Here is a 144,179-nt window from a genome sequence, read left to right as displayed (position 1 = left end):
TGCAAAACAACACACATGAACTGCTTGCTCACACTGAAAAAGGGATTATCAGCAAAATGGAAGCCACAGCTGCACTGAACATAATTGGGAAAGCTCAAAACACAGGGCTGAGGCATGATACACTGACTTTTCTGAGAGATGCAAAACAGGCCTGGCTGTATGTCCAGTCCAGCCAAGGACAATAGGAAGAGGGCTCAAGTCAGGTCAAAAGATATAGCAAGGACAAAAGGGGATTTCCCTCTAGCCTATCTTCATTTTCCTAACTACACTTCAGTGCCAGGCATCTCTAAAATACCCGGATGAGGCAAGTGCCGCCCAAAGACTACTGCAGTGTCCACGGACCCCATAACACAGGGACAGCCCTTCTAACCTTTCCACTTTCATGTTTTCAAAATTCCTTCATTGGCTGCTTTTAAAGAGCCACACATCCATCCAACGATCACACCCAAAAACTCGACACCTAACCCTGACATCTCAGTGCAACACTTCAGATGTACACTTGAACTCTGAGAGTATCTCATGTTAATCACAGCCATCTCCATCAAAAACTACTGTGAAACTCTCTAATATGTCTATTTCCTGCAACTGTTTTACTTGTAGTTATGGTTAAGTTCTAATTGCATAGGAAGAGCACTTTTTGGGTGGCTTATAACTTCGCTCTCCCTGGACGAATCCTCACCAAACTTTGCAAAAAATGTATATGGCCCACTCTGAATTATTTTTGCAAAGTTTGGTGAGGTTTGGTCCAGGGAGGGGGGCATAATTATAGGGGGGTCCCAAATCTGTCCTGTAGTTTTTTTTTTAAAATGATCAAAAAGTAGGTCTAAAAAAATGTGTGATATCTATATCCGCTCCGCAGACACACTTCCCTGTTCGCTCTTTCATGTCTGCTGACATGTGACATGTTCGCTGATTGGATGGTGAAAAGCATGAAGTGCGTCAGATTGTCCCGATGCACCCACCATCTTGGATCTGCCAATTGCGCGGCGATGAACAGAGGCAAAATCCAATTTTGGAGAGTGTTTTGGTGTGCAAGAGTGCTTGGGGAGGTATGGGGAGCAGGAGATGGGTCAAATACTGTATTTGTTTAGGTGGCAGGTGCCCCTGATGTGTTCGCCATGCCTGCGCTGTCTGGGATGTCCGTAATTAGTCAAAATGAGTGGTGTCCTAAGGACACTATTCCTGTCTGTGCTGTCCGCAGGCAAGTTGAAACTGTTCTAAGGATACGCGCGGTGTCCGCGGACAGAAAAATACCCATATGGCATAGTTAAAATGTTTGATTCTATGGGTGTGATCTATGGATGTGATATGCTGCGGTGGTTGTGGCTAGGGCCTAGAGTCTTGGGCGCATGGCCGAAGGCCGTAGGCCATAGATCACACCCATAGAATCGAACATCTATCAAATATTTTCAAATCTACAGTTTGTGTACTGTTTGATTTGTATAGTTTGTATGTGAAGTTTTGGCTATGTCATGTCATTAACATTGTACAATTTGTTAACAAGCACTGCAGTATAACATATCCATGGAAGTAAACATTTTGTATCGTTGTCTATGGTTAGATGTTTGCTTCAATGGTTCTATTATGCAGCAGTATTTATGCGTTCTATTAGAATATACTTACTGTTTGATGTTTGTGATTGGATATATTTTTTCATGAGTTCGGTAACTGGAGCAGATATTCTTCTTCAATTTCTGTGATAAAAGAAAAGATCATGTTAGTGTACGTAGTTTTTAAAGACTTATTACATTGCAAAATAGACATTTCAGCTTTTTTTTTTACACTCATATTTAGTAGTTTGCAAACCAGTGTACTGTCCAATTCTGTGTTTGTTTTTTAAATCATTGGGTCTGTGGGAAAAACAACATTTTGGATTAAAAAAACTTTTTTGTTATGCTACAGTATATTTGTTTGTTTTCATTGTTGTTTCTGGCTAATGTTCTATCTGTTGGCTTGTTGCAGATTGCTAGATACCTGTTGTTGAATTCTAACTGGTTATAGTTTTTTATTTATATTCTCAAGTTGCTAATCTATCTTTTGGTTTGTTGCAGATTCTTGGGGCAGTAGATACATGTTGATGTATTCTAACTGTGTATTTCTTTTTATAATTTATTGGTATTGATTTATTTGTTTGGTTGTTGCAGAATTTTGGGGCAGTTACATACCTGTTGGCGTATTGTAGCTGTTTATAGTTTTCTAATTGAAGTTTTGTTCATGTTTAAGTACATATTAGTTAATACATTTTGGTATTAAGAAGATGAAATAAGCGTTTGTAAGATTTGCTGGTAATCTCTGCTTTAGAGTAATGGTACAATCATTACATCCAAACCATCCACATTTCTTTTTTATATATGCAGTGTAGGTACCTGCATTGGTTGTGGCTCCTGCATGGTAGATTATACCTATTGTTGTGAAGGTTTTCTTACCAAGTGATACTTGACCATGTGTGAATCCAGTCAGCTTGCAGCTGTTTTTAGTACCATCTGCATTGTAACGTACAAGCATTAATATTACGTATTTACTATGTGTTTGTATTAGTAAGGTGGAGCGATTATCTGAATTGCAGGTGGTACATAATCTACCATGGTTTGCATTTTGTACAAGTTGCTGAAATGGAACGGGTTCACAATTAGGTATGAATACATACACGAAGCGCTCATTAGGGATTTTTTCCTCTGCCACATTGTTGCAGAGAGTGCATATATGTTTCCACATGTATGAAATCTGGAAGATTTCATTTATAGGTATGTTTTTTGTTTTCCAGTATTTGTAGTAAGTAGAAATTCTTGTGGATCTTATTGTGAGTTTATAGTGAATTTCACCATTCCAACACAGTAGTCCAATTTTTGTCTTATTCCATGAACACTATATGTGTTGTCAGGATTGTTGGTTGCGTTTCTATGAAGGACTAACATTTGTAAACACAATTGGTCTGTACTGTGTAAGTAAATGGTGTCTGTGTCCAAGTCATTTTTTCAGAGTGTGTGTTGCTTCTTTGTAGAAGTACCTGAGTTACTTTGAGTAATAGATTCTTCTTTGTTTGTGGTAATGTTGAAGTATGAGCTTCATTTACTCTCTTTGGAGGATTTGCAGTGAGATCCTGTTGCATTTCTGTTTGAATTAGTTTTCTTTTACAACGTTTTCCTTTTTGTGGAACAGGATATGTTTTTAGATGGGGGTGTATAGTGAACGTAGTCTATTGTATTCTAAAATGCAAGAAATATCAGTGTTCACTTTACTTGCATCAAAGTTGATTAGAAATAGACCGTCAAGTGTATGTAAGCGTGGTAATGCTACGTAGCTCATGCCATCTTTAAAGACTGTGTTCCCAATATCTATCAATGCTTTATCTAGGGTAAGACCTTGTGATTTGTGAATGGTGACTGCATATGCTAGAGTTCGAGAAAATTATTCTCTGCATACATACATGTCTTTGAAAAGAAGGAATCGAGCTGTTGAGTGCCCTATCCTTTTTACTTCTGAAAGTTTGTCAAATAGAATATTGACAAACTGAATGTTGTTGTCACGTGGGTATGTTTGAAAGCCAACAACTGTACCCAGCGCTCCATTAACTAGTCCTTGCTCCACGTCAAGGTTACGTTTAAGGATTACTCTACAGTTTAAGGATAATTTTAATATTTCCTCCAAACCAGCTGTGTTGGAGATAGAATTTCCTAAGGTATTTAGTCTTGTTGTGGCTTTTTCGACACATGGGTAGTGTCATACCATGTACGTCCAGTGTGTCTGTGGAGCAAATTTCAATTATTGGTTGTATTTCTTTTTTCAACATTGTTTCATTGAATTTGCAACAGCTTGCAAGAGTTGGCATTAAGGACATACAATTGACATTTTTGTGTGCAAATTGTTCCATGACATCATTAGCACATGAGTTATGGCCATAAAGTGCATGGATGTGCCGGATTTTTAATATTGCTTGTGCTTCTTGAGAACACCAACTCTAATACTTTTTACAATGTTGGCGTAAGTGAGGTCTGCAGATTGGCGCATGTTTTCTGTTAATTCTTTGTATTGGAATTGTTACCAAAGGTTGACATTTCCTATGCTGCCAACCGTTTTACGGCAGAGTTTGTGTAAAAATAGGTTCTCCTTTCACTGGTGTCAATTGAACACGATCTCTGTAAACAATAATGTGTTTTCCTCCAAAGAGCTCTTCGTAGTTTGTTTTAAGTTCTTCTTGCAATCTGTGGTGAATCAAAGCCAACATTAGGTTGGAGACCATGCTCACTTCATCTATTAGTAGCATTTTCATTTGTAACACTCTGCGTAGTTCCATTGCAGCTTCTGTAGAAGGTTTGTAATATCCTAATTTGTTTTGGTGTTCTACTGGAAGTAGTAGTAAATCGGTGTAAAGTAACACCGCCTATGTTGTAGGCAGCTAAACCTGTCGAGGCAGTTACAACAATTGACAGTTTGTTGTTTGTCAATTGTTGAAGGAACTTGCTGATGATTTTGATTAAGAATATTTTACCTGAACCAGCTTCACCACTGACGTATAGTAGTATAGGTTTATAATTTTGGCAGGTACATTATTTATTTTCATGTTGTACACCATGAGCAATTTGTTTTGTTGCTTCTTGAAAAATGGTACACTGCTCTTTGTTCAATTTTGATTGTAGTACAGTTAAGTCTTTTGTATATTCTTCATAGTGACACATGGTGTTCTCTACTTCTGTCATAGCTAATTCTGCCTCATTTGCTATTAGTGGCTGCCCCAGTGATTCGTGGCTTCATATTACAGAAGGTTGACAATTGTCAGGAGTATCGTTATCTAGTTGGGCCTGGAGTTCTTCTTTGTATTCCAATTCATTGTGCAACATTGTTTTGTACTGTGTAAAGTTTACATCGGTGATAGTGCTTTCATTTGCTTTGAAAGCGTCTTCATAGGAGTCATAGTTTTCTAGTATCTCTTCTTCTTTTCTCCATGGTTTAAAAAGTTGTAATAGGGACTTGTAATATAGTTCTTTATGTTGAGGAGTTTTTAATGACAATTTAATATGATTAATTAAGCTTTGTTTGGTAAGTTTCACTAAGCTGCCTTCACAATTTGTCACTCTATATCTACCTTTTTTTTTCATCAGGGTTTATATTATTTTTGTATGTGAAGTTTTGGGCTATGTTGTATAGACACATGGTTTCCAAAGTGGTACTCCTGTCTGTTTGGGTAGTATGTGTCTAGTAAATTGTTTTTTTAAAATGTCTTGGTTGTTGTGATCCTTTTTGGCTGTTGTTTCTATGTCGTTGTATGATTTTGAGAACTCTTTTTCTAGATTTAGCAGGACCAAGCCATACTATATTTTCAGATTTTCCATACAAAGCATTACCGGTTAAGCGATCTGCAGCTTCATAGGAGCCACATGAGCATTTTTATGCCTAAGCTGTACAATTTCTGAGATAGTGTTTTATCCGATGATAGGTCATTCCAGAGGTCTTGAAGCTCTGTTTTGTCTGCTCTTGTTATGTAGGCTGTAGCTTATCATGCAACTGCAGTGGAATTGTCTGAAATGTACTGCACATCTATGTTTGAATTCCATAGAGGGCAATGATTGCATTGTAATCATTGATATATTTAGCTTCTTCTGTTCTTTTTATGTAATATGTGTTCTTAGGTGATTTACCTTTAAGACTATGTCTAACTAAAGGGTGTCTGGTCAAATGGTCAAAAATAAATGGTCGAAAAAAAAGGTCGATTTTTTTTATTTATTTATATATTTTTTTTTAAACAAAAAAATAAAAAAACAAACAAAATTCAACCTTTTTTTTCGACCATTTAACTTCGACCAAATGGTCATTCGACCATTTGGTTTTCGACCAAATGACTGGTAACTTAACTAAAGACATGAAATTGTTCACTTCACCTGTTTCTGTAACTGGTCTAGGGAAACCAAAGCGGCATTTGGTGTAGTATTTCCCTTTGTTTTTGTATTTGTGAGGACACATTTGTGTCTTTGAAATTGTACAATTTGTGCATGAAGATCACTGTCTTGACCAAATTTAGGAGCATCTTTAATCCATAAAAGCATGTGGATATGTGGTGCTCCTCTGGCTTGGTATTCTTTTCTCCAAAAGAAGTGTTGCACTTCTCTGAGGAGAGGAACAGTTGTATTACAAATAAAGTGTATCATAGCAATGAAACAATGATAGAAATATCTTGAAACATTAACAGGATCTAGAGAGCAAAGTTCTCCCGGTGTTGGTATATCTATGTTTGTTTTGTTTTTGTTTGATATGCAAAGGAAATCATGTAAATCTTCCCATGAATATTCTCCACAACTTAATGTAACAAACCAAGTGGGTGGGCCAAGGTATCTTATCATACAACGTACATCTCCGTGATGTCGGAACCAGTACTCTCTCATACCACGCATGTTTGCTAACAGATTTGTAATGCTTGATTGTAAAACCTCATCTTTTTCTTGCACTTTTTGTATTAATTGCGTAGCTGACATATTTTGAAAGTGGGTTCCTGATTTCAATGTGTGTGCAACTCCGTAACACAGAGTTACTAGTTCACCTTCAAAGAGTAGGTGGAATCTGTATTCCCAGATTTAGACAAAATGTGGATCTTCAGAATACATTTGTAACGAGCGGTATTCTGATGCTGTTATTTGAATAGGTCTATCGTCGTACCTTCCTCCTTTGCCAGTAGGAAAGAGCAGAGCAAAAGCACATGTTTGGACACTTTTTTCCCATATGCTGATTGGTGATCCTTTGGTTTGTCGCATTTGGTACGTTTCTAGTGGATCATCTATGGTGTCATTAGAGTGTAATGGATGAATTGTATAATGGTCTAAAATATTGGATACTGTAGCAGGATCTAGAAGTTCAAATTGACCAGTTTCTGGTGACTCTTGAATTATTTTAGTTGTTTCCCTTAAGTTTTCTTCAATATTTATTTTTTGTAGTATTCATTATTGTCTTTTAGATATTGCAAGGCTTGTCTAACTTCATGTAAGTCTACGAGTTGTTGCCATTTTATTTTGTCTTTTGTAGGTACACCATTTAATAAGACAATTAAAGATTGCTCTAGTGGACGTTGCACTCCCAGAGTGTGCACATTTTCTTTTAGATCTAATGGTAAATTAACTACTTTGCCACAAATGCCTTTCACCAATCCAGAGGGAGGTAATTTTGCTGTTTTTGGTTGAAGGTGTATTATTACTTGAAATGGGTGCACTGTTTGAAATATGATGCTCTCATATAAATTGAGTTGTTGGACGGGTTTTGATAGTGGGAATAATTCCAGGTTATTCGTGATAGCACGTGAAGGAGTTTGGTTGTTGTCAAGTTTTGTAATGCAGTAACTGCAAATTATTAAGGGGTCAATTATTTCATATTTGTTTTATGCTATAAGGTAGCAAGCTAATTCAAACCATTTGGAATCTTCATTGTCTTCTATGTTGTATGTTACATCTATAATTTGTGTGTTACTTTTATAAAAAGTTCTGCGGCAACACACACTTTTTTGTATGTGTGTAGTAGAAGGTTGCCATGTGTAGAATTGTTGCTAGTCTGTTGTAGAGCTATTGCATTTTGTAAGTGGCTTTCACTTCCAAAATATTTTTTCTGGATATGGTTGATTTCTTTCGAGTAGGTCTTCGACTGTACCATGTAGAAGATTGCGATGTAAATTCGCTAGAGCTAAAGCAGGACTTTTAGCAGAGTACAGTTTATAAACTAGATTTCTTATAGTTGAATGATGTGTTGATATAATTTTTAAATGATGGAAGGTGCTTTTGCTGAAATGCAGGCTAATGAATGCCCTTGTAGTCCTGTGTATTTGCGCACCGGACAGGTATCATTATTTTACAGCAGTTTCATTTTGATTTTGTCTTTGCCTTTCACATACTAATACAGGAACCGGCGTAAAGATTTGAAAGATTTTTTGGGAATGTTAAACACTGACGTGCATGGTCATTTGTATACTGGACGTTCTGGTTCAGTCGAATGGAGAGGTAATTCTGAGTTTTCTGGGGATATTTTTGTAAGCAGTATTTCTTTTTGCATTATGGTATTATTAGGTTTTTCATCACCTTGTCCACTGCTATGTATGGCAATTGTGTTTGTTTGGTTTTGTTTGTATGCTTCTTCATTAAAATATGTTTCTGTGCCCGTGGTGTGACTCCATTCACCTCCACAGATATTTAAGAAGTTATTTTTGTTGACATTTCATTTAGTGAGAAGTCTTTTTTGTAATTTAGTAGTTAGTTTTGTTAGTGGTTTCATTCTGTTTAACACTATAATAAATAACTTTCTTTTGAGGAGGATTGCACTGTCTCTCAAAGCTTCTAAGATTAATTTTCTACAGTAGGTTTTATGGGTTGTGCATGATTTGTCTCCTGTTTTTATAAGATTCTGATGGACTCTGGTGGAACATTTTTTGCAAACATACTTTTTTTGGTATGGTTACTTGCTAGTATATCAAGATTTAAAGGAGCAGTTTTAGCAGTAGTGGTAGCTGAATTCTTGTTAATCATTTTCTGTTTCGTTTTACATTCTGATAGAGGAGGCAAAGTTTCTGTAGTGGAAGCTTATTTTGTTTCGGTAAATGACTGTATTAGCTGTTTTGTGTGAACTTTTTGTCCAAACTCTGCTCTAGATGGATGCTTATTTTGGACACTTTTATTTTCATTTGCTCTATTTCTGCATTGCTTTCTACGGACTTGCTTATTGGTAGGCATATTGAGCATATTGGATACAAGTATAGAAACTCATTGTTTACCGCTAATCTTTCCTACAGGAAAAGGAGGAAGCTATGACGAAAGTTCCACACAAGTTAGTGCATCAGAATGTCATTCTTTACTAATGTATTCTGAAGAACCCAGATTCAGACAAAATACTCCCAGCTCCTGTTTGGAAGTGAACTAGTAACTCTATATTATGGAGTGACATATACATTAAAATCAGGAACTATTTTTTTTTTTAACATGTCCGCTACCCACCCAACTGCTTCAAAGAATAAACGACAAAGATGAAGTTTTTCAGTCAAGTATCCCAAATCTGTTGGCAAACATACGTGGTACAAAAGAATACTGGTTTTGACATCATGATGATGTATGTTGTATGTTAAGGAACTTGGGCCCACCCACATGGTTTGTTACTTTAAGTTGTGCAGGGTACGAATCAGTTGACTTACACAACTTCTTATGTCCTACAAACCAAAATAAAGATGGAATAGATATAGAAACACCAGGAGAACACTGTTCTCTCAAACCTATCAATGTATCAAGGTACTTTCACCATCTCTTCATTGCCATGCTGCACTTTATTTGCAATAAAACTACCCATGTGCTCAGAGAAGTGCAACACTTCTTTTGGAGAAAAGACTATCAATCCAGAGGAGCACCACACATCTACATGCTTTTACGGATACAAGATGCACCCAAATTTGGCAATGACAGTGAAACCACTGTTTTACAGTATATTGAAAAATACACACCTCTAGCATCCCTTCAGAAACCACAGATAGTGGCGTATGTACACAAATCATACACTTCCAAAAACATAAGTGTAGCAAATACTGCCGAAGTACATATAAAAACAAAAGTAAATACTATACTAAATGTTGCTTTGGCTTCCCGAGACCTGCTTGCAAAAAAGGACAAGTAAATAGCTTTATGACTTCTGTTAGATACAGTGTAAAAGGCAAATGCCCTAAAACACATACAACATTACAAGGAATGAATCATCCAAGTACATAAATGAGAACAATGCAATCATTGCTCTCTGGTGAAATATAGACATACAATACATTGCAGACAATTCCACTGCAGGTGCAAGATATGTCACAGCCTCCAAAGCTGAGAAAATAGAGCTAAATGATCTCTGGGATGGCATATCATATGACAAAACACTATCACAAAAATTGTACAGATTCTTTATAAAAATGCTCTCCCATAGAGAATGAGGGTGCTATGAGGCTGCAGACAATTTAAAAGGTACAGCCTTTATACAGTAAATCTGAACACATTGTCTTGCTAAACATTTGTCCAGCTTCATCCCAGAAAAGAGTACTAAAATCCTACCAAGTAGAAACAATAGCCACAAATGATCCCAACAGCCAGGACATTTTAAACAATTATTTAATTGACACATCCTACCCAAACAGAAGTACTGATTAGAAAACATGTGCTTGTATGACATAGCCCCAAACTACTCCTACACAAACAATGTCACACCAGATGAGATAAATGGCAAATAGTCAACCTCAACTTGTGAAGAAAGCCTAGTTTAACTTGTCAAACCCAGCCTAATTATTCATATAAAGTTATCATTTAATTCTTTGCAACATAGAGCACTGTATTACATCGCCCTACTGCAACCTTATAAACATTGTAGAAAAGAAGAAGAATGATTTGGTGACTATGGGCCTCATTACGACCCAGGCGGTAAGTTACTGCCTGGGTCGTACCTTTACCACCATGGCATAAACTATGTTTATGCCATGGTGGTTGGCGGACTTACCGCCCCATTCCGAGGTGAGTGGGGCAGTAAGTCCCCATTAACCCATTTACCCTTCCCCATTCCCATTTTTGCCCCATATGGCATAATGGGAGTGGGGAAGGCGTTAATTACGCCACCGTAAATTACGGTGGCGTAATTAACAACAAGGCCCCTTAGCGCCATGGATTCTTTAACACCTGCTAAAAGCAGGTGTTAAAACCTCCATGGCGCTAAGGGACCTCAGAATCAGGCGGTAAGGGTCGGCGCTGTTTACGCCGCCGTAAACCCCTTACCGCCTGGGCCCTAATGAGGCCCTATGACTCATTTGCACCTGCATTCAAGGCATATGAATGCAGTATAACAAATGCCAATTTCAAACAATACAATGAAATTTTGGACAATGAATGCCAGCAAGGGAAAGAAATTGAAGCTTCATTAGATAATGGCATTCCTGAAGGCAGTCAACCTTCCACTACAGGAAGCCAAGAACCATTTGGAGAACCACACATTCTAAATGAAGCAGAAATAGCCATGACTGAGGTAGAAAATACAATTTGTCAATATAAACAATCTGAAGAAAACTTGTCAGTGCTCAAATCACACCTAAATGATGAACAACTGACCATGTTTCTAGAAGTCACTGAAAGAAACTGAACATGGTTTTAAACATGAAACTAAAATGTGCAGCTGTACACATTATATATCCTGTGCGTAAGTGGTGAAGCTGGTTCTGTTAAAACATTCTTAATTAAAATAATCAGCAAAATTCTACAAACCTAAACAAACAACAATATTCCAACTGTTTTAACAGCTCCCACAGGTTTAGCAGCCTACAAAATAGGAGGTGTAAATTTACATCGACTATTGCTCCCTCCAGTAGAACACCAAAATAAATTAGAATTCTACAAATTATCAGCAGAGGCTCCTACTGAAGTATGCAGAATTCTTAAACAAATTAAAGTGTACCTAATAGATGAGGTAAGCATGGCTTCCAACCTCATATGAGCTTTAGTTCACCTCAGAATACAAGAATACCTAACAACTGACTATGAAGAACTGTTAAAAGGAAAACACATTATGGTTTTTAGAGACCAATTTTCAAAACACTAGGACACAAACAATGCCGCAACACACTTGGCAGCATTTGAAATGTAAATCTCTGGCAACATTTCCAGTACAGACAACCAACTTAAAACATGTCAGTCTGCAGACCGCATCAATGCTTACATTTTAAAAAACCTTAGAGCTGGTCTGCTTACAAAAGATACAAAATCCATCTTAAATACTAGACTAATCCATGAGCTATATGGGATGTCATGGAAACATTCTGGATTACCCTGGGTAATTTGGGGTGAAACCCAAAGTTCCTAAACATGTACAAAAAGGTCTGGAAACCCCACTACTGAGAATGAACATGGCCAAATTACCTGTTCTATGGGAAGGTGCCCAATCCGGAGGGTCTACAACCACATTTTAGCTCACTGTACCTTTCATAGTAGACATACAGTTTGTGGCATTTACATGGTTGTGTGCTATCATGCTTGAAGTGTATTGTTATGAAGGTTATGTTTAAAGTAGTTAGGTAGCCATTGGCATATTATAACTATATTGGACTTTAAAAGTACTATTGTACTATGGTTGTATAATGTAAGTATAAGTGTGATCATATGTTTGAAGAGTGTTGTAATTAAAGGTATGTTTAAAGTAGTTAGATACACATTGGTGTATGCTAACTGTGTATTGTAGTTTACTTTAGTGAGTAAATTTGTGTTGCAAGAATATGAGGTAGGCTTTTGTTAGATATGCTGGTAACCTATGTTTTCGGAGGAACAGAAGTGTTGTTACATTCAAGCCAACCACTTCTTTCTTTGACAAATGTAGTATAGTGGCATGTAGTGGTTGTGGCACTAGTGTGGTAGATTATGCCTTCTATCGTGAAGGTTTTCTTTGCCAAGAGATCCTTGGCCGTATATACAGCTAGTTATTTTTGGTACCATTTGCATTGTACCTTACAAGCATTAGTAGCACATATTGGCCACATTAATCTATTTGTATGCTGGAGTGATTGTCTGAATTGCAAAAAGAGCATAATATGCCATGATTTGCATTCTGCAGAAGCTGGTGAAATGGAATGCATTCAGAATTTGGTATTGATACATACAAAAAATGTTAATTAGGGATGTGCTCTTGTGAAACATGGTTGCAGAGAGTGTGTGTATGTTTCCCTGTATATGAAATCTGGAAGATTTCATTCATATGGATGTTTTTGATTTCTAGTACTTGTAGTAAGCACATTAGGAATTCTTGTGGATCTTCCTGTGTGTTTATGGTGAATTTTACCATTCCTGCACAGTAGTCTAAATCTGTCCTTATACGTAAGACACTGTAGGTGCTTTAATAACTATTTGTGGCATTTGTATGAAGGACAAGCATTTGCAAACACAACTGGTACGAGCCGTTTAAATTAATTTTGTGAACAATTGGCGCCAATTTAAAAGGAAGACTGATTGTTACATTTTCATATCAATTTCCTCCAGTTGTGTTGCTGAATTTAAATGGAACAGAGAGTTGTACCTCTCTATGCTTTAATGGGACTGCAGTTGGTTTTCCGACAAGAGACATTTTTCTCAATGTATTTTGATGGATGTGCAGTTTTTTTCTGGACTAGAGTGTTTTGTGCTTGGATAATTTGATAGACTTGCAGTTTTTCTTTTTTCTTTAGTGGAATTGGAGGGAGATCTGGTATAGCTTCTGTTTGTATTACTTTACTTTTTAAAGGTTTTGATTTTTGAGGATCAGGGTATGTATCTAGATGTGGTATTCATTGGACATAGTTTGTTGTATTCTAGGATTCAAGGAATGTCAGAATTGACTTTGTTTACATCAAAGTTATAGGAATAGAGCATTGAGTGTACAGAGAAGTGATAGTGTGACGTGACATAACTTCTTTGAAGACTGGGCTGCCAATGTCTGTAAGTGCATGGTTTGGACTGACATTTTGAAAGTGATTAAGGGCAATTCCCCCGCCCCTCTGGCCCCCAAACAGCAATGTTTAAAAAAATAAAAACGTTATTAAGAAGACAAGACACAAACATGTGTTTTCCAAAAGTGCAGCCTACTTTGAATTAATTTTCCCATGGACAAACAAGGTCATTTTTTGCCAAAGCACACAGCCCAAACCACTAGACGGACCTGGGCACGCAGCATTGTCTAGCTGAGGATAACAGGAAAGGAAAATATTTTAAAAGGTATTTGTAGGTAAAAGTAATTCCAAATTACTTTAGTATAGAGGAAGGGAGGTTGGTTGAGTGAAATGTGGAAGTTATAGGAGGTTCAGGGACTGGGTTTTCAAGGCAACGATTTCTGTAGCCTCAGTTATAGCCATGAATAGCTAACATCTGAAAGCCCAACTGTGTCATAGATACAGTATGTGTTGTGTGTAGCAAGGGAGACGGTAGGGGAGGTGATAAGGCAATATGTGGAGTGGGGGGAGCTAGCACAAAGAAGGGGGCAGCTTGGTGAGGGCTTGGGGGGCCAGGAAATAATTTTTCTTCACAGACGTTTTCCATTATTTGTGGCTATACCCGAGGATACAGTAAGACTACAGATAACTATGGGTATGAGTAGTTCTGTGCACGTGCCTTTACATTTTGGGGTGTCAGTGTTTTATTTACTTTGGAAAGTTATTTGTATAGGTAAAGTGATGTTTGGGGTGACAAATCACAGTAACACAGTAGGTATTTGAGATTCTTTTTTATTTTAGAGAAAAACAGAAGAAAATTGTTTGTCAAAATTAATATAAAAATGAGCAATCCTACTCTAGTTTTAGATTCCCCATACACTGCATTTTAACATGTCTATTCTCACTTATGCTATTATATTTTGTTGCTGTGAAATGTGTGACTACCCAGTTTACTGTTATATATTATTCTCTGCTTTCTTTATCTTGAGCTACTTTACATAAGCACATGAGTATTGATCTTTTAAGTTCTATTGTAGCATAAAACCTGAAGTGAGCCACCCCCCCCATTAACCAAATCTTCTGTAACTGTGGTTATGATAAAATTCAATGAACTGTAGCCAGAGGTATGATCAAAAATATGATTGCTTATTTTATTGTATTTGTGTATTTATATATGATAAGTAGTCCGTAAAGAGACTGTTTTGGGGTACATTGAGTGAAGTATTTTAGCACATCTGGAGTACTGTTTTGATGTTATAAGTTATTCAGTTTATAAGCAACTGATAACCATCCTGTGGGTTGAGTGTTTGAACTTTCTAGGGTGTTAGCTTTGGCTAAAGGGTGTGAGGCTGCATTCGGATTCAAATTCTGAGGCTGATCAGAATAATTAGAAACTGAAAGAAAATAAGAAAATAGAGATCTATTTCTTTTGTGGCCAACTTAATTTTAAATTTCTCCACGGTAGTGTAAGTTCACAACATAAGTATATACCTTTGGTTCGTATTAGGTATGTCATACAAACTTGCAGTTTTGATGTAACCCTCAATTTCTCATGCAAACTTGCAGTTTTTAATTTAACCCTCCATGCATGTTTCTCGATCTGTGGATAATGACGGTTCCTCAGGAGGGATCAGTCTTAATTTTGACTTTTGTTCAAAATCAGCGACATAGTCTGAAAGAAATGAAAAACATTCAAGTTGTGACTATTTACAAATATTGGTAACATTGCAATTAAATTAATATAGAATTATTCCTTTCTGAATTCTGGATATCTTGTACAGAATTATGGTAAAGTTATACTCACTAGTGTAGGTTTAATGTTAGATCCCAAAATAGCTTGTTGTGAAAAGTCTGATATTACTGGGATTAGCTTTATTCCCAGAATATGTGCTTGGTACGGCGTAGTATTTATCCTAACAACAAGGAAATACAAATGATCTAAGTTTCTCTTTCTATACGCGCTGTATTGGTGCTGGATAAGTTGTTACTTATTTCATTAGGGGACTCATTATATTATCCACAGCCTGCCCGCTTACCTTAGATTTACATGAACAAAATTCAAATGGAGTTTGGAAACACTGCGACATGATAACCAGCGTTACTATTTTGAGGACGCTGCTTTCTTAAAGCAGTGTGGGAACACGAAAACGTGTGACCCATTGTCAAGTGATTGTGAGTCTGCAATATTGGATTGGGCTAGAATTGCTACTGCAGCGTGCTTTGCTATGACCAAAATACATATTACTGTGACTAATAGTCCAGGATTCAATAATATCTTAGTCTCTCATTTTGCAACTTTTTAAATTAATACTTATTACAAAGTCGGAAATGAAATAAATGTGCCCAAATAAAATTGAAATGAACTGTTCCATTAATTTACTCAAAGCTACTAAGGGCTGAACAGTCTTGTTGTCCTTTATAGACATGAATAAACCGACCACAATTGCAGAGTGGTAAATTTGATTGTGGAAATAATACTGACAAACACTGATTTTATTTTGTTTCTTTTAATGTGGGGGTTCCCCACAAACCTCCCATTGTGTATCCCTTAAAACACCACCCAATCCCAGGCCAACCCATTTTAACCCCTTTATCCCACTACCATTTATTCATTTAATGAATTGTCAGAGTGCGTTTGTCCACTCTGAAATGTACCACTGTATTGTTTCAGATATTTGGACTGGATACCTTTGAAAATATTTGTGTTGGTTGTATAAACATTTGATAGTTTAATAGTAGGTAAACAAATTATAACTGCTTGGTGACTGATATTTGTTCATTTAAATAAAATTTGTAGTCTCATTTTACAAGAATATATAGAATGTGTATTTTCTTCTTGTGCCTTGTCTTCAGTGTCTTCTTTTTTAATTTCTTCCTCTGTAGAATAATTGTCTTCCAGCTATTACATGAACTTTTCCATTTTAGTAGTGGTAAAAAGAAAGACTGATTGTAAGTTCAGAGTTCGAATTAGGAATGGAGTAAGATTAATGAGGGGAGAAGATTGATTGTTTGTATTTGCTTTGTGATATGTTGTTCATTGTTTCTGTGGTGGGTAGCTGTCAATAGAATTTCAAGTACCTCAGATGCTGTTGATTTGTTGACAACATTTATTTGGTTCTATAATATTATTGTAAATAGTTTGAAATGAAAGGTTTATGCTGCAATTGTGGAGACATATTTTTGACAGGGAGTACAGGTTTTGTTTCTCTTCAGCAAAAGACAATTAATTAATCATCTAAAGAAAGAGCACAGAGACATGTCCCAAGATTATTATTTTTTTAATAGAGGTGATGATTATTTCTCCAATTGCATATATGTTTGGTTATATATTGGTAGAAGAACCCAAAGGCTCTTTTAACAGGCACATAGAGAACTTTTTAAGCGCATTGGAAAAGGAAAATTCCTTTGATGTATTTTTTTTTTTAAATAGCCGCAGTTACGACAGCTGTCAATGAATCAGCATGCCCTATCAGATGTGTTATAGCCGTGGGTACCACCATTCACACGGATTAAAACTGCAGGTAACATTAAGCCAATGGTACATTGTGTTTTTTTTTTCTTGATTGGTGTAGCCGTGTCTCTCACTATTGCCGCGGTTATGGCAAGTCCAATTTCTGTGCATTGATCATGTTGTTCCATTGATTTTACACTACCCAATTTCACATGTGTTTCTGAATCCATTCCCCAACTTACTATGCTTTGCGAGCATTCAGAACGTGCACGTTCAGCGAGAGGAGAGGGAGTGGGGGGTAAGTGCAGGAATGTCTGTGCTCGTGGGTGAGCATCAGATGAAGTACATAGTAGGTAAGTGCCATGGGCCTGTAGCCGCATTGGATAGAAATTGCAAGCCTATAGGATTAAGGCCGGTGGGTGCCAACGCAAGTGCTGAGAGGTAGGCAGTGGCTGGGGAGATAGGCTATGGGAGGCCAAGTCCCAGAGGGATACATAAGGGCCCTGGCCACCAATCACAGTGACTGTGAGATAAGCAGAGGGGGGACGAATGGAAGGATGAGGTGAAGAGGAAAGTCTTGAGGAGCTTCTGGAATTTGAGGAAGTTCTTCTCAAGACGAAGAGGAAAGGGGAGTCTATTCTATATGAGAGAACCAGCTGAAGAAAGTGATTGGCCTCCGGCCCTCTGTTTAAAGGAACAATTTACACACAGAGAGTTGTTGCCAGAGGACCACAGAGGTCTAGAAGGAGAGTATTTAGTAAGAGAAAGTTGCGGATAGCATGGTCCCAGGGCCCAGAAAGCCTTGTGGATGATGCAGAGGGATTTGAATTTAATCTGTGACACAACTGAGAGGCAGTGAAGAGTTTTTAGGGCAGGAGAGATGTGGTTCCTAGGCTTAAGGCCAATGATAAATCTGCTGCCCTATTCTGGATTAGCTGGAGGGGTCCCAAAGTGAAAGAAGGTAAATTCAGGAGAAGCCTACTCAGTAGTCAAGCCTAGAGTTAACCAAGGCTCAGGTAACTTTGAGCTTCTGGGGGAAGGTGAGAAAAGGGAGAATTCCTTTGAGAAGGAAGAGTTGAAAGTAGGACTTCTTGGCAATGTCCTGAGTGTGAGGGAAGAAGGAGAGAGGAATTGAAGATGCCTCCAAGGTTTCTGGCTTCAGAAGAAGGAGCAGGAGGAGAGCCCATGGAGGATGGCCAGAGCGAGGGGAAAAAATAAGGAGCAGATGTCCCAATGGGAATGATCTCAGTCTTGCTGGCATTGAGGCAGATTGTTGGAAGTACACCAGGACTGGATGGCAGATGATCAGGTAGGGATGGTGGAAGATGCGAGAGGGTCAGCAAGAAGTTTGAAAAAAGTTGTGCATCATCTGGGTAGCACTGGAAATTGGCAGAGAAGGAGGACATGAGGAGTGCTAGCTGAGCAAGGTAAGTGTTTAACAGCCATGGGGAGAGGTGTGTACCCTGGGGAACACCACAGGTGGAGAAAGAAGTAGGTGAGGAGGAGGTGCCCAAAATGACTTGGGATGAACAGTTAGTTAGGAAGGAGGTAAACCAACCCAGTACCCACTCCGATATACAAGGGTATCATGGAGACATTTTATGAGGATGCAATGGTTATTCATATCGAAGACAGAGGAGAGATTGAGTAGAATGAGGACAGCTGTAGAGTTAGAGTCCAGAGAAGCAAGCAATTCTTCACAGGTGTTCAGAAGAGCAGTTTCCATGCCTCTGGATGCTTGGAATCTAGATTGATGGTTGTGGAGACCACAAACAGGTTCAGTGCCTGAGGTAAGTTGTGTAAAGGCCAGCTTTGTCATTGATGGTTCTGGAGGAGCAAGGGGAAGCCTGTTTTAATGAAACCTTCATGGAGCGGACAACTCTGGTGACTTCTTTAGGTGTGACAGGGGAAAAGGAGTAGAGAGAGGAAGAAGGAGGGTGAAAAGCCATAGGAGGCAAGTGAGGGAGGGAGGGGTTGGGTGGGAGCGTAGCAATGGTGCTCAGGATGTCCAGAGTTTTAGTGGTAAAGTGTGTCAGAAAATGAGCCCGAGGTTTGTGACTTCTGTTCCACAGCTCTGCACTTGCATTTCAGGGTTGCAAGTTCCGAGTCATACCAGGTGTTTTGTTTGGAGGTGGGTTTCAAATGGATCCTCATGACTGCGGCAAGAATATCAAGGGTGTTGTTAGTGGCCAATTTGAGGTTTCTGAGGGCACAGTCGGTGGTAGAGTCTAAGGGTGGTGGGGAGGCAGGGATGAATGTGAATGGGAAGGCAGCAGCTGACACTCGTTTCATTGGATGGATGTTTGTGTACAAGGTTGGCAGGGCTTTTGGAGGGGCGATCAAAAGTCTGAGGGGACCCAGCTACAAGGAGAGGAGAGAATGGTCTGACCAAGAGAGTGGAGTGACCAGAAGGGTGGAGAGAGAGAGAGAGAGAGAGAGAGAGAGAGGGAGAGAGAGAGAGAGAGAGAGAGAGAGAGAGAGAGAGAGAGACAGAGAGAGAGAGAGAGAGAGAGAGAGAGAGAGAGAGGTCAGAATGAATTGGGGCGTCCAGAGTGTGTCCAGCGGAATGAGTTGGGCCATTAGGGAGAATGGAGAGGGATAGTGATGTGCAGAGGTCAAGGAAGAGAGTGGATGCTGTGACAGGCAAGTCCAATTGGATCTTGAAATCAACCATTAGGAGGATTTTAAAGGTGTTTGAGAGTAGGGAGGAACAGAAATCAGCCCATTCTGAGAGGAACAGGGTGATAAATGATAGCAAAGGTCAGAGAGGAGGATGGAGAGATGAGCAGCTTGCAGACTAGGCTCTCAAAGGAAGATTAGAGCTGGGTTGGTATGACGGAAGAAGGAACCTACTCAGGGAAGATTAAGGCAACCCCACTGCCAGCACAGTGAGGTGTGGCTTGAAGATGACCTTGAAGCCATCAGGGAGAAGGGAGTCAAAGCAGTGACTGTGCTGTCATCGGACCATGTCTCGGTAAGAACAAGAAAGTCAAGGTCAGTGTCTTCAAGAAGAAGGCAGATGTTGGCAGAGTGTTGGTTGGCTGAGTGGGAGTTAAGAGTAGCCATGTGAAGGAGGTCTCAACCTTGGAAGGTTTTCTGAGGTGGAGTACAGGGACATGGTACACCAGTCAGATGGGGGGCAGAGAGAGTGGTAGAGGGAGAGGCAGGTGGAGGGAGGAAGTTAATGAGGAATGCCAGGCATCGGTCAAAGATGAGGAGGTTGGGTTGAGGACCATGAAACAAGATAGTACCTGTGAGGTAGACATTAACGATGCTGCATGATGATGAGAGGCCGACCAAGCAGACTTCCCACTTGATGCCACCTTTGAAGGGAGAGGATGTGAAAGGACTGAGAGTGGAGATAAGATCGGGAGTCCATAGACCTGGAGAAGGGACAAAATAGAGGATGAGTGAAGACATGTCTGGAAGTTGAGCTGACGTAGGTGTCTGCGATGGGCAAGCCAGGGTTCATGGACACAGTGCCTTTTTGTGTTTTTTTGCTTCCAGACTTCATGAGAGTGGGAGGATAGGAGAACGTGTATCAGTTAGAGATGATTGGTGAGATGGTGAAAGCCATAGGGGTGGCAGATGTTAGTAGAGGAATGAAAGAGGAGCGGCTGCACAGCACAGTTCTAGCTAGACTCACTACGAAACAAGGCGCACAAATGAACAGCAAAGAGGGTGCAGAGATTTAAAAGCAAACACACCTAAATTTGAGTTTAAAATATAGTGGCACAAATGCAATGAAAAGAGGGTGCAGAGATGTAAAAGCACACCCACCTAAATTTGAGATTCAAGAGCAGGGGCACAAATGCAGTGAGAGAAGAAGTAGGTTAGATGGGACAAGGAAGGCAGTGTATGTAGGCACAGTAATTGGCTTAAAAAGTTAGTGGAGGAGGCAATGTCAGCCATCAGTCACAGGTAGATCTGCAAGGAGCGTAGAGGCGCAGGGGCCCCAAGTTCAAGAGGTAGCAGTATGTAAGTCTGGAAGCTGAGTCATAGTTTGAGGAGGGACAAAGGTGGAAGACAGGCACAGACAGGAGACTTAGGAGTGGGGCCTTAGACTGGGGGGCCGGCTTTCTGCCTGCCGGTGGCACACATTGGCTCTTGTGCAGCAGCAGCCAATCAAGGTGGGCCAGAAGATCTATGCTGGATTTTCTCTCTGCTATGCAGCCAAGTCAGTCATTTTAGAAGTGGTTTGGCAAAATGGATCGGTTAGTAAGCCACAGTGCATTACAGTCATGTAAGGGTTTAGGGGACTCCAGCCCCAGATAAAAATGCACAGCAGAACACAAAACGCCTCCTCAATTAACTGTGTTTGCGAACGCTTGCTCCGCAAGTTATTTCCAAATGTATTTAATTCCTTTTGGTCTGACAAAACTCAAACAAAGCCCTAGGGCTCACCTCGCCACCTCTGTGTTGCCTATGCTGCTCCTTCATCAAGCACCGCTGGTGGGGGAGCTACTACTCCCACAAGCCTTTTAGTGCCGGGTAACTGGTTGAAATCAGTTTTAAATCAAACGCTTTTGACTTGAACTGCATTCAAAAGAGTATGTGTATGCAGATGAAACACTTACAGGAAGTGGAAATGATTATCCTATGCTTTGAAAGGGTCCGATGTTTCAACATTATAAAAGAAGTATTGCAATGTTTGAGTTGTCTTCTACTGAAAGACCTGACATTGTTTGCGTATCTTGTCAGCGCACATTTTATACATTTCAAGTGCAACTAATGTGCATTGAGGAGAAAATTAAACACAGTGTAGAAGATGTTTGGAAATAATGCTATCTGTATTTGTTTGGAGAAGAACGATTTGACACAAGAGAGGCACTTTATGTTTATAGACACTGTGCTGGGTTTTATAATCAAAGAGGTAGTCCCCGAAGAAGTGTTTTGAATGGCATGGTAGTGTCTTATGTCCCGCTGTGCAAAATCTGCCTAAGAAATCATTAGTGCAAGGTGTGAGAAGCAAAGATGTGTATTTACCTCTCAATTCAGAAGAAAATGTGAACACTCTAGGAGTGAAGTGTGACTTTGCAGATTCTTTGTTTGTTTTAGTAAATGGTGTTGCCAATAAAGATAAGAGCATTTGGCAACGGCTTATAGATATTTGAAAAATGAAAAACACAGGGTTACTATTGGAGCACAATAGGCAGTCTGGCAGTCTGACTGTACCAGACATGTCTATACTTGTTGAGTCAAAAACAAAAGAAGTGAAGGTCAGTTCCAACGTCTGTCTGTTGCAGAAGGCAATAGTATGTATGAACATTACACTATTCATCCTCTACACTCACGTGAAGTCATGGGCTGCAGTTTAGAATTGTATCAAAAGGTGCACCAATCAGTGTCTGGTAAAAGACGTTAGAAGCTTGTCATTTCCCTATGTGTTTTCCTACTGGTACAGGAGGGAGATTTGAGGATTGGAAGGTGCAAATCTGTGCTTCAGAATATAGTTGAACAAGAATGAATTCTAAAGATTCCCGATTTTGCGCCAATGTTGAATATATTTTTCACTTATTGTATGAAAGGCAATTTTCAACATTATGTTCTGCTGTTGCTCATACACTTCTGACCAAACTAGATTTTTAAAAATCTATCTACATGTGAGATGTTGCAACAGGTGAAAGAAAAAATTAGGTTTTAGAGGGTAAACGTACAAAAATTCTTTCTACAATGAGAGGAACTAAAGAATATTGGTATAGGAGACACTCCAAGGTTAGATGCATGATCAGAAATTGGGGCTCTCCAACTTGGTTTTTTACTTTAAGTTGCAATGAGTATGGTTGGGAGGATCTTGCTGAGTGGATTTGTAAAACTAACGCAGAAAAAGAAAACATAGAACACATGGCATAAGGAGACTTGTGGTCCATGGACCCTCTAAGTGTATCGCAGTTCTTTCATCACAGACTTTTAGCCATGTTATGTAATGAAAAAATGATCTATTAGGCACTGTGGAACATTTCTTCTGGAGGAAAGACTACCAGGAATGTGGGGCTCCACATATACATATTTTGTTGTGGATTAAAGATGCTCCTCAGTTTGAAAACAAAACAAAAAGTGTCCAGGGGCTGCGGCTCACTCACGTCCCCTGCACACTCAGATTATTGTCAAGGACAAACAATAGGTTAATGTATTTTAAATATCTGGATTAAGAGGATTTAAATTAGACAATTCTATACCTTTCATAGAGGTAGTTAAATCAATACTTAGGTGGTGTTAGTTATTAAACCATAATGCACATTCTGTAATTCAAATTTAGAAAAAATGTATCATAATGAAAATTTCAAAGGACAAAAAGTTATCCGAATTTTTAATGGTACATACCATTCCAGATGCAAGTATTGTTCAATTATTAGATATTATTACAATATTAAAATCATACTGTAATATGTTACATATCTATAGTACTGTTCTGCTTGTTCAACGCATTTCGGGAATCACGTTCCATTCTTCAGGAGCTGATTGGTTTCTAAATGCTGTATTCGTAAAATGGGCAGTTCTTATTCTTTTATTCATCAAGAAGATCTATTAGATACACAAATAGTGACAGACTTAGTCCTGTTTCATGGTCTTTTAGCTCGAGCCTTTTAATACAGCTTCAAGTTCCAGTTAAGTAGGTCATTATGTCCTACCTGTCATCAGTGCCCCGTAGACATCTTTGGGTGTTTAAATTAACATGAAAAGAAATCTGTGTGGCCAGATCTGAGATGTACGTCTCTTGGTTTCCTATAATGATAGTTTGAATGGCTATAAGTATTCTGTATTAGATGCCAAAGTATGCGGAAAACAAAATTCTTATAAAATACAATACATAGAAACACTGGACTATACCTCTTCTGCGATAAGAATGTTCCTGCCTTTCCTGCTTCTAATGATGATCCCTTGAAGGATAATCGTGGTGTGGTAGTTATTAGTGTTTTCATAATCCATTTGGAGTTAAACCTACCATCTGTGTATGGAAAATTACTCAATTGATGCAAAAAATTGCTTCCACAGCAGAGAAGCAGCTATGTGTGGTACTTTCATTTCTTAAAATATCTGTAGATGAAAAAACCACACAGTATAGATCCAGCAATAACAGTCAGAAATGTAGTAGCTATTGCAAGTGGAAATCAACAATGTTTTGAAAATACACAGCAAAATAGTCAAGAATGTTTAATAACTGCCTTTGATTTATTAGTGCAGGAAACTGTTAATGTAGATAGGCATGTAGGAATTAGTTACGAGTGGAATCATATGTGTCCACAATGTAAGAAATATTACTCTACTCAGGATTTGTGTGAAAGATTTTTATATGTGCCTATACCTTATCAGAAAAGTGTACATTTGTTCCTATCTTGTAACTAAAGCATTCCATGACATGCGATGCAGTGACTATAGTTGTAATTTACAATCAACACTGCGAAATCTAGTTTTTAATAAGAATATATTGATTATGTTTTAAAAAGACAGTGTAGGTTATAGGAAAATTAACATGTCAATAATGAATTTTAAAATTGGTCAGGTTTCTATTAGTAAGAACACTTTTAAGATGTGTGAAAATATTTTGTCGGAAGGGGCATCCATTGAATATGAACATTTCACAACTGAGGTGCCTATGCAATTAGATTGCCTTGTTTGTAATGACTCTATAGTCACACAGCAAGCTAGATTGCCAAAGGGTTTAAAGAATGCTTATTTAATGTTGTTAGAACAAACATTTTAAAATACATGCTGAAGCTTGTTTGTGAATATAAACATGCAATATTAATGTTTGAAATGGAAGAATAGGGAAATACATGTTTTATGTCAATTAAAACATGGATTGTGTGATTGTGTCTAGGATGTATTTTTAAAACAATACAGAATAAATGTAGAGGTACTATTTTGAAGATTACATAAATTAGAAGATAAACAGTATTCTGCAATCTTCCACTTCTGTGTTATTGTGTAAAACACTGTATATTTGAATATGTAGAAGTGGTAGGTTACATAAATGGTTGCTGTACATTATTTTGAGTGTGAGGGAGTGTAGAAGGTCATGGCTGTTTACATATGAAACAAGTAAACAGTAGGTTGCAGATACCCAAACCATTTAGGACAATGTTTGTAAAATAAATGTCATTTAACTAATAGAGTTTTAGGGACGAATTTAGATATACTGTGTTTACTTACTATGTGCATAGGTGGTTAAAATAAGTATGCACACAAAGTATTCATATTGAAATAAAACAAATGAAAACACCTTACTCAAAGGGTTAGTTTGTTAAATGTTTAAATATGGTTTATCTTTATTGTGGACATTTTCAGAAAAGTCATACAATATATTCAGTCATTAAAATGTGGATGTTTTCTCATTTTGTATGGTAGGTTTAAGAAAATTGTCATTAGCTTCTTTGGTGTGTAGGTGGCCAGAGAAAGGACATACAGCAAATTATAAAAGAAGTTTTGAAATGTCAATGTAGACATCCTTTGTATAGTTTAGAATGAATTTTGATATCATAAAAAACATATTCAAGACTGTGTACAACTATCAGTGCCAATAGAAGTTTAAATAACAATTCCTAGTTTTTAAACAGTTAAAATATGTTGTGTACTTTATGAAATGACATTATGAACTTCTCATGTGTGTAGGTGGCCAAACAAAAGACGCACACAGATTGTATAAGAAGTATGGCAGTGAAATGTGTTAGGATATTAATGTAGTTTTTGCAATTTGTTTATTTATTGTGCATTTGTAAGGTGTTTATACATCAAGTAAATTGTGTTTCAAAGAGCCCACAGTGCAACAGGGAGGGAATATGGGAGAGAAAACAAATATAACAATGAAAGATAGAGGTGAACCTACGTGGTCTGTGAGCATTCAGAATGTGCAAGTGCAGAGTCAGAGAAGGGATGAGGTAGTGGGTGGTACGTGGTGGGAGTACCAAGAGGGAAGTGCGAGGGAGTAAGCACCTGTTAAGTGACTGAGTGGGAGTGATCAGCTGCCAATAAATAAGTGCAGGCCAGTTGTTGCATAGGCCAGTGGGTGTCAAGTCAAGTGCTGCAAGCAAGTGGAGGCTGAAGGCGATTGGGTGTGGAGGCCAGGAATTCAGGGCACAACTAAGGGCTCTGGTTTACACACACACGTTTTATTGTCTACCAATTATTTCAAATATTGGTATGACTATACTTTTAAAAGGTCAATACTGAAAATAATGTGACACTGTTGGCATGTTTTTATTTATTTATTTGTAAAACTGAAGACATAGTTAACTTATATATCTTGGTTTCCTGGTGAAATGCCTCTATCAGTGTACAAACTATTGACATTTTGAGCAATTCTTTTTAGAATTTGCTGATGCAAAACCAAGTTTGTAATTACTTAAAAGGTTAGTATAGTTGAGGTGATAATACTGATTTTCTTGCTCCTATAGTGCACTGTAGCAGCTCTTACTTTTTCAAAGTGTGATTTTGTGAAGGGTTGTTAGGCAGGATCACATGCAGTACCCTTTGGGAACACTACATGCAATTAAGACTACAAGTGTAAACACAATTTCACCTTTGGTACAAGCCTGTACTACACAGTAAAGTGGTAGCGATGGCTGAGCAGCCAGACTTATCTAAAGAGTTTAAGTGAGCAGTAGAACAAGTTGCACAAAGGACCAACAAATACAGTGATTCAAATACACACTTACTCAAGGTTTCTTGGCAAAATAATATGCATTTATTTACTCAGTCAGTTTCAAAACATTACATTAGCAAGAACAGCTCAATATCACACTAATAAACCACAAATACACAACCGGTAAGTAAATGAAAAAGTTTAGCTCCCATGAAGTAGGAGCAAAATGGCACTTCAAATACTTAATAAAGGGGTAAAAAGACAAGGTTATAAGAATAGCCAGCCCAAACACATTCATAGGCAGGGCAAAGGGTTTCAGTTAACTACAACCAGAAATTATTCTCAATAGGCCTGGGCCAAAGTCAATGGTTCAGCGTCTTTGTATAGGAAAGCACAGTTCTGGTAGATATTGGTTAAGTCTTTGCCACGGAGATTAGAAGAATTTGGCTAGGTGAAAAGTTTGGCAAATGTTTAGGGAAAGACAAGCCTTCGAAGTTGAGGAACGTTTCATGCACTTTCTCGATGGCCGAAAAGATTTCCAGACCCTGTTTGCACAGTACCTCGCTAATGAAGGAGAGCTGTAGCTGAGGCAGTTGTTCCTAGCAGTTTGAGCAGATCTCGCTGTACCTGAACTTCAGTCGTGGGGACAAGAAGGAGGACATCAGGAGGTTCCTGCACTGCCCAGGGATGAGACGAAAGCTTAGCAAAACGTTGGTTTAAGGTGTGAGTGCCTTAAAGTCCATGATCTGGTTTCCTTCCCTTTGGCTATCCGGTTTTCAACGGCACTCTGATGAAAATTCGACCAGATGGGGACGGTATCCAGGTGACTTGCGAGTTGGTTGTTCCCACCAAACTCAAGGGAAGAAGTTAACCTTGAAGGGCTTCTCTGTCGATGGAGTTTCAGGCAATTCGGACCTGCAGCAGGGCTTCACTGGTCATCCATGAGTTGCAGCAGTCCTCTTCCTTCAGCTCGTCTTCGGTTCTTTCGTTCCAGTGGTCGACTCTGCTTTCCAAATCCCAGAGACCTGCTTTTAAACAGTTTTCCCCCATTCATTTCAGCCTGGCTGTCACTCACACAGCAGGGTGGCTGTCCTTGCCAGACATCCAGCCGGCCAATCATGCCAGAGTGCATTCAGGTCTCCTAGGAGACTAAGCACAGGGAGTTTCGGGCACCTCCCTCACATCCTGTTCACCCTAGACACCCTGGTGCCAGAGGAGGGCTTAAGCACTGAAGCCCACCAAAGGCCAACACACAAAGTGACCAAACCTTGTTTGGCATGCAGATACAATCACAAGAAGGACCTTTCCTAAAAGAAATGGTGAAATAAGTCGACCGGAGTCTGTTTTTACAGATAGGTCTTGGGCGTCATATTGAAAAACATGGCTGACCCGATTTTTAGCTACCGTGGTTAGTGGTCGGCAAAAATTATGGTAGTTTGATCTAAACCACTGCCACCAGCCAATTAAAGTAGGAAAGGGTAACATTTGACTGTTACATAAGTGTTATGACTCAGGGTAAGCTAGGCAACCCTTGCAGCACTCTATAGTAAGATAGTGTGTGCTGGGTCAGTAAATTTAAAGAGACTAGTAAAGTCAATTTAACTTTACATGCTCTGGGAGACAGCAGTCAGTCCCAGAGAAGTTATTTAAACCTTGGGAAGTCTGAAAGACACCCCTGTGCCAATGCATTGAAGTTGTTGTGTGACACACAGAAAAAGATGATGCCAATGGAGTTGTTTTAAAACTCCATAACCAAAGAACGCAAACGTAAAACACACATCAAACTACATGGAAGAGTGGGAAAAAAAGGCTCTCACTCTTCCCAGGTAAAAGAATCAAATCCTAGAAATCCAGCAAAGTTGCTGGGCGTCTCAAAAGGTAAGGGAAATTAGCACATTGAAAATTCTCCCTAACAAAGGTGTTTTTTGATTTAATGTTTATTTTAAAACATTGTTTACATTTTTATTTTACATGTTATTATATAGATATACTTGTAGAAAGTGAGATAGTTTATCATTTGTATTTATAATTATTGTTAAATATTTAAAATAACGGAATCATTTTTTTTCCACCAACAAACAGTTTTTTTTCCCTCTATAGCATGATTAAGGAATACAACCTGTTACTGGTTGTGTACTAGGAATACAATCAGTATTTATCATAAATAAGGTTGTTTTTATTTTGTTATGAAATGCATTTCATTTTGTTTCAGAGTTGGTAATATGGAAGAAAGCAGAGAACACATATAAAAGGGATTTGGTAAGACATTGGATAAATATGATATTACATGGCCTGCGGTAGCAGCCATGTAGTTAGGGTTAAGTTGCTAAACTCATAGGAAGAGCACTTTTTCGGTGGCTTATACTTCACTCCCCCTGGATAAATCCTCACCAAACTTTGCAAAAAAAGTATATGGCCAGGTCTGAATTTTTTCGCCAAGTTGGGGGAGGTTTAATGCAGTGGGGTCCTTATAGGGGGGTCCCAAATTATTATTTTTTCCATAGACTGAATGGGGAAAAACTTTGCGCACGGCTACAGACCGAATGGCTGGAGGACAGATCTTTACCAGATTTGCGGCAGGAGCAGGAGCTTGGGTCAGAAAGTGTGCTTTTGTGTGGTTGGTAGAAATCCAAACAGTAGTTTTATTGCAAATAACTGAAATGTACATCCCAAAATATTTGTGATATCTGGGTCCGCTCTGTGGACCAATTTCCCTGTTCGCTCCGTGGACAGAAGTGTCATTGGCTGGCGGTACGTCAAGCTGTTGGAGAAGTTTGGACGTGGCCAGTGGTTGGCATGAGGGAAGCAGGGTGTACGTCAATATTTTTTGGGAAAGCCGCCATGGTGTATTGAAGGACAGTGCGGCAGCAGAATGGTCTGGAAAATGTACCCTACGGAATGTGTTGGCAGCAATAAGGGAGGGGGCCGATGGGGGAATGAGAAGTGATTAATAATGTGACATATGTAGGCGAGTACTGTGTGTGGTGATTGGAGGCAGCTGTCGTAACGGCCCCACAGCTTCTGCTGCAACCTGTCTGCGGCAACCTCTTTTCATGGTGAATTGCAGAAGGGGAGTGATTTGCAAATGACAGGGTGGGTGGGAGCGCGGGTGCCTGTGTGCAGCGGATGGAATGTGGTAGTTGGCGACTTGGTGGCATGCATGGGTAAATGAAGGTTTGGTCGGTCTTTGGAAGGATTGGACTAATGGGTGCATGGGTGAAGGCTGTAGGCCGTAGGGCATGCACTCCAGATCGTAGGGCTGCAACATATCCACCGGAGGAATGCATGTTGGACTCTGCATTTGGTACAGGGTGCTGCTTGTATAGTGTGAAATGTGCAGATTGGTTGCAGTAGGGCTAGTGTTGCGACCAGAATGTGGGTAGGTTGGCAGTGACACAGTACTTTGTGAATGGAGGAGGAGACCACTATAGTAAGTGAATAAATGTACACAGGGGTGCAGGAGAGTGTTTTCTTTGCCCATTATGTTCACTGTTGCAATTTGTTGCTGCATAGCTGCGCGGCAGTGCAAAGGTTGGGTAGGAGTGCCGAGGGCAGTGGTGTGTATGTGGATGGTGGTAGTGGGTGCCATGGTGACATGCATGGTGGCCTGATGTTGCTGTTGGTGTGTTCACAGCCTATGCTGTGTGCAGATTTCTTCAAACAGGCCTAATGTTGTGAAAATGTTGTGGTAAGTGACCACACTTTGTTAATGGCTGTGGTGTATTTGCGGATTCTAGTAATTGCAACCTGTTTTCATGCATGGGTGCTTTTTTTTTTGTTTGTGCTTAATGCTAGCTGCCCACATGGCCGTAATGTGAAGTTGTGCAATTCGGTGTTGCTTAGCACCATGGTGCTGTACAGGTTGGGTAGGAGTGCTGGTAGCTGTGGTGTGTATGCGGAGTCGTTCTTGGTGACATGCATGGTGGCATTACATTGATGTGGGTGCATTCAAGGCCTAGACTATTGGGTGCATGGCCCAAGGCCGTAGGCCATGCACTCAAAAGCCTAGGTCTTGAGGACACCCATGGCAGTAATGCATTTTTGAATGTGCATCAGTTAGAGGGTGGTGAAATGTACAGAATGGTTGTGGAGCACATTTCAGCCGTTATAGCCCAGTGTTGCAAACAGATTGTGGGTAGGTTGGAAGTGGCACAATACTTTGTGAATGGAAGTGGGTACGCCCATAGTATGTGATTGAAAGTGTACAGGGATACAGGAGAGATTATTTTGTTTGTACATTATGGTAACTGTTGCATATTGTTGCTGCATAGCTCCATGGCGGTGCACTGTGCTTCGAGATGCTGCAGTGTAGAGTCACGCAGTGTGGGCTATGGGTGCGGTGTTTGGATACTGATAGTATGGTAGAGGGTATGGGTGAGGTATGGGTGAAGGGCAGCTATATGTGCTTGGATAGTGTGTTGTGTGCACAATGCTTGCAGTATGGGCAATGTTGTAAACATTTAGTGGTTACGTTGGCAGTGACACAATACGTAGGGGTGCCAGAAACACTGTAATGTTCATACATTATGGTAACTGTTGCATGTAACGTTGTGCATGTGCATTGCTGTGTGGAGGTTGGGTAGGAGTGCTGGTGCCAGTGGTGCGTATATGCATAGTGGTAGTTGGTGACATGCTGACATGCATGATTGCATTATGGTGCAGGGAATGTGTGCAAGGATCATACACACTGGAGCAATGCAGGCTTGACAGTGCATGAGGCATGAGGCACAGGTGGAGAATGGGTGTGGATTGTCGTTCTTGCTGACATGGTGACATGCAGGGTGGCATTACATTGCTGTGGGTGTGTTCAAGGCCCAGACTATTGGGTGCATGGCCAACAGTTTTTACAAAAAAAGGAGTAGAAAGTGTGATAGGAAAAGAAAGTAAGGAGGAAAGTTAATATAGTGTTCAGCAATTAACTTCTCCAATTCCTTAACTGTGGTACCTCCCGTGGGTAGCCATTTGAGGCATCATCCACACAGGACTTTCATCACTGAGAGATAGGCAGCTGGTACAAGTGTAGAGTGTGCAGTTCCCACCACGGCTGAAGTTGAGGCTTCATTTGCTGTTGATGCACTCATGGATTGAGGTGCTGAAGGTGGTGCTGATCTCCATCTAACTAAGGAATGGGACCCATGCATTTTAATTTTGTGGTGTTCGTGTGATTTCCGATCATCATCATCGTTTTCCCAGTGGATTTGTACTAGATGATTGATAATGACAGAGGTTCCTAGGCTTTGAGATGGAATATTTGAAGGGCCATGTCGTAGAGTTTTGTTGCACAATATGCAAAGCACATCCTCTGCCTCTTTTCTAGAACAGTGTTCTTTCACTTTAAAGTGGCGCCAACTGTCTGGAGCGGTCTTTATTCCAGTTGTTTTCTTCCTGGGTGGCGATGGATTGGGGACCCAAATGACATCATCACTGCTGCTACTCTCGTGGTGGGACATGTTGGAATGTCCAACTGTGGAGGAATATGTAAAACAATAAAAATGCCAACACAAAAAAGACAATTCCTCAAAATAAAGTAACAAAAAAGTATAACAAAAATAGAGAAACTGAACAAATCACAAGATAAAGGAAAATAGGATTAGGGGAAAGTGGGTAAAAAGCTTAAAGAATGTAAGGGGTAAGTGCCAAAAGTTATTGTAGTTACTCAGATAACATTTCACTAGCAAGTACAGATAGTAATGTTCAATGTAAACTTCTTTGTTGTTGGTGTGTTGATTATTTGTCGCTACAGACTTCTGCGCATGCTGATCCGATAGTGTTGTAGGTGCGGATGTCATCAATCTGCATGGGCATAGCCGAATTAATACATCTGAATGTGTGACTGGATGGTCCGTAGACGTGGATAACAATAACGCATTGATGCAAAGTTGCACCGCGTTATATGATTGGCTGGGGATTGACGCACGAAATTGCAAAGCTGCATCAATGTAATTCGACGTGCTACTGGGTGATTTTGCATATTTAGATGTCATCGAACGGCATGGGCATAGTTGCGTCAATGCATCTAGTGTGCCATTGGCTCGTTCTTTGAAGCAGCTAGAAAGATAGGAGCACACAATGCAATTGGCTGTTGGCTGGTGAAAACAGACACAAAGCCGCGTATCCGCGACAAGAGAACTTTCAAACCAATGTGTATTGACGCAGCTGCTGCCATGTGCGTAGTCGCGGGTAAACCACCTCTGCCGCATGCATCTTCGGTAGTCGTGGCTATAAAACCGCAAAAAATATAGATGTGGGCAGTAGTCTTGTAAAGATTTATTTTAAGACATATTGAGTGTAGTCTTTGTACACAGATACTGCAACACTTTAATAACTTTCTACTCATCGACAGTACACATAAATGTAAAGACTTTCTTTTAAAAGTTAAATAAATATGAAAACGTTTTTTAAGAACAGGCTTTTTTGGGGGGTGGTTGCACAATTTCTTTTTATTTTACTTTCTACACATGATACATTGTTTTGTTTAGCCGAATTGTCTGTATCATTTATGTCAATTATGTATGGAATAAGAAAACCCTTGAAATTAACAACTGTAGTTGCAGGGACATTAAGATGGGCAATACATTGTAGCAAAATCCTTGAAATTCAAGGGAAACACTTTAGTTGCAGGGACGTTGCAGGGACGTTAACATTAGAAATTGCAACTAAACCACTGAAATTCAGCTGAACCCAACTTAAGTTCATGCCTCCAGTTGTGCAGCCTATGGCCACAATGATGACATCACAGATCACATCACTAATCACATTACAACAGTAACTGGCATTAAGCATGGCCTTCAGCCATGGTCAGTCTGCATGGCCAAATATATTTTAACACATGTATCCGTACTAGTCATGGCATTTAGTTATGGATAGTGGTCACACATTCACCCATGTGCGCTGAATATTTAAAAACACTAACATGCTACCAACCATAGATTTAGGCCTTCACCAGTGGATACAGTTTTTAAAGTGTCCACTGTATATTATATACATTATTAAGGCACTAGCCATGAACTTCAGCACAATACAGGCCAGTGGCCACAATCTTTGGCTGTGCCCACTATGAATTCTAACATGGCCTTTGACCTTGAGCAGTTTGTACATTTTTTGGCCATGTCCACTGTATATTTTAAAACAAAATGCAATAAGCGATGTCCTTTGGCCGTGTCCACTTTTTACCATACAACACTAACCATCCACTAGCTATGGCCTTTGACCATGCCCACTGTACATTGTATACACTAACCAGCCACTAGCCATGGTCTTCAACACAAAACTTTACAGTGGATACAGCCTTTGGCTGTGCCGACTGTATATTCTAACATTTCAATGGGTACTAGCTATGGCCTATGGCCATGGCCACTGACTACAGCTTTCAACATTGCCAACTGTATATTTTGAAACGGTGATGGGCTACTAGGCATGGTTTTTAACCAACCACTATCTATGGCCTATGGTGCTGAGATAACTTATAAATTATGTTATGTCTAATTCCATTATTGGTGTAATCAGTTATATACAATGTAATTAGTGTTGTAATCAGTGATGTGATTTGTAGTGTCATAGGTGTTCTCATACAAAATGTAATTTCTGATGTCATCAGTGATTTTATCTGTGATGTCATCATTGTGGTCATAGGCTGCGCATCAGGGAGAGCGAAGTTAATGTGGCTTTAGCTGAATTTAGCTGGGTTTTGTTGAGTTAAATTCTCACCTTAATGTCCCTGCAACTAAAGTTGTTTCCATTAATTTCAAGGGTTTTGTTACAGTGTACAATGTATTGCTGAACGCAACGTCCCTGCAACTAAGATTTTTCCTTGAATATATATATATATTATATGTATGTATCTATATAATAGGGTGGCGGTCGCTGCCCAATAGTTAAGGTGAATCGGACTCCCATCGGAACCTCAAAAGATTCTATTGTTAATAATATTTGACTTCAGTGATTTCTTTGGCTGAAATTCTGACGTTAACTAGGGATGCGTAGGCCCCTCCAGACTGTAAAGTATTGTAAAGATTAGTTAAATAATATTAAAGTTATTAAGAAGGCAATAAAAAAAATAAAGGGGCAGCCTAGTTACCTTTTATTATCCCATAGACAAAAATTGCCAATTTTGGCACAGCGCATAGCCCTATCCTCTGGATGGATTTGGACCAGGTCCAAAACAACTTGGCCATGAAGCATTTAAAAGAGGCCTTTTTATGGTTTGGGGTTATTCGGTGCAGTCGTTTTTTTAAATATTTGATGGAAAAGGTGGTACCCCCTACTCCAAAAAACCTATCATGTAAATGTTTTTTTTTTAGAAATGAAACTGTAGAGGAGGTCCAAGATATGACCTGAACCCCTGCCCCCCATTACGAGTTGCCAGTAAGGTATTCGCCGTGGTATGTGACGTACGAGGAACAGCTGAACCAACAAAGGGCGGCAATGGGCCGCTGCCCTGTGAACATTAGAAGATCAATACCTGTTGAAATGCCCATAACCAGGCAACCCTGGGCAGCACGGTACCCAATCAGACAACCGTACCTGCCATTGGTACGAAACGACGAGTATTTACAGACTGTCCACAAGGGGACCCCGAAGCCCTTAATGGAAGGCTAATGGAAATAGACTAAGGGCCTAGGCAGCCCCGAGAACAACCAGAAGTGGCTACTGAAAGCTATGCATGCCAGTACCGACAACTGCGAGGAGAATTGTAATGGACGAAGGGGAGAGACACTGTGAAAACTTATGAGAATGGTGCCATGAGACAAGACGGAGCAACTCCTTATTGAACGTGTGTAAATAAGCTTGAAACGCAAGATGCTAAGTAATCGATACCGCCTGCAATGCTTAAGTAGAAGAATAGAGCGGCATGCGCCAACTATATATGTCTACCTCAATACAGCACAATGAAAACGTGCAACTCCATTTTGTTTGAGCAGAAGAAAGCCCAGGCGGCCCAGGCGGCCCAGGCACAACGGGCTGAGTTTCACATCTAGGTTCAAGCTGAGGAAAAGAGCGGGATCAAAACTTAACAAAGGATGGCTCATGCCGGGGAAATGGAGGTCAACCAGAGAAGGGGAGGTGAGCATGAGCTCACGAGGCTCCAACTTCAGAGCACGCTGCCCGCCCGTGAAGGTCAAGATAAGAGAGGCCCATGCAGGTGGCCAAGCGAACACAGAATCAAATGCACGAAAAGACTGAGAACTGAAGCAGATTCACGGTAGACCAACCCGTGACCTGACAGGCGTGAAGATGTACCACCGCCTGATGTCATTCAGAACCAGAGGATGCCATAACTTTTCCAGATAAGAGACTACAGATCTGAGGCCATACCCAGCCAACTAATTGACACATAGCCCTAAACCACTGATTGGTGGAAGGGAGGCACGGTGAATCTTGGGACACCAGGCACCAGAGTGTCTATTCTGCATGCTGCTAATTAAAGTGGAGATTTATGTTTAGGGGTGTAACTTGCCCAATCACAATGGACCATGTAATCTAGGGTCCTATAGAGACTGTAACCAATAGTACGTCGTACTTTTAGTGACATCAATCACGTGTGTTGTAGAGGGATGGGCGTAGACACCCACCCGATAAGAGTTATCCAATCCGTATGCTTTATTTTCATATACAGATATAACACCTATACTTAAGTTACCTTTCCCAACCAATTATATTGCATGATGTTTTTTATAAGAAGTGTACGTCAATGATGGCGAAGTTTGCCCATAAAAGAGGCTATTGTACTGAAGTGCGAGGAAGTCGGGGCGAGACAGGTGTTCGCGATGCTGTTGATTTCCACAAGCTGATGTATGTATTAAATGGACTTCCCTTTGCCAATTTACTGAGTCCCTAGAATTTATTTCTGCTGGAGTATGTAAGTACTGCACCCTGTCCTCACTCGGTGCAGATATCTTGTCTTACATGTTTTTGGGGGTTGAGTACTGACCAATGGGCCTGTCAGTAATTTCCTCTCCCCGAGAACACTTGGTAGCGTGAGGATGGTTTCGGCCATCGATTATTGATAATCCATTAATATAGTCACAAGACACCTTTAAACCGACGGCGCGAAGTAACTCTGGATCTTCGGTTACATCGCAAGTCCTTTCGCTATTCCGGCTGAGTAGGCTGAGAAGCTTCCCGTGGACAGTGATAGTGTATATACTCCCAAAAAATCTGCAGTGCGTCTGAAGGAACCCACCTTTCCAAGCATAACCCTTTTCATTCCCACGGGAAGCAGATCGGACGAAAACCATATAGCGGGAAAAGAAAGGGGCGGTGATCCCGGAGATCCAGAGAGGAAAAGAGACGATCGGTGAGTGAAACAACGAAACTCGTTACCTTGGCAAATGACTCATAGGCATTAGAGCAAGTGGGGGAAAGATAACAGAGGGTGGAGAAGAAAGATAAATTATTTAGAGGTAGAGAAGACGGTATATATATAGTGGTTTAATGACTCGAGTATAAAAGGAAGACATATATAATAGGATTCCAGGGGGGCACCTGAGCTAAAACGTAATAGAATACCAGGGGGGCACCTGGGAAAGGTAAAAACATAAAAGGATACCGGGGGGGGCACCCGAGATTAAAAACTGTAAGGGATACAGGGGGGGCACCGAGAGAAAACTTTAAATTCGCTTTAAAGAGTGGTCAGAAGGAACCTGAACTCAGAGCCCACAGAGAGGGGGACGCTAGGCTACGATGACGTTTAAAGACATCATAAAGGGGTAGTTCAAATCCCATGACGGGGTAATAATTAAAAGGCAGGTATATGTTCACCAGCTGTTGTCTGTCTAGTCTGTCAAGCGTCTGTTATAAGTGTCTTGCTATATGTGAATGCGCAATAAATGTATTGATGCGAAAAATATATTGATGCTTGAGCGAAATACATTTTGGTTTTTGCGATTCTGTAACTGAGAGGGGATCGCCAGTGAATTGATGATTTCTGTAAATTGATGGTATAAATTTTGGCGGGAAAAAGTGGATTGGAGCTTGCGGTTGTGGTGCTCGCTCATATTGGTGGAGAGACAAGTTATTGTGTAAACATTGTGGGTATTAAAGTGGAAAGATGGAGGTCACCCCGCTTCTGCATCTCTGTAAACAATTGCCAAAACATGAAGCAAAGCAGAAGAAATACAGCCAGGAGTGGGTCAAGGGCACAGCAAATAAAATGTTTATGCCGTGGCCCCAGAATGGCCCCATTGTCTAAGGCTCTTTTATAGCACATGACCACATTCCTACATGCCACATATAGCGGGAAGAAACTCGAGAAACGCCTTGCCGTTCTCGAGTTATGGAAGATGTTTGAACAAACAAAGGAAGAAGAACCACCTGCAGACTGGATATTAAACGTATGTACAGAGGGGGGTGAGACGCCTACTGCGCCACCGGCCCCTCCGGAACCAGTCATTGAGGGAAGCAGGTTAGAGGGACTTTAACCCGCTACAAGAGCTCAAAGCAGCCACGGGATATAGCAACCCTGCGTATGAGTCACCTGCATGCAGTAGTGACGAAACTAAAGAGGAGGAGCGGGAAATCGTTCCAGCCTCCGCCGTCCCGAGGGACAAGGAGAGGCACGGAGATGGACAAAAAGATCAGGCACAGACTAGTGCACCTCTCGATAAGGAGAGAGAGGGAAAGGAGCGGAAAGAAAGTGATGAGATGAAATTCGCAAAGGACGAATGGATGGGAGGACAGATATTGTTAAAGTTAGATGGAAAGGGGAGTGATGATGCAAGGCCACGAGGAAGGCCTGATGAAAAGCAGAGAAGGGAGAAGGATAGGGAGACAAGAAATGAAAGACATAGAAAGAAGGACAGGCTGAGGAGAGAACAACTTTATCGCGAAGAGCAAGGAATACCGCACAGTCGCACCCAGTATGCAGCCTACGGAAAATACAGACTGAATAAGTTGAAGTTAGAGGAAGAACGTAGGGTGCATGAAAGGAAGGAGGAGATTAGAAAGGCAAAGAAACATAGAGATGAAAGGATGCGGGAAGTAGATAAGGCTAGAGAGGAGGCGAGTTAGGAAAGAGAAATGGATGAGGAAGCAGAGTGTAAACGCAGGCAAAGGGGGCGAGATTTAGAATATTTGCAGCGGGAAGTGAAAGAACCCAATCCTGTTGTAGACTGGGAAGACATAGAAGAGTTCTTTCCAGCAAGTGATGCAATACCAGGTACAAGCGGGACAATTATTGATGATGACTTCGACACCAGAAGCTTCGGTGAAGCCATTGATAAAATATATGATGAAATGGGACTGGAACGAATCTCCCAAGAGGGAAGGGAAGATGAGGGTTTAGAGAGCACTCAGTTATATGACACTGAGGATCACCCAAAGTAGTGACAGTAGGGGACGTTCCCTAGATAGACTAGAAGATAGGCAGAACGAAGATGATGCAAGAAGTTGTGCAAACTGGGAGTATTCGGAGTCTGACTCCGATGGGGACGTGGAAGAAGCGATGTATGACGAAGGGAGACGGTGCGAAAGGCGGCTCCCAGGGAGCCGAGGGGTACAATGGTCAGAGGCTGGCGAGTCCATAAGTAGGACATCGAAGTCCGCTGGACAGTCCAGCCGACATGAAGAAACACCCCACGGTCAGAGGGGGGCGTCGGCACCTGCCTATACAGATAGGTTAAGGGCGCTGCCAGGTAGAAAGCAAGGCGGGAACACCACCCCAGCAAGAGACTGAGGAGGTAAAGAAAAGGGAAAGGATGATTGCGCATTCCAATTCCCACTGCTAGAGAAAGGGGGAGTAAGACCGCAATATATTCCATGGCCACACATGGATCGGGAAAATTTAAAGAATAAGCTTCCAATGTTGACATCGGGAGCCGGGAAGTGAATATATGAGCTAGAAAAAATGACGGGGGGGAGTCACTCTAGCCATCGGTGACATCAAGGGTCTCCTAATTGCTATACTCGGAGAAAGAGCAGATGATGTGTGGAAGAGGGCAGGCTACCCTATGGTAACCATAACTAACACCTCTCATGACGGAGCGCCAAATAAAGCACTATGTACGCTAGATCCAGACATCTGATATGGGAGCTATAATGACTCGAAAAATGAAGGAGTCAGAAGATCCATTGCTTTGTATCCAGAATTTTCAAGATGCGTGGGTGCTTGAAACGCATGAGTCTTGGACGAAATCTATCCCTGTATTCTATCATATATTGTGCCAAGGGTTACCAGAATTGGTGCAAAAACAACTCAAAAAATTGGTAGGAATAGAAGCTAAACCGTGGGCCAAAATCCAGTTGACAATTGCCCATTATTGTAGGCTGTTGCAAGAAAAGAATCGAAAGAAAGAGGCAACGCGTAAGGGAGAAGAGGCGAAGCTAGTGCAAAGGAAGCTCTCGAAGTATGAGCTCGAGGGAGCCATGCCAACAAGCCCAGCCAATTTGAGTGCGCAATGTGCCACTAACCCGCCGCAAAACAATCAGGGTAACGCGGGATATTATCCGAGAGAAAGGGGATTTGGAGGAAGAGGATGCCAGGTTAATCAGGGAGGCTTTAGAGGTAGCCAAGGAGGTTTTCAAAATGTTCAAGGTGGTATCCAGAGCGCACCAATGGGCAGTCCAGCTATGCCAGATGGACAGATGGCCCGACCACCGTCAGTGTGTTGGCTGTGTGGAGTGACAGGACATGTGGCACGCATGTGCAGAAGCCAAGGCATGTGGCAGAACAATCAAGGGATGGGGCAGGCACGGTAAATCAACCGGCTACCCCACAACAGGGCAATGCACAAAACTATACCGTACATCAGCAGGCAGCTGGCTTGCAGCAAGGTGCACATCAAGGGTTTCAACCCTCGGACTTGGGGAACTTGCAACAAGGGCAACCCCAGCAGGCACCGCCGCCGGTACCACAAGGGATGAACAATGGGGGTTTTCCGCAAACTTATAGTAGGCCGAACCTATGCATAAAATAGGACAGCTCACGGGAAACTCGGATGTGCTCTATCCTATCGGTAGCAAAACAGAAAGGTGATGGCTGGAAGGTTTTGAATTAATCATATCCACAGGCAAAGCTCTGGGCAACCCTCCAGACCATCGTTTTTCAGCCTGCCAAGCCATTACAGAAGGGGAAAAACCATATGCAAATCAGGCTTGGTCCTACCCCGAACTGCTAGGTCACATCCTTTCTGCACGAGACCACAAGCATCCCCAGACATGTTTCAGCCTTGTTAGGCATCATCAGTGAGGAGTAGCTTGGGTCTCTAGGCCCGTTAGACTCGGGACCTACGTCTGGGCATACCCGTCCCACTCGGGGTGACTTTAGCAACACAGAAAAGTGATGGCTGGAAGGTTTTGAATTAATCATAACCACGGGCAAAGCTCTGGGCAACCCTCCAGACCATCGTTTTTCAGCATGCCAAGCCATTACAGAAGGGGAAAAACCATATGCAAATCAGGCTTGGTCCTACCCCAAAAGGGGCAGTCCAGCCCCAACTGCTAGGTCACATCCCTTCTGCAGATTCATTCAAAACCTTCCACCCATCACTTTTGTGGTCACAGTTTGTCTCACTATGGGAGAGAGGGTATGCCCAGACGTGGGTCCCTTGCTCGCTGCGCCATAGGGAACCAAGCTGCACCTCACTGAGGAGGCCCAACAAGGCCGAAACATGTCTGGGGTTGCTTGTGTTTCCGTGCAGAGGGGACCTGGCCTAGCAGCTCGGGCTGAGCTGCTACCATTTGTTGGCAGTACCTGACTGATTTGCATATGGCTGGATCCCTTTTGCAATGGCGCAGACGGGCTAAAAAACGGTGGTGTGGAAAGTTGCCCAGAGCATTGTCAGTGGTACAGATTCATTCAAAACCTTCCACCCATCACTTTTGTGGTCACAGTTTGTCTCACTATGTGAGAGAGGGTATGCCCAGACATGGGTCCCTTGCTCGCTGCGCCATAGGGAACCAAGCTGCACCTCACTGAGGAGGCCCAACAAGGCCGAAACATGTCTGGGGTTGCTTGTGTTTCCGTGCAGAGGTGACCTAGCCTAGCAGTTCGGGGTGGGCTGCTACCATTGGTGGCAGTACCTGACTGATTTGCATATGGCTGGACCCCTTTTGCAATGGCGCAGAGGGGCTAAAAAATGGTGGTGTGGAAGGTTGCCCAGAGAATTGCCAGTGGTACAGATTCATTCAAAACCTTCCACCCATCACTTTTGTGGTCACAGTTTGTCTCACTATGTGAGAGAGGGTATGCCCAGACATGGGTCCCTTGCTCGCTGCGCCATAGGGAACCAAGCTGCACCTCACTGAGGAGGCCCAACAAGGCCAAAACATGTCTGGGGTTGTTTGTGTTTCCGTGCAGAGGAGACCTGGCCTAGCAGTTCAGGCTGGGCTGCTACCATTGGTGGCAGTACCTGACTGATTTGCATATGGCTGGACCCCTTTTGCAATGGCGCAGACGGGCTAAAAAATGGTGGTGTGGAAGGTTGCCCAGAGCATTGCCAGTGGTACAGATTCATTCAAAACCTTCCACTCATCACTTTTGTGGTCACACTCTATCCTATCGGTGACACCAGACCCTAATAGGGAACCAAGGGTAAATGTCACCATAGGAGGAAAAGAGTATCCTTCTTAGTTGGCACGGGCGTGTTGCGTTCATGCATAAGAGAAGGCAACTTTTCCTTGTCCAGTGAGGCAAAGGACACACAAAGTTTCACTGGAGCTCATAGTAGAGTTCCCTTTACAGACACTCTCCCGGTCTCAGTGGGAGAGCATGAAATGAATGTGCCTTTACTGTACTCACGTAAATCCCCAGTAAACATCATGGGTCGAGATCTAATGACAAAGCTGAATATGTCAATCTCATTCACTGAGGATGGCATAGTGTGCTCCACGCCAGGAATGCATTATTCCAACGTATGCGAAATGATCAGAGCATACTCGGGACGTATAGCTATGAGAGCTTTACCGCTCGAGCCAGAGGTCTTCGAATATGCCGTGCGAGTGCTCATGGGGGATTGCCAGGCCTCGCAGGAAAAACTATGAGGACCTCTGACGAGTTTCTTTTTAGACCAAGGATACCCATGCATGAAGAAGAGAGACAAATATTTCCTTTGGTAATACAGTTTGCTGCAGTAAAGGGGAAGGTGGTTTTAGTAGAAGGATATGATGACGATGGAAGGCAATGGTGCGCAGTTATCGCCATTGAAGAAGGGTATAGAGTGATTGACGTCACAGATGATGATCTGTTCGAAGAGCATCCTGATTTAGAGGAGACACGGGTGGAAGTAAATCTCATATTCTGGGTCAAAATTATCAAACGAGAAGTGCCACAGCAAATGATGCTAGTGATGGCACGACCAGAATACTTTGAGGAGGACATGGCCCAGGTGCCAGTCACAGTATGGACAAAAGGGCCTTATGACGTAGGGCTTCTGAAGGGGGCAGGAGAGGTGAAGATTAAACTCAAGCCTGGAGCGATTCTACCAAGAGCGCGACAATACCCCATGTCCAGAGAAACGGATGAGGGGATTGCAAAGACAATCTCTGCCATGATGGAGCAGGGCATTCTAGTAACGTCAGAATCACCTTGTAACACGGTGATCTATCCTGTCAAGAAATCGAAGGGTGGGTCTTGGCGTTTGATCCAGGATTTACGAGCATTGAACGACATAGTCGAAGCCGAGTTCCCTCTAGTCCCTAATCTATCCACCATTTTGTGCAACATACCCACGGAGGCAAAATATTTCACGGTGATCGATTTGAAGAATGCATTTTTCTCGATCCCATTGCACCATGATTCACAAGACATGACGTCATTTAGTTTCAGACAAATACACCTGAAAAGTACAAGGCTGCCACAGGGGTATTGTGAATCTCTGTCCATTTTTAACCGAGTCCTGCAAATGGACCTAAGTAACATTGCGGTAGACAGTGTTGTTTTGCAGTACGTAGATGACATTCTGATCTGCAGCACCACTGAAAAGCAATGCCGACACGACTCTGTTCAGCTATTGACCATATTAGCTGAGAAGGGATACAAGGTGGACAAGGACAAGTTGCAATACTGCCAACCGGAGGTGTTATACATAGGGCAACTAATCTCACATGAGGGGAAAAAGGTAACACCAGAGAGGGCTGAAGCTATCATGAACACGGCCAAGCTGCTCACGGTAAAACAAATGCAGAGCTTCTTAGGCCTATGCAATTATGTCAGAGCATGGTTCTTCGATTACAGCACATACACCAAGCCCTTACTCCAGGCCTTAAAGAAAGTCCAGGCAATACAGGGAAAAATTGAATGGACTGAAGAAATGGAAAAGGGGTTTGCAGAACTAAAGGGGGCAATTTGTAAGGCCCCAGTTCTCGGGATCTCCAATTATGCAGAGGAATTCTATCTCTTCTCTCATACCGATGGCAATTTTATGGCGGCAGTGCTTGCTCAGCGAACATCGCTGGGGTACAAGCCACCAGCGTATTACAGTGGGAGCTTGGACTCGGTCATAAGGGGCCACTTCCCATGCGAGCAAAATTTAACAGCCGTCGCGTTTGCCATCGAGAAAGCATCGTCCATTTTGATGGGATGCTCCATGACATTATATGTTGAGCACTTATTATTTGCCATATTGGAGAATCCAAAGGGCACCTTGACATCACAGAGAGCATCCACATATGAGGTGATTATCTCAAATCCATCGATCAAAATAGTGCGATGCAAAACTGTGAACCCTGCTATGTTTATTGCTGAGCCAGTCACAGAGGGAGAACCTGTGCATGACTGTGCCAATTATGAAGAGTTTTATGATGAAATCACCAGAATAAGAGAGAATGCTCTGCCAAGCGGAGAAGTTGTCTTCATTGACGGGTCATCGAGAATTGACCAAGAAGATGGGCAAAGATGCACAGGCGTGGCTGTGATCAAACGCATGGCAAATGGAGAGTTCCAAGTACTTGTCAGTGCACGAGTACCATCCCACTATTCGGCACAGGCTGCAGAACTCGTGGCATTGATACTAGCCATCGAGAATCACGCAGACCAGGAAGTAACAATGTACAGTGACTCCGCCTATGTGACGTCCACCGTGCACGCAGGCCTGGCACGATGGAAAAGGAGGGGCTACCTCCGAGCGGATGGCACGCCATTGCAGCATGCAACCTTGTTGGACAGGCTGATAAAAGCACTACAGCTCCCAGTGTGCATAGCGGTCGTCAAGTGCACCGCTCACACCAACGGAACAGATTTCGTGTCACGTGGAAACCATGAAGCGGACAAGGAAGCCAACCGCATGGCAGCCAAGGGTGAGACAATCATGGACGTGGAGGTGGCATGTACCCATGAGCGAATGATGACAGCCTGAGCCACTCCAGAAGCCTATAGCAATATGGGGCACCTCAGGATGAGAAGAATTTATGGAAGCATCAAGGGTGTTCTTTGATGGGTTATGGAGGCAGGACAGCACTGGTAAACCAGTAATGCCTGTCACCCTCCTAAAGGTAGCATTAGAACAGCTCCACTACCCTTTCCATATGTCAAAAGAAAATCTTGCTGCAACACTCTCAGAAGACTGGTTCGCACCGAATTTAGTGGAGCATGTTGCATTCTTTATGGTCAATTGCATAATTTGCCAGCAATTCACCCCTGGGCACACATTTAAAGTGATGAGAGGCATCATTCCCAGACCTGAAGGGCCTTTCCAGCACCTGCATATCGACTATGTCGATATGATTCAGGTTTGTAATGGGTACAGGTATTTAATTGTTGTGGTGTGTCCATTCTCTAGATAGATAGAAGCAGGGCCCTGTACACATCCGGATGCTGCCTGTGCTGCAAAGTTCCTGGTGAGGGAGGTTTTCCCCAGGTAGGGGGTGTGTGAGGTTATGAGATCAGACAACGGGCCCCATTTCGTAAACTCAGTATTTGAGCACATTAGCTTATTGCTTGGTATAAAGCACAAGTTCTCATCGGCGTATCACCCAGAACGAAATGGCATATGTGAACGGCTCAACGGCCTGTTGAAAGAGAGGATAGCCAAACTAAAGCTCACATTAGAAAAGGGATGGCTGCACTGCCTACCACTGGCATCATATGCGCTTCGGAACCAGCCAGGCTCTGACCATCACCTCACGCCACATGAGATTATCACTGGTAGAAGAATGAGAACCTCTCTTACCCCCCTCCCCTGAGATAGGGCTAGATGTGATGCCCAGCCCGCTAGGGAGGTTCTGGGAGAGGAAAATTAAGAATTACCTTGACTGCCTTACCTCTGGTACATCGGTCATTTTAGGCCAGCTGCAGCGACGGCGGAAAGGGGACAGCACAGCACAAACCACAACAGACAATGCTGATGCAGGCGCAACTCTCAGCCTAGATGCACCCCTTGTCTTCCCGGGGGAAAGAGTTCTAGTGAAGAACTTGATGAGGAAGAAATGGGATGAACCACGATTTAATGGCCCTTTCATCGTAGAGGACTGTAGCCCGTCTGCTGTCAAGTTCCAAGGAAGAAGAGTCTGGATCTTCCTGAATGACGTCAAGCCCTTTATAGGAGAAGGCGCTCCTACTGCATCCACTGTGGAAGCTACAGACAACGGGGAAGGACCACAGCATGTGCAGACAAGGTCTATGGTGAGGAAGAAGGACACACAAGCATAAAAGTCAGACTGAAGAACTTGCTGTGAAAATTGTGGCTGTACATTGAACTTTTTCTCTAAGCACTGAAAGAGATGAAAGACTTTTCAAACAAACGCAATGTGCAGCTGAACTCGCAGAGCAAAGGAAAAGGTTGCATACTTTGAACCTGCAGTGACACTGGTAACTAAAACACGTAGAGCCACAGATTAGTGAACAAAGAACTCTAAGACTGTGATAAGCAGTAAAGGAAGGACACTCTCATAAGCTGAAACTGTTATCCTGAAAGCATCCAGAATCTAGACTTTGTTCACAAACATATGGTACACCCCAGCAGAAGCCTTAAGTGGGATGCACTCACCTACTTCCAATTAGTGACATTGACTTATCCATCACTCATAGGGAGAGAAACAAGCGTCACAGAATCCATCCAAGATCCAGAAAATAAGAAGGTAATCAGGCAACTATTGACTGTCATCGCAGAGGTCTTCACCGAGTTGCCTGAGCACAGTGACTCAAAGACCAATGCTCCCGCCTCAAGCAGTCATTGACAAAGTGACCTACATGTTATTCTTTCGAATCATTGAGGAGTGCTCAGAACTTGTCGGGAGGACCACAGATACACTGACGTTCATCAGAGATCCCCGAAACAATCATTTTCTAAACCAGATATGGAATAAACTAAATAATGTGGTAGCCATCCACGCAGCAGGCAGGTGCAAAGACTGCTCAAAGCAAAAGCGAGGCGTGTGATCGGGACCCAGCAAGGTGAAGCAAATGCCACTGTCCCCCGCAGACACGCAGATAGCCCACAATGTTCTAATTAGACTTGTTGCAGACTATCCAGAAATGGTGAGAAGATCGGCTGACATTGACATTGCAATGTTTCTCAGAGACCCAGTCAATTTCCTACACATGAAAACCCTTCTGCATGGAATCATGCTCCAGGTGGAGCTCTCTAACTTCCAGCAAGAATACCTCAGGAGGTTCCAGTGAGACTTTCCGCCATGGGACAGATCGGGGAGATAAGCAAAGAAACTGTTCACGACAGCAAAAAACCTTGTGATTGAGACTCTGCAAAACAAATAAATGTCCCTGTCCCCTGAGGACAGACTACTTGCCCACAACGTCCTCTTCGGCTTAGTAAATGACATTCCGGAAATGGAGACCTGCCGAGGTTGACGCCCTCACCTTCCTCAGAGACCCTGACAACGTGAGAAAGATAGGCGCACTCTTCCATAGCATACAGCTACACATGGAACTGTCCAGCTTTCAGAGGGAATTTCTGAGAGAATTCCAGTGAAACTTTCGGCAAGGGACAGATCGAGAAGGCAAGGACTGATCCCACTGCAAAAAGACTGATGACCTAAGAGACAGAGAATCAGAGCTAACGTCACTGTCACCTGAAGACAGCAGAATTGCCTTCACAGTCTTCTTTCACCTCATCGAGAACTTTCCAGAACTAGTGGGTAGACCCATCACTGTCGACGTACCCACATTTCTCTGTGATCCAGCAAAAAAAGCACAACTCAACAGACTCCTGAGAGCTATTGCATCACAGCTGAGAAGCAACCATGGACATACGCTGCTGAGAAGGGCTCTAGAAGGGGGAGGTCCAAGATAAACCTTTTTCATCATCCCCCCCATGGGCAGAGCACGGAAATAAAGACGCAGTTCTCCATGCTTTCGACAGATCGAGGAAAGCAGAAACAATGATACCAATATTGTGATTTTTATTTTTCTGGGTTTTCTATTTTTCATCAGCATCCCGCAGTGGAATAAATGGGGGGGGGACTTTTCAGCAACTCGACCTCGAAGAACCAGGCGAAAGGAGCAGAGCAACGAACTTCACTGCCGTGTTTACTTTTTTCAACCTTTTTCTTATTTTTTCCTACCTTCTCATATGTTCACTGTTATTTTTATTTTTGTTTTTATTTTTTCAATGGTTTATCTATGCATGATGTGCAGTGAAGCCATCCTTTTATGGTGTCACTGCGACCAAATTCCTGCATGTCCTCAGGGCCAAGACGAATTGGGAAGGGGCCCTGGAAGTGCGTTGTATACACAAATGCAGGAAGAATGTGATGTGCTATAACGGTAGTCTAACCTTTTTCCATAGTCTAGCAAAGGATCTGTACTCCATAACTAGAGACTTCCATCATCACTCACAAGAGGGGGGACATTAAACTGCACCCGCCATTTTAGTGTTTGCTGAACTTTTAAGTAACAAAAATCAAGATAAGAAAATAAATAAACTATTGACTGTGGACTTGTTCGAGATGGGGGCCCAAAACAGTAATTTAGTTGTGCCACCAGTGGAGGGACGCCCCCGGTTTCCTGGAAGGGGATGCTGTAAGATGTCTTTCAAGGCCGTCATATGTAAATGCATATTGATTGTTGTAGTATTTTTGTCTCGAACTGTCAGAACTGCCTTTCTTATTGGTGCACCAAGCATCCCAATGTCCGTGCTTCCACCAGGTAATGAACATCTGGGGCCCACAAAAGCACCCAGACCTTATATTGTCATCCCTGTTCCAAGAAAAACTGATGATAAAACAAATGATTTACAGTTGAATGTAATTAGCAGTAACACGTACACACTTGAAGGAATGAATGGTGAGAAAAGCTGGAGACAGGGTCAGCACGGAATGAATGATAACATAGCACTGTCCACGGCACGCACCCATACACTGAATACACACGAGCAAGGGCAAGTGTCAATGGCTACGCAACCACAGGCCGGAACAACCAAAAAAGAAAAGATACCTGTGAAACGAACAGCTCCAAAGAACAAAGAATCAAGCGAGCAACAAGACAGAGATGACATGACAAAATCCCTCAAGAGAACAGAGGAAGCTACGAAAAAAACGTACTGAGAAAACACACGCTGTAGTCAAGTATGTGTTTCCGCTCATACTAAGAGCAAAGAAACTACATGAGGAGCTAAGCAAGAACACTGCAACAACTGTGATAACAAGTACGCCAGCTCCAATGCCAGAAGTAACTACCGAACCCACGACACCGCCACGTGTTGGAAGGATGACTAGCCAATGGTGATGGGAGGAGGTCTACAAGAGAATGCATGAGGGAAGGAAAAGAAATGCAAGACCTCCCCCTATTACTGCAGGGCAAGAAGAAGAACCTGCCCCACCAAGGATAATGCCCGAGAGACTGCCTGAACGAAAGAGCAGTACAGACGCATTCAGAGACATAGTGTTGGCCAACTACAGAAAAACGTTAAGAATCAAGAGAAGCCCATATGAAATGGACACTGAACTAAACGACTACCTGAACAGCACAGCCCATCTTGGAAGCAACATATGGTACCAGCACATGAAGGAAGTTGGACAAAGGCAATCAGAAGGAGAATGTTTCGTCTGTGCACTCCTGCCATACAGCATGGGCAAGTCCAAAATCTTTGTTGCAGTAAAAGTTGACGTCCCCACGGCACACTGCATGTCACATGTAGAAATGTGCAACACCAGAGGGCAGTTTATGGGAAGAGACGCGTCATTGATATGGGCCAACGAAAAAGACTTCCCAGATGAAGACGGTTTTGTCCAGAACATCAAAACAAGAAACAAGGCGCATACCAAGAATCACGTTATTAGATATGAAAACCCTGACGTCAAAGGATCAGGAGTTAGATGGGAAATAAACACAAGACTGAACGTCCAAGAAAAAACTGCAGAAGAGGCTCAAATCTGGAAGAACAGAGGCCAAATGCAGATCTGGGGATCAGTAGTCTCCCCAGACGGATGGGGAGAAGGAGTAGTAATCTGCCAAGCTTGGATGGTCCTTGGAGCCTGTAAAGAAGCAATAGAGAACTCTCAGAGACTATGCAGACCATTGTGGACAAAATTGGTAAAGCTGTTGACATGGTTCGAAGACAGAGGAGGAACCTTGCAGTACCGCTGGAAAACCCGAAATTGTGCTTTAGAAGTAATGGCACAAGGAAAATGGGGGATAATCAAAACTGCGGACGAATATATGAAGCCCCAGGAATGACACAAGGAACCGCCGTCCTAATGGATCACTATTGGGCATGTGGGTCCAAGGCATATATAAGACTACCTAGGAACTGGGGAGGCATATGCACACTGGTGAATGTCCATGTTCCTGCACTAGTGATCCCAAAAAGTGAACTGAATTTGGACAGCTTTCCGAAAGCAGATGCTCACCTGAGGAAAAGGAGGTGACATCCAGAATGAAGAGAGAAAACTACTTTTCAGCCCTTTTCGGAAGAGGCATTTCATGCAATTCCACACGAACACAGGCTGTTCAGCCTCACTTCAACAGTATTCACCACAATGCTCCTGCCACACATCCAAATTGGAGTGAATGCTAAATGGTTGCAGATAACCAGATGGGAGTTACTGCAGGCCAAACAACACCACAATAAACGGATTCAATGCGATTAAAGAAGAGCTGAGAGCGGTTAGACTGATGGCTCTCCAGAACAGATATGTGCTTGACATGATCACCGCAATGGATGGATGTATTTGCGCGAGAATCATGCTGCACTTTTATATACCATCTCACAACGAAGAAAATGGAACCCTCACAGAGGCCATAAGCATGTTAATGACCCTGAAAAACCAGATGACTGAGCAAACAGATGAAGTAGATGGTGACATCTGGTTTGGGAACCTATTCTCATGGGTCCCACAATGGATGACAGACATATTCAAGTTTCTGGAAGCCTTGCTAGCAGTGGTGCTGCTAGGATTCTGTGTTATCAAGATAATCATCACACAGTGCCAGAAAACTGCAAAGAAGGCCATTGGGATGAAAATTATGCTCGACGTCGAACCAGGCTGCAAGCCCAGAGACCTGACAGATGAGGAGATAAAGGACTTCGTGAAGGTCAGTGAATTTGCACCAGAGGGAGCAAATTTCACTTACCCCAAGAAACAAAGACGGTATGAAGGCAAATGGATTTACGGCAGTCTAAATGGACAATGCCAGTTGATGACCTGGAACAAAGATGAGCATGTGAAAACAGCAGGAAGCTTGAAAGGGGTGATAAAGATATGGACACCAAAATTGCATACTTTCACGCCTTCTTGTGTAAACCCAGGAGACGATGAGCAAGAAACTGAGGAATCAAAGAAACTGAATATAAAGCAGGAAGTAGGAGTGGTCAATGAACCAACCGAAGGGGGAGTGTAGAGGAGGTCCCAGATATGACCTGCACCCCTGCCCCCCATTGCGAGTTGCCAGTAAGGTACTCGCCATGGTATGTGACGTACGAGGAACAGCTGAACCAACGAAGGGCGGCAATGTGCCGCAGCCCTGTGAACATTAGAAGGTCAATACCTGTTGAAATGCCCATAACCAGGCAACCCTGGGCAGCACGGTACCCAATCAGACAACCGTACCTGCCATTGGTACGAACCGGCGAGTATTTACAGACTGTCCACGAGGAGACCCCGAAGGCCTTAATGGAAGGCCAATGAAGGCCTAGCCAGCCCCGAGAACAACCAGAAGTGGCTACTGAAAGCTATGCATGCCAGTACCGACAACTGCGAGGAGAATTGTAATGGACGAAGGGGAGAGACACTGTGAAAACGCATGAGAATGGTGCCATGAGACACGACGGAAGCAACTGCCTTATTGAACGTGTGTAAATAAGCTTGAAACGCAAGATGCTAAGTAATCGATACCGCCTGCAATGCTTAAGTAGAAGAATAGAGCGGCATGCGCCAACTATATATGTCTACCTCAATACAGCACAATGTACACGTGCGACTCCATTTTGTTTGAGCAGAAGAAAGCCCAGGCGGCCCAGGCCCAACCGGCTGAGTTTCACATCTAGGTCCAAGCTGAGGAAAAGAGCAGGATTGAAACTTAACAAGCTTAACCAGAGAAGGGGAGGTGAGCATGAGCTCACGAGGCTCCAACTTCAGAGCACGCCAGCCTGCCCGTGAAGGTCAGGATAAGAGAGCCCCATGCAGGTGGCCAAGCGAACACAGAATCAAATGCACGAAAAGACTGAGAACTGAAGCAGATTCACGGTGGACCAACACTTGACCTGACAGGTGCGAAGATGTACCACCGCCTGATGTCATTCGGAACCAGAGGGTGCCATAACTTTTCCTGATAAGAGACTACAGATCCGAGGCCATACCCAGCCAACTAATTGACACATAGCCCTAAACCACTGATTGATGGAAGGGAGGCAGGGTGAATCTTGGGACACCAGGCACCAGGGTGTCTATTCTGCATGCTGCTAATTCAAGTGGAGATTTATGTTTAGGTGTGTAACTTGCCCAATCACAATGGACCATGTAATCTAGGGTCCTATAGAGACTGTAACCAATAGGACGTCGTACTTTTAGTGACATCAATCACGTGTGTTGTAGAGGGATGGGCGTAGATGCCCACCCGATAAGAGTTATCCAAACCGTATGCTTTATTTTCATATACAGATATAACACCTATACTTAAGTTACCTTTCCCAACCAATTATATTGCATGATGGTTTTTATAAGAAGTGTACGTCAATGATGACAAAGTTTGCCCATAAAAGAGGCTGTTGTACTGAAGTGCGAGGAAGTCGGGGCGAGACAGGTGTTCACGATGCTGTTGATTTCCACAAGCTGATGTATCTATTAAATGGACTTCCCTTTGCCAATTTACAGTGTCCCTAGAATTTATTTGTGCTGGAGTATGTAAATCCTGCACCCTGTCCTCACTCAGTGCAGCTATCTTGTCTTACAAGTTTTTGGGGGTTGAGTACTGACCAATGGGCCCGTCAGTAATTTCCTCTCCCTGAGAACAAAACAGCTGGCTTTTTCATTTTTGCTCGATTCAAGATATAGCCAACGTTATAGCCGAGGTTATCAGAAAATGAAATGCAGGAAAAAAAAATATTTGCAGAACAAAAACATGCACATGCTATCAGTCTAGAGGTGGGGTGACTAGAGGGCACCAAGTGAAATTTAGGAGTTGGAGGGGGTCTAGTGACTGAGTTTGCAACACAAAGTTTTTCAGTAACCTCAGCTATATCTGTGAATAGCCCACATCTCAAAGCAAACTATGTCTCAGAAACAGTGTGTGTTGTGGGAGAAAGGGAAAGGGGAGGGGAGGTGAGGAGGCAGAATTCTGCATGCTTCGGTAGCAGCTTCTGCTGACAATGTGTAATATTCTAATTTGTTTTAGTGCTCTGCTGGGAGGAGAATTAGTCTGTGTAAAGTTACACCTCCTATGTTGTAGGCAGGTAGACCTGTGAGGGCTTTTACAACAGCTGAAAGCTTTGTTTTTGTTTACTCTCATAGAAATGTATTAATTATTTTAATTAAGAAAGTTTTGCCAGAACAGGCTTCATCACTTACATAAAAGAGCAGAGGTTTATAATGTTTAGAGCTACATGTTTTAGTTTCATGTTTAATTAAATGTTCAATTTCTTCAGTGACTTCTAGTGCATGGTGAGTTGTTCATCATTTAGCAGTAATTTGAGCACTGACAAGTCATCTTCAGATTGTTTAGATTGATACATGGTGTTTTCTATTTCAGTCATGGCTATTTCTGCTTCATTTTGAATGAGTGCTTCTCCAATTGGTTCCTGGCTTCCTGTAAGAGAAGGTTGACTGCCTTCAGGAGTGTCTTTATCTATGCGAGTTTCAATGTCTTCCTCCTGTTGGTGTTCATTGTCCAACATGTGTTTGTATTGTTTAAAACTGACATTTGTTTTACTGTTTTCATTTGCCTTGAATGCAGCTTCAAATGTGTTATGGTCACCTAATATTTCTTCTCCTTTTGTCCAAGGTTTGACTAGTTGCAATAGGGCTACGTAATATGGTTATCTATGCTGTGGAGATTTAAACAATAACTTAACATGATTAATTATCAAGGGATTGGTAAGTTTTACTAGGCTTCCTTCACAATTCAGACTGAATGTTTGCCAGTACTCTCATCTGGCATAACACTGATTTGTTTACAAGTAGTTTTGGGCTATGTGGTGCAGGCACATGTTTTCCAAAGCAGTACTTCAGGGGTCAGATTATCTTAGGTTACCGCTCAGCAACGTGCAGCCATTCAAATTAGCTCTTGGTTGCTTTCTCCCAATTATCATACATTTCTCTCATTTTCACCTATGTGGGAGTGCTAACTTATTCAATTTTCAAAGAGCCGCTAAGTCTGGGGGTGCTTTATATAAGTGTGTCAAAGTGGGGAGGCCATATCTGGGATACCGTACACAATGCCTGGGTTTTCGTTTAAGAAAACCTGTTTTTGCTTATGGAGGGAGTAGCAAACTTTAAAATTACACACATGTTCCAACGTTGAAGTGGACGATATTAGCAAAACTGATCAACCAAAAATACTTTTAAAGGGTTACAGAGAGAGACTATGAGCTTCCTAGGCAGACAGCATGTCACCATCTCAAATGTTTACAAAGTGTGAATTACCAAGCTGGGCACTATCATACCACTTCATAGACACATCAGATAATCACCATGCCTCTCTCATGTGTAAATGCTGTGTTCGCTGCTGCCCTTTTGTCAAACCCTCAATTGTGGGTGCCTGAAAAATGCACAGACATTTTCAAAGACATTTCTTGTTCAGCTAAAGTGTGTGGTATCAGATTACTGTGTTTGCTGTATTTATTCTCTGTCCGTGACACGTGCAAGGCTTTCAAGTGCTTGTTTTGTTCAGTTGACAAGGAAACTGAACCAGCAGTTTCTAATTAGGAATGAGCATGCTGGATTTAGTGAACTCTACAAGTTTTACAGTTATGGGTGAAAACTCCATGCTGCAGTGAAGGAAAGAGCATTTCGTAACAAGCAGCCTTTCATTGAATCTGCATTTGCAAAACCGCGTTTCATGTCCTTCCAGCAACATTACACCACCTCATAAACAGCATAATCTAGACCTGGAAGGACAGTCTTTGATAATTGCATTGTGTGCAACCCAAGCTACCAACATAGAGGCAAGGTGCAAAGATTCATCAAGCAGCACATAATTGGATTCACACTGCTAATCTACATGGCACACAGCATTGTCGAAAACCGTGCTGTATACAGACAGCGCTAATCTATTATAATTACAGATTGGTGCAACTTCTGGCAGAGGAATGCAAAAAAACTAGGATGTCCATTAGGAGCCACCCTATTCAATTTTTATATATCTGAAGTGGGAGCAGCTCTGGCAAACGTGGAATCATATCCTCCGCGTGTGAATGGAATCCAGATAAATCACATCTTGTACGCAGATGACACGGTGATCTTAGATCAGACACCCATCGGCCTCCAACGAAAATTGACAGCCCTAAAGAGCTTCATAGAAGATCTGGGACTGGAAATCAATGTGGCCAAATCAGAAATCCTAGTATTAGAAAATAAAAGAGAAAGGAAGACCAACAAGTTGGGAGCAAGTTGGATGCTAGGAACGAAACGATTGACCCAAAGTGCCATATACTAGATATAGGAACACTCATTAATTTTAGTATAAATGATGATCCCATGATGAAAAAACTCTTACATAGTTGCAAACAATTAACTCTGCAAGGCATTTTAATACAAAACAAATACGGGAAATGCTTGTGTGAACCAGTAAGAAAATTCTATCAAAGCAAAGTCACACCAATTCTTACATATGGAGCAGAGAACATGATTAGGTGTGATCACAAAGTTTGGGCACGGTGTGAAGGCACTTTTTGGAAGAAAATCCTTCAGATCCCCCTACTGCCTGCATGTTGTATGAAATGGGGCTCTCGTCCCTCGACGCAAGAATCACTTGGAACAAGCTAGCGTTGTTTCGAAAAACATTTGACGAAGCAAATTTGCCACCTCTCAAAATCCTGATGGAAAGGGCGCCTCAAAGGAAATCAGCATTGAGTTTGTTTGTTTGTTTGTTTGTTTATTTATTTGTATGGCGCACCTTACCCAGGGGCAACAGGGCGCAGGCAAAAGATAATTCGAAGCTTACAATGTTGCAGAAATATACATTTTGAAGTAGTAATAAAAATAATCAGAATTACAAGGGTAAGAAATATACAAATCTTCATGCATACAAAGTCAATATCTATGCAGGGGTAGATATACAGATATTTACAGGGCTGTTAGAGGCGGGTAATCCTGAGATAAAAATATTCAGGATTACAGGAATAAGAGGTATACAAATCTTTAAGCATAAAAAGACAATATCTATACAGGAGGTAAGTGTACAGATGTGTGCAGGGCTGTTAGAGGCGAGGGCAGAATCACGAACAAAAGTGTCACTATCTATACATGGGTGTAGAAAGTGCAGCTAAATACAAGGGTTGTTGGAGTTAAGGTGACTGATGAGGTGTCTTCTAAAGTGCAAGTATGGATGGTCGGCTCTAAGGTTGTGTGGCAGAGAGTTCCAGAGCGTGGCAGCTTTCACCGGGAAGCTGTTCCCGCCAATGGTGGAGAGTTTGAATCTGGGAATTATCAGACAGTTGGAATTGGTAGTTCTTGTTTGTCGGGTGGAGGACTTTCTCTTTACCTTGTCCATCAGATAACTGGGGGCGGCATTGTTGAGGGCTTTATGGGTTAGGGAGGCCAACTTTAGTTTGATTTTGTTGTCTGTGGAGAGCCATTTCTGTTGGCGTCTGGTGGTAGAGATATGATCTCTCTTATTAATGCCGAGGGCAGCTCTCAAGGCATTGTTTTGTAAGATTTGAAGCCTGTGGATAATGGCTTTGTTGGCACCGCTATAGAGGGCATTACAATAATCAAGCCTAGATAGTATGAGTGCTCTTGCCAGGATCAGGCAGCTGTCATTGGATAGGAATGGTCTGCCTGCCCTTATTAATTTGCACGTGTACGCAGTGGTAGATGCTAGTGAGTTGACCTGTTTAGTGAATGACATAGTGGCATCCAGATAAAAGCCAAGGGTTTTTACTTCCCTGGATACTCTGATGAGATTGCCATCTATGTTGAATTCGGCATATTCAAGGCCTAGTTTCTTGATATTAGCAGGGGTACCTAAGATGATGAGCTCTGTCTTGTCATCATTCAGGCATAGACCATGAGATGCCATCCATGCCTGAATGATGGATTATACCCTATTCACCAACTCTCTGTCCTTACTGTGATCCCCTGAAAGTGGGAGGAGAATCTGAGTGTCATCAGCATAGTTAGTGTAGGTGACACCCAGATGGTCCAAATCGTCGAACAGGGGTTTGGTGAAGATGTTATATAGTGTGGGGGAGACGCAAGAGCCCTGCGGGACTCCGCAAGTGATAGGAGAGGGGTCTGCTGCTGCTGAAGGGGAGAAGACTCTCATAGTTCTCTCACTCAGAAAGGATTCAATCCATTTGATAGCTTCTGGGGAGAAATGAGCAGCTGAGTCAAGGTGTCTGCAGAGGACCTTGTGGTCGACGAGGTCGAAAGCCGCGGAGAGGTCGAGTAAGAGGAGGAGTGCTGTTTTGCCCTTGTCCCTCAGATCATCAATTTGGGTTTTCAGATCGATGAGGGCTGTTTCCGTACCGTGTAATGGGCGTAAAACCGTAATTGTCTGGCGCATAGTAGCTTGTGTAGTTCTAGGTATTTTTGAATCTGGACATAAGCAACTTTGTCCAAGATTTTCAGTAGGAAGGGTACCGTGGTGATGGGTCGGTAGTTGGTGGGGATGAGGGGATCAAGCGTCTGTTTTTTGAGGAGGGGGAGCACCCAAGATTGTTTTAGGTTGGAAGGGATACTGCCTGAGGAAAAAGAAGCGTTAATAAGTTTAGAGATAAAGGGCGACAGGTCTCTGGCTGCGTCCTTTATTATGTGTGCAGGGCAGATATCGCCTTTACAGTTTGATGGTTTAAGAAGGTGAATGAGTTAGTGTGTGTACTTGGTGAGGCTTTGGGTGGAGATGTGGGAGGGTTAGTGAGGTTTAGGGAGTCTTTTTTTAGTTGAATTTTATTTTGTAAGGTGTTTATTTTATTTGCTAGTGCTTGTTGGATGTCTGTGCACCAGGTCTGGTTCTTAGTGCAGGTGTCGGGTGTGGCAATGGGTGACTCAAGTTCCTTCAGTATGGAAAAGAGCTCCTTCATACTTGAGTTGGCAATGCGGATGTTATAGGAATTCCGTTTAGCTAAACAGATTTCAGCTTTGTAATGCCGAGAGATTGTGTCAAGGATGGCTTTCTTTTCACTGGAGGGGCATGATTTCCAATCAGCTTCACTTTTTTGCTTTTTTAGGCGGAGGGCTTTGAGTTCGGGTGTGTACCATTTGTTTAAATGGGTTGTTGGCTTGCTGGTGCGAAGTTTGAGTGGGGCAATTTTGTCCAAGGTAGTTAACATGATTTTATTATATTCGTGAACTAGTGTGTTGGGATCTAGATTGTCTGGCAATGCGTTTAGGGTTGGAAGGATAGCTGGGATGATTTTATCTATTGAGATATTTTTCTTGTTTCTTGTGAGGCAGGGTGGTGCCAGTGACATGGTTGTGGTAGGTGATCTGGAGGTCAGTAGGTTAAATGAATGGAGACAACAATGTAAAGGGATCCTAAACCAACTGGGATCAGATGAACGAACATTATGGTATAATCCAGAGTTGGTAAAAAGGAAATTGTTAGATCTTGATTGGATCGAAATTGGAGAGCAAAGATCATCCCAAAAATCCATGCAAAGCTTACGGTCAGAAGTCAAAAAACGCAACACACTCTTGAAATATTTGAATATATCTCCATGTAAGCACTTAAGAAGGCTGTACCTAAAATTTCGATTGAATATATTCGAAACAAAAGATACTCTGAGAAACCGACGGATGATTTCGACTGAAAATTTAATATGCAGATTCTGCGCAAAAGGAGAAGAGAATGTAAAGCATCTAGTTCTGTTTTGTTCTGATCTAAGAGATCAACGCATGAAGGAGTTAAATCGTTTCCAGACTTACAATTCGGAAGATTGGTGAAAACAATTACACATTAATGAAAGTAAAACGTTAATGATTGCAACAATGAGATTCCTTGAACAGTTACAAATTTGATTTGGAGACAACATCAGCTCATTTGAATAGAGAAGATCATCCGCCTGTAGGACAGGAGAACTGATGAAAAAAGCAGGGAACATATGATCTAACATATGAGCATTACTTGTCCAAATACTTGTAATTAGTGTTAGTAAACCAAAAAGGAAACAGATATGATCTCAAAATGTTTAAAGTTAGATAAAATTCAAATAATATGAGTTGTTTAATTACATTTCAAAAAGTTTGTATAAACTAAATGAAATATTTTTATTTTTTTTAAATGCTTCCCTTCGATAACATGGCTCCTGTTTGGATAGCATTTGTCAATTACATCACTTTTTTTAAATGTCCTGGCTGTTGGGTTCATTTGTGGCTATTAATTCTTGTGATGAAGCTGGATCAAGATTTAGCCAGAGCACGTTTTCAGATTTTACATATATGCTGTACTTCATAGAACCTTCATTCTCTACATGAAAGCATTTTGATACCAAAGCTGTACAATTTATGTGGCAGAATTTTGTCGACTGAAGTCATCCCAAATGTCTTTAGCTCAGTCTTCTCAGCTTTGGTGAGATAGGCTGGGGCATATCTTGCAATGGCAGTGTAATTGTCTGCAATGAATTGAATTTCTGTATTTGCATTTTACAAGAGGGCAATGATCACATTGTAATCATTGATGTACTTGGATGACTCATCTCTTTTAATGTGTTGTGTTTTTCTAGGGGATTTCATCAAGAAGAAATCAAGCTATTGACTTGTCCTTTGGTGTAAAGGGTTATAGGGAAGCCTTTGGTGCAGTATTTACCTCTGTTTTCATATCAGTGTCTGCAGTATTTGACACACTTTTGTCTTTGGAACCATAGTATTTGTGTACGTAGGTCAATATGTGTGGTTTCTGAAGGGATGTCACAGGTAATATATATTTCAATAAATTGTAAAAATAGAGCTATCACTGTCATGGCCACATTTGGGAACATCTTTTATCCACAAAAGCATGTGGATGTGTGGTGCTCCTCTGGATTTATATTCCTTTTTCCAAAATAAGTGTTCTACTTCTCCAAGTGGAGGGGTAGTTTTATTGCAGATTAAGTGCAGCATGTCAATGACTGGATGGTGACAGTATCTTGAAACATTGACAGGTCAAGAGAACAGAGTTCTCCTGGAGTTTATATGTCTATCCCCTCTTTATTTTGGTTTGCAGTGCATAGGAAGTCATGCAAGTCATCCCATGCATATTCTGCACAACTTAAAGCAACAAAGCATGTGGGTCAGCCTATGTTCCTTAGCATACAACGTACATCAGCGTGACATCATAACCAGTATTCTTTTGTACCACACATGCTTGCCAAGCGATTTGTGATACTTTACTGCCGAACTTCATCTTTGTCTTTTATCTTTCATATTTTATCTTTTGAAGGAGTTGGGTATCTGACATGTAGCTGACATGTTTAAGAGATGAGAGTCTGTTTTTAATGTGTGTGCTATGCCGTGAGATAGAGTTGCTAGAGGAGGTGGAAAATGTATTATACATTTTGTCTTAATCTTCGGTCTTCAGAATACATTCATAAAGAATGATATTCTGATGCAATAATTTGTTTGGCTCTTTCCTTATATCTTCCTACTTTTCCTGTAGGAAAGAGTAGAGGAAAATAATCTACTTCTACATTTTTGTCTGATATGCTCATCAGAGATCCTTTGGCTTGACTCATTCCATGTGTTTCCAATGCATCTTCTGTAATGTCTTTGTTAAATGTTTGCTCAGTAACAGGATCTGCACGTTCAAATTGGCCAGTATGTGTTGAATCTTGATTAATTTGGATGGTTTTTAAGTTTCCTTACATGTTAATACCTCTATATTATTCATTGTTTTGTTTAAGATATTCTAGGGCCTGTCTAACTTTGGTTAAGTCAACTAGTTGTTGATAAACAATGTTGTCTTTGTTGGCCATCATTAACTATGGCAATCAAGGACTATTGGCTGTCCTAGTCCTGAGTGTTTCTTAATTTTCTTTCTGATTTATTGGCAACTACACTACTTTGTCACGCATGCCTTTCAGTAACTCTGATAGTGGCAATTTGTCAGTTTTGGGTTGAAGGCATATTATAGCTTGAAATGCATGTACTGTTTGAATTATGATGCTCTCATACAAATTAAGTTGTTAGAGAGCTTTTGTTAGTGGGACGATTTCTAAGTTATTAGTGGTAGCCCATGATGGCATTTGGTCATTGTCAAGATTTGCATTGCAGTATGTGCAAACTTTGAGGTGTCAGTTATTTTGTATTTATTTTCTGCTGTTAGATATAACGCGACACAAAGCGAATTGGACCCATTATGATTCCTCATTGTGTTGTATTTTGTAGGCCACATCTTCTATTTTTTGTACTCTTTTCATAAAAAGGTTCTCTTACAACAGACACATACTTTGTCTGGTCTGTCAGCAGATGTGTTTTGAAAGGTTGCTGTTTCTTTTGTGTCTGTATTTGTAAGGAGGTTGCTGTTGGTGAGGTGTCCGCTAATGTTTTCTAAAGTAACAGAATTTCTGAAGTCAATTTCAGTTCCAAAAGTGTTCTATTTTTTGAAGAGTTATTTGGCTGTTCCATGTAGGAGCGTGATAGAGTAGGACTTTTTGCATAGTACAATCTGTGGACATCATTTTGCATAGCACAATGGTGTATTGCTGACATTTTGATGTGATGGAAGGTGTTTTTTCAAGCTGTTTCAGAAATGCAAGCTAATGAATTTCCTTGCAGTCTGGTCTTGTGGCGTACTGGGCCGGAGTGCCTGGTTTGTAAAGTTGTAAATCTACTTTTGTATTTTAGTTTGACATGGTGATTGAGGAATTGTTGTAAACATGTGATCCACTGCTGGTGTACGTTAAATATTGCGCTGCAGGTTCATTTGTACACTGACTGACTTGTTTGGACCAAAGGAACATTTGGTTGAAAGTTTGTTGGGGAAGATCTTTGTTTAAGGGTTTCTTTTGCCATAATGTCTTTGTAGTTTGTTGATTAATTTAGTTAATAGTTTCATTCTGTTTAAATCAATATGAAGAACTTTCCCTTTAGTTTAAATGCGCTGTTGATGAGAGCTTGAAGGATATTTTTTAGCATAGAACGTGACGTCTCAGATTTTTTTATAAGATTGATAAGAACTCTACACTAGAACTTTTTTGTACACTTTACTTTTTAAATGTTTTATTGTGTGTACATTAACATTCCTAGATATAGTATGAGGTTGATTTTGAGGTCTAGTTTCCTTATTACATTATTTTTTAGTTTTAGTTTTTTTAGTTTAGTGCTGAGGGGTTTAGTTCGCTTTACCGAGGTTACTAGCTTTTCTGTTTGGATATCGATTGTTTTAGTGGCAGTTGATTTCCTGGCTTGATTATATTTTTATCTGCTCTATCTTTTCTTGGTTTTCTACGAGATGTTTTTTAGTAGGCATTCTGTTGTGTCTGTTTGAAAAAAGAAAGTGTGTGTCTTAAAGTTGTGGAGTGTTTATGTGAGTGTTATTGTATAAATATGGTGGGTGAGAGGTTGTAATTGTAGAGGTTTGAAATAGACTGCTCTCTGTGATTGTGTAGTGGGGTGATAGGTGTGGTTCGGAAGATAGTTAGAGTTAGAGGTTGTATAGGTGTGGTGGGTTTAGGTAAATATGATAATGACATTTGGAGGTGTTGGGTGGAATATGTATGCGTATGTGATGGGGAATGGGTGATACAGTGTTTATAGTACTATGTGTTGTACAGTAGTGGTGTTAGTGAATGCGGGAGTAATGGTGTTATTGAATAAAGAAGAATATTGTGCTGTGATGAGAAAAACAGTGGTTGCTTCAATAGTGTGATTTACAGTTACAAGGGTTGTGTGGGTGTAATTGTAAAGAGGTGAGGTAGATTGCGTATTTGTGTTAATGTGTGTTAGTAGTTTGTGATGCAATGAATATGAACAATTTTGGGTTTGATTTAATGGGTTGATGAGGCTAGTTTTTTCAAGAATAATGAAATAAAATTGTGCTACAGAAGGTGTACGATAGAAAGAGGCAATAAGGGACTGGTGATGTATTGAATATGGAGAAATGTTGAGATGTGATTGGAAATAGTGTGACTGGTGTAATGGAATACGTATGAGTGTAATACAATACTGTTGAATGTAAAATAATGTTTTAGGCTAATACCTAGTGAAGTTACATTAATTGAATTAGAGAGACATGCATGCTTTATTAATATACTTACTTTGAAGCATGTGAAGTGTTTTCTTCGTTAGCTGCTTTTCTAATTTTTTTTTCTGTAATGGTAAAATAATTTAGTTGGTTTATGTGATAATGTTGAAGCAGTTTCAGTAGCATTGTATGATGTTTATTGTGGTAGGAGCAGACTTTGGAAAAGGGAGTGAATTAAGGTTTGTTATGTGGGGGATACTGAAGTACGTTAAGTTAACTATATTATCGGTATATAGGCCCTCATTAGGACCCTGGCGTTAAGGGGTTAACGGCGCCGTAAAAGGTGTCGGTGCCATTAAACCCTTAATGCCTTACTACGAGGTCCCTTTGCGGGACCCAACCTTAACGGCTGGTCTAGACCAGCCGTTAAATTAGGGGCCCACAAAGGGACTCTCAAGGTAAGTACGGTACCGCAATTTGCAGTACCATACTTACCGCCTTCCCCATTCCCATTATGCCCTATGGGGAAAAAATGGGAATGGGGAAGGGCCATGGTGGCATGGGGAATTTCCGCCCTGCCAACCTTGGAATGGGGTGGTAATTCCCCATTCCGCCATGGCGGACTCCGGCATCGACCATATTGCTAATAGCACCATGGTTTTCCGCCGGAGTCCTAATGAGGGCCATAGTGTGTTATAGCAGTGGTTGGAAAACACTAGTCCTTTTTGTATTAGGAATGTGTTGCATTTAGGATTGCCTCTTTTTAGTGGGAATATATTTAAAGGCAAAAATGCATACATGCATTAGGAATTCCTCTGTGTCTCTGTTTTTAAGTAAAGAACATGTATGTATGTGCAAAATATTGTTGCAAATGTTCTGAGTGGCACTTGTTGTAATGAGGTGTAATATTGTGCCACTTTATGGAATGTGGTAGTACTGGGTTGAAAACACTGAACCAGTATATGTAAGGAAAGCTAATGTATTTAAAATGTTCATTGTATTTTAGTAAGAAACATAGAGTGTTTAGGTACAGTAGCAGCACCAAAATGTTTATATGTCTGTTAATGAAAGGAAATGCAGTTGCTAAACACTGGTATGGTACTATTAAGTAGCAGTGATGAAACCAGGTGGAGAATGGTGGCACTGGGGGAGGGTGTGAGGGTGTGAGAACAATGGTTGGAAAATATTACATTTATATGTTCTTTTAAAAATGTGTCTTTTTGGCAGCAATTTATTGAATATGGAAAAATGCATACATGCAGAATACTGTTGAGTAGCACTTGATGTGAGCAGGTGCAGTATGTTGGCGGTATATCTAATCTGGCTGTTGTGCCTCTAAAATAGTGTAGCTTTACATGTAAGCAAACATGTAAGCAAACATGCAGCATTTTAGAGATGGCTTTTAATAGAAAGCAACTAAAGCACTTAGAAAGCATATGCGTATGAGCAGCAGAAGCACTTGTTTAATTCTGTACAATTAAAACGATTGCACTTTGTGAACAGTTTTCTGCCATTTGATGTGAGCAGGTGGATACTGTGGACAATACATGGCATTTGATAGCAGTGGTTAAAAAAGAGCATAGGCTTATGGAGGGAGATGTGTATTACAGGGTATGCAGTAGCAACCCTGTATACATATTTAAAACGGTAGTGAAGGAAATTACTTAAATATACAAGCATACCTGTACTATGTCTTCTAAGATGTAAATATTGTTGATCTGATTTATAGAGGAGGATGTGAATGACAGGACACATACTCTGGGATTTGAAATGTACATCAGAAGTGTTAAACTGAGGTGACAGAGTTACATGTGGAGTTTTTGGATGTGAATGGTGGATGGATGTGTGACTGTTTCAAAGTTTTCAATGAGGGAGTGTTGCATAAATAAAAGTTAAAACGTTAGAAGGGCTGTCCTGCTCAATGATATCTGCAGACCCTCAGGTGCCATCCAGGCCCTTTAATGATGCCCTGCATGGAAATAGGGCTGCAGAGACCGTAGACATCAGTGGGTATCTGCAGACATCGGGTGATTATCAATCAAGTTTCAGGGTTGTGGAGGAGGAGTTGAAGTGTACAGGTGCACAGGGTGGGATGTGTCTCATTGTTTATTTGAAGTACTAGAAGCCTGGCTATGAAGAAGCAGCCTGTGTGGATGTTAGGAGATGCATGTATTCATTGGTTGAAGGTATATGCAGAGCACCTTGGCATCTCTGAAAATCTTGGATTTGAATGAATAGAGATGCTATAGTATGGAGTTCATGGATTGAACTGGAAGGCATTTGTACGATTTTGTGAAAATATGGTGCGTTTCAAACATCCAGATATAATTATTTTACATTGTGGAGGCAACATTTTCAGATATCATACTTGAATATCCTTTCGGTATGCTATGAAGATACCTTTAGAAGGCTAATAGAACTGTTTCCAGCTATGATGATTATTTTTTCACGGATTACTCAAAGGCACATGTGGAAAAGATCAAACTTGTTTCATCCACACATTGAAAAAGCCAGACAGAATGTTAATAAAGCAGCCTGTGCTTTTTTACAAGATGTAGGAATGTCATCTTTCCACATTGAGAATATGAAACAAGATGGCGTACATTTATCAGACATTGGAAATGAGATTTTTGTGTGCAATATCCAGAATGTTTTGTAGCAGGTTTTGTAAAAGTTAAGAAAAACAAATCATTAAAATATGCAGTGTAGCATGTGTTTGTAAATATAGTACATACAACAAAAAAGATTATTTTAAGTGCCAACATTGTAGTAAGAAAAAAAGTAAATTGAGGTTAAACCCCCTCCCCACGTTAGTTCTCCATGAAGTTCGCAGACAGTTTTACCATTTGAGGACTACATGATTGCAGGGCAGGGGGATGAGTCATTTTTTTAATGATGGCGTGAAATGAGATGGAAGTGTGAAAGACATACAAAATAGCTAAACACTTTGGGGCCGATTCATGGAATAATTGTGTGCCGAAAACGGTGGCCCAAGTGATAAAAATCCAGCGCACGCGTGCAAATCGCACGCAAGCAATTCATGGAAGTCTGTGCGCATGTTTTTCCTGGGAGCTCCGCCGAAGCCGCACGTGGCGCACACGTCACTGTGACATCCAGAACACTGTGAGTGATGTTTACAGTGTAGGGCACACGCCAAAAAGGGGGCAGAACACGCAGAATGGAGAAGGCATGAAAATGAGGGCGTAACTGGGGAAGTACTACTGGGAAATGCATGGAACGCCCACACACGCACAAACAACACGTATTCATGGAATCGAATAGGGAAACCCGCGCACACCAAAAGTCACACACAGGCGTAAACAAGTCTGCCACACGAAGGCAGGTGGAAGCGGACCCGCAAAGTATAAAATTGTGCGCAAACAGCAAACACGTTTATACAGCTACAATGAATCCCTTTTTGGGATGCCTGATGACGAGGTCTATGGCACATATAGGTTTCCACCTCATATCATCCTAGACCTGGGACGAAGACCTCACATCACCCACCTTGTGCGCTTAAGCACTGAGCCCCTTGGAAAAGGTGCTCAATGTCCTGCATTTTTTGGCCACTGGGTGATTTCAGTGGACATCTACCATAGTTGGGGGTGTCTCACAGACCACGCAGTCACGCTGCCTACACCACGTGCTCCTCAGTCCGCAGGCACATATACATGCCCAGAACACCCGCAGAAAGGCAGGCCGTGGTCCAGGACTTTTACAGGGAGGCACATTTCCCCAAAGTGCTTTTTGCCATAGATTGCACCCATGTGGCCCTACGTCCACCTAGGGCCACTGAGAACATCTACCGCAACCGCAAGCATTGGCATTCCATGAACGAACAGGTTGCATGTGATGCCCATGGAATCATCACCTCTGTCTATGCAAACTATCCTGGGTCTACCCATGACAGTTTCATATACAGAATGTCCACCCTGAACCGGGACCGGGAAGCTTGGAAGCATGGCAATACATGGCTCATTGTTGAGTAGAAATGTCTGTGCACATGCATGCATGTCCCACACAGACAAATATACAAACCCAACTAATGACAACTACCATTGCAGTGGACAGTGCCTACCTTCTGAGCACCCACATGATTAAGCCAATACGGAACTCCACCTCACCCCCCCAGGTAAGATACAACACAGCCCATATTGCAACCAGGGCCATAGTGGAGCGCACATTCGGAGTGCTCAAGTCACGCTTCTGTTCCCTTGACCGCTCTGGCAGCCAGCTACTATATGCACCCCCAGTAGCGTGCAGGAACATTCTGGCAGCAGGTGTCCTGCACAATGTTGCAACACGGCGGGGCGTACCGGTGGACATGGTGGTGCCCCAACATCCCCAACCACATGCACAGGCGCTGCTCATGGTAGGGGAAAAGGCATGTGGCGAGGCAGCCCGGACGCAGCTTGTAGCCACAGTTTTCACCTAAACTCCCACTCCTGCAGAGTGCACACAGGCCTGGCACATACCAGGTGACAATCGATGATGATAAAGAGACAGTCAACTGTCACAACCTTACCACCCTGAGAATGTTTCCATGGAAGTGCTAAATTGTGTGCATCCATAGCTACTTAAACATAAACAATCCGGTGTGACTAAAAGGAACACATGCAATGTGCATATCCCACCACCCCCTGCATAACAAGCCATGAAAATCACTCATATGCCATCCAACCCCATTACCCTCATCGGCCACACCATGACATGGCATGCAACAGCAAAATGCCAAACCAAATGCACAACACATGAAAATTAGTTACGAAGTGCCACGTGATAAATGGAAACAGGTCTGAGACAATCACACCTGACATGGAATCCGATGAAATGACTGACTAACAACCTCCCACACATACAAAGTCAAGCACAAATGCATGCCACCAGCGGTACCATCAACAAAAGACAGAATGCCTGTTGGCATGCAGATTGGGCAATCCAAATCCGCAAATCCCAAAACCGTGTGCTGTGTGTGTCCCCTGCAACACACCGCTCAGCACACAGCACAGTGAGTGGCCATTGTGTTGGGGATACACCTTGAGGATCATATAAAAAAGGACAAGCAACTAAAATTAACCAATGACGCATGTACACGATCCCAACATTGTAAGTGATCATGCGTTGCAGGGACACAGCATGGCAGAGAAGGCAATCTGTGTGCATGTGTGGGAATGGATGGGTGGTTGTATGTGTGGTGGTGCATTGTGGAAGTGTGTGTGTCATTAGGGACATGCACTCAATACATGCACGTGAAATGAAGTGACCCTCATTGTCCTGTACACATCACATGTGAACAGTGCCCATGTGGACACCCCAGTGTGTCAAGCCACACCAATCCCCTGACACCTGAAAAGTAAACCCAACACAGGAACGTCCATTGACCAGTAGAACACATCATGTACATAATACCCAACATTGACAATGTCAGACAGTGACCAATCACTGTAGCCCAAGCGTACTGTCTGACAACGAAAACCCTCCCTCATTTCCTCATCAGCTTGACCTTCAGAAGAACTGTCTCTGGGGTCTGTCGGCTTCTTCCTTCTAGTCTACCTGGCTTCAGGATCCCCCTTCCCCTTGGTTTTCTTGTTCTTCCTTTCGTGTAAATAGGGTCTAGCTCCCTCAGAGGCCACCTTGACCGGTAAAAATACCAAACCGCGCAGAACTCCAAGGAGCCAAAACCCCAAACCAGGGAAAAAGCCTCAAGGCACCAAGAAACCCTGGAAATGTCTCCAGTAGATGACCTGAAGTTGTAGAATAGGGCCAAGTACATGTCCAAGCTGAATGATAGAATAACGTCCAAGGTTGCACAGTTGTAGAATGGTTCAACAGGATGTGTAGGAACTTGAGTAGACAATAATCAATGAGGATGCCACAACTGATGGTTAGTGCTACAACTTGAGTAGAAAATAACCAAGGAGGCTGGCACAAATGGCCACAGCTGCAAGTGAATCAGAACACACCATGACACACATAACATGAATGTAGACAAGCATCACTAAATCATTATCACCAATATAGATTCATCGATCTGCAACTCGGCCCGTCCGGGCGTCAAGGGCCCTGAAGACATAGTGAATGTCCCGAGCAAAGTGAGGGCCTTCTACGAGATATGAGGGACCATAACGCCCAGTACAGTCCGAGCTGCCAGCCCATGAAGCTTCTAGAACAAACCCCAGGGCCTGATTCAGCACTTGGTGCATTGAATGTGCCAAAACACATGAATCAGTGTGTCAAATCACCACGCCCAGTCTCCACCAGTATTGCCAAGTGGGCCTGGGCGCACTAGTAGTGCACGACAGTGCACCTTCTAGATTGTGCTGGTTTAACATAAGGGGCGCAATGCTGAAATCTCAGCAGCATTTACGTAAAATAACGACATATTAGTTATTGAACAAAAATGCTGCTGAAAACACATGTGTAAATAAACACTTTCACACACACCTAAGTAAGTAGCTGCAATGTTGCACACACAACATTGAAGCTGCTTGCATATGTGTATGTGAAAGTGTTCAAATACACCTGTGTTCATACACATCCGCATGGTGTATATGAACAGCATCCTATACAGCAAAGTAAGCAGCTTCAATGCTGCTTGCTTTGATGTATGTCAAAGTGTACACATACACACATGCAGGCAGCTCCACAGTAATTACAACCCAATTTGCAGCCTATAATCAATCTGTGGGCTATACCAGTAAGTATACACAGATTGACCAATCAACTTTGCTAAACACCCACTAGGGTGTTCCAATACAGAGTACATGTGTCACAGGATGCACCTGTGCTAGTGTGTTACATAACAGTGAAGGGATGAACATCGGAACATACATGCAAGGTCACTTTGACATTGCAGCAGTGAGTAGGCATGTAGACGGTGTAAAATGGCTCAGAAGTGGGTGGGTGCGGTGCAGTACATGTGTAAGTTACCAACAATCAACATCAACATGTACATTTTGATGTCAATCACTTAACATGACAGCAGTCTAAGGGCAAGTGCAGCCATCATGTGCAATGTGCATGCACTGGGTTGCATGGCTACAGTTAATCACCCCCGCCCCCTATTGAAAATCCACGGTGGTATTGCATGGCAATGAAAGGTTGACCAGAGAACTGTGTATTGGCAGTGTTGGCTAGCCTCATTTGCATCATCTCAGTCAACTGACACCACAGCAGATGAGAATGGGACAGTAAGCAGGACATGTGATGAACCGTCAGTAATACACCCGTTCATGCAGAAGGCACTACACCATTTGAACAGAGTCAGGGGCCTGGAACAGGGGGAGGCCTGTGCCCCACACAGACAATGACACCCTAAACATGTGCGTGATGAAGGACTGAGCCAGTGTGAGCATGGAATGGATGTCCAAATGCCATGATACTTATGTAATCCTGGACACGTACTACAATGATCATCCTGCCAAGGACACAGAGGGGCATGCATGGAATGCACATGGAGCATGAATGGGCACTCATGTCCCTGGGGAGCATCTGCCATCTGCACAGTCTGAGTGAGACACCCTGCATCAAGGACGAAGGATGTACCCCACAGTATGTGTCTGGAGTTCTTCCTCCTCGGGTGGTGGCCCACTGCCATTCACTTGAGTTATGGCATAATTGGAGGCACGCTTTTGCTTAGCACAGCATCAGAGGTCATCCCAATGCTTTTTGAAGTCCTGAGCTGTGCGCACCTCATATCCGAATGCACTAACACCATCCCCAACATGCTTCCAGTGTTCCCAACGCTGGGCAGGCGTAGTATGGCAATTTGGGCCAACTCGCATATTGTGTTCGTGTTCTGACATGTAGCCTACAAGGAAGTCCAGTTCCTGCTTGTTGAAAGGCTTCTTCCTCGACGTGCCGGAAGCCGGAGCGGTGCCTGGGGTCCCAGCCTCTTGCGCAGGAGCAACCTTCCTCCTCTTGGGCAGTGGTACGGACTCTGACTGGCAAATGCCGCCCTGATCAGTAGGGGCATTGGCGCTCGTGGATTGGACGAAGGGAGTGACAGATGGAACTGGGACGGAAGCCCTGACTTGCGTCAGTGGCTGCTGGTTGCTCTTGACAGGACCCAGTGCAGCAAGAGCTGCTGTGCCAAGGTCTGTGACCGACACAGTCCTAGCTGGCAGACTCGCATCCAAAACCTGGCTGCTTGGGGCAGCAAATGACAACACTGCCCAAGGGACATGTACCACGGTCAGAGCATCACTGCGCGCACATTGCTTGTGCCTCCTGACCACCTGGAATTCAACATGGGAGTCCTCAGGTGCCAATGCATCATGTGCTGGCCGACCCTGAGTGTGGGTGGTGGTCGCCACAGCTGCACCTGCAGCTAGCACTACTGTTGGGCCCGTGACAGTAGATGAAGCTGACTGCCAGGTCACATGGGCGCCAGTGTCAGATGCAAGAGCTGCATCTTCCGGAGCCACAAGTGGTGGTGGCATGACTGCACCAAAACGTGGCAGAACATCCTGATGAAGTGGCGCAGCTCTGCCTCTTCCGCGTCTGCTCCCACTACTCCCTGGCCACCCCGGCCATGTCCCTGACCACACCCACCACGTGGAGGACGCCCTACTGAGGCACCCCTCACCTTTTGTGGCCTCCCAACCATGACACGGATGTACTAGTGCCAATGGGAGGTGAACACAACAATTGTCCTGGGCAATTGATGTGAGGGGGATGGGGTATGTGCTCCTGCAAGGCTGTATGTGACCCCTGTGAGAAAATGATGGGTCACGCAACCCTCAGGGACCCCAAAACTGCAATAAAACTGTCCACGCAACCCCTGGTAGCCCACGTGTGTGGAATTAAAATCACGCAGTATGGGGTGGCACCCAGGGACACAAAAAATGCATACGCATGGGACACACATGCTACTATGACCTCAAAACCGGGTATGCAATACACAGGGGGACCCGCAGTGGGAATAATAGCGTGCGTGACTCACCGCATGACTAGCGTGGGAAAGAAAAACATGCGTAGACAAGATACCTGCCAAAAGAAGAGGTACGTCCTCGATCCACTATGAAGTGATGGCGCGTGAAACAACAAGAAGTAGCAACACACGCGTCGGTCTACACAAAAGCATGTACAGCGAACTGCTGGGCCACGTTCACCTTTAACCCGTGCCGATGGAAACGCCTGTGGGCATCACGTCACTTACACGCTTAGGCTCTTTCCTTGAATTACACGCATTCACACGCGGACATGCTGTTTTTGCATGTGCAGATTCACTCTGCACCCATGCCGAGGGAAACACCTGCGTGCATCACGCCACTTACGCGCCAAGGCCCTTTCCTTGAATTACACGCTGACGTGCTGTTTTTTCACGTGCTAAATCACTCTGCATTGAGCTGGCCATGCGACAACACATGGAAACCACGCTCCTGCCCAGAAGGCCATTTACCTGCCCCGCAGAGCCCTGAGCAGCCTCCTATGAGCCATCCGCTGCTGCCAGCTTGCCTGCTGCCAACGTGCCCTGCTATTTGGTGCCTGCACAGAAGCCATAGCCAGGGATCCTGTACCTGAAACCACCTCTGCTGACCCAGAAGACGCCTGACTGGTATACCATCGCTCCACAGCCCAGCCAAAGGACAAAGTTGCCCACACACACCTGCCTCTAGGATTGCCATGTCTGAATCAACACCATCTGGGGCCATGGGCAACCCCCAGTCAGAGAGGCAGAGGGCTGCCAGCTTCACTGAAAATGAAGTTGGCATCCTGGTGGAGCGAGTCCTGGGGAATTATGATGCCTTCTTCTCAAGTTCACGCCTCGACAGGGATGGACCGAGGAGGATCTGGAAGGACATTGTGGGTGCCATCAACGCAGAGGGGGTGGCATCTTGCGACTATGACCATGTCCTGAAGTGCTGGGAGGACTTCAGGTCCAGGGCCCTCGGGAAGGCCCAGCGCCTCGTTGATCCTCGTGGAAAAGTGGGGCACAGGGACTAGCTGACCAAGATCCAGATGAGGGTCCTGGAGCGCATTAACCCAGCGCTTCACCACCAGGTCCTCAAGATATAGACCCGCCCGGAGTCGAATGGTAAGTGTCAATGTGTTGATCTCCAGCGTAGTGCATGGTGAGGTGTGTCAGGTGCATGCACCTTGGACATATGTCTGTCATCCCCCCATTTATGGATGTCTGTGTGCAGGGACATGACAGTGAAGCATGTGAGTCCAGTCAATCGTGTGCAATGACAATGGTGTGTGTGTTGCTATGCACCTGCATGTGATGACGCACACATGATTGCATGTCTGTGTCTGTACCTGGCCATGTCTGTTGTGTGAATCATGGATGCTGATGTCACCATCATGGACATGCATGGTGTACATGTGCGTGTTACAGAGTTGTGAGTGTGTGACTGGGAAACACCATGGATGCATGACACATGCACATCTCGATGCATGCATTGACTGTTGTGGCCTAGCTGTCCATGATTGCACTGTTATGAGAGGTGGACACAGACGGATCCATGACTGTGCGGTGGTGTATGTGTGTTGGGCAGAATCCTGTGCAGTGCCCTTAGGGACCACTACACACAATTAAGACCAAAGGTGGCAATACAAGTTTTACCTCTGGTACAAGCATGTACTACTATGTTAAAGTGGTAGCAGTAGCGGAGCAGCCAGGCTTATCTCAAGAGTATATGAGCAGTAGAGAAGATTACACAAAGGGACCACAATTACGGCGACTCAAGCAAACACTGACTCAAGGTTTCAGGTAAAAAATATAAGTACATTTATTTTTAAACTATTTGTTATTAACACAACACTTCTATTAATTCAGAATCACACGTAAAATACACTATAACCAACCAATTCACTTTGGTACACTCTAACTCAAGGTAAGTACCCTATGTTTTAACGGACCAGTGTTGTGAAACAAAAGACGTTACCGGGAATACACTTGCGATCACTTTTTGACAGTAATGACAGTTCGGTCTTACTAAAGAAATGCGTATCCGCGGCAAGAAATGTTACCGGGCAAAAACACACTTAGCACCTGAGTTAACCAGAGAGAGTTGAGGGCAAAAATCATAGGCAATACTTTTGTCAAGGCAGACAGAATCAGAGAACCCTCATAGACAGAAATTCAAGAGTCAGTAGGCCGGAGCCAGTGTCAAGTGGAACCGGGTTCCTGTTGTCGAGGATCACACAGTCGGACAGTTCAAGATTCAACGTTGCCAGGAGTACTTAGATATTGTCAACAGAGGAAGCAAAAGTTATAAGAAGGAGGGAAAACAAGGGCAAGCCTTGGAGGTGAAGAAAAGGGGTTCACCCTAATTCTTCAAGCAGAACACAGTTCAGTTGTTCCTGGTAGTTTCCTGCAGACCCACGGTTCCTGGAGCTTCGGTGCGAAGGAGGACGTCTGGAGGGGTCTGCACCACATAGGGATGAGGCCGGCAGCAGCGACGGTAAATAAAAGGTGTGCTCCTTAAAAACAGGAGAGGCTCGTCAGATGGCTATCCGGACCACTGCAGCAGAGTGCAGTGATTTCGACCAAGAAGAGGATCCTCTGGCTGTGGAAGATGAGCTGGTTATCCAAACCAGGCTCAAGGGAAGAAGTCTCCGGACTGGATCTTCTCTGGTCATCGAAAGGTAGATAGCTCAGGACTGCAGCAGGGCTTCACCGGGACAGGGTAGTTGCAGCAGCCGCCTTCTTCTCTGCCTCTCTTCGGTTCCTTGTAGTTCCAGTGGTGATTCTGACTTCTATCCCAAGAGACCTACTTTTTATGCGTAAATCCCCCAATCACGCAGCAAGGGGGTTGTCCAGCCTGGACAACCACTTCAGCCACTCATGGCAAAGTCTGACTTGGGTTTCATAGGATACCCTGTTCAGGGGGTGACTACACCCCTCCCTCACATTCAGCCCACCTAGACACCCAGGTGCCTAGTGGAGGGCTTCTTGGCAGAAGTCCGCCAAAAGACAGTGAACAAAGGAGGCAAACCTGGTTTGCCGCGCAAAGTAAAACACAAGAAGGACTTTAACAAAAAGAAATGGCGAATAAACCCGACCGGAGCCAAAAGAAAAAGTATTTGGTCAAGCAGGTTTAAGTTCGAGGCTAATATAATAGCCTAAAACAATACCATGTTTATATACTATAATCGTGGTAGAAAAGTTAGGGTAGATACCACTGCCACCAGCCAAATCTAAATGTTAAAAGAGCGAAACAATGCTCTAGGAGGTACAGATGCAAAGGGCTAAGGATTAACCCTTTCCAGTACTCCATGTAAGATGGGGTGTACTGGATCTGTGGTTAAATGACTAAGTAAAGTTAATGGTAACTTTACCCTTTACTGGGGGACAGTAGTCAGCCTCAGAAATGGAGTCGGTGGGAAGTCTAAAAGACAACCCTGTGTCACTGCACTGAAGGTGCTGTGTAACACATAAAAGAAGGGGGCTACTGAAGTGGTGTACTCCAGAGTCCACAATCACAAAAGCAGAGGAAATACACGTAATAGTGGGAAAAAGAGGCACACTCTTACCAAGTGAAAGAAATTACTCCAGAAATCCAGCAAAGCTGCTGGGGGACTCACTAGGTGAGGGAAATTAGCCATAAAATGAGAATTCTCCCTAACACTTGCCCCCCCAAACTAAGGGACAGGAGGATTTAATCCACTCCTGGATGGTTCTCATACCTCGAGTTGGTTATAAACATCCTAGAGAGACCATCAGCATTTTGGTGGTGACTTCCTGCTCTGTGCTCAATGGAAAAATCAAATCCTTGTAGGCAGATTGACCATCTGAGTAACTTTGGGTTTTCTCCTTTCATTTGCATCAGCCATCTCAATGGTTGGTGGTCAGTCTGAATGATGAAGGTAGATCCATACAAGTATGGTCTAAACCTCTTCAGTGACCACACAATAGCAAAACATTCACGTTCGATTGTTGCCCACCTTTTCTCAGGATCCTTTAACTTCCTGCTGATGAAACAAATGGGATGTTCCCTACCTTTCTCATCCAGTTGACTAAGGACTGCACCTATACCTACATTGGAAACATCAGTGTGTACAATAAAGGGTTTGTTTTAGTTAGGAGCTCTTAGGACTGGGGCTTGACAAAGGGCTTTCTTCAGACCTTCAAAGGCTTGATTTCCCTCCTCATTCCACCTGACGTTTTTGGGGAATTTGGGAAAGGAGATGACATTCAAGGGAGAAGCTATGGTCCCATAGTTCTTTATGAAGTTCCTGTAATACCCAGTGAGACCTAAGAAGGCTCTCACTTGGGTTTGAGTAGTAGGGGTGGCCCAGTTTTGTACAGCTTGTACTTTGCTAGGCAATGGTCTTATTTCACCTCCTCCAAACTCCTACCTCATGTCCAAGGTAGATCACTGTACTCTGACCAATTTGACATGTGCTTGCCTTTATGGTCAGATGGGCCTGTTCCAGAGCCTGCAATACATATTCTAGGTGTTCAATATGTTTTTTCCATGTAGGGCTGAACACTGCCATGTCATCCAAGTATGCCATGCAGACGTCCTCCATCCCATTCAGAACTTTATTGACCATCCTCTGAAATGTGGCAGGTGCATTCTTTAGTCCAAAAGGCATTACCTTAAATTGTTAGAGGCCAGCTGGGGTGGAGAATGCAGTTTTCTCCTTGGCATGGTCTGTCAGGGCTATTTGCCAATAGCCTGACATTAGGTCAAATGTACTGAGGTGCTTGTCTGCACCAAGTTTGTCCACCAGCTCAAACTTGAGCATCCGTCTAGGTAAAGGATGGGCATCAGTCTTTGTGACTGCATTTAGAGCTCTATAGTCCACGCAGAATCTCAACTCCTTGGATCCTGCCTTTGGTACAAGCACAACTGGGCTAGACCATGGGCTGGTAGAGGGCTCTATAACCCCGAGATCAAGCATCTTGTTGACCTCATTCCTTATATGGCTTCTTACATTGTCTGACATTCTGTACCCCCTGCCTTTGACAGGCAAACAGTGACTATGTCATGCTCTCCTCAAGTGGTCAAGCCTGGTGAAAGTGAGAACAGGGAGGCAAACTGTTTTAGCAGTAACTTGCACTCATCCTGCTTGTCAGATGTGAGACTGGAAGAGAGAATAACTCCTTGCACTTGCTCATCTAATGGTACGCCTCTGAGGAGGTCAGGCAGAGGTTCATTCTCCTCCTCCTCCTGTGCTGAAGCTAGAAGCAGAGCTCCTATGTCAGGTCTAGCGACATAAGCCTTTAAACGGTTGGTGTGAACGACTCTGGGAGCCTCCTTAGGATTGCCTAAATTCACCTCTACAAGTTTACCCACAACTTTGAACGGTCCGATCCATTTGTCCTGCAAGGCCCTCTGCCTTGTGGGGACCATAACAAGAACAAGCTGGTCTTGAGAGAGCTCAACTATGTTAGCCTTCTGGTCATGCCAATGTTTGACCAGAGCTTGACCAGCCTTCAATTTATCACTTGCCTCTGCCATCATGTGTGACATTCTCTGCTGGAGACCTATCACATAGTCAGTCACTCTGACTGGCTTGGGGGAAGGAGCGCTCTCCGACCCCTCCTTAATCAGGGCCAATGGACCTCTGACTGGATGGACATAGAGAAGTTCGAAGGGACTGAATCCTACTCCCTCCTGAGGGACTTCTCTATATGCAAAGAGAAGGCATGGCAGTAGAAGGTCCCACTTTCTTCTAAGGGGTTCTTCTAGAGCACCCATCATGCTCTTCATAGTTCTGGTAAACCTCTCCACCAACCCATTGGTTTGGTGATGGTAGGCAGTTGAGAACTTGTAGGTGACTCCAAAGGTTTTCCACATGGCTTGCATGTAGTGGGACATAAAATTTGATCCCCTGTCGGATATCACCTCTTTGGGAAAACCTACTCTGGTAAAAATACCAAGCAGGGCCTTAGCCACAGCCGGAGCCGTAACAGTCCTCATAGGTATGGCTTCAGGAAATCCAGTGGGATGATCCACTACAACCAGGTTAAACCTGTTGCCTGAAGATGTGGGAGGGTCAAGGGGACCAACAATGTCAATCCCAACCCTCTCAAAAGGAACTCCCACCACTGGGAGAAGCACCAAGGCCACATTCTTGGCTCCACTCTTGCCAGAGGTTTGGCAAGTGTGGCAGCTTCTGCAGAATTTGTCTACTTCTGAACCCATGTTAGGCAAGTAGAAGTAAAGAGAGAGCCTTTCCTTGGTCTTCTTAAAACTTAAGTGGCCAGACAAAGGTATCTCGTGGGCTAACTGCAGAAACTGGAGTCGGTTCACTAGAGGTACTACAAGTTTCTTGCAATCTCCAGGGGTTGACTCAGTTGTTTCACTGTAGAAGAGGCTATCTTCCCAGTGCAACCTATACTTCCCAGGCTCAGTCCCATTGAGCTGAGAAGCTGCCTGTAGGCAAAGACCTTCCAGGGTAGGACACTCTCTTTGTCCTTTGTTGAAATCTGTCCTGTTGGGTCCACCTTCTGCCAGTAAAGGCTGCAGCTCAGGATGGTCAACAGGGTCAACATCTCCTACCAGAGTAAGATCTTCTTCTAGATCCGATTCCTCTTTTTCTAGCTGAACCATACAGGGTTGAACCTCACACTCAGTCTCAGCTGGTGGAGGAGTCACAGATGTGACTTTGGACAGTCTTGGAGATGTTCTTCTGGGTACATGGGTGCTTGCTGATTTCTTGTTGGCAGACTTCGGTTTCCCCTTTGTCTCTTTCTGTCCTGCAATAGCAGTAAGTAGGTCCTGTGGACTTGGGGTGATAGTTTCCTCTATCATATCCCCAGGACAGCCTCTCAAGGTTCTCTCCCTTGCAGACCTAGTGAGCTCCTAATTCCTTCTGCTGGGAGTCTGGGGGTACTAGACACAACTCCAAGAGTTTTAAGGTTGTTACCCAGCAGAACCCTCCCAGGTACGTTATTTTGCACAGGTACAGGTATTCTGACAGTCATGTCATTACACTGGATGAGAGCTGGTAACTGGGGAGCCATTTGCATAGGGCCTCCAGCTAACTTGGTTAGGTGTTTGGGTGCCTTAACAACATCCTCCACCTTGAGAAAACATTCCTCAACCACAGTTATGCTGGCTCCAGTGTCTTTGATGGCAGGGGTTTCCTGACCATTCACAAGAACACTATCTTTGTAATACTCTATAGTTTTATCTGGGATTGAGTTATAGACATCTAAGTTCTGTTGTTCCCAAAGACCCAAGGACACTAAAGAAACACTAGGTGAGACTCTCATGGGCTCATCAGCTAGTAACTGGAAGTTTCCACTGACCATAGGTACTTCATCGACCTGGGAGAAGGCTAAGAAGACAGTGTGGACCCCTGAAGGTTTACCCTTACATCTGGGATCTCCTTTCACATGGTCAGTTAATCCACAAACAAAGCATTTCCCAAATTCTCTCTGGAATGGGGGCTTTTTCTGACCTCCATCTGGTTTGGGGCCAGATGGTACACTAGCCTGATTTGGTTTCCCTTGTGGCTTACCCTGGTTATGTTTGTGGCCCTCTTTTGGATTGGAGTTATTGGAATTCTCTTTGTTGTCTTTCTTGGGCTGCTTCCCCTCATCCTTTTTCTGAGTAGCTCCAGAATCCTTGTGAGTAGCTCTGTTGGCAACCCATAAGTCAGCAGCCTTAGCTAGCTTCTTAGGATCTATCTCCTTTTAATCAGCCAAGTGCTGTCTAAGCTCAGGAGAGCAGACATCAAAAATAGACTCCAACATCACAAGATTCCTCAAACCTTCATTAAGTGTTCACTTTGTAACCCTTAACCCAACCATCTAAGTTGTTCAAACATTCACACACCCAGGGAGCCCAAGGGGTACCATCATGATTTTTGAGGGTTCCAAACCTCGTAAAATACTGGGAAGGGATCTTCCCAAACCTAGCTATTAATGCTAGCTTCACACACTCATAATCCTGTTTATCCTCCTCCCCCAACTCCATTACAGCATCACTTGCAACAGGGTGAAGCCTAGAGAAAAGCCAGGGAATCAGCTGGTTCCCTGGGATACCTTGAATCCCATGATTGTACTCAAACATTGCTAACCAATCCAAAACATGAAGTTTAGTCTCATACATACCAATCATTTTCTTTGGCATACGTGGGTCACTTAGGGCTGGAAGACCTAGAAGACTCTGGGAGAGAAGCATTTTTCACAGACAATTTCTTCATCTCTAGTTCATGATTCAGCTCCATTTTTCTGAGCCTTAACTCCTGATGTTTCATGGCAGTTGTGCATCAATACGTTTCACTTCCAATTCAAGTCTCGTTTTCTCAAGTGCAATAAACTCAGGAGTAAGTGCAGGACCTGTGGGGGTCCCTGTGGACAGATGTTGTGCTTTCTGAGCAGGCAAAGGAGTTGTAGGGTTTCCTAACAAGGACTCATCTACTTATTCTAAAGTAACACTCTCAGAATCAGAAACATCAGTATCCACATTTGTTGGAGGGGTAGGCCCTTCTGACCCACTCCCCAGACTTTGTTTTCCTATTATCTTTGCAACCAATTTGGATTTCTTGCCTTTACCAGAGAGACTCCTCTCTCTACACATGGTTCTCAAAACCTTAGCAGTGTAGTTTAAGAGACCCTCTTCAGTGTAGCTTTCCATATTTGACATGATTTCTCAGTTGAATAGAATTAGTGGTGTTAGCCTTGTGGTTAGTTGAACCCAATCAACAGCAGCACTCTAAGTGTAATCACTCTACTTCCAAATCCTCACAGCTGTACACCAGTGTTAGGCAGAATCCTGTGCAGTGCTCTTAGGGACCACTACACACAATTAAGACCACAGGTGGCAATACAAGTTTTACCTTTGGTACAAGCCTGTACTACTATGTTAAAGTGGTAGCAGTAGCGGAGCAGCCAGACTTATCTCAAGAGTATATGAGCAGTAGCAGAGATTACACAAAGGGACCACAATTACGGTGACTCAAGCAAACAGTGACTCAAGGTTTCAGGTAAAAAATATAAGTACATTTATGTTTAAACAATTTGTTATTAACACTTCTATTAATTCAAAATCACAGGTAAAATACACTACAACCAACCAATTCACTTTGGTACACTATAACTCAAGGTAAGTACCCTATGTTTTAAAGGACCAGTGTTGTGAAACAAAAGACGTTACCGGGAATACACTTGCGATCACTTTTTGACAGTAATGACAGTTCGGTCTTACTAAAGAAACGCGTATCCGCGGCAAGAAATGTTACCGGGGTAAAAACACACTTAGCACCTGAGTTAACCAGAGAGAGTTGGGGGCAAAAATCATAGGCAATACTTTTGTGAAGGCAGACAGAATCAGAGAACACTCATAGACAGAAATTCAAGAGTCAATAGGCCGGAGCCAGTGTCAAGTGGAACCGGGTTCCTGTTGTCGAGGATCACACAGTCGGACAGTTCAAGATTCAACGTTGCTAGGAGTACTTAGATATTGTCAACAGAGGAAGCAAAAGTTATAAGGAGGAGGGAAAACAAGGGCAAGACTTGGAGGCGAAGATAGGGGGTTCACCCTAATTCTTCAAGCAGAACACAGTACCCTATTCCATGAAGAATCTGGTGCCACGGCAGTTGTTCCTGGTAGTTTCCTGCAGACCCATGGTTCCTGGAGCTTCGGTGCGAAGGAGGACGTCTGGAGGGGTCTGCACCACACAGGGATGAAGCTGGCAGCAGCGACTGTGAATAAAAGGTACGCTCCTTAAAAACAGGAGAGGCTCTTCAGATGGCTATCTGGACTACTACAGCAGTGTGCAGTGATTTCGACCAAGAAGAGGATCCTCTGGCTGTGGAACATGAGCTGGTTATCCCCAACAGGCTCAAGGGAAGAAGACTCCAGATTGGATCTTCTCTGGTCGTCGAAGGGTAGATAGCTCAGGACTGCAGCAGGGCTTCACCGGGACGGGGTAGTTGCAGCAGCCGTCTTCTTCTCCGCTTCTCTTCGGTTCCTTTTAGTTCCAGTGGCGACCACTTCTAGCTCAAGAGACCTGCCTTTTATGTGAAAATCCCCCATTCATACAGCCTGTCTGTCAATCACGCAGCAGGGGGGTTGTCCAGCCCAATCATGGCAAAGTGTGACTTGGGTTTCCTAGGATACCCTGTGCAGGGGGTGACTACACCCCTCCCTCATGTTCAGCCCACCTAGACACCCAGGCGCCTAGAGGAGGGCTTCTTGGCAGAAGCCCGCAAAAAGACAGTGAACAAAGGAGGCAAACCCGGTTTGCAGCGCAAAGTAAAACACAAGAAGGACTTTAACAAAAAGAAATGGTGACTAAACCCGACCGGAGCCAAAAGAAAAAGTATTTGGTCAAGCGGGTTTAAGTTTGAGTCTAATATAATAGCCTCAAACAATACCACGTTTATATAGTATAATCGTGGTAGAAATGTTAGGGTAGATACCACTGCCACCAGCCAAGTCTAAATGTTAAAAGCGCGAAACAATGCTCTAGGAGGTACAGATACAAAGGTCTACGGATTAACCCTTTCCAGTACTCCATGTAGGATGGGGTGTACTGGATCTGTGGTTAAATGACTAAGTAAAGTTAATGGCAACTTTACCCTTTTCTGGAGGACAGTAGTCAGCCTCAGAAATGGAGTCGGTGGGAAGTCTAAAAGACAACCCTGTGTCACTGCACTGAAGGTGCTGTGTAACACACAAAAGAAGGAGGCTACTGAAGTGCTGTACTCCAGAGTCCACAATACCAAAAGCAGAGGAAATACACATGGCAAAAACACAGGTAAGAGTGCGAAAAAGAGGCACACTCTTACCAAGTGAAGAAAATAACTCCAGAAACCAGCAAAGCTGCTGGGGGGCTCACTAGGTGAAGGAAATTAGCCATAAAATGAGAATTCTCCCTAACAATGTGCATGTGTATTGCTTGCAAAGACCCGTGTGTTGTGGAAGGTGATGATGGCAATGACATACGACAGTGTCACTCATATGCATTTGCTTTGTGTGTAGCAGACTTACGTTCAGCAACTTGATGCTTGTGTTCAATGTCTCCCTTTCCACAGTGGTTAGTGAAGAAGAGGGCGGAGATGGCGCTGTGGAGCAGAGCGGTGGGGATGCCTCCACCAGCCGGAGACGCAAGGCCCAGTCACCTTCCCAGGTTATGCCATCTCCCAGGAGCGAGGGGACTGGTGCAGCATCCGCCACTACGGCCGCAGCTGCCGAGGGGCGGCCCAAGAGGCCAAGGTTGGGAGTGGGTTCCTCAGCAGTAGAAGGGGCAGGTGTGAACCCACAGGGGCAGGGCAATGTGAAGACGGTGTGGAGGCATCCAGGTTGGTGGTGGGTGAGGAGGAAGCTGCATTAGATCCACACGTGGGGCCTGGTGGGGTGATTCCACTGGTGCAAGTAGTGCAATCCAGGGACAGGGGCAGGAGGCAGCACAGATCGCAGTGGAGGTGCTTGTGTGTAATCCTGTCCCTGATTCTGCGACTGCTTCTCTTCACCAGCAGGGATGGCTTATTCCAGGCCTGTCCGCAGGTAGAGGATGTGTCCACATCAACTGACCTTCCCCTAACTGCGGACGAGGCAATCCGTGACAGGACAACGCACATCATCACAAACAGCTGTGTGCCATCTTGAACTGGCTAGGACGGGTCATTGTCGCAGGGTTCCTCTATGTGCTGGCCGCTCTTGCGACCCTCTCCTCCTCTGCACCCACTATGTGCCAATCGTCCTCCATGCCGTCTTCTGGCCCAGATGCCACCAGGGCACCCTGTGGACCTGCCTCATTCACCGAGGCCAGGCTGGTTGAATTTCCATCCCTGCCACAGTCGGGAGTTGGAGGTTCCGTAGAGGTGGTCACCCAAGCAACAGGATCCCTGGCAATGGAGGATGTGCAGGCAACTTCCAGCAGGGCATGTCCACGACAGCCCCAGGGGTCGTCACCATCCGCGAGCCAGTCGTCGTGGCACAGGCAGATGATATCAAGGCAGCAGCACCAGGCTCGACGTAGGAGGAGTCTGGACTCTGGGCATACAACATCACGGGGGCAGTCATCGGCCGAAGGTCAGGAGGACCCTGGACTGTGTGTGTCTTCTGTGTGGCAGCAGATGGGCCAGCAAATGGATGCAGAGTGGTGCGGGCAGAGAGGGCATGGCTCACCATGGTCAGGGTGGAGAACTCCATGGGGCGGGTATTGAGCTGGGCACAGTCTCTCGAGGAGACTTGCAGGGAGTTGGAGGAGAGCATGTCGGCGTCCCTGCGAGCACACGAGGACAGAGCCCTGTCCTGTTTTCTGGACATGGACAACTGTGAGGTTTTCCTTTTGTTTTAATCACATTTTATGTTAATTTGCATTTCAGTTCAGTTCATATTCATTTAATTTTCCTTGACATGGTTGTTTTCGTTTGGGAGATTTCTGTTTTTTCATCAGGTCACATATTTGTGTTGTCTGCTCTCATTAGTTTGGTGCATGTGTCAGTCGTCATTGCCTCAGTCATGTGTCGCTGCTGTGTGGCCATGTTGGGCATGTCTTTGGGTGCATGCATGTGTGCTTCTGAGAATGACATGTCACGGGGCCTGTACTGGGAAGTGTTTGTCTGTTTATTTATTTTGGACGCCAGACCCAGAGGTAGCAGGGCGCAAGTGACACTAGGGCTTACAGCTTGGTTACAGAAGTTACAAGAGTTACAAGTTTACAGAGCATGGTAGGACAGTTTTCTTCCCTTCACAGTGTTAATAGTGTACAAGTACAAGCAGTAAAATGACAACAAGTCAGCAGGCTGACGTAACAAGACAGCAAATCTGTATCAGGTGCAATACAATACATTCGGTAGGTACGCGGGGAGAATGTGGGTTATATAGCATTTTCAGTGAGCCATTTTATTGTATTCTTTCTGAATTTGTTTAACGTTAGGTCAGATCTAAGTGCGTGAGGTAAGGAATTCCACAATTGGGCTGCCCGAACTGGGAAGCTGGACCCTCCAATAGTGGATAGTTTCAATCTGGGCACTAGAAGGCAGTTAGCGCTGGTTATTCTAGTTGATCTAGTAGAATTACTCCTGGTAAATCGTTCTGTTAAGTAGCTAGGGGCTTTATTGTTTAAACATTTGTGGATGAGGGAGGCCGATTTGAGGTTGATTTTTTCTTGGGTAGAGAGCCATTTATATTTCTATCTTATTTCAGAAATATGTGCTCTTCTGGGGATACTTAGGGCCACTCTAAGTGCATTATTTTGGAGCACTTGTATTCTGTTGATGGTTTGTTTGGATGCCCCTTTGTATAGGGAATTACAATAATCTAATTTTGAGAGGATAAGGGCTCTGGATAAAATTAGGCAACTGTCATCTGATAGGAATTGTTTCCCGGCTCGAATTAATTTACATGTATAGGCCGTGGATGAGGCCAATGAGTTTACCTGTTTGGTAAAGGATAAGGTCGAATCGAGATAGAAACCTAGTATTTTTACTTCTTTTGCGACCTTGATGGTGTTCCCATCGATGATGAATGCTGAATAGTTAGGGTTAAGTTTAGAGATGCGAGCTGTGGTACCCAGGATGATGAGCTCTGTTTTATCATCGTTCATGCATAGGCCATGGTTGACCATCCATGCCTGCACGATGCTTTAGACTCTGTTCACCAAAGCCAGATCTTCCACATAATCCCCAGTAAGTGGTAGGAGAATCTGGGTATCGTCTGCGTAATTGGTGTAGGTGATGCCCAGATTGCCAAGATCGTCAAAGAGTGGCTTGGTGAAGATATTGTAGAGTGTTGGTGAGACACAAGATCCCTGGGGCACTCCACAAGTGATGGGTATCGGGTCTGCTGCTGCTGAGGGGGAGAACACCCTCATAGTGACAGGAATTACTGTATCCAGACTATAGCCTCCTCTGAGAAGTGGGCCGCGGAGTCCAAGTGATTACAAAGGACTTTGTGGTCCACCAGGTCAAAGGCGGCTGAGAGGTCTAGTAGGAGGAGGAGTGCTGATTTACCCTCGTCTCTAAGTGAGTCTATTTGGGCCTTTAAATCGATGAGGGCAGTCTCTGTGCCATGTTGAGGTCGGAAACCAGATTGGCGGGCGCCAAGGAGATGGTCTGCCTCAATGAAGTTCTGAATTTGGTTATATGCTACCTTATCTAGTATTTTTAATAAGAATGGCACTGTGGTGATGGGACTGTAGTTTGTGGAGATGTAAGGGTCCAAGGTTTGTTTTTTTAGAAGGGGCAGTACCCAGGATCCCTTTAAGTTACGCAGGATTGTGCCAGTAGTGATGGAGGCATTGATAAGTTTGGTGATGAAGGGAGCTAGATCTCTAGCAGCGTCCTTGATCAGTTGTGCTGGGCATTGGTCTCCTTTGCTATTAGAGGGTTTAAGTGCGAGAATAGTTTTCTCTACCTCGAGCACTGAGACCTTCGAGAAGTTAAATTGGGTGAGTTCTTTAGGTTTCAGTACAGGGGTTTTGTTCAGGGGAAATTGTGTCTGGGCTGATAAGGTAGCTTTCTTTAGAGCAATTTTAGTTTGGAGGTTGGCCACTTTGTTGGTTAGTACCAGCTGAATGTCTGTGCACCAGGTTTTATCTTTAATGGAGTCTTCCTGTACTGCAATAGGGGTTTCCAATTCTTTTAGAATAGAGAAGAGCTCCTTCATACTGGAGTTAGCTTAGGTAATCCGGATGTTATACGTTTCTTGTTTGGCCAGGATGATATCCTTTTTGTATTGCGTTGAGATATTTATTAGATTAGTTTTATTTTCTGCGGTGGGAGAACGGTTCCATACCGTTTTGAGTTTTCTTTTCTGGAGTGTTAGGTTTTTTAGGTGGGGTGTAAACCAGGAGTTAAGATGCTTTTTTGGCTTGCTGTTCCTAAATTTAAGCGGAGCAATGATGTCGAGGGCATTGGTCATAGCATTATTGAATTCCTCCACTAGGAGGCCTGGGTCAGAGTGGTCTGGTAAGGAGTTGAGATTGGGTAGGATATGGGGCAAAATATTGTCCGCTATGTTTTTCTTGTTTCTGGTTACTGTGGGTACGGCGAGGGGTGTCAGAGTCATGGGTCTTATGGTATTGAGGGTAAAGGAAATTAGGTGGTGGTCAGTCCATATTTGGGGGGTGATGGATGTAATAGCGAGGTTGCAGTTATGGCTGGCAACCCGGGCAAGAGTTCTCCCTTTGGTATGGGTGGGCATATTCACTTTCTGTGTGAAACCTAGTTCTGTCAGGACGTTGGCTACAGAGGTGGCCTGGTGATCATTGATATCATTGTACCCTAGGTTAAGGTCTCCTAGCACTAGGGTTTGAGAGGAGTTTTTTAGCTTCTCAGGAATAACAGTGATGATATCTTCATTGGAGGTGCTTATAGGGCCTGGGGGTCTATAGAGGAGATGGATGTTTAATGATTGAGAGTTGGCGGTGGGTAGTTTAATGGAAAGAGACTCACAGGATTTAAGGTTGGGTGTAGAGGTGATTCTCATGGAGAGATTAGTTTTGGAGATGATCGCTATTCCACCACCTCGTGCATCTAGTCTGTCAGCTCTAAGGATAGTGTAGTTGTCTGGGACTACTAGCATTGGTGCTGGGCCTGCTGCCTCATGGAGCCAGGATTCAGTAATGGCGATGAAGTCAAGGTCAGGTAGTATGTGCTATGTCAGTAGCATGAGCAACTAAGGACCTAGCATTGATTAATGCGCCTTTAAGGTCAGGTTCTGGCTGAATGGTAGGACGCAAGTTGGCGGTGGTAGGAAGGTTAGTGGTGGGCTTGATTCTTTTGGGGTAGGGTTTGTGGCTAGGAGGAACGGTAGTTTCCAGTGGTGGAGGTAGTTTCAGTCAAAGGTGATCCAGGTTAATCCAGGTTAATATTATATTTATTGATGGGTTCGAATATTTTGGGTAGTCGTGCCCGGAGTCTGAAGTTTCTCTGTGCTAAATTGCACGGGGATTTGGAGATAGGTTGCATATGAAGGGCTCCTGTGCCCTCTGGGGGTTGTACGGAAGGCATGGAGAAGTAGATAGTAGTGATAGATAGAGCTATCAAATTAAAGAGTGATATTCGAGAGATTGGTGTTGGCAGGTGAGAGTACATAGTGTTGTGGCTTGTCGAGTTAGGGCCTGCTATTATATGCATTGAACGAATAATAGCTAGAATAGGGCTAGATATTCGTCAGAGTGGGCTAGGTATGGGCAGCATAGGCTAAATGCAACAATCAAGTATGGGCTAAAATAGTCAAAATGCAACAATCAGGTATTGGGCAAAAATTAGGCTAAATGCAACAATCAAATGTTGGACAAAAATATGCTAATTGTAACAATCAAGTATTGGGTGGCGTAGGCTAGATGCAACAATCAAATAAGGGCTAAAAAAGGCAAAATGCAATGATCAGGATTTGGGCAAAAATTAGGCTGAAAACAACAATTACGTATTAGGCAAAACAATATGCTAATTGTAGCAATCAAGTATTGGGCAGCATAGGATAAATGCAACATTCAAATATTGAGCCATAAAGGCTGGGTGCCACAATCAAATATTAAGGCAGCATAGGCAAGATGCAACAATCGAGTATTGGGAAGCATGGGCTGAATGCAGCAGTCAAGTATTGGGCAACATAGGCTAAAAGCATAGGCTAACTGCAACAGTCAGTGTGCTGATCTGGACCCACTTAGATATTGTGGGGACAATGGATGGGTGTGCAGCGTGGTGTGGGATTTGGGTGGACATTTGCTACATGCATGTATGTTGTGACAATGTGTTGGTTGGGTGGACATGAGTCGGGGCCTGCTGGCAAGTTGCCGTCACTGGGGGTGGTGTGGGGGGGGCATGAGTCGGGGCCTGCTGGCAGGGTGCCGTCACTGGGGGTGGTGTGGGCTGGACATGAGTCGGGCCTGCTGGCAGGTTGCCATCACTGGGGGTGGTGGGGACATGAGTCGGGGCCTGCTGGCAGGTTGCCGTCGATGGGGTTGGGGTGGGGGGACATGAGTCTGGGCCTGCTGGCAGGTTGCAGTCAATGGGGGTGGGAGTCATGTGTTGGGGCCTGCTGGCTGCCGTCAATGGGGTCGGGTGGGGGGGACATGTGTTTCAGCTCACAAGAGCATGGTGCCATGTGGGCTGCTTGCAGGGCATGGTCAGGTGTGTTGGGTGTTCCCCTGTGATGTGGGCTGCATGTGGGTCATGGACATGCCCCGCGGACAGCCCATCCACCCTGACCATGCCCCGCAGGCAGCCCATCCACCCTCCCCATGCCCCGCAGGCAGCCCATACCACAGGGGACACCCCTACAACCCCTTTCCATGTCCCACAGCCAGCTCACACCACAGGGGGGAACTTTTTCCATGCAATTTGTTTTGTGTGAGCAGGGTTGTATATTCCGAGGGGTGAGTGGGGAGTTTTACACGCGATTTCCTGGCGCGAGCGAGGTACATGTATTCCAAAGTGTGCGCAGGGAGTTTTACACGCGATTGGGCTGGCGCGAGCGGGGTATGCGTATGCCGAGGGGTGCATGGGGAGTTTTACACGCGATTGGGCTGGCGTGAGCAGGGTACGCATATTCCGAGGGGTGCGTGGGGACTTTTACACACGATAGGGCTGCCGCGAGCAGGTTACGCGTATTCTGAGGGGAGTTTTACACGCGATTGTGCTGGCGCAAGCGGGGTACGCATATACCGAGGGGTGCGCGGGGAGTTTTACATGTGATTGGGCTGGCGTGAGCGTGGTCCGCGTATTCCGGGGGTGCGCGGGGAGTTTTACATGTGATTGGGCTGACGCGAGCGGGGTATGCATATTCCGAGGGGTGCGCGGGGAGTTTTACATGAGATTGGGCTGGCGCAAGCAGGGTACGCATATTCCAAGGGTTGCACGGGGGGTTTACACGCGATTGGGCTGGCGTGACCGGTGCACATGTATTCCGAGGGGTGAGTGGCGTTTTTAGCGTGATTTCGTTGTTGGGGGGCTGTATGCTGGTCCACTGGCCTTTGCGCCATGTACGGGATTTGTGCAGATGTTTTTGGTGCATGGGGCGGGGTTGGGGGCATAACTGGTCCTGCTGCAGGGTCGCTGCACCACGGCTGGTTATGGATGTTTAAATTCATGAATACACGGTGCGTCAAAATGGGTTTTGGCGCACCCGGCTGGTGCAAGCTGGCACATGCTCCCTATGTGCGCCAGCCACGTGCGCCACTTCTGTGCTTGATTCCATGAATTACCCGCTTTATCTTTATATTTTGTATGGCAGAGAAAAGTGTTTGGGACAGAAATGTATTACTGTTGCCTTTTGTTTTCTTTGCTATAAAAATTCTTTACAATTTCCATTAGCATACAATGTAATGCTATTGAAAATGTTAGCTATTCCAATAGAATCTTACTACTTAAAGTATAAATATAAGGTAGATGGAGAGAATATTGTTTTTCTCTCATTCTTATTGATTAAATTTGAAAAGCAGAGGGAGGGAGGAATTGAGGGAGGGAGCGATGGAGAGAAGGTTCACCAACCACCATAAGGAGGGACAGGTGGAAAAAAGAAGATGTAGGGCCTGCTAAAAAACTAGAATATTAGGCATCCTTCACATGTGCCTTAATTTCTTCCTCAAATGCACTTCGGTACCCTACCCACCACAGATGATTGTGTCACAGTACAGACAAAGTATCGGTCAGCAGCATCCTGTATGGCCTGTGAGATGGAAGGAACAATCTTCTGCCCCACTGCGGTGTCCCAAGTGGTGACAGCAGTAGTTGAAGAAGGTGTTGAAGAAGTGGCTTTTCAACGTGGCTCGATTCATCAAGCGATATATGTGCTTCGGCCATTGTAGCATGTATATTTCTTTCTTGTCATTTGGATGACGATCTTGGTCCTCTTTGCTGTGTAGTGATCACGGCTATCCAAGTGGATTTTCCAGATTTTTCTTGACTGCCACTGTGCGTGTCTTGAAGACGACCTGTGTGTCAATACACATGTCGGCTGTTCATGTCCTTATTAAACATATTTACATTTCTGTGATGCATTATTGTAATGGTGTTAAGCGCATTACCTTCCCATTCTTCATCAGTTTATTTAATTAGTACCAACCAGGGTGGATTGGTTGGCGGGCCTTGTGTGATCGCTGCTTGCACCTTCTATATTCTTTAGCTCACCGTATTTGAATTCTATTAGTGATCACCAGCGCACGGATAACTAGCTTCGAAACCACTTCTTCATCCTTACAGAATATATGTAATAGGTAGTTCTTAAAAGAACTTTTTTGGGTACATTGATTGACGTTTTTCAAGAAAGTTGGATTGCTGATTTAATGCTCTCAAGGAACAGTGTATTTTCTTCACCAGTTAGATGGGTTCCATCATGTCTATAAAGATTAGACATGCAAAACTTGATGTTTTTATTAGATATTGTAATGAATCAGGAGTAAGACTTGGACACAGACACATTGTGATGATTGCTATAGACTTTTATTAAAGTAAAAAGAAGGGTTAGAGAAAGCAATATCTCACCCCACTCTTATAAGGGGATTGCCAGGCTCAATTAATCTAAAGGATGACAGTGTCAGAATGTTAGAAAAGAGTTCTGCGAACTGTGTGCAACATCCTATCCTGACCCTTACAAACTAAAGAAAATATGGAAAGGAATACATTATCTCAACTGGCCATCTGTATTTTTCATTAATGTTCCAATATAATGTACCAGAAGGTGCACAACTGAACAAATAATTAAAGGTTTCACAGCGCTCAGAACAACGGGAGAAGGTTTTCCGTTCCCTTGTGTCTTCAACTTCCCTTCAGCTCTCTACCATTTTCCTTGACAAAAGGCAACTTTCCAATCAAGGAGGTATGATTCCCTTCCCCTAGCATCACACACTCAAGGTTTCTTCCTCATCCCTTGACTTACTCCACAGTTCATAGTTAGTTTACAAATATTCCATTCAGGGGGGATGATTCCCTTCCCCAAGGTTTTACACTCTTGAATTGAGATTCAGGTCTCCAAACACAATTTCACTTTGGCCTGGATTGCTCTCTGCAAGGACTAAGTGATAGTTGCTGCTTTACATTCAGTTTTTCCTGGATTACTGTCCTCGCAGGACTTTACAATATTTAATTTTCCTTTTGAGGGTCAGTCCTCGTACAACCATTCACACTTGCCTGGTATTCTTTCCTGCCAGGACTTTACAGCAAGTTACTTTTCCTTTTGAGTTTGGTTCTCCAGACTTGCCTTCACAATGTTCTTTACTTATATTTGGGTGCGAGTCCCAGACTCTCACAGTGCCTGGTTTACTCTCATGCCAGAACTTTTCACACTGTCTTTCACAAGATAGATGGGTTTCAGACTTGTTACTTTCTCTCTGTATCATAGGGCTTTCTGCCTACTTTAGTAGACTCCTTATATTTACCCACAGTGCATGGCATTCGCCCTGAAGTTACTCATTGTCCTGCTTTCCCCTTTTGGGCTCACTGGTTTGTTTTGGCTGCTCCGGTTTTCTTCTTGTCCTCTCGCGATTGCTGTGGTTTTCCGGCAGCTCAGAACATTGTTCTGTCCCTTCTCTGTTTGTTGCCTGGTATCCTGCATCCCCAGACAGCCTTGCACTGCCGTCGACCTCACTACATCAGACATTCACACAGTTGACAGGTATTTAAGTAACCAGCTACTATGTAGCTCCTGCCGAGAACAAGAATACAGTGAGGGCTTTCTGGTTCTAGTAATCTTCATCACTCCGGTCTTCTTTCTTGTCTGAGTACTTTGTTATAATTTGTCAGACGGAACCTGATGTCAATAAAAGATAGTTGAACAGTTTCAAGAACACAATAGGCCATGACAGTCTGTGTCTGTGTCCCCCTGAGTGGAAAGGTGGCTACCACGTGTCTTGTGACCAGTCTCTCTCTCTCTCATGAGGGTCCTCTCCCCCCCTTATGATCCTCGGGCAGCCACCTCAGGGCTGGGATGAGGTGGCAGTTGCACTTCCCTGACCATATGAGAAGGGAGTGACGATATTGCTGGATTTGGCAAAATATTCACATATGTTTGTGATCTCCGATGAAAGCAGTAAATACTTTATTTACATTTCTCCACAATTTCTGAATTTTGGAATTATATTTGCTGCCGAGTTATTTTGGAAAAAATTAAGGTGTTGTGAGGGAAAAGTTCCAAGAGATTTTCAAAATGTTTATAATCAAATACTGAGATACGCCTCATACATTCCCCAAATCATAACCTTCGCACCAAATCAGTAAGACATATGCCTGCTCTCTGCTTCTCAGAATCAACAATTTAGGAACAATCTCACACCATCACAATCCTTGCAATCCAAACCACTTAATTATAAAATGTAATAAATTCATCTGAATGTCACTATGTGCGCTTGTGCAATAAATCATCAACCAAAACAGCCAAGAGTCTCCAACACCCACTCGGTTTTTCATCCAGCCATCATGTCTGCACTATGTTAGTTGCAGTGGGGCCTGGATGATGTCAGTAATTCTGTGTTTGTAATTGGTAGCTTTGATTGTTTTAATTGTGTTCTTGTATGTGTTAGTAGGGTCAGGGTTGGCTCTAGGTGTGGAGGCAGCCTATGCTAAGCTCCGCTCTTGTCCGAGTCAGATAAAATTATCTGGCGTTACAAGATCACAGGAGTTGTTGGGGTTTAGTCAGTACCCCAAGTTGTTAAGCAGGTAAAGGAAGTTTTCACCTGGCTATCTTGCTTCAATAGTTGAAATAATCTTTCTAACACTGTGGTTAGTGCGATACAAGTTTCGCTTTTATTAGTGATAGTGTTGGATAGTTTCTCACATTACATTGTAACGCGTCAATACACTTAAAGGTAAATGTGCGCCTTGTTTGTCAGCCGACACGTGTTTCGACCCAAAGGGTCTTTATCAAGGCTGAAAAATATTCAAAAATCATGTGATACGTGACATTTGTGACATGTGTTATATTTAGTGACATAGGTTATATCAGTGTATGAGTAGTGGTGTTAAAGTGAAGTGAATTGGTTGTGGCACGTGATTCAAAGTTACATTGTACATACATTCGATTTAATGCAGTAATCATTAGAGGTAGGAAGAAAGGGAGAGAGAACAAAACAAGGCAAGCAAGGAAGTGGATGAGGGTATAGGAAAGTTGGGAGTTAGCGAGGAATTGAAACCTCTTACCTATGGTCAAGGTTCGTGAGCCCCCTGTGGGGTCCTGGTTCTGGTATGGGTGCAGTCCTGGTGGCAGGCGAGGCTCCTGTTGGGCCCTGCAATGCAAGTGGATTGGACGTTAGGGAGCCTGATTTGGGGAAAAGACCAGGGTTTTGGTGGTGCTGGTCCCTATGGAGGAAGGTAGGCGTGGGTGGGTCCTCTAGGATGTGAGGTACGGACGGGTTGTGCACGGAATGGCCCTATAGAGGCTGGTATGGGGTGCGGTTGCCTCTCAATGTGTAAAGGTGGGAGGCTCAGGTTGCTGGGTGGGTGGTCCCCCTTGGAGGAATGAGGGGGCTATATGAACACTTTTACATACAAAAAAGCAAGCAGCTTCAACGTTGTATTCTGCAACGTTGAAGCTGCTTGCTTTGGTGTATATGAACGTGTTCATATACATCCATGGTACATATGAACACTTTCTTACACACCAAAGTAAGCAGCTTCAATGTTGCAGTGAATCCTGCTTTTTAGCACATTCAATGCGCCAAGTCCAGAATCGGGCCCTGAGGGTGTTCTAATAGCTTTATGTACCTGCACCTCAGGCCATACCAGGCGTTCTGGTCCCTCATACCTCATTAAATTAACTCGGTCTTCAGGGCCCATAACACCAGTTATGGCCCTCGCTGCAGGTCTGTAAAGCTATATTAGCACACTTAATCTTATTAGGGCCTCATTATAAGGTTGCCGGTATCCTGGCCATAGATCTGCCAAGGTACTGGCAAATGTTATTACTGTTTCTGACACTCGGTCCAGGGGCATTGCCCCCAGATTCCGAGTGACAGTGTTAATACCCATTCATGGAGTTCAAAAGGACTCCATGAGGGGATAGCTGTCATTACTGGTACAAGCAATACTGGTGCTGGTAATTACATTTTGTATTGCTGGTAGGGCATATGCATTACCTTAAGCTCTTAGCTGGAGGTAACACAGTGCCCCACTAGCAAACCTTTAGTTGGCTGGTCTGGTATAGTGTCGGTATACATCAACACCGGCACTTTATTACCGGTCCGAACAACTTATAATGAGGCCATAAATGCTGTTTCTATTTCTTGAAGCCTTCATAACATAAGGCAAGGTCACTCCAAGGGTATAAAATAGGAATGGATTTCAACAATCAAATACAGATATTTTGTGTTCTGTAATCTGGTGTTCTCATATCTTTTGCTGTACAATTGAAATCTGCTCTAGCTGCTATAGTGAATGTTGAGGGAGTATACGAGTTGTAGGCCGCAATATATTGAACATATTGAAAGCTGTAGGTTGCAGGGAATTTATGTTTGTAAGAATGCGAATTCCTTTCATCAGATATTATGAATGTAAGTATAGTTATAGCAGTTCTCTCTTTTATACCAAAGCTTGAATATGAGCTGTTGTGTACATGGAATGCATTAAAGCATTGGTGTAACAGACTTTGTTTGGATGTATCAACACCTACTCAATTTGTTACATTTTAATTACAAGAATATATATTGAGTGCGAACAGTAGTTATGTAGATATGTTTCTAATGAAAGAAGCATTTAGTCGAAAAACTTACCAGGAGGATGTGCCTCATTACACGTAGTGCGGTAAGGGTTTACCAGTACCGGTAAGGGCACCGGTAAACCCTTACCGCCTTACTACGAGGTCCCTTTGCGGGTTGATACTTTAACGCCTGCTGTTTAGCAGGCGTTAAAAACCAACCTGCAAAGGGACCAGGGTGATAATTACGATACCGCAATTTGCAGCACCGTAATTAGCACCTTCCCCATTCCCATAGAGCCCTATGGGGCAAAAATGGGAATGGGGAAGGGCAATGGGGGAAGGGGGAATTACCGCCCCGCCAACCTTGGAATAGGGAGGTAATTCCCCTTTCCTCCAAGGTGGTGCCGGTATTTTACCGGCATGGACCAAGGTGCTAATAGCACCTTGGTCCACCGCCTACCGTGTAATGAGGCCCGATGTATTTTGAATGGGTGGAGGTAGTTAGCCGGTGTAAATGGGTAGAGGGTTAGTATGACAAATGAAGTTGTGCATATATAAAGAAAGTGTATGCCTTAGCTATGTATTCCTTTTTATGTGATATGTGCCTCACACCTGTGTTGTAGTAGATTATCTGTGTCCCACAGTTGGCATTAAATATGTACTTAATAGTAGAAAGAGTGAAAACTAGGTATCATGTAGAAAGTGTACGTTTCTATTTTAGAAGTATAATAATTTGTAGTGACCATATCTAACATCTAGTAGCATTAAGGCGATATCTGCCTTACTGCCAGTAAGACTGAGATCCTTTTTTGTAATTGGGACCCTTGCTCCCACTTTTCCTCTCTCACACTGGCTTCCCTCCTTGGGCCCTCTTCCTTCACCTTCCTGTGAAGCTAAAAACCTTGGTTTCACCTTTGATGCCACTCTCTCCTTCTCTCCTCACATCACTGACCTTGCCAAGAAGACACACTACAAGCTTCACCTCCTAAGAGGTATTCTTCCTTTCCTCACTTTCCCCCAGAAGCTCAATGTCTCCAGAGCCCTGGTTCTCTCTAGGCTGGACTACTGCAACAGCCTCTTTCTCAGTCTGTCTTCCTTTACTCTATGCCCTCTGCAACTAATCCAGAACATGACTGCAAGACTTGCCTCAAGCCGAGGCACCAAATCTCTCCATCCCTGAAATCTCTCCACTGGCTTCCGATGGCTGCAAGGATCAAGTTCAAGACCCTCTGCATCGTCCACAAGGGTTTCTGGGGCCATGGCCTGGACTACATGCAACTCTCTCTTCATAAATATCTTCCTTCTTGAGCCCTTCACTTAGCCACCTCCAACTTTATGAAGGTCAGACGCTTCTCCAGGCAGAGAGGGGGGGTGTTAGATCCCTCTCCTCTGCAAGTGCCTCCAGCTGCAATAGCCTCCCTGCCCCTCAAACTGGAGCCGGACCACCTGAAGTTCCAGAAGCAGCCCAAGACCTTCCCTTTTGCTTCTGCTTTCTCTTGCTCTCTCTCTCTCTCTCTCTCCCCCTGCTGACCTACCTATATGCTGCACTTACTAGTTGCCTGGCTACCCCAGCATCTCACTGGTACCAGGCTCTCCCAGGACCAGTAGCCTCTGTACTGCCTCCAGGCCTACAACGCTCTCAGTACCTGCCTACAGTAACCTGCCTCCAGAGCCAGGTTGCCCTGACTGCACTAACTCAGAGCATTACTGTCCTGGTTGCACTTCCCCCTTCCCTTCCTCTGACACCCTCCTTCTCCCTCGCCCCTGCACATTTGTGTTTTTCACACAATCTAAATGACAGAATTTGGGTTGTTTTATCAAAGTCGAAAGAATTGCAGCAGAATTGACCATAGTCGATTCACTGCAATTCGACTTCGGTAAAACAAGCCAGATACGATTACATTTTTGCTGGCCACTGCCACAGTCGCTTCTCCTACACCCTGCAGCGTCAGTGCTGTCCCTCCAACACGAGTCTGATCTGATACTGCAGGATCCATATTTCATTTTTGTTCTTTTTTTCTTTTTTTTGGGTCTCCCGCTTTCAATATCATGGAAGCGGGGGACACCCCAGAACCCCCAAAGGCGAAAATGCCAAACATGGCAAAAAAAAAAAATGCCAAAGATGGGGAGCAGGGGACACCCCTGCAACCCCGGCTCCTCATGTTTGGTATTTTCAGTTTCATAGGAATGGTGCTGACTGAATTCGGTCAAATATACCATTCTTAGAAAATAATTTGATTAATGTTTGTATTTCGCAATGATACACGGCCTAGTAAGACCATTTATTTTTACCTCCCTCTGTCTTCCCTCCCTTGTCGTGTCACTCCTAGAAACAGTTGTGTACAGTCACATTATAAATGACTTATCATATCATATCCTAGACTTTATCCAAATACTGGTACCTTGAATACCTTTTTGTGTTGTTTAATTAGAGTTTCTATACCCAATCCACCTCTAGTTTGCCTTCGCTTTTATCGTCTCATGATCTTGTCTCCTTACATCCATTTAGGTATCCACGCCCCCTCTTTTAGCACAATAGAACACATTGAAAACAAGCAGAGGTCACTTCTCACCTTCTCCATTCAGTTTTAATTAAAGTTGTGTCTTATGGTTTACATGTGTTTCGGCCTATGGGCCTTTTTCAAAACCAGACAATAACCCAATGATGCATGACAATTTCTTGCCATTGGGTAAATTAGTGTTCATAAGTACTTTCACCCTGGGCTAATCCCTGAGCAATTCTTGATTCAAGGAGCTGAGTTCTCCTTGTGGCCACGATCATAGTAAACAATCATAGTTTTCGGTTTCCATCTATATTCCTAGGACCGTGGGGCTCTTCGCTTTCGGGTCAGTCGCTCTAATCTGACAATATCCAGTATTGTCCTCCTCAGGTGTGGGGTGTGGGGCTGACACTCCCTGACACATTTCTGGTTGAGAATAGTACCCCATTGTTCAAGTAGGTTTACACCATTACAATCCAAGATGGAGGTACAGGTGGCCTTCATCCAGTGCCCCTAACAGTTTCCAAAAGTGCTGCCTCAACAGTCCTTTAGTGCATGTCCATTTTAGTAGACTCTCTCAGGTGCAAGCATTATGAACAGCCAATAGGTGGGTGTATCCCTATCCATTGTCAGCGTAAAAGAAGAAAAATAACAAGCATCTTGTGCACAAATATAATTATAACAGTGCAAATATAAAATACTGTACCTGGACTTCTCCCATATCAGGGTTTATTTACCCATTATGATCATAGTCATCCAGTAGCATGAATGGCAACGTTTTACAGTACAAACCAGATTACCCCCTCCCTCTGTAGCCAACAGACCACTGTTGTGCGCATACTGCACAACTAATTTAGCTGATATAACATCCCTATGATATCCCCAGTTCACCTGCTTTTCATTTGCACAAGGAGTTCTATTCTAAACCTATCATTACTAAGGCCCATTCCTGCTTTTCATTTGAGCAGGTTAGCTATCTACCTTTTCCACACTTAGGCTACAATACATACAATCATCTTCATGATTTTGTAATAGTTTTCAAAACTCTTGTTGCAGCAACATACGTTCTTGCCTCATTTCTATCAAAACAAAAGAGGGCTTGGCATGGGGACAGGTCATGAGAAGGTGAGCTGGAGGGTTAGTTCTGCATGACGTCTGCCCCTGTTTGGCAACAACACCACCTACAGCACCAAATGATCCCTGCTAATAGAAAGAAAACTCTGTGAGACATACTATGGTGGTAATGTAAATTTGCTCAGATTCCTCTTTGCTTGCTGTTGACAAAATACTCCCTTCATACAAATTGTGGCTGTGGGATGAGCCACTTCATAGCCTTCTTTTACTTTCTATACCCTCATTATAAGTTTGCCCTCCCGGTAGTAACAGAGCTGGTAAGCTACCGGCGCCATTACTACCGGACCGGCAAACTACGAGATGTGCTCGGGTGTGCTTTTCTGCCCGCCAGTTCTGACCTGGCAGGCAGAGCGCCACCCACGAGCAAAACTCGTCATATGCACCGTTCATGATTGGTGCCGGTGCATCCGACCTCCCCATTTCCATTGAGCACTCTGTGGTTCAAATAGGAATGGGGAGTAATGAATACCGGCACCCGGCAATCAGGACGGACCGGGTGCACTGGGGTCGGAATGCCCGTGTACGCCCCCATTGCTGGGTGCCGGTACTTTCACGAGTTTCTCAGCAGCCGTGTCGGTTTAACGAACACGGCTACTGCCAAACTCGTAATGAGGCCGCTGTCTCCAACAAATGCAAGCTCTTTGTCATATCTGACACATGTACTGCTTCGTCTACCCCTTTCAGATCCTGAATCCTCTGCAGCACTAACTTTGGCCACCCCTTCAAGAATGCAGCATATACCTTTATCTTCCTTCTTTCTGTAGCTGGCAATAAAATGGTGAATTGCTTACTACTAGTATGAATGGTGAAATGCAAATCAAACTCAAGCAGTGCCATTAATTCTACACATCAATCCTTTCTTTGAAACAACCTTCTTCCTTCTACATTACACCCACCACATTTACTTTCCTAGAACACCCTGTGCCTGACCAACGCTATTGGTCCTTCAGTTAATTTACTTAAGCGTTTCAGTGGTGGTGCTATAGAGGACATAACTCCCAAATTAAACCAATGCTAAACCCCAGATTGGGAGTTAGTACTGGGACAGAGAAAAGATATTGAGAGGCATTGATGGGTAGCTTTATTTCCCATACTTCATGGTGTGTCAACCATTTCCAGGTGCACCCTGCCGATGGTCCGGTTTTGATTCTGCTAGCCAGTGCCCATAGTCCATATAGTGGCCCATGTGTTGCAAACAATCATTCTTTGTCCTCACAATATCAGGTGCTGTATTTCCAGACATTTCTCCACTGCCACATGTCACCTGGTGTGCTGGAATTGATCTTCAACAGAATGGAACAACTGTTAGGTTGCACATCTTCCCAAATCAATATCAATTGATCGTTCAGATAATTGGGCACTACTTTGCAGGCCATGTCCCATTACAGATTCCATCCAGCTTCTAGAACACTACCCGTCAGTTTTCGGACAGCCCCCTGAGTAAGCTGACTCAAGGTCCCTATGAAATGAAGCTCACTGATTCGTGCCTCACTGCCTTTAAGCTCTGCTTGAGATATGAGGCCAACGGCCTTCTTTACTCGATCCAATTGACCCTCTAAATGTCAACCCTTGAATATCCCCCATGCTGCAAGTGCAGTATTAGCTTCACTCCACATTTTGTCCAATATTTCTCTTTTCGGCCATCATTCCAGCATTTCCTCTTGTTTCTGCACTAATCAGATACTGGCATCCTGAGTACAATTCCGATAGTGGATGGTCACCTGAAAGGCTGCAAAGGAACAAAAAGCAAAACTGTTGCTACTGTTGCCTTTAATACCATGTATCTATAGCTGGTCATTTCTGGGCCTGATACTGCATTGTACCATAACTTTGGGTTATATACTTGGGTGTATTCTATGAATTCTTCTATTTCTACTTCTAGTGACTGTACTTGCTGAATCACAGCACATGCGTGGTTCTCTAAACTATTTGAATAATAACACTGAGCTTCTGGAGATTTTGAACACGCCTTCACAGACCTGGTACTGTTACACCCATCCACTTTGGTTAATAATTAACCCTCCAATTGTACTTGTTGTCCCTTCTCTTTTCCCTGTTAAAGCAGTGAGTTTTTCCATCCCACAATATGCTGGCACCACCACCCGGTGCATTGCCTTGCCATTTGTAACCATGCCTGCATTACCACCACGTTCTCTCTATGTTGTCACTATTGTAGTCCCATTCCATTGTTTATACCAACATATGTTCTTTGAAATCATTTTATTTCTCCTCCTAATAAAGAGAACAGCATCCCAATAATATAGGTATATTAGTAACAGTACTCTCTATCTCTGTCTCTAAGGTTACATTGGCTATGTGGTGTCTGCTATTGGTGAGTTTAGAATTTTCAAGTAGTCTTCATCACTCATCCAACTAGCAAGAGCCTCCCAGGGTGATGGCACTAACCCCATGGACATTCAGCTGCTCATGATATAAATCCCAACCCAAGATCTACTCCACATTTCCATGATCTATTTAGATTGCAAGTTCTTCCTTGCCACTGATTGATCATTTCTTATACCACGGCCAAACCTTGAGATCTGCCGATTTCACAACATTAATCACGTTTTTCATTGCGACTATACTTTGTACAATAGAATCAAGTCCTAAAACTACGTTAGCATAAGTCAATACAGAAAAACAGATCAGCCAGCCTATAGCAGCTACAATGCAGGGACTGTTGCCCACTTGCAATGGCTTACATGCACCCATGTTGGGTGTCCCTGAACCTTTGCAGCTGAGTTAGAAGTCAGTAGGATCAGGTAGGGCCCCTTCCACCTTGGGGCTAAAGTAGTCTTTTTCTGGCAGCCTTTATCAGGACACTGTCACCAGGTGTTATGGAATAACCAGGAGAGTTTGGTTCCGTTGGCAGAGCAGCTTGTATCTGATTGTGATTAAGAATGATAGAGCACATTAATATCTTTAAAAGTTCTGACAATTTATCATCTGATAATTGCAAATTATCTGGTACTTTTCACAGGTGGTGATGCAGATGATCTCATAGGTCATGGAAACATGGAAAATAATCGGTCAATTAGTGACCTCTAATGAGATGAAATATATTGAAAAAAGATAAAGGTCATTTCAAAATAGAGGGTCTGAATAAGAGTGGGAATGACTTGGGAGACCTGTTGGCAAAAACTGGAGCAATGCAGAGAGATTTCGGAGGTACCAAATCCCAGCTGGGTGAAATGATAATCACAGCTGTAACCAGGTTTCAAACTCATGCCAACAGTGAACTCTGAACTGCTCAGTGGAGTAAAGATGCCCCATATGCATATCTGATCACTCAACAAACAGAGGACCCTATTATTGAAAATGTTATCGCCACATTGAAGACCCTGTGAGTTTTCCTCTAACAGAATTAGAGCATACCGGTAAGGAGGATCTCTGGGTGTTGATGAGATTTTCCAAAATGTTTCCAATCCAAGGCGGTTTGTTGGTACGGAGATCCATATCTGGATGTGACCAGTGGGTGGTACCTACTTCATTCCAGAGCCTAATGTTGAATCACACCCATGAAGCAGCCACTTCTGGTCATAGGGTTTTTCACATGACATTGGAAATCATGCGAGATGTTGCAAACTGGCCACACATGGGCCAGGACCTCAACATATATCTAAAGGGGTGTCTTGTGCGTATACAGTTTCAGCCACATTCCCACACACACAGAGCTCCCATACATAAAAAGGGAATGACACTGCCTTGGTCAGATTTGCAAGTCAATTTCATCGGGCCAATGATTCGCTCCTCTCAAGGAACAATTACTTGTTCATTGTACATTGCTGGTTTGCAAAGTGGGTAGAATGTTTCACTGCCCCAAATTATAAGGCAGAAATGGCTGCAGTGTTAATGATCACTCACATCTTCTATCAATCATTTCGGCTTCCTGCAAAGGATTGAGTTGGATATAGGAAGTCATTTTACCAGAGAGGTGATAGCTAAGATGTGGGAGATTCTAGGGGTCAAAAGAAAACTCCACATCGCATATCACCTGGCATAAAGCAGAGGGGTTGAGTGATACAATAAGACAATTGTAAGCATGCAGCCGGGACATTTGATTGCTGCTTCTCCTCATGGCTATTAGGTCTACACCAACTTCTGCAACTAAAATGTCTCCATTTAAGCTTATGACCATAAAAAGAATGATGTTACCTCAACATTTGCTCTATTGAACTGAGGAGCAGAAGCTGATAAATGCGCAAATCACTCATGAGTACAGTGAGAATTTAAGGAACCATCTCACTTTTGCTTATGCGCAGCGCAACTTATAGAAGTCGGCTGAAGGTATGAAATCAATTATGATTTAAAGACCACAAAAAATGAATACGAGGTAGGTGAAAAAGGTTTACTTGTACAATTTCAAGAGAAACGAGACCAATGAATGGAAAGGTCTTCCATCTTTGCATGTTTGTTTTGAAATTGTGGACCTGTTGCCTATAAAATCTGCATCCCAAAAGGAGAACAGACGGAAGAGAAATGGGTCCATGTCAATTAGTTAAAAAAACTATCATCCTATACTAGATTTAAGAATGATTGAGGAAACCACTGAAGTCAGAGCCGAGGAACCATCTGTGGAATTAAATGTAATCTCAGATCCCCGGATGGAAACTAAAATATAGAACAAGTGACTAACTAAATTCAAATGAGAAGTTATGATTCATGATTGTCAGTGAATATTGTCTGTGGCTGAAAAAGTAAGGTCTTGTACTGAAATGTTATCCGGGAATGAAGATTTTAACAAAAATACTTAACTAATCCTCTCTTTAGAAGAGTAACTCTTCATCCTTCCAGCCTGGGGACCCAGAAGAAATAGACACTGGAGAGGAACAAAGGGAACAAAGGGAGGAGTTAATTCCGTACTGCTGAATTGCAAGATTAGGAGGTGGAGACCAGATTGCACACTCCCTGAGGAAGAAAAGAGAGCAGGACATGCTCCCTCAAAGAATTGTGAGAAGAACCCCACACTTCCCTGTTCTTTCCCAGGAGTGACATCATAAAAAAGAGCAGAGGGATCTTTGGGGTTCAGAAGGCCTACAGGTTAAGAACATCCCCAGAGTTTTCCTAGACAATCCCAAATTTAAGATCAAGTTTAGTGGCATTGGAAACGAGTGTACATGTGATTGGGTGATTTTAGTCATCAAGACAGCGGAGGAGGAAGGAAAACTACAAAAAGAAAAACTGAAAATACTAGAAGACAAGATACAAACAGAATCTGTGATTCCTGATATCAAAAAACAACTTGAAAACATTAATGAAAAAAATCATAAAATTCCAACAATTCACCAAGGACAAGAAAATATGGAAAATGAAGAAGGATATAGACAATTACAAAGAAGAAAAACCCTATCCTTAGCTGGTCCAATGTTTCTATCAACAACATAATCTGAACCAGATCAGTGGAGGATACAATCCACATCGATATCCTAAAAAATGTGTCACTTTCTCTAACACTTCCAACAGTAGCGACTCCGAATCCACCAACACAGGCCCCTCAACCTAAAGCAGAGGTGGACAACAACAAAGGGGACAGCAGCAATTATTTCAAGGGGGGAAAGAAGAAGCAAGACCCACCAGCAAGGGCCCCATGGAATGCGGACCAGGCAATGGATACCACCGCCACCATAAATGTGGTAATTCCAATATTCAACTTGACTAATCACATACTAACCAAAGATGAAATCAGCACCCTTAGCAAAGGGCTAAGTTTTATATCCAGCACTAATGCCGATAAATTGACCACAGAAGTGGAATTACGAAAACTGTTTAGGATTATCCACCTAAAATATTTTTTCTGAGATTCTGTGGAAAAAGATCCACCAAAGACCACTGGCCTAAAATCACCATCATTCTTTACACCACTTTCATCGATGGCATGCCCTGAAATCTTGGCGTTTGAAAACAGAATTTTGACAGAAATTGAAACCTTAGAAGGAGAACATGAGTTCATTATAAAACCGGCCGACAAGGGCGGGGGTATCGTCTTATGGTCCAGACAACTCTATGAAGAAGAAATAAAGAAATATTTACATAATGAGAAATTCTACAAAAGAAGTGATACCAATCCCACTGCTCATTTACTAGCAGAGATAGATAGTCTAATGGCACATGCCTGGACCAAAGGTTGGATTGATGATGATGAAAGTCCTTCCTGGTGAAAAGACATCCAACTACACCGGTATGCTATCTTCTCCCTACAATTCACAAGAATGACACCAATCCACCAGGAAGACCCATCATTTCCAGGATCGGTCGGTAATGGTACCCCTTTTGGTCTATGTGGACATATTCCTTCGCCCTTTCATAGGCAAGATGAGATCTTTTATACAAGACACTATGGCCATTATACAAATTCTAACTCATTTAAACATAGAAAAAGAAGATTTTCTTGTAACCCTTGAGGTCCAGTCATTGTACACGAGCATCCCTCAGGAAGAATGCATTGAGGTTCTAAGAACATATCTAGCCTCTACATGGACGACTTTGAACACAAATCCGTTTATTATGAGAACAATAGGTTTAAAAATAACCTCATTTGTTGGCATTGCTATGTAAACAATGTTTTCCTTATCTGGAGGGGTTCTGCAGTACTACTCGACAAGTTCTTAGAATGGCTGAATATCCAGAATGCATCAATCAAGTTCACAATACACTATGATGCAACACGCATACCGTTCCTTGACCTGGAAATATATAAAACTGGCTAACTCAATAGCAACCACTCTATACAGGAAACCCACTGCCAAAACACTCCATTGGCCTTCTCGAGCTCCCACCTGTTGAGCCTGAAAGAAAATGTACCTTTTGGCCAATTCCTGAGCTCCTACCAGAATTTTACCACGTTACTTGATTTTGATAACAGTAAAGATCTTACAAATTGCCTCAAAGTCGGGGCTACACGGCATGTAGTATACAGCGGGCACTAAAAAGAGCTTGTAACACGAACAGACAGGTGTGTCTCACCAAAAAACCAAGGGAACAAAAGTCAGATAAAATCACTTTTGTGACCACTTTCACTCCCCTCAGCAATCGATTGAGAAAAATTGTACTCCACAACTGGGATATCCTCAAGACAGAAAACTTTAAAGCAGAAAAACCACATTTTGCCTTCAAACGTAGCAAAAATCTAAAGGATCGGCTGTACATACGTACAAAGAACCTAAAATATGACCTAGCATGCAAACAACTCTATGTAACTTACCCCTTGTGACTGGACACTACAGATGTGGGACATGCTCTTTCTGTGCCCTTACACAAGACCTAAAAGATATCAACCTGTATGGGACAGCATGGAAGTACAAGTCCTTCACCAAATGCAAAACAAAATGGTCTATATACGGGATAAAATGCCCCTGTGGACTTATCTACATAGGCAAATTTAAAAGGGAAATACACCAGCGTATTTTTTAAGACAGATAAGGCCTTAAAAATGAAGTGGAAGATCAACCAATGGTGGCACATTTTAAGGTGATAAATCACAAATATTCAGACATGTTTTGGTTTATTATTCAAACAGTCAGAAATTCTGAGTAGGAGACCGGGATCTCCTACTAAGGAAACCTGAACAAAAATTGATTTTCCGTATAGATTCTGTGAAGAAAGGCCTAAATATTTCAATCAAATGGAAGCTGTTTTTCAACTAAAATACATTCCTATATACATCTATACCCAGCATATGCCCCTGTTGGGATAATAGACTTTGTGGCAATTATTCCCGCAATCCCAAACACACCCAGTCCATTATTATACGCCATTCTGTTGTGTTATCTTTTGCTAAAATATGTCAACACCCTCTGTCACCAACTAAGGAGGCCTTGCCCATTTTGTCGGGTTACAAATATTTTTTTACCTTGTGGAATAGACATTTGACTCTGTTTGAATAACTTTGCAGTGACATGTCTTACCAATCATGAACAATGTTATTGACATCCCCGGAGATGCATTTCCCAAATTGGTTGTTTCCTGTAAATATGCGCCAACATCTCGGGATGCTTTGAATAATTTGCATGACTTGTTCAATCAAGCATGCACTACCAATGTTAATGGCAGTGTGCCATGAAAGAAGCCACTTAATGTTCTATGAATTTGTTAGGTATCTTCTTGTCAACTTTGTGCAATATTTTGTGAAACCCAGCTTCATCCTGGACTAGGCTTTCTGTAATCATATGGATTTCTCCAAAATAGACACTGATTTGATAGCTCTATGTCGCCCTCCTGTCAACTTGATAGTTCATCTAATAATGTCCGACCAGTGACATTGTCACTCTCGGGAACCCGCATTGAGTCCAATTGATCTCCCCACATTTGGTGAGCCACAGGATTTTACATACCCCTTTAATCATACGAGCACACAACCCTGTGTTCACTAATTTAGCAAACACACTGCGAACATCATTCATTCACTAATCTAAACAGCTCATTGGCGAAGCAATACAATCTGTTGTTTAGCAACAACTCAGTTGCTACTTTTATCAATAAAGCTGAGTGAATGCATCCAGATTACCAGTCCAGACGCTTCCTTATTTACACGCTGGAGCAGCCGAACAGTAAGTTTGTTTCCTCAAGCCTTTAGAATTATGTTGCCTTTTCTTATCAATACACTGTTGCCCGATTACTAGCTGCCACTCAGCGGTTTTGTTGATCATTTTCTAAGTAGCACGGACATGATCGCACAGGCTACTGGTGCATCCCACATTCACGTCACGTTATCAGGTTGCCTAGCAACCCACACTTGAGAAAGTAACCCGTTCACAGCTAGATTTTCAGAACATATGCTGCAGTTGCAGTCAAGCACTTTCAAATAACTATATGAGTCATTATCATGCACATGCCATTTGTCATTAAGAATCCCTTACTACACCATCAGGCTCGTAAGCAACCCACCACTTCCTGATTTAAGTTGGTTCCCTCGAGCCCTTTGAAATATGCTGCCTTACTTATCAATACACTGCTGCCTTGTTACTAGCTGGCACTTAGCACCTTTGTTGGATACAATTGCACAGTTTACTCATGCATGTCACATTCATGCCGCGTTATTAGGTTGCCTAACAACATTCACTTGAGGCAGCAACCCGTTCTCAGCCATACTTTCAGAACATACGTTGCGGCAACAGTCAAGCCTTTTCGAATAACTATGGTAGTCATTGTTATGCGCATGCCATTTGTCATTAAGCGCCCCTGCCACTACAACCACACTATCAGGTTTGTAAGCAACATATGCCTGATTTAGCAATCTGTTCTTATACTACCATTTAGTGTCACTCTGCCGGTCCCTTTATTTTAGTAAGCAGTCTTCAATATGGCACACTTTTTCCAGTCTCCTTTGTGACTGAAGGTAGACCATGCTATCCAGATAGGCAAGATAAGCAGCATTACCTGTAAGATATAAGGATGTTCCACCACCAGCCATGAGACATGTTCTCACACATTTTGCATACATGTTTGACTTCCAGAACAAGTTTCAGCGCTAAGCTGAGCAAGCTCTGCTGACCATGATCCATTATTGCCTTTTCAGGACTTTGCCTGACAAAAGCAGCTTACCAGATAATTTAACATCCATGATTAGCAGATCTAACACATAGATACTAAAAGACGAATCCTGTGATCAATGCGGTACAATAAACCCTTGTTTCACCTCTCTGCAGCAACCAGCAGAGCCCATTTTTGAAACATGTGACTATACAGACGATAGTTGTTCCTATTCTCAGCCCAAGACGGAGAGAAGAACTATTAGCTAGGTAACAACCTCCAGATACCAGAGCCTAATACTATGTTTTTTTGTTGATCTTACTTATACTAGACACACTTTTTTTGACACATTTATATCTGTTTTTATTCAGATTCGAAGAATCATTTATCAACAAACGTGTTCGATTACAACTTCTCACTGCTTGTAGCACAAGTGTCCTGAGAAAAGTTCAGAGGATTTTACAACCAGAACTTGTTTCTGTATGACCTCTGAACTGGAAAAACACAATAGTGTCGACAGATGAAATGTGCTGTCACTGTCTGCAGCACATAAAATCACCTTTTTGTTACTAACCTCACTCTTTTAGAGCCAAATGTTCTTGTGTTTTGAATGACAACTTCAGTCAGATGTTTGTTGGTAATTGTCTCATATTATATTATATTGTTTAAATGTGAATACTTAATTTAGAGGAAACGTCGTTTTAACAGTACTCTTACTTGTTAATTTGAACACGAATGTCTGAGGTCAGGCCAAGCCAACTCCAGCACTGCCACCCAACTTATCGGTCATCCGACACATGAAGCACATGTCAGTTGAGACTTTCGCCGTCACTTTCTCACCCCCGCCCTTTGGCTGACTCACACCCTGACAGAGCTCTTTCCATGCTCCATTCTGCTATATCTGATACTGTCAATGTTCTTGCCCCTGTCATGAGGATACGCCTGAAGCCGAAAGCCAAGTGCAACTCTTGGTATGACTCAGACCTCACCACCCTTAAACGCAAGTGCAGGGTGGCTGGAGGAAATGGCGTGCTTCTGGTACATCCTCTGACAAACTGGCCTGCCGCCTGCTCCAAAGGCAATACTGGCTCTCTGCCCGCACCAAGAAGAGAGCTCACACCCAAGCCTGCATCTCTGTGGCATCCAACAACTCAGCTGAACTCTTTAAAATCTGCAAGGAACTGACAATTCTGCCACAGTCTCTACCTCTCCTGTCCCTTCCCAAGCCCTCTGCACGGCTCGGGCTTCTCATTTCATCTCTAAAACTGAGGACATCCTATCCTATCTCTCCTCCTCTCCCCTTTGTCCAGCACTTCTTCGGCCACCTGTTCTCCCTCCTTCTCTGGCTTTCACCCGTTCTCTCCTGATGAGGTTTCCAGACTTGTCCGATCTATGAATGTCTCATCAAAACAGGTTCACCCCTGCTCCTCCAAAACCATAAAGAACCTCATTGACTCCCTGGCTCCTGCCCTGGCTGACTTCTGCAACCACTCCTTCGCCACTGGAGTCTTCCCTTCCTCCCTGAAGCACTCCCTTGTGCACCCTCTTCTTAAGAAACCCTCTGCCTACCCGTCTTGCCCGGCCAACTATCCTCCTATCTCCATCACTCCTTTCCTTGGCAAAGTCCTGGAAAAGCTGGCCATCTCCCAGCTTAATCTTCACACTGAATCTGTTGGTTGCCTCCATGACCATCAGTCTGGCTCCAGAGCTGCCAGAAGCACGGAAACTGCTCTCCTCAACATCCGCGAAGACCTGCTCTGCAACCTTGGCTCCAACACCCCCTGTTTCCTCATCCTACTTGATCTCTCTTCTGCCTTTGATATGGTCAACCTTGCCACCCTGCTCAATCGTCTCTGTGATAACCTGGGGATCACTGGTCAGGCCCTGGCGTGGCTGACTTCATTGCTCTCTGATCGACCCTCCGAAGTTCAACTTGGGTCCTTCCTCTCCTCTATCTCTATCTCTACCTTTGATGTTCCACAAGGGTCTAAACTCTCTCCCTGGCTATTTAACCAATACTTGGCACTTCTTGACCACCTCATTGCCAACCTCTGCCCCAACTTCCAGTGCTATGTGGATGACACTCAACTAATTTTCAGGCTACCCTCAACCACTTCTTCTCCCTCTCTCATCTCCGACTGTCTGTCCACCATCCAGAAATGGTGTGCTGCCAATGATCTCTGCCTTAATGCCATTAAGACTGAGATTCCCCTCATCGGCACACCTACTCCCTCCTTTCCTGTAACTCTCTGGCTGGCCTCTCTTGGCCCTCTTCTTGCTTCCAACTGTGAGGCTAAAAACCTTGGGGTCATCTTCGACTCCACACTCTCCTTCTCTATTCACATTCCTGACGTCCCTAAGAAGTTACACTACCAGCTGCACCTCCTCAGAGGTATTCTTCCCTTCCTCTCCTTCGCCCAGACGCTCACTGTCTCCAGAGCTCTGGTACTCTCTAGGTTGGACTATTGCAGCATCATCTTTCTAAATCTGCCTGCCTCTACTCTCTGCCCTCTGCAACTTATCCAGGAAAGGACTGCAAGACGTGTCCTTGGCCTCAAGCCCAGGGATTGTTTCCCTCCAGGACTGAAAACTCTGCACTGGCTCCCAGTGGCTGCAAGGATTGAGTTCAAAACCCTCTGCATTGTCCACAAGACCTTCTGGGGCCTGGGGCCTCAATACCTTCAACTCTCTCTTCCTAAATATCTTCGTTCTCGAGCTCTTCGCTGATCTGCCTCCAACTCCCTTAGGGTCAATCACTTCTCCAAGCAACGAGTTGGTGATTGATCTATCGCTTTGGCTGGGGCCTCCCTCTGGAACATCCTCCCTGCATCACTGAAACTTGAGGAGAACCATCTCCGGTTCCAGAAGCACCTCAAAACCTTTCTCTTTGCTTCCGCTGTTTCTCCTCCTCTCCCCTGCTGAATCCCTGGCTGAAACTGCACTGGTTACCTGGCCACCCTCTAATCTCAGGCCCAGGTCCCCTTCACCGCCAGATGCACACCTCAACTGCCTTCTTGGCAACCTCCGCACTTGTGACTGTCTCTGTATCCCTACAGTCCCACTACCAGCACTTGACACCGGTTGTCTGCACATACTCTTGCACTTGCCACCAGCTGGCCGTACTTTACTTATTATTATTATTCTTTTATCTAATGTACTGCACTTTGCCCTCCCCCTCTCACTTCCCCCTTTCCCCTTCCCATGCACTTCGCGATCTGAATGACAGCTGGCCTAGTAGGATCGCTGTCTGTCTTCCCTCTGTTCCCCCTCCCTTGTCTCGTCATGCCTTGAAACACCTGTGTATAGGAGCATTATAAATGCCATATCATATCATTAATACACCTTAGCCCCTGTAGGTTGCTAGCACTACCTGTGCATTTAAGGGAGGGGTAGCCTTGACTCATCTCTTTCTTTGTTGAACTGCCAAACAGAAACAGTAGCATTTCATTCTCAACTGCCACTTCAAAATGCTGTTTTCAGAGAAATACAATTGAATGGACCTGATATTCGAGTGACTAGGCCAATGTTCCGAAACTACTTTCTATTACTACTTTCCATTTACAACTAAAAAAACAAATCTAGACACCAATGCACCGCTTGTGTTACTCAAGTACCCTCAACCGACAAAAATGACCTGTTAAAATTCTCCCCTCTTGCCACCAAAGATGTCGAGAAAATAATTATGAGCTTGAAAGCATCCAAATGCTGGGGCGATGCCTGCCCAGCAACAATTATTAAAGAGAGAGCACAGGATCTTGCGCCCTTTATCTCATTAATCAATGCATCCGTTGCTACCAGTATAGGACCAACTAACCTGAAGGATGCGTGGGTCTTTCCATTCCTAAAGAAGCCTACCTTCGATCCCAACATCCCAACAAATTGTAAACCCATCACCACCGTCCCCTTCCTCCTTAGAATTCTCGACAAGGCTGCTTACCTACAGATCCAGCACCACCAGGAAAGCAAATACCTACTCGGGCTCTGTCAATCAGCATTCCGTCCTAGATATGGCACAGAGACAGCCATGCTAGACCTAGTAACACAAATGAAGATCAAAAAAGACAAAGACAACCTAGCACTCCTCTTGTTACTAGATCTATCAGCGGCTTTCGTCCTGGTTGACCACAAATTCCTATGCAATAACCTCTCATCTGCAGCCCATTTCTCTGACGAAGCCACTACCTGGATTCAGTCCTTCAAAGCAATAGAACCACCAGAGTATTTGCTCCTACCACGTCTGCCACCCCAGTCCCTGGCACCTGCGGAGTTCCCCAGGGTTTATGTGACTCCCCTATGCTCTACAACATCTTCACCAAGCCCCTATTTGATGACCTAGATCACTTTGGTGTCTCCTACACAAACTACGCCGACAACACCCAAATCCGTATACCGATATCTGGCGACAAAATAGACTCCAAACATTTACCTCATCATCCAAGCTTCGATGGCTAAACATGGACTCTGCCTCAACGACGACAAGACAGAGCTGCTCCTTGTAGGTACCCAAGCCAGACTCAACAAACTGGACAAACAATTCAAAATTTTCAATATTGACGGCAACAATATCAATGCCTCCTAAGACATAAAAATCTTAGGCATCTACATCGACTCCACCATTTCTCTGACAAGACAAATTAATGCAATCACTTCTACTAAAACTTGCACGTGCCAGCTAATCAATGCTTGCAGACCATTTCTGACCACTGGCAACTGCCTCACATTAGCTAGGGCCCTAGTCCTATCTAAGATACACTATTGCAACACCCTCTATCTATGCACTAACCAATACAACCTAAAAAAGTTACAAACCTTCCAGAACAACACACTTGGATCAGTGACTAACCACCCGAGATCGCATCACATCTCAGAGATGATATGTAGTGTTCACTGGCTGTCAGTAAACCAAATAATCAAACTTAAAACTCTGACTCTCACATTTAAATGCCTAAACAATTTAGCACCCAAATACCTGTGTGACAAATTCACATATAAATCCTCAGATCAACCTGTTAGACCCTCACATTCCAACTGCCTCATCATCCCTAGGTTCAAGCTCCAAAAGGTAGGAGGTAGCAGCTTCCCGGTTTTAGAAGCCAAAATGTGGAACTCCCTACCTGCAATTATTAGAGCTGCACCTTCCTTCCATACATTCAGAAATAGGGTAAAAACCTGGCTTACATTAAATTAATCCTAACTGTGCACTAAAGCTACAACCACCTACTACCTCTAACTATCTCTGATACAAACCTGCACACTGCCACTTATTTGCAAATTCTTACTGTATTCTGCTGTACACTATGCCTTACTTAATCGTAAATCCATCTATAACTTCTGGTGAATCCTACTTTAAGCTTGTCTATTGTATTCTCACCGTGTAAATATCTGCCATATGTTCACCAGTAAATACTTATATGCAACTGTGAATTAACTATGTTATATAACTGCAAAAAATGCGCTCAGATTTCCAAGGGCTTGGCGCGCTATACAAATAAAATACAAATACAAAATCAAATACAAATGGAACTGATGTCTAATGTGAAGCCTTGCTGACACAGAGAGCAAAGAAAAAAGGCTAACTTTGCAGGAAAAGGTTACCATGGATAGGTGTGATTTTTGCAGCTTAGAAAACTGAACTCATGGGAAAATGAATCCCCATTGCCAGAATCATGTGAATTTATATCAAGATGTAACAATGAACATTGATGGCATGATGGGAGATATTAAAAGGCCTGATGTGTAAAATAAATTGTAACATTTAAAATCTGTTCAGAAGTGTTGCACTCAATTTCTGTTCAGAAAACTAAAAATGTGACCTTCCCCAATCTTCTATCTATCTAAAACATCTGTTCGAAGCCACAGCAGTAAATAAAAAGGAATGTATGCTGGTTTGTGCCAGCAAACTAGGCAAATAAAGGCAGCACTGAATGGGTTGAACTCTGTAAAGGAGCAGCCGAATGCCTCTGCAGGAAGTCCCGCCCCCATCCTTCCTATATGCTGGAAGCCAGAAATTGCACCATGCATGACACCAGTAAGTATGCCTACTCCGCAGAGAGTCTTGGAGAAAAGGTATCCACTAAGAAGACCCTATCTGATGTATCCTCGTAGAGTTGGCAATATCTTGGAAAGGATCCCCGAAGGAATATAAAGATGAAAGAAAGAGAAGCTTGTGATGTCACAGGAGATAAGTGTGATGCACTGAGAAGAGTGGTTCAAGAAGAGGATGAATAGATCTTATGGAATCTGACAACAAAGTAAGGAATCACATGCAAAGTAAAGAGTACACGTGTGGAGAGCACTACAGAAAATGCAAGCCATTTAATAACTGTACAGATGCAGCAACACGGGCAGACTAAGTAATCTTAGAAGCTAGCTATACGTAGTGAATAGACTGTAGGTTGTGCCGCCATTATGTAGAAACTGGAAATTGGTGTCACATATTTAGTAAGCTCAGAACCACAGAGAAAGAAGGATCGGAAGCTGTGTCAGAGCAAAAAAGCAGCTGGAATTGAGGAAAGACTGAAAAAGGCTGTCTGGCCTGGTGTCAAAGGCGTGAGCGGCCAAGAGCTGGTTATCTATCCTTGAAGAACAGTGAACGTGAGATGCTGAATTATCCCTTGTTAAGGTGTAAAGAAAGAACATTATAAGTGCCAAGTTTTAGTCATTTAGTACAATTAAATGCTAGAAAATGAGCCGAATTGTGGTCTCCTGTCACGTGAGCTATGGATAGAAATAGCAGGTGGGCAGGCAGCTCTAGACTTCAGATAGTGTATGCTCAAACTCCAATATATTCCCAGGAACAAGGATACTTTACAAGGCCAAGTTCAAGGCAATCTCCATGGGAGAAGGCATGGACAATGAGAGAGGTTGGGTTAATTGGGTGGGGAGACACGGTCAAAGTCCACCCACTGATACCTGGGGACCATCTCCAGTTCCGGAAGCACCTCAAGACCTTACTGTTTGCTTCTGCTTTCCCTCCTCATCTCCAAAGCTGATCTGCTCGCTAAATCTGAAACTGCACTGGTTACCTGACTATACTCTGATCTCAGGGCCAGGTACCCCCGTCAGTTGCAGACCTGCACTGCCTCCCTGGCAACCCTAAACTTGGGGACTGTTTCTGTATCCCTACAGCCACTACTAGCACTTGACCCCTGATGTCTGCACTTATCCTTGCACTTGCCACCAGCTGGCTGCACTTTTATTTATTGTCTTTATTTATTTGACTGCTATCCTATGTACTGCACTGCCCCCTCCCCTTTCCCCCTGCACCTTTCCCCTTCACCCCTTCCATGCACTTGCATAATCTCAATGTCACCTGGCCTAGTAGGATCATTGTCTCTGTCTTCCCTCTGTTTCCCCTCCCTTGCCTCGTTGCAATTTGAAACACTTGTCTATAGGTGCGTTATAAATGCCTTATCATATCATACCAGCTTATGTTCTGCTAGTGTGCCGAATGTTCCAGAAGGCCACAAGCATGCCGACCAATTAGGGAAGGCCATATAACGAAGAACCTTATAGTTTGGTAGCCAGTGATGTACCGTGTATTAAATAATTGTTGAAGATGTTTGCACTAGGGTCGGGCATAAGTTGTCCACCTGACTGTAGAGACCCAGTCACAACCCAATCCCTTATAGAACGTATCCGTAGATGATCCCTTTATCCCAACCACAATACCCCATAGGTTTTTTTTGTTTGCCATGCATTATGACATCACGTAAGATGAGTTTTTACCCAGAGATATTCATGCAAATTGACTTTCCCAACCTAACCAAGTATTGTGGGGATCTGTGTGATGTAATCATTCCCTTTATTGATTGGTGAGCAGACCAAATTAGATCCTTTGTAATGTTACTAAACAATAATTTAATTGATTCCCATATAGCCAAATTACATGGGGTGATTGTGTTGAACTTCAAAATCATCAACAGCAATCAAGTGTGGCTAAAAATACAGTCTGTAAAGTAATTGGGTACTCCTGTTTCTTTTTTCCAACCCTGAAATTCCTTAAAGGGAAGGGTGAATTAAAAAGAAAATTCCCTATTGCTTCCCATTCCCCCGAGTCCTGCTTTGAAGCATAGGGCTTCCAAAGGATCAACTGAATACTTGGGTTTGTGTGCTGGGGCAGAACAGTGTCTTCCCAAAGTTAAACAGAGTGGAGTCACTGATTTAAAAGCATTTCTTCTGAAGAAAGAAGATTGTACATTGCATAGTGATGAAGGAAGAAAGGTTTCCAATTATAAATAAAAAGTATTTGTTTTGAAAAGTGTGTTGTGTTATAAAACTGCCGGCATTACAAAGAGTGCAGCACCAGTCAAAGTTTATTACATGCATTTTAAACAATACTGTAAAGCATTTTTATGCGTGCATGGAGATAAAATACAGATCGCTGCATGGGTTAAATAGTTTTTGCAAATCGTAGTTTTACATATTATTTAAAGTAAACTTCAGATAAAGGCAAAGTTTATGATCTGGTCAGGTTTCAAGGTGCTACATGTATTATAAATAAACCTCATACAAATCAGATGGTTTCGTTAAAGGGCCCGATTCATGGAATAAATCTGCAGCGAAAACGGGCCGCATACATGCAAAACACGCGCAAGTGCCAGTTTACCGATTCATGGAACACATTGCGCATGGCTTACCTGAAACCTGCGTTGAATCCGTGCAGGTCACACCATGCTCAACACATAACACTACTTTCAAGAAGTGCACTTTGACAAATGGAACTAGGTCAGAAATAACTCACTCTGACACATCAAAATAAAATCTTACAAAGGAACATCCATTTTCCAGCATAACATATCATAATCACAGGACCCAACAGTGACAATGTCAGACAGTGAACAATCACAATAGCACAAGTGCCTCAATGTGACAAACCCACCACATGGACCCCTTCTATCTTCAGTGTGTCTCTGCTAGCTAAAAGGGGCAGGGTAACGCATACAGCAGAAAGGGAATCAATAATGAAGACAGTCAAGGTAATACATGAAGATGTAACATGAATAAATGCACATTTACCAATGTCCAAACAAAAAAGGTATGCTAACCATGCACTGGACAAACAATCATGAATCCCCACTAGAGGTGTATACACAGGTTGGACTTCAGACTGGCCACAGAAATGATGGAAGCCCAATGCCTCTGTGTAAGATACTTTCACAGGCTGTCCTCCTTGCAAGCCCATGGAAAGGGGAAGCAGGAGTGGCATATGTGTCTGGACCCTAAGGCACAAACAAGGAGTGTACCAACACGAGACAAGCCTGTATGGGCCCAGCCGAAACACACAGTGGATGCCTTTGGATGCCACAAAAGCAACACACTGTCACATGAATGCACAATAGATAAAAAATAAAGTAAAAAAAAAAATCTAAAATGGCCATGGTGGACCAGGTGGGATTCAGGGGGGCACCCGGGAGGGAGGAGGTGCAGGGTGCACCTCAACACCCACATGTGTGGATGTTGGGATTAAAAAAAAAAAGAAAAGGAAAAAAACCCTCCGTGGGCTCATGGCCTGCACGGCTAGCATAGAGTGGGAGAGCTGTTGATGTTGTCGTCACCCTCTGGTGTAGTATTAGAAGGTGTGCATGGTAAGGGAGGCTGACCACGTATGGCCCTGGTCTGATCATCAATGGCAGCGACCATGCAGGCCTTAAAGGTTTGATTCTGCATCATGATGGTCCATAGGTCCGCATGCAGCACCTCACATGATGCACGGAGTTCTGCCTGCAATACCTCATGGGATGCACAGAACTCCGCTTGCAAGACCTCACGGTTGTACGGAGTCCGACAGAGACATTGTGCATTACCTGCACCATCTGCTGTCTGCCCGTCTACTGCAGGCCAACTCGAGTGCAGCCAGAATAGATCTGAGGGAAGTATTCTCTTCCCTCAGGGCAGCCCTGTGGGCCTCAGCCTCAGCAGCTATGGCTGTGTGCAGAGCCCCCAGTTCAGCCGGTCGGTCCCTGTTGCTGGCCAACATGTCCAGCCTATGTGAGTGGCATGTGGACTGCAATGTCTGCTGCTGGAGCTCCATCTGTCTTTAAGGGGGAGAATGGAATTGGCCACCCTATCCATGCCCTGAGCCAACATCTCACATGATGCCCCCTGTTGCTGTGCAACAGCATACATGGATTTCTCCCCACACAGTATTTCTGGGTGGCACGCAGCCACCGTGCAGCCAGAACACACACCTGCCGACCCAAGGATACCTGGCCCTTGCTGCTGGCTTGGTGGTGTCTGTGGCTGCAGGACTGCATTCCACCTTTAATCAGCTGCCCCAGGAACTGGAGCCAATACTGTAGAGTATGGCTCTGCAGCCATAACCACCACCGACGGACATACCAACCCTGACTGGCCCCATGAAGGGTCTACCCCCCTGCAGGTATTTGGGACAGAACAGCATCCAGAGTAGAATCACTCACCTGTAACAGCAATGAGGGATCCAGGTCTGACTCAGCACCAGAGGCATAGGCTTCCTCAGGGGTATAATCAGAGACACCCCTGGCTGGGATGGTCTGTAGCACCAATGGTTTATCATGGACTACCACACCATGTCCTCAACTGGTGCCTGGTTGGGGCTCAGAATATATTTCCACCTCAACCATATCCTCCTCCTCCACTTCCTCCTCCACTGCATCCATTGCCTCATCACCTGCACAAATTCAAAAAAGACATGAATACACATATTAATAGCATAGGCCACACACATAGGTATTACAATGTTCTCAGCCAACACACGAACCTGCCATGTCACACATGACACAAACTCAGGCATGCACGCAGTGTCAATGAAATGGAAGGGGAGCAAAGAAGCAGACATGGATGTGTGTCAAAGGGCAAAATAACACATGTACTGCATGGTGCATAGCACCTGCTTCACACACAAGCATGTGACTGGCATAGTCCTGCCACAAACATGACTGATGCCAATACACAGATGGCACGTGGCATAGCAATGCCAGAATTGTCAACCAGCCTCAGATGGAAGTTGAATCCTGCTGTCCATGAGCCATATACAATGCATGTTAGATGACATTTCATGGAATTCACTATTAGAAAACACACGTGTCACAGGGTGCAACGACTATGGTGTTGTAATACAGTGAAGGCAGGCACACAGATTCAATAATGCTAGGTCACATTGACATCACGCAAGTGAATAGGCATGTTGAAGGGGAGAACAGGGTTTAGAAGTGTGTGGGTGCAGTGCAGTACATGGGTACGGCCTCAACTATGAATAAAAACACAGAACCAGTAATGTCAATGTCGTGGCCTGATGGAAGTGCAAGGGTAAGTTCAGTCATCATGTACAAAGTGTTGGTGGTAGGTTGTAGGGATACAGTAAACCCCACCCCCAAGGGCGGGGATGCCTGGGAGGCAGTGTATGGGTTAAAATGGTTGCTCAGAGGACCTTGTTGTAGCAGACAGTGTGGCCAGGTGGCAAGTGTATTCTCTCAGTCATCTGGGACTACACCAGGGGAGAGGAGGACAGAAAGCACAACACATGAGGAAGCATCAGAAGTGCCTCCAAACACGGAGAAGCTACACCTCCAGTTACATAGAGGCAGCGGGGCTGTACCAGAGGGAGGCACCAACTCAACACAGACGAGAACCACAAACTAATTACCATGAGGAGGAACTGATCCTGAAGGAGCATGAAAGGGATGATCAAAGACCATGAGAAGGGAGACAATACTGGGATTGGAGTTGAAGGAATTGCTAGCCCAGGACTGTTAGGGAAAATTCTCAGAAATGTGCTAAATTCCTTTACCTTTTGAGACCCCCAGAAACTTTGCTTTTTTAACCTGGAAAGAGTGTGAGCCTTTTTCCCCACTCATGTATTTTGATGTTTGTTTTACCTTTGTGTTCTTTGGATATGGAGTTTTTAGACAACCTCCATAGGAATCATCTTGTTCTTGTATGTCACAAAGCGCCTTCAATGCAGTGGCACAGGGATGTCTTTCAGACTTCCCAATGTTTAAATACCTTCTCTGGGACTGACTACTGTCTCCCAGTGCATGTAAATTTAAATTGACTTTGCTAGTCTTTTTAAATTCATAGGCCCAGCACAAACTATCTTCCTATAGAGTACTGGAGGGGTTGCCTAGCATCCCCTATGTCTAAACACTCATGTAACAGTCAAATGTTACCCTTTCCTCTTGAAATGGCTGGTGGCAGTGGTTTTAGAATGAAGTACCATGATTTTTCCCAACCGCGAACACCTGTAGCTAAAAGATATCTATATGGAGCCCAAGACCCCTCTGCGGTCATGTTTTTTTCCCATTTCTTTTACGAAAGGTCCTTTTAGTGTTTGTCTCTGCATGCCAAACCAGGTTTGGTCCCTTTGTTTGTTGGCCTTTGGCGGGCTTCAGTGCTGAAGCCCTCCTCTGGCGCCTGAGTGTCGGAGGTGGACAGGATGTGAGGGAGGTGCCCGAAATTCCCTGTGCTTAGTCCCCTAGGACTGCACTCTGGCATGATTGACTGGCTGACTGTCCGGCAAGGACAGCTACCCTGATGAGTGAGTGACAGCTAGGCTGGAATGAATGGGAGAAAACTGTTTGAAAGCAGGTCTCGAGGACTTGGAAGGCAGAGTCGACCACTGGAACGAAACAATCGAAGACGACTTGAAGAAAGATGACTGCTGCAACTCCTGGACAGTTGGTTGGCCCGGTGAAGCCCTGCTGCAGGTCCGAATTGCCTGAAACTCCATCAACAGAGAAGCCTTTTCAAGGATGACTTTTTCCCTTGAGCTGGTGGGAACAACCAACTCTCAAGCCACATGGACACGTCTCCATACTGGTTGAATTTTCTTCAGAGTGCTGTTGAAAACCGGATAGCCAGTGAGAAGGATGCCAGTTTGTGGACTTAAAGGCACACACACCGTAAAACCGACGTTTAGCCAAGCTTGTGGCTTCTTCCCTGGGCAGTGCTGGAACCTCTCGATGTCCTCCTTCTTGTCCCCATGACTGAAGCTCAGGAACAGCGAGATCTGCAGGATATGCCAAGAACAACTGCCTCAGATACAGCTTTCCTTCATCCATAAGGTGCTGTGCAAATGTGGTTTGGAAATCTTTTTCTGCCGCAGTGAAAGTTTGTGGAACTTTCCCAACTTTGGAGTCTTGTTCGCTCCTAATCTGACATATAACTCTTTTTCTGGCAAACTACTTCTAGGAACATTGGCAAAGACTTAACTGTTTACTACCAGCACTGTGCTATCCTATCCAAGACACTAAACCATGGACTTTGGCCCAGGCCTATTGAATTGAACTGCCTCTTGTAGTGAACTGAAACCATTTGCTGTGCTTCTGAAAGTAATTGTGTTTTGATTCTTATAACCTTTGTCTTTCTACCCCTTTTGAAAGTTACTGAAGTGGCATTTTGCTCCCACTTATGGGAGATACGTATTGGTTGAGTACTGTAGTGTATTATAGTGTGATATTGAGCTGCTTCTTGTTAGTGGAATGTTTTCTAACGAAATGTATAAATAAATGTATATTATTTTACCAAAAAACGTTCAGTAAGTGTTTGTTTGAACTACTGTGATTGCAAGTCCTTTGGGTAACATCTTGTACTGCTAACATCCCTCTTGAGATTAGTCTGACTGCTCAGCCACTGCTACCACATAATGGTGTATTACAGGCTTGTACCAAAAGTGAGATTGTGCTTACACCTGTAGTCATAATTGTGTGTAGTGTTCCCAAAGGGTACTGCATGTAATTCTGCCTAACAAGGACCGATAGGGACTTGCTGAGAATGCACAGGGTTCAGGAATGAACAGTCATAGCCACTGTGAGCCTGTGCCATCATCACAGTCCTAGGGAGATACCTTGCACCAAGCCTAAAGGACTTATCACACAGTCCAGGTCTGGCAGAGTTGCAGAGGGAAGAGTGTAGAATCACAGAAATCCTGGTAAAGCCCGTTGCAGTAGTCCACCATAGGAATTACTAGTTCTCTGGAGACAATGAGCTGATGGGGTATGGAGAGGAAAGGAAGAATGCCTCTGATGAGGAGCAGCTTGTAGGATGCCCTCACAGAGACATCAGTCATGTGACCATAGAAGGCGAGTGTTGAGTGGAAGATCATCACAGGCTATCTGCAACCACAGGTTGGAGCAATAATAGGGCCCAGAGAGGCTGGACAGAGTGTGACATGGCAGGAGGGAGCAGGTGTGGTGATAAGGATTGCCTCGGTGTGCAGCACATGGTTTGTATTCAGTCTGCCTGACAACAAGCACGTATCAGTCCAACATCACATGGGTCACACATGGGTGTTATGTCAATGTAGCTTGATCTGGCAGACAATCACGACACATCACCCAAGCAACATACACATGGCCTGGACAAACACGCATCACCACTCACCGGACATTGGTTCATACATTGACATGTCTCCATCGCCTTGGATCTGCTGCACTGCAATGAAATCACTAGTGATCTCCTCATGTCCAGTAGTTCATCATCCTCTGGTGGTGACCCACCGCCAGTCACCAGAGTAAAGGCCAACTTGGCAGCCAGCTTGTCTTTTGCTCGGCGTCGGAGGTCATTCCAACGCTTCACAACATCACCAGCTGTGCGCCTCTCATAGCCCAAGGTGCTAATACGGTCCGTGAGGCACTCCCAGTGGGCCATACGCTGAGCAGGCATATGTGTACTCCCTGCCTGCACCAGCATGTCATGGCCCTGTTCCAACCCGTAGTCCATGAGCATGTCCAGTTCCTCATCACATAAACTCCTCTTTCTCAACGTGTGGTTCTGCTTTGCCATGTCTGGAGTCTCAGCCTGTACCGCTGGAGCACGCTTCTGCCTCTTGCGAGGTGGTGCAGACCCTGTGTGGCTTGTACCGCTCTGGTCAGTAGGGGCTGGAGTACAGGTGGTCTGGCCTATGGAATCAGCCACTAATGTAACTACAGAAGGTCGGCTTGCCGGTATCGGAAGCTGGGTGCTGTTACCAGGACCCTGCGCCACACGTGTCTTGTCCTTCGGGACATGGAAATCAGCCATTGAGTCACCCTGTGCCTGGGCCAGGACCACTGCAGTCCATGCTGGCTGACCCTGAGCCTGGGTGGTGGTAGCAGCAGCTGCCCCTGCAGCTTCCACACCCTGGCTGCTCAGGTCAGCAGGTGGCACTGCTTGTCTGGGACCACGGGTGCTAGGGATGTTAGCAACAGCTGCATCTCCCTGACCCGGTTGGTTGGTGGGCATAGCTCTCCCTGAATGGGCCTGGACACCTTGCCCACGTGGACCACCTTGGCCACCCTGGCCATGTTTCCCAACTTGGCCAGCTTGGCCACCCTGGGCACATCGCCCACCTTGGCCACCCTGGCCATGTCACCCACCTTGGCCATCTCTGGCAGGTCGCCCACCTTTGCCTCCCTTCCCACTTGTTGCACTCCCAGTCATGGCACCGATGGACTAGCACAATGGGAGGTGCAGCCAACAATTGTTCTGGGCAATTGGAGTGAGGGGGGAGGGTACATGATGGAAAATGTAACACTGTGCTCCAGCAAGGCTCTATGTGACCCCTGGTGAAAAAATAACAGGTCGCACAATGCTCAGGCACCCCAAAAACAAAAATCAATGTGTACACGACCCCTCTGTAGCTCATGTGAGAGTAAAAATCATCCTGCAGTACGCTGTGGCACCCAGCAACACAAAAAATGCATACCCGAGGAACTTGTAAGCTACTATGACCACAATAATTGGGCACACGACACACAAGGGCAACCACAGTGGGCAAAATGCATGCATGACTCACAGTGTGCCTCGTACAATGAAAAAAAAAAATTACACACGTGTGTATGCGTAGGCAACTTCCCTGCCAAAATGAGAAGTATGCACTGCCACAGTAGTGAACTGTTTGCGTGTGAACCCACAAAAATATGAAGTTCATGCATCCGTCCCCACGAAAAGCACATACAGTGCACTGTTGTCCTACGCAGACCTTTAACCCGATACTGAACAGCAACGCCCAACCTCCAGCGCACATCACATAACTTACGCATTTAGGGCCTTTCCTCTGATTACACACTAACGTGCTGTTTCCGCACCTGCAGAGTCACTCTGTTTCCGGCTGGCCACGCAAAAGAACACAGACAACCCTCGCTCCTGCCTACAAGGCCATTTACCTGCCTCCAACTGCCCCGAGCTGCCTCTTAAGAGCCATCTGATGCTACTAGCCCACTCTGTATGCTTGCTGGCCACGTGCCTTGCATGTTGGTGCCTGCTCTGAAACCATTGCGAGTGTTCCTGTCATTGTGACCACCTCTGCTGATCCTGAAGACTCCTGACTGCCATACTGTAAAACCAGATATTATGTTATTATGTATGCAATTAGACACGCATGAATGTGTGCACTTAGTATGCATTGAGTCCATTATGTAGCGCTTTGGTTTGAGTAAATGCGTTAGGCACTATAATGCATGTAGCTGGCTCTGAAGCTATTCAGAAGCTGTTCGTTCCGTGGAGACATTGTTTTGAGTTACACTGGTCCATGGAATCTCAGTTTCTTGGCAGGAGGTTGTAACTCTTGCCCGAGCAGATGGAAGAGGGCCTGGCTTATCAGGTCTTGGAGGCCTTCTGTTCGCAGACAGTAGACAGACAGAAAAGTGAGAGGCATTTGAACGGAGTGTTTGCTCTTGCACAGGGAGTGAGGGATTTTCAGTGGAGAAAGAAAGGATTTTAGCTGACAAATGGATGGAAGCATGGTTTCGTAACACACAGAGGAGAAGGCTATAGGACATGTAAAAGATATGCTCTGAAATGTCACGATGACTAGGGCACACTGAACTAGAGAGTACAAGACTGACATTGACAGACCTTAAGGCGCTTGGTTTTAGAGAAATGCTTGCTAAGAGAGTTTTGACATGTTACCATAGGGATGGGTATATTTCATTGAATAGTATATCTAGGGGTGAGGTTTGCATTGAGAAAGGAGAGGCTTTTGGAGAATCAGCTGACATGCAGCTTGGGGAAGCATTCTGGGAGAGCAGATGAGAGCAGAGTTTGAGATCGATATGGCAGAGAGTTGGCATGCGACCAGACCACTGAGAGCTGACAGAGGGAGCTGGAGAGGAGAGAGAGCAGAGAAGTCATGATGGGAGCAGATTGATCACACCAAATGAGGAGTATCAGGCCTAACTGATTGTTAAGACACGTGTAAATGGGGAATTAGGACATATGCTCACACAAAGCTTTGGGTTTGATAGAAGGGGAGATCAGACAGGGATTGTCTTATGAGAGAGAGAGAGAGAGAGAGAGAGAGAGAGAGAGAGAGAGAGAGAGAGAGAGAGAGAGAGAGAGAAGTGTGGTGTGGATTGGAGAGGAATGCTGATACTTGTCACATGTATTTTTCTATCAGCATTTGTTGTTATTAGGCTACAAAAAATGTAGTATGGTAATAGGTTGCTATGCACAGAATTTGCATTATAGTTAGAACCTATGTAGAAAGGGTTCCAAATTCGCTTTGCTAATACGGATTTAGCATGCCTTGTTATGCATGAATAAAAGTGTGTTTATTGTTGAATCGATTCACCCCGCGACTACCGACATGTCCATAAGCGATGGGAGGACTTCAGGTCCAGGACCCTCAACAAGGCCTGTGCCTCCTCAAGCCTGGTGCAGGGGCTGGTTGACCACCAATGAAAAGAGAGTCCTGGAGCGCCTCAACCCAGCGCTGAACACCCAAGGCTTGGAGTTGGAGCTCCGTCCGAATTCGACTGGTAAGTCGACTTCGGACGGAGCATGTGTTCTTGTCCACCATAGTGCATGTGCATGTAGACGTGTGGTTGGTGTGTGCACCCTGCTCTTATGTTTGGCATGCTTACTGTACGGATGTCCCTGTGCATGTCCCAGGCACAGCTGCATGTGAGTTAATTGATGCATGTGCGACATCAATGTTGTATGTGTGGAAATGCATGATGCGCGCATCTATGTCACAAAGTACACATGTTTGCATCCCTGTGTGTGGATTGTGTCATGCCAGAGGTGTGACACATGTGTGCATTCGGCAACATCATGGACATGCATGGTGTAAATGTGCATGTGTATGAGAAGCAAGTGTGTGAGTGGCGAACACTCCAGGATGTCTGTGACTCTTCGCTTTGCATGTGTGATTGCCTCAGGCTGCCAATTTCACCTATAGTGCTCTCTGATGTGATGGATCCATGGCTTGCTTCATGACTGTCAGGTGATGTGTGTGAGTGAGATGTGTATGTGCATGATGCGTGTGAGGTGCATGCACAATTTGGTTGGCCTGGCAGTGCCTTGTCCAAGAATGTGAATGTCTGGTGTGAATGACGGACATGATGGTGCATGTATGTGAATGGCACTTCCTTGTGTGTAGTGGACGGTGATGATGGTTCTGAACTTTGACAGTGGCAATTATGTACTTTGGCATTGTGACAAACACACATATGCACAGTACCCTCATGTATGTGTTCTATGATTCCGTATCCACAGCAACGGTGGAAAAGGAGGGCAGAGATGGCGCTGTGGAGCCCGGCAGCAGGGATGCCTCCACCGGGCTTAGACGCACGGCCCAGTCATCCTCCCAGGCACTGTCATCTTCTGGGAGTGAAGATACTGGTGCCGTGTCTCAGTCAACGGCCGCAGTTGCTGAGGGTGAAGTTGGTTGTGGGCTCCTCGGCAGTGGGAGGGACAGGTGAGTCCAAACAGGAGCAATCTGATGCAGAAGACAGTGGTGAGTCATCCAGGTTGGTGGTGGTGGAGGAGGAGGAGGAGGCCACATCAGCCCAGCACATGGGGCCCGGCAGGGGTGATAAGGTAGGTGTGACTGTGCAGTCCAGGGTCAGGGGCCGGAGGCAGTGCAGGTCACTGTGGAGGGGCCGGTGACAGAACCTGTCCCTGGAACTGCGACTGCACCAGTATGCACCTGCGGGCATGCCTCAGGCCGGACCCATCTGCAGGTGGCGGGTGCATCCAGGGAAGCAGATCTTCCACTACCTGCGGATGAAGCAATTCATGACAGGGTGGAACCGTAGCTAGCCGGTATTGCGAGGCATACAGGCACCATTCATGATGATGTGCAGGCTTATAATTGGGGGTTTGCACATAATCACAATGAGGTCTGTCACCTCATTCACTAGCTAACTCAGTTCCTGGTCACAAATTTTCTACGTGTGCTAGCCACTGCTGTGACCCCCTCCTCCTCTTCCTCCTCTCTCTGCCAGTCGTCCTCCCTGCCGTCTTCTGGCCCTGATACCACCAGGGCCCCCTGTCCACCTGTCCTAACCCCGGCGGCCAGCCTGGTGGAGACCACATCCCTGACAGTATCGGGAGTCAATGGAGGATCAGCAGAGGTGGTCACCACAGAGATCCATCTGGTGACAGGACATGTGGCAATGGTGGAGAAGCAGGCAACATGCAGCAGGGCACATGCACGACAGCCCCAGGGTTGTCACCATCCCGGAGGATGTCCCAGAGTCGCAGGTACCTGACTTTTCAGCGGCGGCATGCTCGTCTTGAGAGGTGAGAGGACTCACCATCAGAGGGGCAGGTATCGGCCATCAGGCAGGAGGGAAACGTGGACCTTACGACAAGGATGTCTTCCGTGTTGGGGCGAATCGGCCAGCAGATCGGAGCAGAGTGGCAGCGGGCACGACTCACTATCGCCAGGGCAGAGAACACCCTGCGTCGGGCTGAGAGGCGGGCCGAGTTCCTCGAGGAGTCTCCTGGGGAATTTGAGAGGATCACGTTGGAGTGAAATGGTGAGTCGAAGGACTAGCCTGCTGCCTTTGTATATAGTTATTTAGGAGTAGGTTTAATTTGTTTATTCCCTTTTTTTGGAGTTCATGGATTTAGCTCCACATCTTGTACATAGTTATTTCTTCATGAAGTTCTTAGGGATGTTCATGAATGTTTTGGGATCATGGACCCTGGATCTTTGCATATAGTTGGATATTTCTTTTTTGGGACTTTTTTTTCACCATGTAGGATGGGTTTTGTAATGATTTGTGTTTTCATTTTGAGATGCATCAATGGGTATGGACCACATTGAGGGGAGACATTGGGTGAGGATGACATTTTTTACATCCCATTGTGTTTTTGTTTTCACTTTCATTTTTATTTGGATTTTATTCATGAGGACTATACTAGTTTTATTTTTCAGAGTGTGACTTTTATACATGTTCTTTAATATATTTATATACATTGAAATCAAAGTGGTGTCTGCTCTCAATGGTTAGGTGCATGTTTCACTCTTCCTTGACTCTGTTGTGTGTCCCTACTGTTGAGCAATGTTGTTCATGTGTGTGCAAACATGCATGCATGTGTGATTTTTTGATTCCCATGCCATGGGGCATGTACTGGGGAGCAGGACGAATGGATGGATGTTGAGGTGCACCATGGGGGTGCAGCGTGTGGTGGCATTTTAGTGGACATATGCTACATGATTGCATGTTGGGCCAATGTGTTGGAGGAAGGTTGTTCCATGAATCGGGGCCTGCCTGCAGGCTGCTGTCACTGGTGGGGGTGGGGGGACATGAGTCGGGCCTGCCTGCAGGTTGCCGTCACTGGGGGGGGTGACATGAGTTGGGGGCTGCCTGCAGGTTGCCGTCACTGGTGGGGGTGGGGGAACATGAGTCGGGGCCTGCCTGCGGGGTATGGTCACAGGTGATGGGGGGCCCCATGTGGTGTGTGGCTGCCTGCAGGGTATGGTCCCATGTGGACTGCCTGCGGGGTATGGTGACGGGTGATTCCATGTGGTGTGGTCTGCATGCGGGGTATGGTCCCATGTGGGCTGCCTGCGGGGAATGGTGACGGGTGATGGGGGGTCCCATGTGGTGTGGGTTGCCTGCAGGGTATGGTCCCACGTGGGCTGCCCGCTGGGTTTGGTGACGGGTACAGGGGGGTCCCATATGGTGTGGGCCGCCTGCGGGTTATGGTCACAGGTGATGGGGGATCCCATGTGGTGTGGGCTGCCTGCGGGGGATGGTCCCATGTGGGCTGCCTGCGGGGTATCATGATGGGTGATGGGGGGGGGTCGCTTGTGGTGGGGGCTGCCTGGGCTGCCTGCGGGTTATGGCCCCATGCAGACTGCCTGCGGGGTATGTTCCCATCTGGGCTGCCTGTGGTGTATGGTGAAGGGTGAGTGGGGTCCCATGTGGTGTGGACTGCCTGCTGGGTATGGTCCTATGTGGGCTGCCTGTGGGGTATGGTGAAGTGGGGTCCCATGTGGTGTGGGCTGCCTGCGGGGTATGGACCCATGTGGGATGCCTGCAGGGTATGGTCCCTTGTGGGCTGCCTGCGGGGTATGGTGACGGGTGATGGGGGATCCCATGTGGTGTGGGCTGCCTCCGGGGTATGGTCCCATGTGGGCTGCCTGCAGGGTATGGTCCAGCGGGTTACGTTCCCATGTGGGCTGCCTGCGAGGAATGGTCCCATGTGGGCTGCTTGTGGTGTATGGTCCCATGTGGGCTGCCTGTGAGGTATGAAGACAGGTGATGGGGGTTCCATGTGGTGTGGGCTGCCTGCGGGGTATGGTCCCATGTGGGCTCCCTGTAGGGTATGGTGATGGATGATGACGGGGATGGGGGTCCCATGTGGTGTGGGTTGCCTGCAGGGTATGGTCCCATGTGGGATTCCTGCAGGGTATCGTCCCATGTGGGCTGCCTGCAGGGTATGGTGACGGGTGAGGTGGTTACCATGTGGTGTGGGCTGCTTGCGGGGTATGGTCAAATGCGGGCTGCCTGCGGGGTATGGTGACGGGTAATGGGGGGGGTCGCATGTGGTGTGGGCTGCCTGTAGGATATGGTCCCATGTGGGCTGCCTGCAGGGTATGGTCCCATGTGGCTGCCTGCGGGGTATGGTGATGGGTGAGGGGGTTCCCATGTGGTTTGGGCTGCCTGTGGGGCATGGTTCCATGTGAGCTGCCTGCAGGGGATGGTCCCATGTGGGCTTCCTGTGGGGTATGGTGACGGGTGAGGGGGGGGTCACATGTGGTGTGGGCCGCCTGTGTGGTATGGTCCCATGTGGGCTGCCTGCGGGGTATGGTCCCATGTGGGCTGCCTGTGGGGAATGGTGCCATGTGGCTGCTCTCGGGCTATGGTCCCATGTGGGCTGCCTGCAGGTATGGTGATGGGTTATGGGGGGATCCCATGTGGTGTGGGCTGCCTGCGGGGTATGGTGATGGGTGAGGGGGATCCCATGTGGTGTGGGCTGCCTGCAGGGTATGGTCCCATGTGGGCTGCCTGCGGGGTATGGTCCACTGGTCCACTGCTGGGGTCTGGCTGTCCCGTGGAGAGACGTCTGCTTCCAGGGGAGTTGTGGGTGTATCGCAGGGTACGCACGGGCCTTTCTACGTGATTTGGCTGTTGCGAGGGGGGGGTACGCGCTTTACCTGGGCTGCGGATGGGGTACGCGCAGGTCTTTCCGCGCAATTTGGATGTTGCGAGCGGGGTATGCGATTTTGCTGGGGTGCGGATGGGGTATGCACAGCCTTTTGTTAGGCAGAATCACATGCAGTACCCTTTGGGACCACTACATGCAATTAAGACTGCAAGTGTCAGCACAATTTCACCTTTGGTACAAGCCTGTACAGTATTGTGGTAGCAGTGGCTAAGCAGCCAGACTTATCTCAAGAGTAAAGTGAGCAGTACAAGGGGTTACACAAAGGACCAAAAATCACAGTGATTCAAATAACCACTTACTCAAGGTTTCTTGGTAAAAGAATATACATTTATTTACACAATCATTTGGAAAAACAGTACACTAGCAAGAGCAGCTCAATATCATACTAATATACTACAAATACACAACCAATAAGTTACTGAACAAGTTCAGCTCTCCTGAAGTGGGAGCAAAATGGCACTTCAGTTACTTTTAAAAGGGGTAAAAAGACAAGGTTAAAATAAATCAAGGTATAAATGCTTTCCTAGGCGGGCAAAGAGTTTCAGTTCACTACAACCAGCAATTCAATTCAATAGGCCTGGGCCAAAGTCAATAGTTCAGAGTCTTGTGTTTGATAGCACAGTTCTGGTAGTAAACAGTTAAATCTTTGCCACGGATTTTAAGAGTTGTTGGTCAGACGGAAAAATTTAGATGTTGGTTTAGGGAAGGACAAGCCTTCCAAGTTGGGAAAGTTTCACTAACTTTCACCACGGCCGAAAAGATTTCCTGACCGCATTTGCACAGTACCTTTAAAGTGAAGAAGAGCTGTAGCTGAGGCAGTTGTTCCAGGCAGTTCCTGCAGATCTCGCTGTTCCTTAGCATCAGTCATGGGGACAGGAAGGAGGACGTCGGGAGGTTCCTGCACTGCCTAGGGAAGAGGCCACAAGCTTGCAAAACATAGGTTTAAGGTGTGAGTGCCTTAAAGACCATGAACATGTATTCTTCCCACTGGCTATCCGGTTTTCCACAGCACTCTGCAGAAAATTCGACCATGATGGGGACGGTGTCCAGGTGGCCTACGAGTTGGTTGTTCCCACCAAGCTCAAGGGAAGAAGTTAACCTTGAAGGACTTCTCTGTCCATGTAGTTTCAGGTGATTTGGACCTGCAGCAGGGCTTCACCGGTAGACCATGAGTTGCAGCAATCGTCTTCCTTTAGCTCGTCTTCATTTCTCTCATTCCAGTGGCCAACTCTGCTTTACAAGTCGCAGAAGCCTGCTTTTAAACAGTTTTCCCCCATTCATTCCAGCCTGGCTGTCACTCACACAGCAGGGTGGCTGTCCTTGCCGGACAGCCACCCGGCCAATCATGCCATAGTGCATTCAGGTCTCCTAGGAGACTAAGCTCAGGGAGTTTCGGGCACCTTCCTCACATCCTGTCCACCCCAGACACTCAGGCGCCAGAGGAGGGCTTCAGCACAGAAGCCCGCCAAAGGCCAACGAACAAAGGGACCACACCTGGTTTGGGACGCCGAGTTGGACACTAGAAGGACCTTTCTTAAAAGAAACGGTGAACATAAATTTACCGGAGTACACTGTTACATGAGTGTTTAGACTCAGGGGATGCAAGGCAACCCCTCCAGCACTCTATAGGAAGATAGTGTGTGCTAGGTCTCTAAATTTAAAAAGACTAGTAAGGTCAATTTAACTGTACATGCTCTGGGAGACAGTAGTCAGTCCCAGAGAATGTATTTAAACCTTGGGGAGTCTGAAAGACACCCGTGTGCCACTGCACCGAAGGGGCTGCGTGACACACAAGAAAAAGATGAAGCCTATGGAGTTGTTTAAAACTCCATATCCAAAGTACACAAAAGTAAAGGTATGGTCCCATGTGGGCTGCCTGCGGGGTATGGTGACGGGTGATTCCATGTGGTGTGGACTGCATGTGGGGTATGGTCCCATGTGGGCTGCCTGCTGGGTATGGTGACGGGTACTGGGGGGTCCCATATGGTGTGGGCTGGCTGTGGGTTATGGTCACAGGTAATGGGGGATCCCATGTGGTGAGGACTGCCTGCGGGGGATGGTCCCATGTGGGCTGCCTGTGGGGTATCATGATGGGTGATGGGGGTCCCATGTGGTGGGGGCTGCCTTGGCTGCCTGAGGGTTATGGCCCCATGCATACTGCCTGCGGGGTATGGTCCCATGTGGGCTGCCTGTGGGGTATGGTGACGGGTGAGTGGGGTCCAATGTGGTGTGGACTGCCTGCTCAGTATGGTCCCACGTGGGCTGCCTGTGGGGTATGGTGATGGGGGTCCCATGTGGTGTGAGCTGCCTGCAGGGTATAGTCCCATGTGGGATGCCTGCAGGGTATGGTCCCATGTGGGATGCCTGCAGGGTATGGTGACAGGTGATGGGGGGATCCCATGTGGTGTGGTGTGGGCTGCCTGCGGGGTATGGTCCCATGTGAGCTGCCTGCAGGGTATGGTCCAGCGGGTTACGGTCCCATGTGGGCTGCCTGCGGGGAATGGTCCCATGTGGGCTGCTTGTGGTGTATGGTGCAATGTGGGATGCCTACGGGGTATGGTGATGGGGGTCCCATGTGGTGTGGGCTGCCTGCAGGGTATGGTCCCATGTGGGCTGCCTGCGGGGTATGGTGACGGGTGATGGGGGATTCCATGTGGTGTGGGCTGCATGCGGGGTATGGTCCCATGTGGGCTGCCTGTGGGGAATGGTGACGGGTGATGGGGGGTCCCATGTGGTGTGGGCTGCCTGCAGGGTATGGTCCCATGTGGGCTGCCCGCTGGGTTTGGTGACAGGTACAGGGGGGTCCCATATGGTGTGGGCCGCCTGCGGGTTATGGTCACAGGTGATGGGGGATCCCATGTGGTGGGCTGCCTGCTGGGGATGGTCCCATGTGGGCTGCCTGCGGGGTATCATGATGGGTGATGGGGGTCGCTTGTGGTGGGGGCTGCCTGGGCTGCCTGCGGGTTATGGCCCCATGCAGACTGCCTGCGGGGTATGGTCCCATCTGGGTTGCCTGTGGTGTATGGTGAAGGGTGAGTGGGGTCCCATATGGTGTGGACTGCCTGCTGGGTATGGTCCTATGTGGGCTGCCTGTGGGGTATGGTGATGGGGGTCCCATGTGGTGTGGGCTGCCTGCGGGGTATGGACCCATGTGGGATGCCTGCAGGGTATGGTCCCATGTGGGCTGCCTGCGGGATATGGTGACGGGTGATGGGGGGATCCCATGTGGTGTGGGCTGCCTGCGGGGTATGGTCCCATGTGGGCTGCCTGCAGGGTATGGTCCAGCGGGTTACGTTCCCATGTGGGCTGCCTGCGGGGAATGGTCCCATGTGGGCTGCTTGTGGTGTATGGTCCCATGTGGGCTGCCTGTGGGGTATGAAGACAGGTGATGGGGGTTCCATGTAGTGTGGGCTGCCTGTGGGGTATGGTCCCATGTGGGCTCTCTGTAGGGTATGGTGATGGATGATGACGGGGATGGGGGTCCCATGTGGTGTGGGTTGCCTGCAGGGTATGGTCCCATGTGGGATTCCTGCAGGGTATCGTCCCATGTGGGCTGCCTGCAGGGTATGGTGACGGGTGAGGTGGTTACCATGTGGTGTGGGCTGCTTGCGGGGTATGGTCAAATGCGGGCTGCCTGCGGGGTATGGTGACGGGTAATGGGGGGGTCGCATGTGGTGTGGGCTGCCTGTGGGATATGGTCCCATGTGGGCTGCCTGCAGGGTATGGTCCCATGTGGCTGCCTGCGGGGTATGGTGATGGGTGAGGGGGTTCCCATGTGGTTTGGGCTGCCTGTGGGGCATGGTTCCATGTGGTCTGCCTGCAGGGGGGTCCCACCGAAGGGGCTGCGTGACACACAAGAAAAAGATGAAGCCTATGGAGTTGTTTAAAACTCCATATCCAAAGTACACAAAAGTAAAACACATTGAAAATAAAAAGTTCAAAGTCCCAAATTATTCAAAAGAGTTGGGGGGCTGTAAGGTAGAGGGAATTGAGCACTTTGGTGCCATTTCTCCCTAACACCTTTACACGCAATTTGGCTGTTGTGAGCAGGGTATGTGATTTCGCTGGGGTGCGGACGGGGTACGCTCGGGCCTTTCCATGCGATTTGGCTGTTGCGAGCATGGTATGCGATTAAGCTGGGGTGCGGAAGGGGTACACAAGGCCCTTTCCACGCAATTTGACTGTTGCGGGTGGGGTATGTGATTTCGCTGGGGTGTGGATGGTGAACGTACAGCCCTTTCCACGCAATTCAGGTGTTGCGAGTGGGGTATGCGATTTCGAATGGGTGCTGACATGGTATGTGTGGCCCTTTCCACACGATTACGCTATTTCGAGCAGGGTATGTGGTTTCGATGGGGTCCGGATGGGGTATGCGTGGGCCTTTACACACGATTTGGCTGTTTCGAGTGGGGTACGCAATGATTTTTCCCGCAATTACATTGGGGGGCTGTGTGCTGTCACACGGATGGCGTGGGGCCTTGCGCCGTAGTAGCCATTTAAATGGCTTTTTCCTGCACACAGGGGCATTTTGGGGGCGTTACTGGCGCTGCTTTATGTGCATTGCACCACGGCTACTGATGTCTTGGAATATCCATGAATACGCATGCAGCACAATTGCTGGTTTGCTCCTACTTGGCGCACGGCACTTGGGCTACTTCTGCGCTGGATTCTATAAATAGGGCCCAAACAGTTTTGCCATTCTCAGTATTACCAGTACACATTTTGTTTTTGAATTTAAAAAGCCACAGACTTTGCCCAGTTGTAGCTTTTACGGTGAATACTTTCTGTCAAGTCACACTGCTCTACCTGAAGCCTACATTACAAAAATAAAATATCAATAAATCGTGAAAGCATGTGACCTTTTGAACCTATTATTTATGTTTTGCTAGCTTTGAGGCAAACATTTGGTCGGTTCCTCTCGCGGCTGAAATTGAATTGTTCTTTGTATGGGAGAGAGGGGTTTATTTCATTTCGCTAGCTTTTATAAAGAAAATAAAATGTACACATTTGGAAGTGCATGTACAACAATACGTTTTTAACGTGTAGATGTGCATTCTGCTCACAGGTTACAACTAGCGTGCTTCTATTTGCAAGAGAGAATTTGCCAAGGATGGACGATGTGATGCATGTTTTGATTTGCAGATCCCCTCATGTTTCCTGGTGGTAATGTATGTTGATGGACAGAGGGCTTCTAGATCCCTGTAAGTTTGCAAAAAGCTAACTATATCAAAATGGTATGCAACATTAAAAACAATATAGGCCGAGCTATAAACAAATGAATTGACTGATATGAAATCAATAACACTTTTAAGAAGCTAAAATGACTCCACACTACCCAATCTAGTTAAAAATGATGTTAACACTCGCCTATGCATGACACCCAGTTGATATGCTTTTGCTTAACTATAAAAAAAAATAGAAGAATTTAATTGACAGACCACTTAAAAACATTTACTTGTTACATATTCAAAGTTCAGCAGCAATAATTTATGATGAAGTGAGCTGAGAGCTCTGAATACATCAAGGGCATTGCCGCTAGAAGGAGCCTGCCTCCGCTTGACTTCTTTCTCAATGACTTGATTATAAGTTGACAATGTGTTGACATTTACTTTTTTTCCGCGAACATCAGTGCATTCCAACAACTACACTAAATCAAAATAATTTCAAAACCAGCTGCATTAAATGCAGCGAAAAACAAACTGTAGAACATCAATGGCGGTATTCATGCTAATGAGACGTCAATGGTCAATTGCCTCGCGCTCAGTGGTTATAATACAAGTTCATGTTCTCAGAGGGATGTGAAATTATAGCTAATGCCATCCTGCTATCTGATCCACGTATTAAAAGAGATGTTACTGAAGGTAAATGTGATATGCTTGTGAGGTCACACTAGGCTGACAGACATTTACACTTTAAATGTGTTCTGAAGACATACTTGCCAACACTACAGATTCAGGCAGGACGCTACTGATTTGCAAGCAGTCCTACCACCTACAGATTTGGGTGACAGATCCTACTGCTTTTTACAGTGGCACGTAATTTATGTGACTCCAAGGCATGTTGCAGGTCAAAGCTGCAACACATTAATTAGTCTGTCTGTACAGTGGGCTGGTAGGTTATTACTTTGATTGGGCTCAGACCAACCCACTGACCTAACAGCTTTGTGACTCTGTCCTGCACTCTTGCTGGTACAACCCTTAGGTAAACCACCAGCAGGGATATCATTTCACCAAAATGCCAGGGGTAGCGGAAGTGACATCACACGACCCTTGACCCCGGATGACATCACAGGAAAAGATGTCATTCGACCCCACCCCGAAGTGATATAGCGGGAAGTGATGGAACACAAACTTTCACCCATTGACAAAACAGGAAGTGGCATAATATAGCATTGTACACTACGAAAAATATGGTTACGATATCACTATAATGTGATGTACATTTCATATAAGAATGGACCGCCATATGTATCATTAAGATCAGTGTGTATAGGCCCATATTACCAAATTACTGTGAATGCAAGCAGACGCCCATGACCAAATGATAATGATGTGTTATTATACAGCAATTTACGCTTAAGCACTTTATATAGAAAAAATATACACCCAATATCACAAAACCTGTGTTGTTACTCATTTAATCGACCTTAGAAGGATGAAAGGCTGGGTTGAGGCGTTTAAGAACAGACTAAATCAGTGACTCACCGCCTGAAGTGTGCCTGAAATAAACCTTTAATGAGCAATTATTGTATAGAATTCCAGAAAGACACTATATTTGGTATTCCTATTCTTTCTTATTTAGGGTCAGTGCTAATAATGTTAGACTCGTGGCACTCTTGTTCTTATTTTTCTTCGTTTTGGGGCCTGAACAAGAAAGCCAGCCACTCCAGAAGTAAAGAGCAATATGGTGCTGGCCACAGTCCAGGAGCTTGCATTAAAAAAAAAAGAAATTACAAAAATAAACGTTTTTCTTTTTGTTTTTTTTTCTTCGAGGTTGCAAGGGAGACCTCAGAGGTCACAGTTGCGACCTCTGGAGAACCCTAAATGACGTCCCTGACCACCAGTGAAGGAAAGTGGCAGAAAGCAACACCATCACACAGCATCTGCCTATCAGACTGAAGGGGGGTATCAGTATCCATGTCATTCAGTGTTCAACTTCCACTGCAGGAATACATACATATGTATTGCCCAGGCTGCTGCTACAGAGCAGTGGCAAATGTTACCTACCAGCTCTGTGTGATTACCTTCTGTGACGTTAAGTAATTGAATTTGGTGTTAACTTACCATTCAGAATTATACATTTTTAACATTTGAACATCTTTCCATTCCATACTGTGCTGTTTGATGGGCTGTGTATTTTAGAATGCTTCAATGGTGCCAACAATGTATGTGTTGTATTTTCCTGCGATGTCATTGTCCTGCGAATCATTATTTTTGAAACTTGAAAAATCCTACATCTTTTTGGTAACAGAGGGTTGGCAAGTATCTGAGAAATGTGCGGTACAGAATTGCATAGGTTAGTGCTGAACATAATGGAGTGCAAAACCACTTTAACATGAGAATTCCATATATAAATAAGCATGACAATGACACAGCATTTAACAGCAGCACACATTATCCCAGGAAAGCCCCACAGAACAAGGGGTCACTCAGCAGGCTCGGACTGACCTATAGGTCAATAGGGCAATGCACCACCCAAAAACACAAAATGCTAGTCTCGGCCCGTTTTTTTTCTTCACCATGTGGCTAGTAGTTTGGACCAGTGTTACTAAATACATATTCTTTAAAATGAACAATTTGCATCACATTTTATCACCCCCTTGCATACTACGCAAACAGTCTGTTACAAAACGAAAGAATTGTCATTTGTAACTGTGGGCCACTTTTTCATCGGTGCCAGAGACAATGTAATGCCCCAGTCTGACTCTGCAACTCTGCACACCTGTCAGTGCAACCGCCCAGAAAGTTTTGTGAAGAGTACTTGCACAGGGGCCATACAATCCATTGCTGAACAAAATGTTAGTGGTACGCACCATGTGAGAATGGCAGCTGCCATGCTCGGCAGCCTCAGAGTGGAAACATAATTTGTGAATGCTCAGGACAAGTGGAATTGCCTGACAAAAACAGAGCATTGCACACAGAGACCGCTTTGTTGGGAGCAGCAAAATCCAGCTAAATATATAGCATGTGTCTAAGCAGCATCCAGCGACTTCATTTAGGGGTTGCCAGGGGTCACACTTGCGACCCCTGAGGTCTCGCTTGCTGCCCCTGTCAACCCCCTTGCTACCCCTAAAAAAAACAAAAAGAAAAAAAAAACACTTTCTCCTGGGCTGTGGCCAATGCCATGTCGCTCTTTTTTTCTAGAGTGGCTCGCTTTCTTGTTCAGGCTTCTTTAACAAAAACTCCTTAAAAAACAAGGGGTTTAACAAGTGTAAAACTTTGAATAGTGACCCTAAATAAGAAAGAATAGGAATAACAAATAATGTGTCTCTCTGGAATTCTATACAATAATTGCTAGACTCATTAAAGGTTTATTTCAGGCACACTTAAGTGGGTGAGTCACTAATTTAGTCTGTTCTTAAACACCTCACATTCACAATGCAGCCAAAATCCTGCAAAAAGCATCAAGAGTAGAATAAGCATCCATTTTGGACTATGTATTTTGCTTTTCGCAAGTTGCAGTTATAGCATGTTTTTTTCTGCTGATATCACATGGTTATCCATTTTTGTATTAAATGTATATCACGTTACAGTGATATTGTAACCATATTTTTCATAATGTTCTTAGAAACAATGCTATGTGATGCCACATACTGTTTTGTCAAGGGGTAAACAGTCGTGTTCCATCGCATCCTGTAATGCTACTTCGGGGTGGGGTCAAATGACATCACTTCCTGTGGTGTTGTGGTGTCATCAGAGGTCAGGGGTCATGTGTTGTTACTTCCGCTACCTCTGGCATTTTGGTGAAATGACCTCCCTGGCAGCAGCATTACTAACCACCAACCAATTCCATGCATAGCTCTGCACATATCACCTTTACTATTATGAGATTGGACATCATATTCTCCTGTGAGGTCAAGGCACCACTTCAGGAGTGGAGTGAACAGATGCACTTCAGATTAGCCCCGAAAGCTCTGATCTCCGAGAAGCACCCTGCCAACCATTGACCCCCTGAAAGCATATCATTCCCCCTCCCCTCCCCGCTCTCCCTGTCCATATAACTGTATTCCCAACATACCCAGAGAGTGTTCCATTACTTCCAGGCTCCGTTCATGCTATATCAATCTCATGCAGATAGATATACATGAAGCCACAACGCCCCTTACAGTCCTGGGAGAAAATAAAGTGGATTGAAACAAAACAAGACAATGGCAACCTGTCTTTTTCAGCCCAGGCCGAGAAAGACCAACACAAAACACTGATACATGGCCAGCTCGGGTGCTAGGACCATAACAAAATAGCACAGTGCATACTCAACATGACCTCATATCTGACCGCCGTCAGACATTCAGGTCTAGGGATTTTCGCATTAAACAGACATCATGATTATGGCAATCACTCTTCATGCTTTCCGGAGTCTACACTTGTCCTTTGTTGCCAGAGGCTTTCTAACACTTCCTGGCAGTGTGATATTGCGATCTTGCACGCATTTAGTTGCTTGTCTCACTGTCATTATGTTGCAGACATTGTTTGCCCATCATACTTTTTTTTTAACACTGCCAAGTAAGTAAACACATGTTACTCTGGCTGTCCCACCCTGGTTCCACTTGACCTCAATTCCCCACCCTATATCCAGCCTTTTTATACCTCACACTCCCGGCATCCTACAGTGCGCCGTTCCGACTTCCGCCACCCCATATCAGTACTTGCTTTCCTTTACCTAACCTCCCGTCACACTGCACGCAGTAGTGATGGTTTATTTTTCTTAGCGAATGTTGCGAAGCATATGTTCTAGAAATGCAAATTCCTAATATGTTTATGGCAAACCCAGGTAATCCCGTTATGCCTATGATTTAAACGTCTTAATGTGGGCTTGTGCTTGATACTAAGGTCTAATTTGCAGCATCTGCTAGATAACCGAACATGTTTACTTCTACTAATCAGTTGCACCTGTCACTGGGGATAAATGAATCGCCTAGTTCCTGTGAGGTTGGTATCATCACGTCTTCCGTACTGGTATGTGCGTGAAGGCAATCGTGTGTAGAGTAGGTAGGCGCACAATCTCCCAGGACTCTATTGTACATCCTGTGCCCCTTTCTTAAGGGTATTATCCCGCTGAGAGCAATTAAACCCCCTAAAAGATCGGCAGGCAGAAATCGTCTCTAATGGGTCCTTTAACAAAGTTACCAGTCCAGCACGTAAACCGCTATCGATACAGGCAACAGCAGGCATGCATTGAAAGGCTGCGCCATAAAAACACACTTAAACATGCTATATTTACATGGCAACCAGCTTATTATTTTTTCCAGAACATCTGGAGCAGATTCTGTGAAACCTTAAAAGCAGATGGACTTGAGGAAAAGTATGGTAATTAACAAAGCTATGCGTTGATTGAAACAGCGTGTACTTAATTTTGATCGTTTCCTCTTTTTATTAGTATTCATGGGACTTCTAAATATGAAACCGATCTTAAATTATGTGTTGATTGGTGGAAATTCCAAAAAGATGTAAAATTCTCAATTATTTTTAATGTTATCTACCAACTAATGAATATCACATTTAATGAGACTTACACATTTGTGAGGCCTATATTTTTATTCATGTCTTTGAAATGATACGGGGGCATAGCTCCTGCGTGGAGACAGGTATTGGTTTAATCTACATAGCTGTGCAGAGAAGCAACACACGAGGTTTCCTGTATCCATCTGAACAAATGAATGAGGCGTTCCTGCATATATCTGCATTCAGCACCCTAGGCGGAGGCGCTGGCCAGTCAGGGAGCTCGTCCTTGTGCTCGATTCTCGGGTATTAATTCGCATTCCGAAATCTCCCCCGGCTACGGACCCCTCGCCTCTCTTGCTCCCTCCCACCTTAGAACCCATATCACCTTTAGCACCCGTGAGTAATTACTCACGGGTGCTAAAGGCGAAGTGCTATTTTTACAAAAGCTTACCTGTCTTCTGTCCTCGACCCGCATCTGTATCACTCCTAATCCAGGTAAGTGTTTTTAAAAAAAATATATTTTCACTTTGCTTGTAGCAGCCCCTTAAAAAACGCTTAACTTTCTTTAGTTCTCTGAACCGTGTCTACCTGATGCATTTTTATTTTCAGTTTGCCTTTAGCACCTGCGGGAGTGATTATTTTCTTTAAAAAAAAGGAACTTACTGTGCAGTTCGAAACAGCACTGCACTAGTTTCACAACTATGTTTCCTTGTTGATGACGTGATGGCTATCAACATAGAAAACGGACTTGGAAAGTATGGCACCCGACCGCAAGTTAAGTTCCTTTAAAAAAAAAAAAGATGAAAAGCCATTAGCACCTAGGAACTCATTTTACTTGGCCCTAATAAGTTGGGCCCTGGACCCTTACCACCATACCACCTGTTACGGCTCGGGTTCTCGCCATTATTATTTATAATTATTTCCACTAATTTGCCCTCCATGTCCTCCCTCGGGTTGCCAGGGAACCGTGGCAGTGAAGCACTGTATCCAGTGCATTACATGGGTTTATTTAAGGCATTTAGCTTCCTTGACCCCTTTTTCAGATTAATTGGATGAAAGTGTGATGTGTAAATCAAAAAGGCAGATAGGTGAATTATGGACACTTTTTTTGAAAAAACAAAACAAATTTGAGCACTTTAAATCCATCTCGTTATCACGGTAGAGATTAAAAAAATGATTTGATGTAAATTATGTCTGTTTCCTAAGAGTACTGCTATTACAAGATAGATACCATTACCATACAATGTATCTAAAGTAAGAAATGATCTGTGTTTTTTCACCAAGCTTTTTAGTTCAATTGTTACATTTTGATTCCAGTTACACTCTTCTTCTTCTTCTTCTTGTTCGCAAAGAAAAAAGTTATACGCTGTGTTAGTGCAGTTATACAATCACATGAGATGCTTACAAAGTCCATAGACTTCTTTGTCAGATGTGAAATGTGAAATGATTTCATACTCCGTCATCTGATGAAGAAGTCTTTAAGACTTTATAAGTATACTCTGTTTCATCTCTACATATTCTTTTCAATTAGTCCAATAATTTAGTTATTATTCAAACAGATTATATGGTTTTCAAATTATGAACCTTTAACCTATTTACCCCTTCATTTACCAACCCATTCATCAGATCCATCTTCCATAATGATCATATGCTGTCTAGTCATCCCAATGTTGCTAATATACATGTGGTGGTTGTCGTTGGGCGTCCCACTGTTTTCAACCTAAGCATCGTCACAAATGTTACCCTCCAGTTTCTTGAATATTAAAATCACCAGTTTTATGAGCGCTATGTAAATCTTCATTTCTTCTCCTTCAACAAAGATCCTCCACCAATCATCCACACTTCTAGTGACTAGCTTCTCAAACTATCCCCCAAGCACTGTTCGCAAACTTTCCTTAATCCAGAGCAGTTTAATATAAGATGTTTCAAAGTTTCTTTCTCTCCTGGAATGTGTCACATTCTACACCCAAAGTCTCTGTTAATGAGATTCCTTCTTTGCAGTATTTCACCTGTTGGCAAGATATTCAGTCTGAATCTCAGAAAAAGGGATCAAAGGTACCAGTTCGGGAAAAAAGTCAAGTAACTCGGTATCTGGTTCAGTTTTCGTGGCTGTGACCAAAAATCTTCGTAGCCTTTATATTTCCAATTATGTTGCTGAATTTCTAACCAGTCTGCCATGTATAATTTTTTCTTCGTTTTGTCCGGGTTGTTCAGTAGATCGTCCTCTGATTTATTTAGGTTTGCTAGGATTACTTGGCACGATCCTTGCCATTCCAATAGGATTACGTCCGCTCGGTCTTTTAAAGCTTTGTTCAACACACTGAAACCTCCAGTTATGTTTTCCTCCAGACATTTACGATAAAAGCTCAGCATTTTCCAGTCCACTATGGCTTTCAATGAGGTTATGGCCAACTCTCTCCTTATCAGCTCTATTGGAACCAATTTGGGAAGT

Source organism: Ambystoma mexicanum, chromosome 1q, assembly GCF_040938575.1.
Source record: "Ambystoma mexicanum isolate Mex_15411 chromosome 1q, UKY_AmexF1_1, whole genome shotgun sequence".
Lineage (NCBI taxonomy): Eukaryota > Metazoa > Chordata > Amphibia > Caudata > Ambystomatidae > Ambystoma > Ambystoma mexicanum.
The sequence above is the reverse complement of the archived record's forward strand: the minus strand, read 5'-3'. Positions refer to the sequence as shown.